We start from the raw sequence: 139,772 nt of genomic DNA, 5'->3' as shown, positions 1-139,772 counted from the left end.
TTTTTAAAAAACTATATTTTATAGGTAAGGGTTTTAGTGATACCATCAAGAGATAACTAATTTCATGTCAACTGCAATCATCACAATAAACAACAGCAGAAGAATCAAGACTATGAAGGAACAGCATTTCCCATGCAGTCGAGCATCGATTACAGTAACTATCATGATAATCTGAGATCAAAAGCATCAATCAGCAGAAGGTACTAAAAATCCCCATCTGAATCGGGACTGAGTATTATGATTGATTGATTTTTGTGAGAGTAGAGAAAATGTTCATATGGATTTCTGTGTCACCTCACCAGCTTGCCATATTTTTAAATAGTTAAAGGGAAAGTCAAAATTAATTATAACCCAACATACATTCTCACTTTCAGTTAAAAACAGCAACAACAACAACAAAAAAGGGGGTGGTGGAATTTAGGTATGTGTGGTAGTGAGAAAAGTTCAGTTCTCCCCCCCCCCCCCCCCCCAAAACCACAGCTAACTCAGTCAGAGAAGCAAAATGGAAAAGAGCTGCATTTCACAATTTCACAAGCAGAATGAACTGCAATGAATATATACACAACATGCAGTATTTACAGTGTATACAAAAATATACAGGAAAGAAAGTAACAGAGAAAAACTGCCCCCCCTCCAACAGAGGACGGTCCCCCCAAAAAACCCTTTTCCCCCTTCCTCCCTTTTTTCCCAAAAAGGCTTAGAGAGAAATGTAATTATTAAGGGAAATTCTGTTAGTTCAAAGCCTATGCTAAGGGAAGAAAAGAATTCGTTTCTTATCTCATTAATCCAAGGTCAGCACCAAGCACAGAAGAAAGGAAAACAGATGTCCAGACTGAGACTGAAACAGACTCAGACTGACTGCACAGAGCAGAACCTTAAAGTTACATTCCTACTGATCTACCAATGAAATTCGGTTAGAATTATCTTTGTTTTCCTTTTTACACCAAAACATTCATCCAGAGTGCTCAGTAGCTGTCTCTTCTGAAAGGCATAAAACTGTCACAGGGAGGCAGGTGGCAAAGGCTTTGTGGCGTCCCTGCTGAGAGGGGATCCTCAGCACTGCCCTGAAGATCTGCACATAGGACACCACCATGAACACAAAACAGACAAAACTGAGCAGACACCAACTTGCTTATGGCCCAGGGCAAAGCTCCTGGGAGCAAGCACCTTGTAGCTGTTGTCTCTGCCATGCCATCTGGCACTGCAGAAGAGCTTGGCTCCACAACCTCTCTAGGCAGGTGCTGTCTGCCTTGAGACTGCCCTGTGCCTTCCCTTCACCAGGCCAGAGTGGCCCAGCTGCCTCCAGCTTGCCACACATCTCCTGTACTGTGGGGCTCTAAGCCCTTCATGAGAGAATTTCTCTGCACTTCTCCACTTTCTCCACCCTCTTTTAGAAATGGGAACCTCACCATCTGATGTGGCTTCCATCATGACTCCCATGCCCCTCTCCCAGGGGCACTGCCCAGCTGGTCACATCACAGCCTGTCCAGAGGCATGAGGTTGTTCTGCCCCAGTGCAGACCTTGCCTGCCTTGGCCTTGTCAAACTTCAGGAGGCCTTTGATGGCCAAATCCACTCACGTGTCAAGGTCCCTGTGGACTGGAATCCCAGCATGACAGCATTTAAGGTTGAGGGCCAGTGCCTCAAACAAGTCAACAGTGTGTGGGATTGCAGGACACTACAGGCATGGAATGAAAACTGTTCCATGGAGTTGCCACCCAAGGGGGTAAATACCACAGGAACCTCAGCAATACCATCAGAAGGTACAACCCCACAAGTGCAAGGCCAGGAGGGTCAGAGGTTCTTTGTGGAGTGTATTACAAAGGATGTGGTCAGTGCTGGCTGGGATACCCTGTGAGAAAGCTCTGCACTTGCTGGGAATGAGTGCTGTGATCAGGGAGAGTCCAAGAGCTTTCCCTAATTGGAAGCTATGAAGTGCAAGGGAGGACAGCAGCAGTCAGGCTGGAAGGGACGTCAGGAGGTGTCTCAACCAACCTCCAGCTCTAACCAGCATCACAGCAGATTCCTCAGGGTTTTACCCAAACATGTAGTGGTCACTGCCTGGGGCAGAGCTCCTGCACACTCTCTGGAAAACAGCTTCCAGGGGCTGATTATCCTCCTGTTGGAAAACTTTCTCTCTCTGTGTAGCCTGAACCTCATCAGTTTCAGACCATTGTCTATTGTCCTGATCAGTGGACAAGAGCCTGACACTTTCTTCCCAGGATCAGAGCCATGCTGCTGCTCATTCCTACCAAGATCTTCCTTTCTCCAGGCTGGGTGAGCCCAGCAACCTCTCTTGGGACTCTGCCTCATTACCTCTGCACACAGGAACTGCACTGAAGCTTCAAAGAAAGCTTTCAGGAAGGAGCTCAGAGAAACAAACCTTGAAGAGTCCTTGATTGTGTTGAAAACACAGGGAAGAGTGTTCCTCATGTCTACAGTTTCTGGGTCACAGCAGACAGACCAGGGCTGAATCAGAAATGGCCTAGAGAAAAACATTGGACTCTGAGTAGGTGCAGTCTGTAATGGGAGAGGGTTGGGTTGTGAAGGCATGAGGAGACCTCCTGTTCTGATGGCAGTGCTGCTCTGGAGCACAGCTCTATCCCACAAGCAGCCCTGACCTGTTCCTGCCTGCAGTCCCAGCATTGCCACACAGCAGCACAGAGCCCAAGCTGCCAGGACACTCAGGCCTTGCCCCAGCACAGAGGATCAGCAGGAGAGGCTGGAAGGGAATAAAGAGCAGCTGAGGACAGCCCAAGCTCTGGGGCTCCCTGGCACTGCTGCTGTGCTGGGACTCTGCCCCTCCACCTCTGCACACAGGCATTGCCCTGAAGCTCCACAGAAACCTTGGAGGAAGGAGCTCAGAGAAACAACTCCCTGCAGGGTCCTTTCTTGTGTTGACCACACAGGGAGCACAGCTCCTGATGTCTGTAGCCTCTGGGTCACACCAGACAGGACAACACTGAACCAGAAATGGTCTGAGGAAAGACATTTGTGTGGGAACAGCATTCTCACAAGGGGAACAGCACCAGCAGCAGCCATAACTCGAGAAACCAGGCTGGGCCTGCACTGAGTGACCTCAGAACTGCTCTGCAGGAGAAGACAAAGAGTTTATTGCTTCTGAAAGCATCCAGTGATCAGTTGGCTCAGGGCAGCCTTCAGCTCCTTGTTCCTCAGGCTGTAGATGAGAGGGTTCACTGCTGGAGGCACCACTGAGTACAGAACAGACACCACCAGGTCCAGGGATGGGTAGGAGATGGAGGAGGGCTTCAGGTTTGCAAAGAAGCCAGTGCTGAGAAACAGGGAGACCACAGCCAGGTGAGGGAGGCAGGTGGCAAAGGCTTTGTGGCGTCCCTGCTGAGAGGGGATCCTCAGCACTGCCCTGAAGATCTGCACATAGGACACCACAATGAACACAAAACAGACAAATACTAGACAGGCACTGACCACAATAAGCCAAAGTTCCCTGAGGTAGGATGTGGAGCAGGAGAGCTTGAGGATCTGGGGGATTTCACAGAAGAACTGGTCCAGAGCATTGCCCTGGCAGAGAGGCAGGGAAAATGTATTGACTGTGTGCAGCAGAGAATACAGAATCCCACAGGCCCAGACAGCTGCTGCCAGGTGGAGACAAACTCTGCTGCCCAGGAGGGTCTCATAGTGCAGGGGTCTGCAGATGGCAACGTAGCGATCATAGGACATGGTGGTGAGGAGAGAAAATTCTGTTGAAACGAAAAAGGCAAACAGAAAGACCTGAAGAACACATCCTGCATAGGAGATGTCCCTGGACTCCCTCAGGGTATTGGCCATGAACTTGGGAACAGTGGTGGAGATGGTACCTAAGTCAAGAAGAGAGAGGTTGAGGAGGAAGAAGTACATGGGGGTGTGGAGGTGGTGGTCCCAGGCTATGGTGGTGATGATGAGGCCATTGCCCAGCAGGGCAGCCAGGTAGATGGCCAGGAAGAGGCAGAAGTGCAGGAGCTGCAGCTGCCTTGTGCCTGGGAATGGCAGGAGGAGGAAGTGGGTGATGGAGCTGCTGTTGGAGATCTGCTGCCTCGGGGCATGGAGACCTGTCCAAGGAGAGAAAAGCAATGACAAGTTAGGACACACTTCTCTTAGCCTCATTGTAACCCCTGTCCCTGAGCTGCATGAGGAATGGATCAGCTCAGTCCCATCACTACCAACCCATGGCAGAGCTCATCACAGCTTCACATGCAGCAGAGACCCAGAATTGCCATGAAGATTCCTCTGGTGTCGGAAAAGGAAGTGGTGAACAGCCCAAACCCAGGGAATGAGAGTCCCATGGAGAGGTGGAGAAACAGGGAGCAGGCCTGCAGTGCTGCAGAGACACTGAAGGGAAGAGAGAAAGGCAGAGGGGGCTGGGAGTGAAGCCTTCTCCTTACCCAGCTCTGCTCACTGCTGCTCACAGGATGGAACTGAAGGGCTTTGATCCTCCTTCTGTGAGCACATTCCAGAAGCCTTCAGCTGAGCATCAGGTGCCGAGATGGAGATGCCTCCAGGAGCTACAGCTGCAGTGTCCTGCACCCACAGCCTCACTGTGTCAGTGACTGCAGTGACTTCTCCTCCAGTGAGTTCTCAGTCACCCTCTCAGTCCTGGCAGACTTGAAGCTCTCTGCCTTCCTCATCTCCCTGAGATGCTCTGGCAGTGTCCTCAGCCCTGCTGTGCTGTGCAGAGGAGCTGCTCCTGGCCAGAGCTGTCTCTCTGCAGTGCTGTCTGCTTGCCAGCAGGAACCTCCAGCCCAGGAGCCTGGCCTCGCTCAGCACAAAAGGACCATCGCAGGTATTTTAAAGGAGCCCTCTGGTGGCTTTTTGCCAAGTCCATGAACCTCAGAGGCTGAGAAGCTGATGAAACCTCTGCAGAAGTCAAAATCATCTTCAAACTCTGAAGTTTCTTCTACTGTTAATGGGTCCCAGTGAAGCATACTGGGAAAGGGTCCCCAGGGTCTGGCTACAGCAGGACAGAGTGGATACAAGGCAAGCATCACTGAAGGCACTGAAGCATCTCCAGGCTCTGGTGAGAGCAGAGAACTGAGGCAGTGCTGACAGGTCAGGACAAGCAGCTCAAGGTGGCTCTGCTGCTGAGGAAACCTGGAGGGGTTTCATTGATCCAAAGGGCCAAGCCCTGACCCCCAGCCCCTGGCAAGGCAGATCCTGTCCCTCACCTGTGGCTCTGGTTCTGCTGGGGGCAGTGGGGAGTGAGGGAGAGCAGTGACCAGGGTAGGACCTTGTCAGGTTTTGCAGTGGTTTGCTTGCAAAGAGACAACTCCTGCTGAAAAGGAATGAAATGTACCTTTAAAAATCATTTTTATCAGATGCTTTGTGCAATAAAAACCTCTCCAATTAGCTGCAGAAACCTTGGCAATAATTAGAGGTTCAGCAGTATTTAATGAGCCCCATGGAGTATTTGGGGCTGATTACATCATTCTTAGGTACTGCCAGGAGACTCTGCCAAGGTACTGCCAAGAAGCCTCTCAAGAAGTCCAAGGCAGAAGAAAACTCCAAAGTACCTTGAAGCACTGATTGGCCTCACTGAGGCTTGTTACTGACAAAGGCTCCCCAGGGACTCATCAGAGCAGCTTGTTAGAGGCCAGGATTGCAGGGAGACAAAGGCAAAGTACAGGGCAGAAAAACTTGCCTTTGGTCTGTGAAGCAGAAAGGCCAAGCCCTGACCACTGCCCTTGGTCTAGAAGAACCTCAAAGCCTCAAAGCAAAGTTTCTCCTCCCAGGCCTTGGTGGCAGAGGCAACTGCCAGAGCCAAGGGCACAAAGACCTTGGTCCTGTTGGGCCTCTCAGCCTTGCCAGAGCCCTTGGCCACCCCTTCTGCAGCCTGTCCTACACTGTCCCATGCCTGCAGCTCTTTCCCTTCAATATCTGGGATGAATGCACAAACAGATTTTAGAAGATGAATTAAGTCTACACAGCCTCTGAAGTGCAAACCCAAACCAATGTCTTGTGACATTGAGGGTGCAGGATATTATGGGTATGAAATAGGCTGTTTCCTGTGTCCACCTTATGCAGGTGGACCCTCTGGACACAGGAGGTGTAGCTTATGTGGCAGGAATAGAAGGCACCCAGCCTCCACTGCCACAGAAGGTGAAGGGAAAAGTCTTAACACAGCTGGTGACCAAACCAATGTCTTGTGACAAAGCCAAGAGATTCCAAAACTGGCAGTGAAAGGTGAGGAGAACTTCTCCTGGCTAGCTGATGGAAGGGAAAACTCAAGGTTCTCCAAACCAACAACAATAAGAAGGGACTCAGAGAACTGGAAAAACTCAACAGCTAAGGCTGTGCAGTGTTGGTGGCCAAGAGAAAGGATGACACCAAGATGTGCTCAAGCACCAGCCCTCAGCAGAGGCTACTTGATTCATACACATCATGGCTTATATATTTTTCTTTCTGTGTCCATATGCCCTTTGTACTTAAGTTTAGGCTTGGTGTCCAGACACCTCTCTCCCCCTTTTGGTAGCCTGGGGAGTTATCTCTGTTTCTTCCTTTGTTGTTCACAGATCTTCTTTCCTGGAGTTGTTTACATTCCTGATTCAAGGGCAGAGCTCTGCTTAGTTCAAGGTTAAAGCTGCCCATGGCCCCCTGCTTTATCTACAATTCCTCCTGTTTGCCCAGGGCTCATTCTCTTCTGCAGGGCCCTTTGCAGACATGAGAATGAACAGGGCACTGCCAACACCAGGATTAATCCAATCAGCAATATTCACAACCCAGTTTGCAATACTCTTATGTCTATGTTTAGAATGATCACTTCAGTGTGTACCACACAGATCATCAAATTCTGCCCAGCCCTGACTGTGAGCTGATAACAAAGAACCAACAGCAGCTCGATTTTGCAGCCTGGCATGGCTGACACTGTCCTCATCAGTGGCTAATTCAAGCAAGACTTTTGATGTTTCCTTGTCTTGTTTTGCAACCCAAGATGCCAGTTCCCTTAGCTGAGCTGGTGCTTTGCTGTAGCAATTTGAAGCAAGATTATCCTGGCTGCTGTGTGTTCAGCTTTGTTCTTCATACCTCCATGATCATCTCATTCAGCTGTTAGCCTAAGTCTGCATGGCTTTAAGGCAAAGTGAGTGTGATTAAAGATCATAGTACTAGATCAGCTCCAGATCTATGCTGCAGGCACACACAGCTTTCTGCCTGTATGGTCCCTGAAATATCTAATTCTTGAAGCTCTAATGAGGCCAAGAACAAATTATCATCCCACATGTCCTGATGCTCAAAGCACCTTACTGTTGTGCTACAATTTAATCTTGACAGGCATTTAAATTCCAGGTTTGATTTAATGCATGCAGCAGTGCTGCCCAAATGTTTTGCTATCCCATGGAGTTAGTGGATGTGGGCTCAGGGCATTGTTTCCATTGACCATGCTCTGGAGTAGGCTGAACACAACAAGCAGGGATCTGCTGGACCCTGGCACCTGTGGAAACACATGGCCCCAGGCCACAAGATCCCAGGAGCCTTCCCAGTCAAGGGTCTGTAAATTGCAGACCCACACTGGGGCCTTTTTTGCCAAAGGATTGCTCACAGACTGCAATGACAAGAAATGAGTTACTGTGACAGGGTTCATACCACTCTGAAAGATGTTTATTCAGGGTATAGACAGCTTTCCACAGCCTGCTGTGTGGTGTCTCCCCCAGCATTCCCCCTTTCTGCTTTTCAAGCATAGTTTGAAGAATGTGATGGGCAGGTTCAGTTATAGCCTGTCCTGTGGGGCAGTGGGGTGTGCTGGGAACATGAGGAGCCCCCCACTGGCGTACAAACGCTTGTGGTCTAGAGGTGACATAGCCGGGGCCGACATCAGCTCTGGTTTGCTGTGGAATGCCTGGGGCAGAAAAAGCTTTTCTCCAGGGCATAATTCCATCTCAGGCCTTTTCACCACCCTGTAGGGTAGCCCATATCCCAGCAGAGAATGTGTCAACTGAGACAGGGACATATTTCAAAGGCCCAGACTCGGGCATGTGAGTAACATCAGATTACCATAGCTGTAGGCTCTGTAGTCCCCTGGGATTGACACCAGCTGGCTGGGTGGGGGAAGAAATGTTGACGATCTGCACAAGAGGCCACAATATCTCTTGCTGAAGACAACAATATGCTAAACTGCCTCTGCAGTGTGTGAGCCCCTTGGTGGAAAAAGGCATGGGATTGAGCTGCTTGCTGCCACATCAGACATAGGCACAGGCCAGACAGGCACCATCAGGGCATCAGCTGTGGTGTTTCCCTTGGACACAAATCCTGGCAGCCCTGTGTGGCTATGAGCATGCAGCACATAGAATGGTTCTGTTGACTTTGCAGCACAAGCCATAGGGCTTTTAGCAAATTAAACAAAGATTTGTTGTTAACCTCCTTCAGCAGTGCCTGGTCCAACCACTGCACAAGGTTACAAGCACACTGCGAGTCAGTGACAATGGTTATGGACTTGTTAGGCCACTTAGTAAAGGTCATTGCCACAGCTTTTAACTCCAGGAGCTGAGGTGAACCATCCTGATAGGCTAGGAGCTCCTGCCACTTCCCCTTTTGTTGCCAGACAGCAACTGCTTTCCCTGTTTTCCCTGAACCATCAGTGAAGATTGTCTTTCCTGGGACTGGTGTCACGGAGAACCAAGTTGGTTCCACTCCTTGCAGCCCTCCACGTAGCTGCAAAAATCGATGTGCCTAGCATGCAGCAAAACCTTCCTTGGGTAATCTATCAGGGCCATTTGCAACTCAGGGCTGTGTGCCATACAGCAGTCCAGATGTTCTGACATTAAAGACAATGTCAGAGTGGCAGGGTCTGGTCCTAAGAGTTGAACACACCGTTGCCTGGCTTTGCACACAACTGAGCAACCAGCTCCATTTGAGTGCTCACTGTTTGCTTTGGGTGAAATGGTAAAAATACCCATTCCAGAAAATGCAAAGGATGTGGCCAGTGTTCATTCCATTGTGCTGTGAGAGCTAGAGGATGACCTTGGGAGATAAGCACATAAATGCTGACAGGTGCTGCTTCTGCTACCCGATGGGCTTGTTCCCCTGGCGATGGTGAGCTCCACTTGCTTCAGTGCAGGTTGTGCTTTTGCAGTCAAGCATCGAGGAGATAAAAGGTCAGGGTCCCCCTTCAGTAAGTCAAATAAGAGAACTAGCAGAGTTGTGCTGAGACCTAGCAAGGGTCTTACCCAGTTTATGGTTCCCAGTAATTTCTGCAAATCATGAAGGGTGGTCACAGATTGCTGAATTTGTATCATTTGTGGATGAATTGCTTGATCTAAGAGCTTGCCTTTGGCTCAGAGAGGGCTAAGGGCCTCTCATGTGCTCTGTTGCCAGGCCGTAGCCTCTTCTGGGATTCAGTTCTCTTGGAGCTTTTCCCATTTCTGTCTTGGTCCAGGTGTGAGGCCTGGGTGTAGTTGCTGCCTGTTGGTGCAGGCTCTTCAGCTGCAACTCTGGCAGCATTTGGCTCTTGGTGCTGTCTGGGTGAGAACAAGGCAAGCTGTCTAACTCCTTGGCTGGTTTAAATACTGTCCCAAGACAATTCATTCCCTTTGGTAACACAGAACCCTGAAAACTGCACCTATAGGATGGAGCATAGCCAAGCATGGCCAGGGGCACACAGATTTCACAGCTGTCTGGGCTAGGGCATGTTCTGGGGTTTGACCTTCAAGACACCCTCCAAACACCTAGCATCCCTTGACACCCCCCTGAAAAAAACCCTCTGAGATACCCCTGAGACTGCCCCTAGCAAGACACTCTCAAGACTCTTCTGAGAACCTCACTTTGACCTCCCTGAACTGGGCACACAGCTCCAGCCCCATTCCTAGGGAATATCTAAAATAAAAGCAAACAGACAAGATTTGGTGAGTTTGGGATTTTTATTGACACAACTAGGCAATGGACAGAGAGGCTTTTACCCCAAGGAGGCACAAAGAAAGGGGGAAGAACCATTCAAACCCTGGCAAAGCTCAGCCCAGCTCCAGTGGCTGTGCCAACTCAGCACTGCAATTGTTCTCATCAGCACTAATTGGTGTTCAGAAGGGCAGGAGGTGTGTGTTCCTGCTGGAGCCTCTGAGAAATGCAGAGGGAAAAGAGGTGATTTTGGTGCTGGAAAAGCCTTCTCAGGGGATCACAATTACCCTAGTAGACCCTGGGTAGATCTATTTGTACCTCCCCTGCTCTTGGGGCTGGTCACTGGTGTGGCTGAGGCGATGCTTGGTTAGACACGAAGTGCTGCTGAAGCTCTGGCCGCAGTCATCACAGGTGAAAGCTTTCTCCCCCGTGTGCACACAATGGTGCCTGGAGAGGTTGTAGATGCAGGTGAAGCTCTTGCCGCAGTCGGCACAGCTGTAGGGTTTCTCATCTCAGGATGAGTTGATGCTGGCTGAGTGCAGTGCTCGTGGTAAAGCTCTTGCCACACTCAGCACAAGGAAACAACTTCTCTCCGGTGTGGAGGCGGCGGTGGATGGTGAGGCTGGAGGTGGTTTTGAAGCTCTTGCCACAGTCCTTGCAGGTGAAGGCCTTCTCAGTGCTGTGCACACTGCGGTGCCGGGTAAGGGAAGATTTCTGAGTGAAACTCTTGCCACAGTCAGCGCAGCTGTAAGGTCTCTCACCCGTGTGGGTGCGGTGGTGACTGGTTAGGGCGGAGCTGCGGCCGAATCTCTTGCCGCAGTCAGCACATCTGTACAGTTTATCGCCACTGTGGATGAGTTGGTGCTGGATCAAGAGAGTGCTGGTGGTGAAGCTCTTGCCGCACTCAGCACAGGGGAACAACTTCTCTCCAGTGTGAATGCGGCGGTGGATGGTGAGGGAGGAACTGCGCCTGAAGCTCTTGCCACAGTCCCTGCAGGTGAAGGCCTTCTCTTTGCTGTGCACACTGCGGTGCTGCCAGAGGGAAGACTTGCGAGTGAAGCTCTTGCCGCAGTCATCACAGTTGTACGGCCTCTCACCGCGGTGGGTGCGGCAGTGGTTGGTGAGGGCAGAGCTATGTCTGAAGCGTTGTCCGCAATCAGCACAGCTGTAAGGCTTCTCCCCGGTGTGGATGCGGCGGTGGATTGTGAGGTCAGAGAGTCGTCTAAAGCTGTGGCCGCAGTCAGCACAGGTGAACGGTTTCTTGCCAGTGTGGGTCAGGCAGTGTCGGATGAGGATGGAGCTCTGTCTGAACTTCTTGCCACAGTCACCACAGACAAAGGGCCGGGTGCCAGGGTGGGGGCAGTGGTGCTTCAGTGGCTCTGAGCCAGGTGGGAAGCTCTGCCCACACTCAGGGCACTGATTCAGTTGCTTGAGTGGCACAGAGGGACCGGCTCTGGCTTCATCCTCCTCTGCAGATTCCTTCTCCTCCTCATCCTGGTCACCTTCCTCCTCATCATTATCCTCATCCTCATAGTCATCATTCTCCTCCTCATCATCATTATCCTTGTCCTCATAGTCATCATTCTCCTCCTCATCATCATCCTCCATGATGCCCTCCTCCTCCTCATCATCCATGTTGCCCTTCTCCTCCTGTCCCTTGGAGCTGCAATTTTTCTGCTCAAACTTGTTCTTTGAGAACTTCTTCTCCCAACTCTTGTCTGGGTCCTTCTGGGAGGCCATGCTGGTGGGGGAAGAGGTCACAGCTGTGATATAAGGACCATGAAAGCACTTGAGCCTAGGAGTTCAAACCCTGAGATCCTGCCTGGGTCATGATAGCCTCTGACACCTCCCAATACTCAACACCTGGATGGGGCAAGCAATGGAGAAAGGCTCTCAAAAACTCCCAGTTATTGCCATGCTGGGGGAGTCAGATCTGTAATACCTGTGCTGAGACCCTGGCTTCCTGTGCTGGGGGTGCTGAGACACCCTGGGACTTATGGAGCTCTCTCACTCACCCTGTTCCCAAGCTCTGCAACACTGGCAGGGTGGTTCCCAGCCCAGGCCCTTTCCTTCAGTCTCTCATGGCTCAGACAGCAGAGGCAGCAGCACTGACCCACACAACGAACCCTCACCTGCCTGTGAGGCCCCAGACTCCCACCACAGCTGATGTCACTCAGAGCCCCCAGAGGGCTGAAATGTGCTGGGTAGGAGGCTCTGGAGGAGGTTGGGAGGCACCAAAGGAGTCACTGTGGGGCTGTGGTGCCAACTGTTGACCCAGTCTGTGTTCTTCACTTGCTGGGCTGTCCCAAGGAGCTGATCTGCAAGCTCTGCAGTTGCTCAGCCCCAAAGTGGAGATATGATGGAGGGAGAAGAACCACTTGAAGCATTCAACATCCTTCAAAAATGCTTCACAATGCTCACGACCACCTGAAAAATCATCCAAATCTCTTCACAAACTGTTCAAAGCTCTTCAGGAGTCATTCAGATCTGTTCAGAACTCTTCCAACTCATTTCAAGGAGATTTTGGGGAGTCTCTGGGCTCCTTTCATGCTTCAAAAACACTGGGAAATGTTTAAAACTGCCTGAAACCTCTCCAGAATCTCTTCATTACTCCAAAAAACTCTGCAGGAGTGAAGAAAATCTCTTCAGAGCTCAGAAAACTCCTTGGGTGGAGATTTTCATGAGTTCCTGCCCTGCTTTAGCCTTCAAGACTCTAGAAAAAGGCTTCTACAGGCTTCAAACTGCATTAAAAATCATCAACATCTCTCTGAGCTTCTTAAAGGCAGCTAAAAATCATTAAAAACTCTTCCTACCTCCTAGAAGTTCCCAAAGCCAGCCAGAGAAGCTTGGGACTCTCTCTTTCAAGATCAATGGAGAGATTTAAATGAGTTTTGTGGTCTCAAAACTCTTCAAATATGCCTGAAGAAATCATCCAAATGTCTTCAAAACTCCCCCAAATATCTTCAGAAGTCAATAAATGCCTTCAGGACTGTTCAACACCTCTGGAAATTTCATGAAATCTCTGACAGACTCTTAGCAACTCAGAAGAGTTTTGATATTGATCTGTTTGTGTTAATCTGTTTAGAATCATAGAACTGTTGGGGTTGGAAAGGACCTCAAGGATCATCTGGTTCCAAACCCCTGCCATGGGCAGGGACCTCAGAGTAATTGGAGATTTACCTACAGCAAAACAAGGGATTAAAGCAGAAAGCAGGAGCTGGAGCGAGGGCTGGAAACCTCAATAACAGGAACTCAATGAATGTATGGAAGCCAAGAGGTCTGAGGGACAGGACTTGGATCCTGAGGTGCTTCTCATCTGTGAACTGAAAGAAGGCAAGACAGGAACCTTGCACTGTGTGTTTAGAGGCTCCAGGGCTGCTTGCCCTGCAGGAAGGAAGCTGTCAAGCACAAAGGCACTGCTCAGGGGCAGGCAGTGCCCAGAGGCAGGCAATGCTTATCTAAGACCATGGACAGATAACAGGAAACAGGCCAGGGACAGCTCAGCTTCCTCCTGCAGGAGTGAGCAGAGGAACAGGACAGAAACAACCAAAAGAGCAGAGGTGGAGAGGAAAAATGCAACTAAGGAAGAGCCTCCCAAGCTCATTGCAAAAGCCACTGCCAGGGGTGGGCAGGAGGAGCCAAATGTAAATGGGTCTCAGCTTAAAGAGAAATAATTTGTCTCCCAAAGGAAGTAAAATGAAAAGGCTCTGCTGGAATTGGAAGAGAAATGCAGAGCTGGATCTAAACATCCAGCAGAGCCCAGCTGGGGAACACAGAGACACCTGCAGAGAGATGGACACAGCCCTGTGCCCGAGGGCAGGCAGAGGCACCCCTGGCACAAGGGCACAGCAGAGCCCCACAGGAAGGGGCTGGGGGGCACAGAGGCCTTGGATGCCACCACCCCCAGCACAGCCAAACCGCCCCACAGCTGACACCAGCCCCAGGCGCTCCCAAGCTCAGGCTCAGCACAGCACCCACGCCTGACACCCCCACGGCACCCAGCACACAGCCTGCCCACAGCTCCCCCCCGCGCCTGGCCCTCAGCCCAGCCGCTGCCCTTCAGCACAGCAGCCGCCCGGCACCTGCCAGCACAAAGCCTCCAAACCCCCAGGGCTCCCCCACACACCCCCACAGCAGCCTCTGCTGCAAGCCACACCCCACGCTCACCACCACCTCTCCTGCACACAGCAGCCCCCACAGCGCCGCTGCCACCTCAGCTCTGCTGCCAGCCCAGCCCCCAGCACAGGGACACAGGGACACAGGGCCAGGGACAGCCCCTGCAGCCCACCAATGGCTCCGCCTGCAACACAGCAGCAGCCAAAGGGGGCCTGCAGCTGCCCCCACCAGGGGGAGGCAGCACCACAGCACCACAACGAACCCCCAAACACACCCACCCCGACCCAGACCCACACACAGCTCCCCACAACCGCACCCACCCCCTCGCACCACCCCACCACTCCCCACTCCAAGCCTCACCACCCCGACCCACACCACACCCACACACAGCCTCCCCCACCACCACCAACTCCTACCCCCAAACCCACACAGCCCCACGGGCTCCTCACCAGCCCCTCACACGCCCCCTCTCCGACCCCAAGCCCCCACCCAACCTCACACACGCCCCCACAACTCCACAGCCCCCAACAACCACCCCCCACAGCCCCACCCACACCAGCCCCACACCTCACCGAGCCCTCCTCAAGCCCAGCTCCAGGACACAGCCCTCAGCCCCACCGCAGCCCAATGCCAACCCCACGAGCCGCTCCCCCAAGCCCCAAGGGATCCCCACCCCAGCAGCCCCCACTCTGCCCCGCGCCTGCCCACACCTACCCCACAGCCCAGGACAAAGGGGCGCACAGCAACAGGAAGAGGAAGGACCAAGAGCTCGGAGCAGAGGCAGCTGCCGACTGCCGTCCCCTGCAGCCTCCTGGCAGCCTGGGCGAGCAGAGAGCGATGCAATGGAGGCCCCGAACCGCCCACGTTGCAGCCCAGCCCAGGCGGGGGCTGGGGCCGCAGAGGAAGCCCCGCCCACGGCCGGGCAGCCTTAGCCAATGAGAGGCGGCGGGAGCGCGGCAGCTCCTCCCCCTGGGCGCTGCCGAGGCCCAGCCAGGAGCTGCCCCTGCCGGCCGCGGCCGCCATTGGTGCTGCCCCGTGGGGAGCGGCAGCGGGGCCGGAGCGCGGGAGAAGTGCCGGAGGTGCTGGCGGGCGAGCGGCAGCTGCCGGCTGGTGAGCTGCGGCGGGGCGGGAGGGGCTGAGGGGGCCGGGGAGCGCTGAGGGCGGCGCCAGCGCAGCGGGGAAGGCTCTGGCTGCGTGGGGCTGCCGGGGGCGTGTGCGGAGTTGGGGGTCGGGAGGGGCGCGGGGGGCAGGGGGCTCCGTGGGGCTGGGGCAGGCTTGGGGAGGGTGAGGAATTGTTCTGTTTGGCTTGGGCCAGGGGCAGGGGGGTGCCGGCGGGGCTGGGGGCCGCGGGGTTGGCTCCTGAAGCTCTTGGCTGTTTGCAGTCTGTGCTGTGCAGGATGTGCATTGGGACAGCAATGGGGGGGGGGCGGTGAGGTGTCAGAGAGCGGCCGGGAGGGACGGGGTCCAGAGTGCAACTCTCATCCCAGCCCTGCTGCCCGCACTCAGCACCAGGCGGGGCTGGCACTGGCACTGGGGGTGGAGCACAGCCCTGGGAGGAGAGGCTGAGGGAGCTCTGGGGTTGCTGAGCCTGGAGAAGAGGAGGCTCAGGGCAGACCTCATTGCTGTCTGCAGCTCCCTGAAGGGAGGCTGGAGCCAGGTGGGGGTTGGGCTCTTCTGCCAGGCAAGCAGCACCAGAACAAGAGGACACAGTCTCAAGCTGTGCCAGGGGAGGTTTAGGCTTGGTTTTAGGAAGAAGTTCTTTATACAGAGAGAGAGATTGGCCATGGGAATGTGCTGCCCAGGGAGGTGGTGGAGTCTCCATCCCTGGAGGTGCTTAGGAAGAGCCTGGATGAGGCACTTGGTGCCATGGTTGAGTTGATCAGATGGTGCTGGGTGAGAGGTTGGACTTGATGATCTCAAAGGGCTCTTCCAACCTGGTTAATCCTCTCCTCTCCCCCCTCCTCTCCCCCCTCCTCTCCCCCCTCCTCTCCCCCCTCCTCTCCCCCCTCCTCTCCCCCCTCCTCTCCCCCCTCCTCTCCCCCCTCCTCTCCCCCCTCCTCTCCCCCCTCCTCTCCCCCCTCCTCTCCCCCCTCCTCTCCCCCCTCCTCTCCCCCTCCAACCAGGAGAGCCAACAGCTGCCACCCAGCCAGGGGAGAGATGAGGGAGCAGAGGGGAGGAGCTGGCTGTGCATTCTGCTTCCAGGGCAGCTGCAGGGATTATGGGATGGCAGAACAATTCACCATGGCCTCTGCCCACCCTCTGGCCACTGCCCAGCCCCTTGCTGCTCTCTGCCACTGCTGGAGGAATCATCTCTATGGTCCTCAGCCCACAGCAAAATACTATTGACCAAAGGACCTCCTCAGCTCTGGCACAGTGCCAGGGTCAGGGCATGGCTGACCTGCACCTGAAAGGTCTTCTCCAGCCACAGGCACTCTGTGATTCTTACTCCTTTAGGCTGGGAAGGGCCAGGCCTGGAAAAACATCCAGCTGGCTGTCAAGAAGGTGGTGCCAGGCCCTCTGGAATGGTGTCCTGGGGCAGGACAAGGGGCAATGGATCCAGGCTGGGACACAGCAAGCTCCACCTCACCATGAGGAGAAACTTCTTGGCTGGAAGGGTGCTGGAGCCCTGCAGCAGGCTGCCCAGAGAGGCCCTGCAGTGCCCCTTGCCGGAGAGCTTCCAGAGCCAGCCGGATGCGTTCCTGTGGGACCTGCCCCAGGGGATCCTGCTCTGGCAGGGGGATTGAACCTCCTCTCCAGAGCTCCTTTCCAGCCCCTACCATCCCAGCAGTCTATGATGCAATGACCCCAAGCTGTCTGACACCAAGCTGTGTGGTGCAGCAGACAGGCTGGAGGGAAGGGATCCATCCAGAGGGACCTGGACAGGCTGGAGAGGTGGGCACAAGCCAACCTCAGGAGGTTCAACAAGACCAAGGGCAGGGTCCTGCATCTGGGTCGAGGCAATCCCAGGCACAAATCCAGGCTGGGCAGTGACTGGCTGGAAAGCAGCCCTGAGGAGAGAGCCTTGGGGGTGCTGGGGGAGGAGAAGCTCACCAGGAGCTCTCAGTGTGCACTTGCAGCCTGCAAAGCCAATCAGCTCCTGGGCTGCAGCAGGAGAAGTGTGGCCAGCAGGGCAAGGGAGGTGATCCTCCCCCTCTGCTCAGCTCTGGGGAGACCCCACCTGGAGTCCTGCCTCCAGTTCTGGAGCCCCTATGACAAGAGGGACCTGGAGGTGCTGGAAGGTGTCCAGAGAAGGGCCAGGAGGATGAGCAGAGGGCTGGAGCACCTCTCCTGTGAGGACAGACTGAAGGAGTTGGGGCTGTTCAGTCTGGAGAAGAGAAGGCTCCGAGGTGACCTCATTGTGGCCTTCCAGGATCTGAAGGGGGCTCCAGGAAGGCTGGGGAGGGACTGCTCAGGATCTCAGGGAGTGATAGGACTAGGGGGAATGGAATGAAGCTGGAGGTGGGGAGGAAGCTCTTCCCCATGAGAGTGGTGAAGCCCTGGAATGTGTTGTCCAGGGAGGTGGTTGGGGCCCTGTCCCTGGAGGTGTTTAAGCCCAGGCTGGCTGAGGCTCTGTCCAGCCTGATCAAGTGTGGGGTGTCCCTGCCCATGGCAGGGGGGTTGGAACTAGATGATCCTTGTGGTCCCTTCCAACCCTGACTGATTCTATGATGCTATGACCACAGCCATGGGCTGGACCTAGTCAGTGCTGAGCAGCAGATATTTGTCTCCCTCACCTCCCTGCCAAGGCAAAGCACAGAGCTCCCAGAACCGATTCTGTGATTGCTCATGGAAACATTTGAAACCCAGGGTGGCTATAACTCAGCTGGAGTTTTAATGCTCACCTTAGTGTTTGAAGACTTGAGGATTTTAAGGAGTTGGTTTTTTGGCACTCAAAATGCTTTGTAAAAAATGGCTTAAAAATGATCCAAATCTCTCTGAAGATCATTCAAAGGGCCTGAAACGAATCAAAATCTTGTAGAAAAACATCAAGTATCCACAAAAGTAATCAAAATGTCTTAAAAAACTCACTAAAAGGGCCTGACATGAGTAAGAATACTTCAAAAATCATTGAAAGGGCCTGGGAATAATGAAAATACCTCAAAATCATTAGAAAAACCAAAAAATGGTCTAAATATCTCAAAAAAAAAATCATTGAAAAGGCCTGAAAATGATCAAAATGTCTTCAGTAATCATGAAAAAGGAGATGAAAATACTCAAACTATCCTCAGAAGTCATTCAAAATGCCTGAGGCTAAGCAAAGTCTCCCCAAAACCCATTAAAATCAGCCCAAAATGAGGAAAATAGCTTCAAAAGGAAGGAAAAGGGGCTGGAAATAATCCACAGAGCTTCGGGAAATGATTAAAAGTGCCCAAACGAATCCAAACCAATTCCAGAACCTCATCCCCATGGCTGCCAAGCTCCTGCAAACTGATTCTGCAGAGCTCTCAGCCAGGCTCTGGCTTCTTGCAGTCTTCAACATCCTTCAGGAATGCTGCAAAAGGCTGAAAACTGCCGGAAAAGTCCTCAGCACCTGCTGGAAACTCTGGAAGGCGACAGAAAAACTCTTCCCGAGCCGTTCAGATCCCCCGGAGCTGCCCCAAGCCCCCTCGGGAGGCATCGAAATCTCTTTGCAAGAGTTTGGGAGAGGCTGGGAAGAGGTTTTGGGTTCCCAACCCTGCAGAGATTCCTCAGCGAACAAAATCCTCCTCAGCTATGCAGAGCTCCTGGAAACCTCTGCGCAACCTTTCCGAGCTGAGCCAAAGCTCCTGGGAGCTGTGCGCAGCTGCTGGGTCAGAGCTGTTGCGGAGCTGCTGTGCCCCAGCCCTGCCCCCGCAGCGCAGCTCAGCCCAGACGGCGCCGCCCTGGCTGAGAGCTGCACCTCCCGGCATGCCCCGCGCGGAGCCAGGGCCGCAGCTCCCCGCTGGGACTTGGAGGCGGGGTTGGGGTAATCCGGCGTCTGTGATTGGCTGCGGCTGCCCGGGCGTGGGCGGGGCTTCCTCTGCGGCCCCAGCCCCCGCCTGGGCTGGGCTGCAACGTGGGCGGTTCGGGGCCTCCATTGCATCGCTCTCTGCTCGCCCAGGCTGCCAGGAGGCTGCAGGGGACGGCAGTCGGCAGCTGCCTCTGCTCCGAGCTCTTCCTCCTTCCTCTTCCTGCTGCTGTGCGGCCCTTTGGCCTGGGCTGTGGGGTAGGTGTGAGCAGGCGCGGGGCAGAGTGGGGGCTGCTGGGGTGGGGATCCCTTGGGGCTTGGGGGAGCGGCTGGTGGGGTTGGCATTGGGCTGCGGTGGGGCTGAGGGCTGTGTCCTGGAGCTGGGCTTGAGGAGGGCTCGGTGAGGTGTGGGGCTGGTGTGGGTGGGGCTGTGGGGGGTGGTTGTTGGGGGCTGTGGAGTTGTGGGGGCGTGCGTGAGGTTGGGTGGGGGCTTGGGGTCGGAGAGGGGCGTGTGAGGGGCTGGTGAGGAGCCCGTGGGGCTGTGTGGGTTTGGGGGTAGGAGTTGGTGGTGGTGGGGGAGGCTGTGTGTGGGTGTGGTGTGGGTCGGGGTGGTGAGGCTTGGAGTGGGGAGTGGTGGGGTGGTGCGAGGGGGTGGGTGCGGTTGTGGGGAGCTGTGTGTGGGTCTGGGTCGGGGTGGGTGTGTTTGGGGGTTCCTTGTGGTGCTGTGCTGCTGCCTCCCCCTGGTGGGAGTGTGCCCAGTGTGCCCAGCTTGCCCCTTTGGCTACTTGCAGCTGGCAGTGGTGCCCTGCCCCCAGCCAAGCCCGGTGGGTGCCCAGCAGCACCTTGGCAGCCTGGATGGGAGCCTGGGGTGGTGCTGAGCTCTCTGCTGGTCATTCTCTGCCCTCTCTTTGCCTTCTCCCCTCTCTCCTCAGCTGCTCTCATCCCTGCACAAGCTGCAGGACACCTCCTTGAGCGCTGCCCTTGCTGGGGGGGTCCAAGGAAGGGTCCAGGGGGGTCCAGCAGTGGCTTGGTGCTGGACTCAGCTTGGCTTGGCCAGAGGGCACCTCAGAGCCTGGCCTGGCCTGGTCTGTGAGCCCAGGGCTTGGGGCTGGGGTGGCCTCCTGGGCAGGAGCCCCCATTTGGAGAGAGGCTACTGGTGAGAGGAGGCCAGGAGGTGGGGGGAGTACCCCCAGGGCAATGGGGTCCCCAACTTGGGTGGCACTGGAGGAGTGCCCAGCTGGAGTGGGTTGGGAAGAACAGGAGGGTCCCCAAATGTTGCTGCCCCCCAAGTCTTCTTGCCCCCAGGTCAGGCAGGGTCCCAAATGGCACTGCCATGGGCCCTGCCCCCCAGAATCCCTCTACAGCCCCCCCCCAGTGCTGGGTCCCTTGGGGGTGGGGGAGTCCTTTCCTGCTGCCTGGGTGTTGGGGACCATTGTTGGTTCCTTTGGGATAGCTTTGGGGTGCAGGGAGGTAACTGAGGGTCCCAGGGAGGCATTTTAGCTCTCAGGCTTTTGTTGTGGTTTCCCTGGGGGCATTTTTGGCTCCTCCTGCTTGTGGCAGGGTGCAGCATGGGCTGCCTGGGGTGGCACAGGGAGCTGGGGGAGGCTGCTTGGGGCGTTCAGGGCTTTAACCCCACCCCGAGTGCCAGTGCCTGCAGCTGGCTGTGCTGGGCCAGCAGCCAGGGGTGCTCCTGCCTCAGCCCTTGGGCTGGCAGCACAATGCCTGCCCCTGGTGCTGGGCCTTCTGCAGAGCTGGGCGGAGAATCACCCCAAACCCACAGCCCCCCTGCCCAGAACACCTCTCCCACCCCCAGATTGTGTTTGCTGGCTGCCAGCTTCTGCTTCAGCTTCTCCCCCTTGGCCTTGAGCCTTTTGTTGTCCTGGCTGGAGGGGGAGGATCCACCCCCAGCCCCTCCTGCAGCTGCTGTTGGGTGGGGGCACAGCTGGGGACTCATCAGGGCCTGTGGTGCCTGGGTGGCTCCTGCCCTACCCAGTGTGCCAGGGTCATCCAGGCCCCATCAAACCCCCAAACATTCCAGAGCCCCAGAATCCCCCAGCCCCCCCCCAGCCCCAGTGGATTCTAATCCCAGCCACAGCTTTCCCCCCATGAGCTCCGAAGGATCCTGATTGCAACCCTCAACCCCCAGGGATCCAATCCCACAGCCCCCATCAGAACCCCACAGATTTCCCCTCCCAACCCAGATTGACCACCCCCAACCCCACAAACCTCCCCAGAAACCTACAGCCCCCCCATGACTGCCCAGCCCCCATCCCATAACCTTACAGAGTGCTGCTGTACCCCACAGACACCCCCAGCAGAACCCCAGCAGCTCCCAAGCCAAGCCCCAGGGGCTCCCCCCGATCTCCCCCCAGAGCTTCCTCCAGACCCACTGACCCCCAACCCCACAAACCCTCCCCCAACCCCAGGAATCCTCCTGGCCTCCCAACCCCACAGGCAGCCTCACAGAGCCCTCCCCAACCCCCAGCCCAGGGCAAAACCCAGCCCCAGAGGTTCCTGGTCCCAAGATCTGCATCAGCCTCAGGGCTCTGTGCACTCCAGCTGAGTTTCTGAGCAGTTCTGAAGGGATTTGGTGACTTCTGAAGATGTTTGGATGATTTTTCAGGCAGATTTGAAGAGTTTTGAAAAGACAAAACCTCCTCCAAAGCTCCCCAAGGATCTTAGCAGTGAGATTTCAAAGGCTTTTTGGGTGCTATTAGGAACTTCTGGGAGTTTGGAGTGGTCATTAGAGAGGTGTGCAGGGCAGAGCTGAGCACAGAGTGGGTGTGGTGGGGGCAGGGCCAGGGAGGAGAGCTGGGTCCAGGGCAAGATGTGCTGTCAAATGCAGCTGCAGGCAGCAGAGGCCTGGGCAGGCAGTGGGAGGAAGCTTTAGGCAAGGCCTGGGAGAGGCTGTGTGGAGGCAGCTGTGTTGTGGTGCTGGCCTGCAGCTGTGTGCTGGGCAAGGAGCTGAGTCTGCACTTGCTGAGGCCTCCCATCTTGATCAGCCCTGGCTGTGTGCTGTGGCTGTGCTGCTGGGCTTGGGAGCTGCCCCCAGCAAGGCTGAGCTGTGCTGCCTGGTCCTGGGCAGTGCTGAGCCATCCCTTGCAGGTCTGTGCTATCCTCTGAGCCCTTTGCTTCTCTGTGGCAGGGGCTGAGTCCTCTCTCCATCATCCCTGCCCCTGTGTGCTGGGGAAGAGCAGAGTTTGCAGATTTGTGCTTGGAAAAACCCAACAGGTAAGAAACCCAGAGTGGGTTAACAGCAGGATCCTAGGCCCCCAGGGCAGCTCCCAGCCTCCACCACCTCCTCCTGTCCAGCATATTTCACTCTCCAGGAGCTCTGAGGCACATCAGGTGTTGTGGGAATTGAGGAATGCTCCAGGCTGCGGGGGGTGAGTTGTGATCAGGGGATGATGTTTGGGGGTTGGGATCTGGAGGGTGGTGGGAGAAGGTTGGAGGTGGTTTGGTGTTCCTTGTTCAGTGGTGCTGCCTCCATTGTCTGAGTTCAAAGGACAGGGCTGGACCAGGAACCACCCTGCCAATGCCACCAGGCTCGAGGAGAGTGGGACAAGACCACTTGTAAGCCTCAGGGTACCTCAGGGCACTGATCACAGGAACCTGGGGTCTCAGCACAGGTATTGGAGGTCTGAGCCCACACTGTGGCAGAAACTGAAGGTTTGAGGTCCCCTCTGTACTCTCTCCTCCAGCTGGGTGTTGGGAGTCAGGGACTGTCATGACCTAGGCAGGATCTGAGGGTTTGAGATCCTGGGCTCAGGTGCTTCCATCTTCTTTATTGCAGAGCTGTAACCCCTCCCACAGTATGGCCTCACAGAAGGACCCAGGCAAGAAGCAGCACCCAGAGATCAAGTTGGAGAAGCCAATATGCAGTACAAAGGTAGAGGAGGTTGAGGAGGAAAAAGAGGACAAGATGGAGGATGATGCTGAGAATGACATTTATGAAGAGGAGGATAATGATGATGATGAAGGTGACCAGGATGAGCAGGAGGAATGTATGGAGGAGGATGAAGCCAGAGCAGGTCCCTCAGTGTCACCCAAAGAGCTGAATCAGTGTCTTGAGTGTGGGCAGAGCTTCCCAGATAGCTCAGAGTCAGTGAAGCACCACTGCCCACAGCCTGGCTCCCGGCCCTTCGTTTGTGGTGACTGTGGCAAGAGGTTCCGCTGGAACTCTGAGCTCATCCAGCACCGCCGCACCCACACTGGGGAGAAACCGTTCACTTGTGCTGACTGCGGCCAGAGGTTCACCCAGCGGTATAGTCTCATCCAGCACTGCCGCACCCACACTGGGGAGAAACCGGTCACCTGTGCTGCGTGCGGACGCAGCTTCACCCAGCGTGGCAAGCTCACTCGGCACTGCCGCACCCACACGGGGAGAACCCGTTCACCTGTGCTGACTGCGGGCAGAGCTTCACCCAGCGCTATAGTCTCACCCAGCACTGCCTCACCCACACTGGAGAGAAACCCGTCTCGTGACAACTGTGGCAAGCGGTTCAGGAGGATCTCTCATCTTAGGCAGCACCACCTCACCCACACTAGTGAGAAGTCCTTCAGCTGTAGGGACTGCGGCAAGAGCTTCAAACAAAGCTCCAGTCTTACCATCCACCGCCGTATCCACACTGGAGAGCATCTGTTCCCCTGTGCTGCGTGTGGAAAGAGCTTTACCAAGAGCACGTCATACCTCCGGCATCAACTGATCCACAGTGGTGAGAAACCATACAGCTGTGCCGACTGTGGTAAGAGCTTCACCCAGAGGTCCTCCCTTTGCCAGCACCGCAGGGTGCACAGTACTGAGAAGTCCTCCAGCTGCAGGGAGTGAGGCAAGAACGTCAAACGAAGCTCCAGTCTCATCATCCACCGACGCATCCACACCGGAGAGAAGCCTTTCCCCTGTGCTGAGTGCGGCAAGAGCTTCACCAAAAAGGGGCACCTCAGCCAGCATCGCTGCACCCATACCGGTGACCAGGCTAGACTGCGGGGAAGGAACAAATAGATCCACCCAGGCTCCATTGGGATCATCCTGACCTGCCTAAGTAGCCTTTTGCAGCAAATTGAACCCAAATGGTCTCTTTTTCTTCTGCATTTCTCAGAGGCTGGGGGCTCCAGCAGGAACAAACACCTCCTGCCCTTCTGAACACCAATTAGTGCTGATGAGAACAATTACAGTGCTGAGTTGGCACGGCCAGAGCTGCCATTGGAACGGGACAGAGCTTTACCAGGGTTTGTCTGCTTCTTCCCCAATCTGTGTCTCCCTGGGGTAAAAAATCATCTGTCCATTGCCCAGTTTCATTGATACAAGGCCAAAGTTCCCCAAATCCTGCCTGATTGTTTGTATCTTAGACATTCCTGCCCACAATGCCCAAATACTGAGGACATTTGCTCCCTAGGAATGGGGCTGGAGCTGTGTGCCCAGTTCAGGGAGGTCAAAGTGAAGTTCTCAGGGACATCTCAGTGTTTTTTTTCATTGTGTCAAGGGATGTTAGGTGTTTGGGGGGGGGTGCTGGAGGGTTCTAGGATTGGTTTTCATAATCTTTGGAGGGTGCAGAGGGGATGTAAGGGAGGTGTTTGGAAGCCTTTGGAGGGCTTCTGACAGCTTTCCACTACAGAACTCTGCTGCTTTCCAGCAGGCCTGGGGCTTCCAAAACTCTTCTCCCTAGCTCAGCACTGTTCCTGATGGATTCCTGCTCACCTGGGGCTTCCCTCAGCCTTTCCATCCACACAGAAGTGGGAAGAGATTTCTTTGACTATTGAGTTTTCAGGATATTTAAGAGTGTAAAGAGTGAAATCACTGCAAGAAAGGATGCTGTGCCTCAGCACAGTGCCCAGAAATGCTCCCCCAGGATGTTTGTCTTACATTTGGATCTCAGCTTAATTCTGCAGCTCTCAGCAGTGTGCCTGGCAGAACCGTGAGCTGTTGCTAGGCAAGCTGGAGCTGGCTGAGCTGCTGCACAAATCCACAAGCCCTGTGCTCAAGATGCTGCATTGGGAGCTGAAAGTGCCTGTGCAAATGTCATGGTCTGCAGCTGGAGAGACCTCTCCCCACAAATAACTGCCACAGGCACAGTCTGGAGCTATCCAACATGCAGAGAACACCAGAAGGGCACTTGGGCAAGGAACTGGGAAGCAGCTAAGGAAGTGCAACTGCAGGTGGGCCTGGGAAATTCTCAACCTGTGAGAGCAACTTGGGGGTGTGGAGCTGCCCCACTGCGGGAAGCCTTTAGGGCTGGTGAGCCAGCGCTGGATGCCAGGTGGTGCTGATCCCTTGCTTTAGAATTCCCTGCTTCTCCTCCTTTCCTATCCTGCAGCTGCTGTTCTGCAAACAAGGGCAGCTGCTGGGCCATGTGTAGAGCCTCTGATTCTCTGCTGACCAACTCCAAGCTGCAAAGTTGTTTTCCTGTGTGAACCAAGAACAGGATCCTGCATGAGCCAGAGGTGCTGGCACCTTTGATTGGAGCATGCTTTAGTTTGTACACAGGGCTGGATTCTACTGCTGCCATGAATCAATGGGAGAAGGAAGAAAGTCTACCAAAATGAGGTACTTTGGGCAAGAGAGATTGGCTTAGGGACTTCCACTCCTGTTAGCTACTTCTTCTGTTAAGGACTTCTGGGCCTTGTGATGTTAAGGACACTCTAAGACTCTGTCATGCTGGGGACTCTGCAAAGCTGTAATAAAGGACTTGTGAGAGGACTCCTGAGGTTCTCTACCCTCTGCCCTTCTGGCATCTCGTGATACCAGCAGGGGGTTGGTCCGTTTGTCAGATCAGAGGGCACCCTGTTCTCAGGGTGAATCATTAAGGACTCCAAACAAAAAATAAGGTGGGGTATATGTGTGTGCAGGGAACATGGTTTGGGGGAAAGGGTTTGTGTTTAGCTTGGCTTTGAAAGAAGTTGTAACAATCAAGGGTACTTACAGACCCATTCAAAGCAATTAAGCCAACTCTTTCAGGGACAGCACCTGAGGGGGTGGCTCAGAGAACCTCTGTGCCTGTGTGAGAAACCTGGCAATAGCAGTTTTGTATGTTTTGAGGTTGTGTTTCTCATTTAAACTCGAATGCTGAAGATTCCTTGATGTATTGACAGATGGATTTGTCTTGCTACAATATAAAAGACCTCTCAAGTTTTGCAGGCTGCAACCCTTGGAAAAAAGTTTCTTCACAGCATCATCACAGAAGACATCTTTCAAGGACTCTACCTTCCTGGTGTCCCTGCAGATCCATTTGAATCAGGAAGGAAGCTCTCACTTCAGTTCCAACTGAAGGACTGTCGGGGCAGGGTGTAGGTTATGGATTTGTTCTCCTGGCTTCCAGGAGGAACAGGGATGAAACAAATTTTGTCCTATTTGCTATGGGGTTCAGCATTGTTACTCTTTTACCTTGTGTAATTTTATATAACTGATTCAAAATGTAGTGTCCAATATGCTACTGGTGTCTAATGATGGTGTAAAACAGATTGGTGCCATTAGCCAATCAAAACTCATGTCTATTGTAAAAATTGTTTAAAACTTCTTTCCTTCCTTTCTTTCTTCCTTGCTTCCATCTTTGATTGACAGGGTGGTGTAAGAGGCTAACTCTTGTATCTCTTGGTGTGAATCCACAAAGATAAAATCACCTTGTGTATCATGGGAAGGCCCTGTGTCACAGCTCTCATGGAATGGTGCTGAAAGTGTGATAAGGAAACAGTTGTGGAGGTTAGCTTTACCATTGGTAAAGAGAACTATTTAGAGTAGAGTAGAATAGAATAGAATAGAATAGAATAGACCAGGTTGGAAGAGACCTTCAAGATCATCGAGTCCAACCTATCATCCAACACCATCTAATCAACTAAACCATGGCACCAAGCACTCCATCAAGTCTCCCTCTAAACACCTCCAGTGATGGTGACTCCACCACCTCGTAGGTGTAAAGGCATCTTAGTAGAACCTGTACTTTCTAGTTCCTTTGCTGCTGTGTGTACTACCCACCCATAGGTGTTAGGCATAGCTGTTGATTGTATAATCTATAACGAATCAAGCATTTATCACTTTAGTTGTAGCAATATTACCTTTAAGACTTGTGTTAGTGATAAGTGTGGGGGTTTAGGCTGGGTGCTGGCCCGGATGCCACTGCACAGACCACACCTGGGAGGTCCCAAGCGGTGGGCCCAGCCCAGGGGGGTGGTCACAGGAAACCAGGTATTGCATTCCCATAATGCCCTGCTCCCCTATAAAACATCCACATGGGATCTTCACTTCCTCTTTTGTCCCCTGCTGCTGCCTAGGTAAAATGGCATGAGCTGCCTCCCTTGGGCCTGCCCAGGCCCAAGGCTGGGTTTGGGGGGGAGGAAAGAGCCCTGGGGGGTTTGGGTGTACCCCCAGGTGGGGATGGGATGTTCTTGGGTATGTTCTGGGATCTCTCTCTTTTGTCACAGTGCTTGTGGTTCTCTGTACAACTTTCATTGTTGTTTTTATTGTTTTCCCATTTAAACTTTCCATCACTTTTGCAATCTGTTTGTCTGAGTCGTTATTTCTGCCCGTGGTGGGGAGGGGTCTGCCCCAACCCATTACAATAAGGACATTGATCAGCAGAGCATGATCATTCCCTGTTGAAGAAGGGCAGAGGTATGGAACCCAGTGAATATGACAAGAGGGTGGGAGAGTGAGAATGGATTGGATCATGTTCTCAGGCCATTAGACCAGGGACTAAAAGATTCTAGAGAAAGGACAAAAAGATTTGTGGGATGGTTAATGTTTGCCATAATATCAGCTGTGATAATATTAGCATCCCCAGCTGCTTCAGTTACAGCTCTGACAAAGGGCATACAAACTGTGGACACAGTGAGAACTTTATTGACCAATGTGACAAATGATCTGCATCTGCAGGAAGCTATAGATGAGGAAATAATGGCAAGGTTATGCATGCTTGAGGCCAGTGTTGTTTGGTTAGGAGACCAACAAGCTGCCTTGCAGACCCATATGATACTGCAGTGTGATTGGGAATATCATAAGCAGGACATGTGTGTAACATCCTTGTCTTGGAATGACTCTCAGCATGATTGGAACTCACTCAGGTCACATTTACAAGGGGCCTTTGAAAGCTCCTGGAAATATAATGTTCAAACATTGAAGCATCAGCTGGAACTGCAGCTAGCAAATACACAACAGGTGAGGATTGATTCAACATGGCAAGCACTGAACAAAGAGCTGAGCTGGCTGAATCCAAACAATTGGTTCTCAGGTCTGAATCTATGAGTGTGGGTTAAGGTGGAATCCTTGTGGTGATTGGCATTGTAATTATAGTGTTAATGGTGTTTGTAATCATATCTTTTAGGAACAGGAGGATGGTCAGGGCACAAGTGATGGCTGCTGGTTTAAACCATATAAAAATGGGGAGTTGTAGGAAAGCAGAAAGTATCTGTGGAGGGTTTCAGGACAAGAAAGAACAACAGGCTGCTGATACTGGAAGGCTGGCCTGGTGATAAAGAAGAGCTGAGTGTGGTGAACAACCTGGAGTGCGAGACAGGAGGACACTTGCCCCCATGCTGGAGAAACTCAACCTGATATGGGATGAAGATAACAATGGCCAGCTGCAGCTCAAAGGAGGAAATTCAGTGAGCAGCAGTGGTGGAAGAATGTCAGGGAGTTGCTTAGCCTGCTGGATTTTTCCTGTATAAACTGCTTGATCTGTGCCAATAAACAATTCCTGCTCCACCAACAGGGAGTCTGTGCAGGCTTTCAGACAGAGAGGCTGAGGGACCTGGGCTGCTTCAGACTGGTGAATGGGGTTCAGAGCACTGCCATAGCAGTGTGCACATGGCTGAAGGGTGGTTTCAGAGAGGATGGAGCTCTCCTTGGGTGTGTTACGAGACCAAAACCTCCACAAAGTGCAGTTTGAAAGGTTCAGAGTGGAGGTGAGGCCAAAGAAATGTCCCTGAAAGGGCAGAGCTGCTATGCATGAGGCCATCTAGAGGTGTCGGGAAATGGCAGGGAGAGTTGAGACAGCTCAGGGAAGGGATGGAAATGGCAGGGGGAGAGCTTAGTGGGGAAGCAAGATTGGTGTCAGCAGACTGAAGGGAAAGACCTAAAGGCATGGGACAGTGTAGGAGAGGCTGCAGTAGGGATGGCCAAGGGCTCTGGCAAGGCTGAGAGGCCCAACAGGACCATGGTCTTTGTGCCCTTGGCTCTGGCAGTTGCCTCTGCCACCAAGGCCTTTGAGGAGAAACTTTGCTTTCAGGCTTTGAGGTTCTTCTATTGCAAGGGCAGTGGTCAGGGCTTGGCCTTTCTGCTTCCTAGACCAAAGGCAAGTTTTTCTCCCCTGTACTTTGCCTTTGTCTCCCTGCAATCCTGGCCTCTAACAAGCTGCTCTAACGAGTCCCTGGGGAGCCTTTGTCAGTAACAAGCCTCAGTGAGGCCAATCAGTGCTTCAAGGTACTTTGGAGTTTTCTTCTGACTTGGACTTCTTGAGAGGCTTCTTGGCAGTACCTTGGCAGAGTCTCCTGGCAGTACCTAAGGATGATGCAATCAGCCCCAAATACTCCATGGGGCTCATTAAATACTGCTGAACCTCTCATTATTGCCAAGATTTCTGCAGCTAATTGGAGAGGTTTTTATTGCACAAAGTATCTGATAAAAATTATATTTAAAGGTACATTTCATTCCTTATCAGCAAGAGTTGTCTCTTTGGAAGCAAATCACAGCAAAACCTGACAAGATCCTACCCTGGTCACTGCTCACCCTCACTCCCCACTGCCCCCAGCAGAGCCCTGAGCCCTGAGCTGTGAAGTGAGGGACAGGATCTGCCTTGCCAGTGGCTGAGGGTCAGGGCTTGGCCCTTTGGATCAGTGGAACCCCTCCAGGCTTCCTCAGCAGCAGAGCCACCTTGAGCTGCTTGTCCTGACCTGTCAGCACTGTCTCAGTACTCTGCTCTCACCACAGCCTGGAGATGCTTCAGTGCCTCCAGTGATGCTTCCCTTGCATCCACTGTCTCCTTCTGCTCTAACCAGACCCTGGGGACCCTTTCCCAGTATGCTTCACTGGGACCCATTAAGAGTAGAAGAAAGTTCAGAGTTTGAATCTGACTTTGACTTCTGGAGAGGTTTCATCAGCTTGTCAGTCTCTGAGGTTCATGGACTTGGCAACAAAGCCACCAGAGAAGTCCTTTAAGTGCCTTGGGCTGGTCTTGTGCTTCTGAGCTGCACCAGGCTCCTGGGCTGGACGTTGCTGCTGGCAAGGAGGCAGCGCTGCAGGAGACAGCTCTGGCCAGGAACAGCTCCTCTGCACAGCACAGGAGGGCTGAGGACACTGCCAGAGGATCTCAGGGACATGAGGATGGCAGCTTTGAGGTGGCCAGGACTGGGAGGGTGACTGAGAGCTCACTAGAGGAGAAGTCACTGCAGTCACTGACACAGTGAGGCTGTGGGTGCAGGACACTGCAGCTGTAGCTCCTGGAGGCATCTCCATCTCAGCAGCTGACACTCAGCTGAAGGCTCCTGGAGTGTGCACACAGAAGGAGGACCAAAGCCCTTCAGTTCCACCCTGTGAGCAGCAGTGAGCAGAGCTGGGTAAGGAGAAGGCTTCACCCCCAGCCCCTCTTCCTTTCTCTCTTCCCTTCACTCTCTCTGCAGCACTGCAGGCCTGCTCCCTGTTTCTCCAGCTCTCCATGGGTGTGGTGGTTTTAGGCTATGCCTTTAAAATTTAGTTACAGATTTTGAGCAGAAAAGTAGAAACAAAATAAATAGATCACTCTTGGGTGTGAAAAGGAAAAGAAAAGATTATTCTAAACAAATTGATTGGATAAATATCTGGAGTCAGAGGAGCTGTACCATAACAATTCTCTCTCTTCTCTTCTGATCTCAGCTGTTTTGATTCACTTGAGAGAGATCACCTGCTTTGGCTGGCCTTGGCTAAGTCTAACCCACTGCTTTTTTTCTCTCTCCACTCCTCCTTTCTCTCTTGGAACAGGGGGTTAGAGGGTAGGGGCACTGGAACAACTTCCCTGGTCTCTGACCAGGGGGGTTTCATGTCATTTGGTACCAGTCTAATATTGTCACTCCTGTATGTTCTGTACCTGTTCATTGCATTCCATTGTAGAGTGTAGCTCTTGCTTGTCAATACAGCTTCATTTGCTTCTAACTGAGCTGCTCTGGCAAAGCTAATGCTAGGGGAAATTTGAACCTACCACAATGGGACTCTTGTTCCCTGGCATTGGGCTGTTGGTCACTTTCTGTTCTGACTCCAGAGGAATCTTCATGGCAATTCTGGATCCCTGCTGCATTTGAAGCTCTGGTGAACTCTGCCATGGGTTGGTAGTGATGGGGAATGAGCTCATTCCTCCTGCAGCTCAGGGACAGGGCTCACAATGAGGCTGAGAGAAGTGTGCCCTAACTTTTCACTGCCTTTCCCTCCTTGGACAGGTCTCCAGGGCCAGAGGCAGCAGATGTCCAACAGCAGCTGCAGCTCCATCACCCACTTCCTCCTCCTGCCATTCCCAGGCACAAGGCAGCTGCAGCTCCTGCACTTCTGCCTCTTCCTGGCCATCTACCTGGCTGCCCTGCTGGGCAATGGCCTCATCATCACCACCATAGCCTGGGACCACCACCTCCACACCCCCATGTACTTCTTCCTCCTCAACCTTGCCTTCCTTGACCTGGGTGCCATCTCCACCACTGTGCCCAAATCCATGACTAATTCCCTGAGGGACACCAGGGATATCTCCTATGGAGGATGTGCTGCACAAGTCTTTTTTATCCTGTTTATGCTTTCAGCAGAGTATTTTCTCCTCACCACCATGTCCTACGATCGCTACGTTGCCATCTGCAGACCCCTGCACTATGAGACCCTCCTGGGCAGCAGAGTTTGTCTCCACCTGGCAGCAGCTGCCTGGGCCTCTGGCTTTCTCTATGCTCTGCTGCACACAGCCAATACATTTTCCCTGCCCCTCTGCCAGGGCAATGCTCTGCACCAGTTCTTCTGTGAAATCCCCCAGATCCTCAAGCTCTCCTGCTCCACATCCTACCTCAGGGAGGTTTGGCTTCTTGTGGCCAGTGTCTGTTTATCATTTTTCTGTTTTGTGTTCATTGTGGTGTCCTATGTGCAGATCTTCAGGGCAGTGCTGAGGATCCCCTCTCAGCAGGGACGCCACAAAGCCTTTGCCACCTGCCTCCCTCACCTGGCTGTCGTCTCCCTGTTTCTCACCACTGCCTTCTTTGCGTATCTGAAGCCCTCCTCCATCTCCTCCCCATCCCTGGACCTGGTGTTGTCAGTTCTGTACTCAGTGGTGCCTCCAGCAGTGAACCCTCTCATCTACAGCCTGAGGAACCAGGAGCTCAAGGCTGCCCTGAGCCAACTGATCCCTGGATGCTTTCAGAAGCAATAAACTCTTTGTCTTCTCCTGCAGAGCAGTTCTGATGTCACTCAGTGCAGGCCCAGCCTGGTCTCTCTACTTAGTGGTGGTGGTGTTTTACTCTTTATCAAACTGTCATCCCTTTTCTAACACATTCTCTGCTTTGCTGACCAAGAGTTTGTGCAGCAGGACCTCTGCTCTTTCTTTGGTTGAAAAAATAAAGAACCTTGCATTAACATTTTCATTCCTGAGATTCTTTCTCCAGGGCTTCTCCAGAGCTTCAGGGCCAGGTCCTGTGCAGATTTTGGTGAGAAAAGAGTCCCAGCACAGCAGCACTGCCTGGGAGCACCAGCACCTGGACTTCCAGGGCTGTTCTCTTTCCACTTCCAGTCTCTCCTGGGTCAGTGAAAGGCCTGAGTGCTGTGGCAGCTTGGTCATTGTTCTGCTGCATGCCAGTCCTATGAGTACAGGCAGGGGCAGGCCATGGGAACTACTCTGATTGAGCTGGCCCCCAAGAGCAGTTCCACAAAGACAGATGATCTGCAGTCTGAAGGCTTAGGTCTTCATCCAAAGTTTCTCTCCACAGCAGGCCCAAGAAAGTGTCCCAGGGATGCAAAGAGTAGGGAACAGTTCAAGTGTGAGTGTGCAGGGCTGGGGCACACAGCAGTGTCCTGGCACAGACAGGCCTGCCAGAGGCTTGAAGGAGCAGCAGAGCAGGCTCTGATCTGTGTCTCTGTTCACTGGACAGCCTGCGGAAGCTGTCCCAGGGTAATCATCCTGCTCTAGCCATTCACCACCACCATTTCCAGCATTGGTCTCTCTCCCCAGCTTGCAAAGTTTCTTTGTCCCCCAGTTGCAGGTCACAGGATCAGGAGGTCAGCAGTGGCTGCTGGCATTGCACAGGTGACATGCAAGCATGGACATGGTGTGTGGGGTGAGAGGAAGCTGAGTGAGCACAAACACCATCAGCTGTGGCTGGGGTACCAAGGCACTGAAGGTGTGAAGAGACTCCTAGCCTCTGGCAGGGTCAGCAGGAGGCCAGGGACACTCTGCCTGCTGAAGTGCAGAACCTGCAGGAGTGATGGAGAAAGACTCTGTCTGAACATCCTGAGGTGCAGAAGCAGTTCATGAGGCCAGCTCAGGTGTGCACACCTAACAGAGCTCTGACATTTCTGTGTGTGACTGCAGCACAAACCTCACTGCCCCAGGGAGATTCCTCTCAGGTGTCTGCACAAGCTCATTGCAAATGTTGCTGTTTGCTCACATCACCCTTCCTGGGCTGTGTCCTGAAATGTGCACAGAGCCATCAGAGAGGTTCTGGCTCCTTGGAAAAGGCATCTTCAGAAAGGTCAAAAAGGAGGTTGGGGCAAACTCCAGGCCTATCACCCTCAGCACATTTGTGGTCCTGGGTCAAAAGTGATAGCTCAGACTCTCCTGCAGCCATCTGCAGGCCCTTGCAGGACAAGAGAGAGATCATCAAACCTCTCTGGGTAGGGGCAAGAAGGAAATATTTCATGCCTGGACCTTAGCCAGGCCTTTGCTATGGTCTCTCATGGTCTCTGTAGAGTCAGACTGGGGACAGCAGGACTGAAGGAATGGATGAGGTGTTGGCTGGGAAAGTGGGTGATGGATCAAGCCCAAAAGTCACCAGGGCAGAGTCCTCCTGGCAGACGCTTTCCAGTGGCATCCCTCAGGGCAAGCCCTTGGGCCAGCACTGTGCAATCTCTTCATCAGCTCCCCGCACCTTCTGACCCAGGGCCTCTGCAGCTCCTTTGTGGATGAGGCCAAACTGGACACAGGCCTTGAGCGTTCAACCTTTCCCACAGCTGGTGGGGACTGAATGAAGCAGCTGGAGCATTACCAATGGCAATGCCAAGTGCACAGCTCCCCTCAGCCCAGCCAATGGACAGTGGTCACCCTGCACAGGAGGCCAGTTGTTGGGAGCTGAGAGGGAAAGAAATCCCTATAGGGACAGAGAGAAGCAGGAGAAGGAAAGGAAGGAGCATCCTCAGCAAAACTTGACCTTTGATGCTGAGTGAGATGGTTGTAGTCCTGGATACATCTCTGAGCCAACCCAGATCAGCTGTCCTAGCTGACTCCAAAGTGCCCATGGCCTGCAGCCCATGGCTGGCCTGTGGTCCTGTCCCAGCACAACCAGCACAGGAGTGAACACCAGCACTCCTCAGCTGACAGGAGCAGCACAGATAGTCCTGGCTTTGCTGCAACACATCCAGAGAATCAATGTTCTGTTCCCAGAAGCTGCATTTGGGAGAAGAGTGCAGCTCCCAGTTTGGTGAGAACAGAGCTGATCAGACACTATGGCTTTGTTCATGGCCAGCCATGGTGTGCAGGCCCCAGAGTGATCTTTAGCTCTTCAGCTAGCCAGAGGCTAAAGCAAGGAGAAATGAAAGCCAGCACAGCTGACCCAAGCTGGCCAGCAGAAGGATTACAAACTACAATCATCATGGTCCCTATGAAGTGGAGAGTTTGCTGGGGACCATCTCTTCTCCTGATGGCTGCCACCCCTGGAGGCTCTCAGCCATCCATCCTTCTGCTTGCAGGGGCAACTCCCCTGTTTGCTATGACCATCACATTTTCAGCAGCCACAGGCACTGGGTCTTGCAGTGCTTGAGATCCAGGATTCATTGGTGACAGGACAAGTGGCTAAACCATGCCAGGTGGGTACAAGTTACTCCTGGAATGTTCTGATTGGAGACAAGAGGGAAGTTTTTCACACTGAAAATGGAATAATCCTCCCAGCAAAGTGGTGGAGTCCCCAGCATTGCACCCTTGTGAAATCCAGATGGACAGGGTCTCAGCCATCGTGGCTAGGTCCTGCTTTTGCCAAGGAAGGTTGAACCAGATGAACCCTGAGGTCCCTTCTACCCTGGTGTGACATGAGTATGAGTCTATGAGTCTCTAATTCTGTCAGACCAGTCTGGCCTACAGTGGGATCTGGTAAGTGATATTCCTGCCTTTATCTCCTTAGTGAGGTGAACTGAAACGAGGAAGAATGGCCAGAGCCAGAGGGTCATGACCAGTATGATGGGTTACACCCATCCTGAAAGTGAGGGGGGAAGGGCTTGTGAGAGCCTTGCTCTCCCTGGAGGGGGTTTTCCCCCTGGGAAACTGAGTTAGTCTGTTCCACTCCCCCATCCCTGTCCAACAAGCCTATAAAAAGGAAGACACTGCAGCCATTTGCTCTCTTTTACTTCTGCTTCATGGGGACTAAGAGAGTTGCTGCTGGCTTCCTGGTTCCACGTGGTCAGGCCTGGTCCTCCTCCTCCCTGCTACATCCACACCTCTTCAAAGGACTGGTTTTGTAAACATATTTTCCCCATCCATCCTTGTTCCTTATCCTTGTGAACCCTTCCTGTTATTGTTATAGATTGTTTAAAGAAAATTTTTACCTCTCTACTTCCAATCCGACTCCAAACTATTTCTCAGTAGATTTGCTGCTTCCCTTTCTTTTTTTTTTCCCCTCATGATCAGGGAAGAGGAGAGGAAGACCAGGGGAGGGATTCTCAACCTTGCCCTCATCTGAGCTCTTAAACCCCACTTAAGGCTCAAACCACCACAGTATTTTTGGCACTCCAACGTGGGGGTTTGAAATTAATATTCTGTTTGGAAAGTAATACCTTGTTTGAAAGAAAAGGATTGGAAGTAGAGATGTCAATTTTGAAGAATCTGATGGTCCAAGCAGGGCCTGAATTAGATGGACAGCTATGGAACAGGGCATTCAGTATTGAGACAGACGGCTGTGCTGGAAATAATTTATGGGGATGGCCAGCTCCCCTGGGACCCCAATGCACATGAGACGGCCCTTTGTAAAGAAACTCCCCCAGATAGTTCCTCAGAAACATGCTCACACACTAGGAGGGATACTCCTGACTGGACAGGATGGAAGTCCTAAAACTGTCTGTGAGTTTGCAAATGATTTAAGGGAATATGAGGACAGTGTAAATCAGAAACTCCTGATCTCAGCCATAGAAACTATGACTAAAGACATTGTCAAAGAGATCAAGACCTCCATGTCTGAACTGAAAAAGGGGAGTGATGCCTCCTTTCCCCTTGTCTTTCAGAATGGGTCCAGGTTTCAGCAATCAGGAACAGGCAACCTTCTCCTAGGAGATCAACCCAAGCCTATCAGGGGATGTCAAAGGGGTCTCTGTGGAGGATCCTCTGTGACCATGGAGAGGACATGGACACCTGGCATGGCCAACCCACCTCTGCCCTCTGGAACAGAGTGTGGAAACTGCAAGGTGGCCACACTGGGGATAACACATCCAGAAGAAGGGCTGCCCCAGTTTCCCAGAGGGGTCCCTTTCACTCAAGAGACCCTTCCCCTAGTAACACAGGACCCTGTGACAGGTGTGGGCATTGCTGCCAGCATTAGAGGTGCCCTACCTCCAGCCAGGTGGAGGCCAGGGACAACAGAGTGTCCTGGGATGTCTATATGAAATGGCCTAGCACTGCAGAAGCCCTGAAGTACCCAGCTCTGGTGGACACAGGGGCCCAATGCACCCTGATACCATCGGGGTACAAAGGGGCTGAGTCCATAAGCATTGAGGGAGTCACAGGAGGCTCACAAGACTTGACTGTACTGCAAGCTGAGATAAGCCTGACCGGGAATGAATGGGGAAAGCACGACATAGTGACTGGTCCAGATGCACCTTACATTCTTGGCATTGACTTTCTGCAGGAGGGATGCTTCAAGGACCCTAGGGGGCACAAGTGGGCGTTTGGGGTGGCAGCTGTGGAGACTGCAGGCAAAGAACAGCTGTCCACCATGCCCGAGCTGTCAGATGAGCCCTCCGTAGTGGGCAGCCATAAGAGGCAGGATTTGAAGTTACCTATTGCCTCTCGCATAGTACATCGCAGGCAATACAGGACCAACAGAGACTCTCTGCACCCCATACACCAACTGATTCGACGACTGGAGAGCCAGAGCGTGATCAGCAAGGTTCACTCCCCCTTCAACAGCCCGATATGGCCAGTGTGGAAGGTAAATGGGGAATGGAGACTGACTGTGGACTACCGTGGCCTGAATGAAGTGACTCCTCCGATCAGCGCTGCCGTGCCGGACATGCTGGAGCTCCAGTACGAGCTGGAATCGAAGGCGGCCAAGTGGCATGCCACAAGTGGCATTGCTAATGCCTTTTGCTCCATTCCCATTGCAGAAGAATGCCGGCCACAGTTTGCTTTCACCTGGAGGGGAGTACAGTATCAATGGCATGGGTTGCCTCAGGGCTGGGTCCATAGCTCAACCATCTGCCATGAGGTGATCCAGACTGCCTTGGAGAAAGGTGGAGCCCCTGAGCATCTGCAGTTAATTGATGACATCATTGTATGGGGTGAGACAGCAGAGGAAGTTTACCAGAAGGGTAAGAGGATAATCGACATCCTGCTGGAGGCTGGCTTTGCCATCAAGAGAAGCAAGGTGAAAGGGCCTGCCAGGGAGATCCAGTTCCTGGGTGTTCAATGGCAGGATGGCCGTCGCCACATCCCTCAGGAGGTGGTGAACAGGGTAGCCACTATGGTGCAGCCCACGAACAAGAAAGAGACACAGTCATTTTTGGGGCTTGTGGGCTTCTGGAAAATGCACATTCCCGGGTACAGTCAAATTGTGAAGCCTCTCTTCCATGTAACAAGGAAGAAAAATGATTTTGTATGGGGACCTGAGCAGCAGGTGGCGTTTGACCAGATCAAACAAGAGGTGGTCCATGCTATGGCTCTGGGACCTGTTCGAACTGGACCAGAGATCAAGAATGTGCTGTACACTGAGGCTGGTGAGAGTGGTCCTACGTGGATCTTGTGGCAGAAGGTTCCTGCTGAAACAAGGGGCAGGCCCCTAGGTTTCTGGAGTAAGGGGTACAAAGGCTCTGAGGCCAACTACACCGCGACAGAGAAGGAAATCCTAGCTGCCTATGAGGGCGTCCGGGCTGCCTCTGAGGTAATTGGGACTGAGTCACCTCTATTTCTAGCTCCAAGGCTTCCAGTCCTGACCTGGATGTTCAAAGGGAGAGGCTCAACCCCACATCATGCCACAGATGCTACCTGGAGTAAGTGGATGGCCCTGATAACTCAGCGAGCTCAGATGGGGAACTTCGAACACCCTGGCATAGTGGAAGTGATCACCAACTGGCCAGAGGGTGCTGACTTTGGAATGCCAGCAGAGCAGACAGTGAGCCGTGCTGAGGAGGCTCCCCCATATGACGATCTCCCTGACAACGAGAAGGGCTATGCTCTATTTACAGATGGGTCCTGCCGGCTTGTAGGAAGCAAGTGGAGATGGAAGGCAGCTGTCTGGAGCCCAACAAGGCAAGTGGCAGAAGCAAGGGATGGAGAAGGCTAATCCAGTCAGTACACAGAGGGAAAAGCTGTCCAGCTGGTCCTGGATGTGGCAGAATGAGAGAACTGGCCAGTGCTGTACCTCTCTGCTGACTCCTGGATGGTAGCCAATGTCTTGTGGGGGTGGCTGAAGGAATGGAGGAGGAACGGGTGGCAGAGAAAAGGGAAGCCTGTTTGGGCTGCTGACCTGTGGCAAGGCATCGCTGCCCTCCTGGACAGGCTGCCAACCAAGGTACGGCACATGGCTGCACACATCCCCAAGAGCAGAGCCACAGAGGAGCACAAGCACAATCACCAAGCAGGCCTGGCTGCTAAAATCTCCCAAATAGGCTTGGACTGGGAACACAAGGGCAAGCTGTTCTTAGCTCGCTGGGCCCATGACACTTCTGGCCACCAAGGGAGAGATGCCACATACCAGTGGGCTGGGGACAGATCAGTGGACATCTCCATGGAGGCCATCTCACAGGTCATCCATGAGTGTGACATCTGTGCTGCCATCAAGCAGGCCAAGTGCATGAAGCCTCTGTGGTATGGGTCGAAATATAAATATGGAGAGGCCTGGCAGATCGACTACATCACCCTTCCTTGGTCTCACAGCAGCAAACATCACCTACTGATCATGGTGGAGGCAAGTACAGGGTGGCTGGAAACCTACCCAGCACCTCATGCCACTGCTCACAACAGCATCCTGGGCCTGGAGAGACATGTCTGGTGGAGACACGGCACCCCCGGAAGGATTGAATCAGACAATGGAAGCCACTTCAAGAACCATCTCCTGAGGGACTGGGCAAAGGAACATGGGATTGAGTGGATTTATCACATCCCATACCATGCATCAGCTGTGGAGAAGGTCGAGCGCTACACTGGCTTGCTAAGGACCACCCTAAAAGCCATGGGACCTTTAGGAACAGGGAAAGACACCTAGCTCAAGCCACTTGGTTAGTGAACAGCAGAGGATCTGTGAACCGAGCTGGTCCTGCCCAGTCTGACCTGCTGCACACAGTGGATGGAGATGGAGTTCCTGTGATTGCTGAGAAGAACCTGCTGGGGAAGTCATTGTGGGTTTTCCCTGCTGCTGGTGAGGGCAAACCAACCTGAGGAGTGGTCTCTTGCTGAGGGGTCTGGTTAAGGCTCTCAGTTAAGGCTCAAACCACCACACTTGCTTTGGAAAAAGTCAACCAGAAAAGGCCATGGTGCAGATCTCTGCTCTTCCAGTCCTCTGGAATAGGACTGCAGGTGCAGGATCAGCTTCCCAGGGAGGAGTGAAACAGGTTGCAGAAATAGCTGCTCAGGAGGTAATGACTCCAGGCATGGTCTTTGCCTCAGAAGGAGGAGTGGGCACAGCACTGAACACAAGCTGTTGTGTTTCCATGGATCAGAGAGGAAGGACATCCATAGACATGGGTGAGAGATGGGAACAAAGCAGATTGTACAGGAAGGAGGAGCCAGCACAAGTTCTGCACCATGAGGGTAATGGAACACTGGAACAGGTTGCCCAAGGAGGGGGTTGGGGTCCCATCCTGGATATATTCAAGGTAAGGCTTGACAGAGCTCTGGGTAGGGAGGTTGTAGACAGGCAGATGATGGTCTCTTCTCCCAGGCGCCCAGTACCAGAACAAGAGGACACAGTCTCAGGCTGCACCAGGGGAGGTTCAGGTTGGATGTTAGGAAGAAGTTCTATACACAAAGAGTGATTGCGTTATGGAATGGGTTGCCCGGGGAGGTGGTGGAGTCGCCGTCATTGAAGGTGTTCAGAAGGAGACTTGATGGGGTGCTTGGTGCCATGGGTTAGCTGTTTGGGTGGGTTGGATTGGTTGATGGGTTGGACACGATGATCTTGAAGGTCTCTTCCAACCTGGTTTGGTTTATTCTAATAAAGGTTTTATTCTAAAGTTAACCTGATCTAGTTGAGGATGTCCCTGGGAAGGTTGGATGAGATAACCTTTGGAGGTCCCTTCCAGCCCAGCCCATTCTATGATCAGTGAGATATGGGAACCAAGCAGATTCTGCATGAAGTGCAAAAGGAAGAGACCACCTGGGGCTTCTCAGAGCTCTGGGCCTGGCTATGGTTGTGGATTCCTGCCTTGGGCTTCACTCTCAGAGAGTTGGTTGGAGCAATAACCCTGAGCTTGTTCCCCTTTGTTTGCATGGCTGTTAGAGTGCAGGGCATGTGTGAGTGCTGGTCTGCTTGAGGGAGCAGAACAGGGGACAGCAAGGACCTCTCTGGGAAGAGCTGGGGCAAATGTCACCTTCAAGAGCAGACCCTGAGCCTCTGTATTCTCCTAAGCTCCAATTTCAATGACCAGGCCTAAAGCTTGTCTGCATTTCATAGAGCAATACTGAGCAAGGCTTTCCTGAGGTTCTTTTCCCTATTCCAAATGCCCTGGGATGGAACAAACCCTGCACACTGGGAAGGCCAACTGCAGATGGGTTGTGGCAGGAGAAAAGTGACCACCCAGGCACAGGAATTGTCCTCCCCCAGACTCAACACTGCTGTGGCCACATCTGGATTCCTGGTATCTAGGTGCAGAGTTCAGAAGTCCGAAGGGGAAGCCAGGAACTGGGGAGGCTGCAGAGGAGATTTTCCAGGATGGGGATTGACATCTCTGTGGAGAGGCTGAGGGACCTGGGCTGCTTCAGCCAGCTGAAAGGAGGCTCAGGGCACTGCCCTAGCAGTGTGCATATGGCTGAAGGGTGATTTCAGAGAGGAAGGAGCTCTTCTGGGAAGTGGGAAGAAACCAAAAGCTCCACAAAGTGCAGCTTGGAAGGTTCAGAGTGGAGATGAGGCCAAAGAAATGTCCCTCAAAGGCCAGAGCTGCTATGCATGAGGCCATCCAGAGGGGTCAGAAAATGGCAGGGAGAGCTGAGATAGCTCAGGGATGCGATGGAAATGTCAGAGAGAGAGCTGGGAGGGAAAGTAAGATTGGTGTCAGCAGCCTGAAGGGAAAGAGAAGCAGGCATGGGACAGTGTAGGAGAAGCTGCAATAGGGATGGCCAAGGGCTCTGACAAGGCTGAGAGGACCAACAGGACCAAGGCCTTTGTGCCTTTGGCTCTGGCAGTTGCCTCTACCACCAAGGCCTGTGAGGAGAAACTTTGCTTTGAGGCTTTGAGGTTCTTCTAGTCCAAGGGCAGTGGTCAGGGCTTGGCCTTTCTGCTGCCTAGACCAAAGGCAAGTTTTTCTCCCTTGTACTTTGCCTTTGTCTCCCTGCAATCATGGTCTCTAACAACCTGCTCTGAGTCCCTGGGGATCCTTTGTCAGTAACAAGCCTCAGTGAGGCCAATCAGTGCTTCAAGGTACTTTGGAGTTTTCTTCTGACTTGGACTTCTTGAGAGGCTTCCTGGCAGTACCTTGGCAGAGTCTCCTGGCAGTACCTAAGGATGATGTAATCAGCCCCAAATACTCCATGGGGCTCATTAAATACTGCTGAACCTCTAATTATTGCCAAGGTTTCTGCAGATAATTGGAGAGGTTTTTATTGCACAAAGCATCTGATAAAAATGATTTCACAGGGTGAATCAGAGCCCTGAGCCACAGGTGAGGGATAGGATCTGCCATGCCAGGGGCTGGGGGTCAGGGCTTTGCCCTTTGGATCAATGGAACCCCTCCAGGTTTATTCAGCAGCAGAGCCACCTTGAGCTGCTTGTCCTGACCTGTCAGCACTGCCTCAGTTCTCTGCTCTCACCACAGCCTGGAGATGCTTCAGTGCCTCCTGTGATGCTTCCCTTGCATCCACTGTCTCTTTCTGCTCTAACCAGACCCTGGAGACCCTTTCCCAGTATGCTTCACTGGGACCCATTAAGAGTAGAAGAAACTTCAGAGTTTGAATCTGACTTTGACTTCTGGAGAGGTTTCATCAGCTTCTCAGTCTCTGAGATTCATGGACTTGGCACCAAAGCCACCAGAGGGCTCCCTTAAAATAACTGTGTTGGTCCTTTTGTGTTGAGCCAGGCCAGGCTCCTGGGCTGAAAGGTGTAGCAGGCAAGCAGGCAGCGCTGCAGAGAGACAGCTCTGTCCAGGAGCAGCTCCTCTGCACAGCACAGCATTACTGAGGGCATTGCCAGAAGACCTCAGGGACATGAGGAAGGCAGAGAGAGCTTCAAGGTGTCCAGGACTGGGAGGGTGACTGAGAACTCGCTGGAGGAGAAGTCACTGCAGTCACTGACACAGTGAGGCTGTGGGTGCAGGACACTGCAGCTGTAGCTCCTGGAGGCATCTCCATCTCGGCTGCTGATGCTTAGCTGAAGGCTCCTGGAGTGTGCACACAGAAGGAGGACCAAAGTCCTTCAGTTCCATCCTGTGAGCAGCAGTGAGCAGAGCTGGGTAAGGAGAAGGCTTCACTCCCAGCCCCTCTGCCTTTCTCTCTTCCCTTCAGTGTCTCTGCAGCACTGCAGGCCTGCTCCCTGTTTCTCCACCTCTCCATGGGACTCTCATTCCCTGGGTTTGGGCTGTTCACCACTTCCTTTTCCGACACCAGAGGAATCTTCATGGCAATTCTGGGTCTCTGCTGCATTTGAAGTTGTCATGAACTCTGCCATGGGTTGGTAGTGATGGGACTGAGCTGATCCATTCCTCATGCCACACAGGGAGGGAGGTTATGATGAGGCTAAGAGAAGTGTGCCCTAACTTGTCATTGCCTTTCTCTCCTTGGACAGGTCTCCATGCCCCGAGGCAGCAGGTCTCCAACAGCAGCTCCATCACCCACTTCCTCCTCCTGCCATTCCCAGGCACAAGGCAGCTGCAGCTCCTGCACTTCTGCCTCTTCCTGGCCATCTACCTGGCTGCCCTGCTGGGCAATGGCCTCATCATCACCACCATAGCCTGGGACCACCACCTCCACACCCCCATGTACTTCTTCCTCCTCAACCTTGCTGTGCTTGACCTGGGTGCCATCTCCACCACTGTGCCCAAATCCATGGCCAATTCCCTGAGAGACACGATTGACATCTCCTATGCAGGATGTGTTCTCCAGGTCTTCTTTTATGTATTCCTAACTGATGCAGAGTATTTTCTCCTCACCACCATGTCCTACGATCGCTACGTTGCCATCTGCAGACCCCTGCACTATGAGACCCTCCTGGGCAGCAGAGTTTGTCTCCACCTGGCAGCAGCTGTCTGGGGCTGTGGCTTTCTCACTGCTGTGCTGCACACAGCCAATACATTTTCCTTGCCCCTCTGCCAGGGCAATGCTCTGCACCAGTTCTTCTGTGAAATCCCCCAGATCCTCAAGCTCTCCTGCTCCACATCCTACCTCAGGGAACTTTGGCTTATTTTGGTCAGTGCCTGTTTATACTTTGTCTGTTTTGTGTTCATTGTGGTGTCCTATGTGCAGATCTTCAGGGCAGTGCTGAGGATCCCCTCTCAGCAGGGACGCCATAAAGCCTTTGCCACCTGCCTCCCTCACCTGGCTGTGGTCTCCCTGTTTGTCAGCACTGTAATTCTTGCCCACCTGAAGCCCTCCTCCATTTCTTCCCCATCCCTGGACCTGGTGATTGCAGTTCTGTACTCAGTGGTGCCTCCAGCAGTGAACCCTCTCATCTACAGCCTGAGGAACCAGGAGCTCAAGGATGCCCTGAGGAAAATGACCACCAGATGCTTTCAGAAGCAATGAACTCTTTGTCCTCTACTGCAGAGCAGTTCTGATGTCACTCACAGTCTGGTTTCTCTCTGGTTGGCTGCTGCTGGTGCTGTCACCCTTGTGAGAATGTTGTTTCCCCACCACAGTCATTCTTCAGACCATTTCTTATTCAGTGTTGGCCTGTCTGCTGTGACCCAGAGACTGCAGACAGGAGCAGCTGTACTCCCTCGGTGTGCAACATGCAAGGAAAACTTCTTCCCATCTAGAAGTTCATAACAGAGACAGAGGAGTCTTGTAAAACTTCCTTTGAATAAAGGGAGAGTCCACAGGACAACTCCCTGTGGGGTCTCTCTCATTGCTGAAGGCACAGCTCCCCTTTCATCCTACATTTCTGGACACGAACCTCCCTCTCCCTTTCCCCACTGGCTCAGGTACTCAGGATTTAGTCTTTCCCAAAACCCCTGCTACATGTCCCCCTTCACACAACCCCTCCCTGCTTCATACATCCTATGCTCATTTGAATTAGGTTCTCCACTTCTCTGGGTGGAGAAGTTAATATTCACCAGTCTGTTAAGCCTGTGCTCTGGCCTAAAAGTTCATCAGTTCAGGCTGTGTTCAATGTCTGCTATCTTCAGACAGACCCCCACTGATTTACAGCAAGGTTTAAGGGAAGGGACTTAGCAGAGGCCCCTTTGTGATTTACATGCACATAGAGAAGGTGAACTGTCTGGTTCCTCCCTTTCTCTTCCAGCTCCCTCTTAGCCAATTCTTCCTTTATAAGGACACTCCCTCCTTTTAATCCCATCAATCCCTCCTCTCCCTGCTTTAATAATTGCCTTTACAAAATTCATTCACTATTAACTAAATCCTTTCCTCTTGGCTCATTTCTGATGTTGGTCTTATTTGCAGATACGTCATACTGCTCTTTTTTATAGCCTTTTCTGGCTCACTTGATATGGCTACAACCTGCACCTGCCTGACTGCAGAGTGGATAAGCCATACAAACCAGGGTATCAGACATGGTAGAAAGATTAGAGCTGCTGTTGCACAGAGAGAGAAGAATGACACTCGTTTGACCCATGGCCCACCAGGAAACCAAGATAATGTGTCCCATTCCAGTCCTTTCCAGGTTTGGACTGGTCCATGAGCTATTTCCCTGCTGTTGGAGGCTATACTTATTGCTGCCTCCCCATTGTCCTCAGTCTTTAGGCACCAATCAGATGTATTAAACTTTCCACATCCACCTCCTTCCTCACCTAATAGACAGTCTGGAGAGTCCATTCTGGTGCATTGCCTCTCACGCCTGAGTTTGGTGTTTGGCTAATAGCACAAAGTACTACTACAAAGGAAAAGTACAAAATAACAATAATAATAATAATAATAATAATAATAATAATAATAATAATAATAATAATAATAAAGCAAATTATAAAAAAGAAAGAAAAAATATTTAATATAAAAAACAATTTAACATAATAGTAATTTAAAAAACCCCAAACAAATAAACCCCATAAGGATTAGTAACAAAAAAATAACTATTAACAAAAAGCATAAGGATTATTAGCAAAATAAAAACTTACAAAAGTTTAAAATGAAAAATAAGGACAAAATATTAAATACAAAAAAGGTTAAAAAGAAAATAAAAAAGGAAAAAATAAAATAAAAAACAATTAAAAAATTAAATGAAAAAATAATTAAAAAATTAGATTATAAAATAACATAAAAAATTCATTAATACAAGAGTAAATTATGATAAATAAAATTCAAGAAAAATTAAAAGCTATAAAAAAATCAATAAATAAAAGTAGATTTAAAAGAAAAATAAAATTACCTAAAAAATTATTAAAAATTATAGGCCAAAAACTACAGATAACAACAAAAGAAAAAATATTTTAAGGGCATATTAAAAACATTAATTGCATTAAAAAATTAGATTTTAAAAATTAAAATTAAAATAATTAAAATTAAAAAAATGAAAATTAATTAAAATAACATTCAAGAAAACATAAAAATAAAAATAATGTAAAAAAATTTTTAAAAAATGTTAAAAAATTATAAAACCAAAACAAAATAAAATTAAAAAAAATAAAAATTAGATTACATAAAAAATTAAGATTTTTTTAATTGATTAATATTTTAAAATTGAAATAAAATATTAGACATTTTTAAAATAGATTAAATAAAATAAACATACAAAAATAATTAAAATATTTTTTAAAATAAGATCAAAATTAATAAATTTTAAAAATTGGATTAAAAATTAAAATTAAGAAAAAATACTTTAAAAATAAAATACTTAAAATGAAAATTAAAAATAGAAATTAAATTAAAAAATAAAAATAATAAAATTCAAAAAGTAAAAAAATAGTTTAAAAATCTATCAAGAAAAAATCAACAAACCAAAAGAGAGGATGTATATTTTATAGCTAAGGGGGTTTAGTGACACCAGCAAGAAATGTCTACCCCATGCCAACTGCAATCATCGCAATGAACAACGGCAGAGGAATCAAGGCCATGAGCACACAGCATTTCCCATGCAGTCGAACATCGATCACAACAACTGCTATGGTAATCTGGGATCAAAAGCATCACTCAGAAGAATGCACCACAGCACCGTGTGAATTAGGACTGGCTGTTATGATTGTTTAATTGTTGTGTGACTAGAGAAAATGTTCCTATGGATTTCTGTGTCACCTCACCAGTTTGCCTTAGTTTTAAATAGTTAATGGGAAAGTCAAAATTCCTTATAACACAACATGCATTCTCATTTTAGGTTAAAAACAAACAAACAAAGAAAAGGCCTAGGCCATGAAGTAGCCCAGGGTAAGCCAGGGATGGATCAGGACAGAGAGAAATAGAGAACTGAGAAGTGTCCTTGGTGTGCTGCACCCTTGCTCTCCCAGCCTTGCACTGCTCTCCCTGTGGCTTGGGGGTTGGTCACCTCCTGCCAGCTCAGTGCATCTGTGCTTGGATCACAGCCAACAGGGAGCTGATAGAAAACTCTGAAGGTCAAAAACTTCAGGGTCTGTGCAAGTGGCAAAAGAACCCAAGATGATTCAGCATCCAAGGTTCTCCAGATCAGAGAAACAGTCAAGGATCTCCACCTCTAAAAACAGTGACCCTAAAGCCAGAGCCTTGGAGCTCTCCTGGATCACAGCAGCTGTGTCCAGCATCTCCCCCACTCAGACATCTCTCAGGCACAACCTGCACCAAGGGCCAGCACCAAGTCAGACTTCTTCAGGCTCAGTTCTTTTGCCCTAAGAATGCCAAAGCTTTGTGAGGATTTGCCCTGAGCTCCAGGAGAAGGAACCTGAACTCCCAGGCACCCTCTGCCAGCCACCTCTCCACCTCTCTGTGTCTTTGGACAGACGCCTTTGTTGTCACCAGGGGCAAGGTTTCTATCTTGCACTGAACCCAGCCAGCTCTGTCCCTGTATCTTTGTGCTTGGTTTTTCTCTCCAGGCACAGCCATAGAAATAGATTTCAATTCAGGATCCCTTGCAGTCAGTCAGGGTCAGCCTTGTCCTTATCCACTCTGTCATTCAGAGGCTCTGTGATTAGAACACATTCTGCTGAATCACCTTGTAAGCCCCAGGTGGGCAGTGACAGCAATGGGGAGGTTGGGGAGGGTGAGGAGCAAAGTTGTCCATTCAATGTCAGACTGAAGGACAGATGTTCCTGCAAGTGCAGATGTCCTGCTGAGACAGCCTGGGTCAGTGTCACTTGGGGAATTATCATCTCTGCTCTGAACTGAAATGGAGTAAAATATTTTGTCTTTGGCATACAAAATTGAGCTTTGTGAGGTGCACTTTGAAATCCTGAATAAGATTGCAGAGACACAAACATCTCCTTAGGGCACTTGGGACTCATTGCAGGAACCTCAGGTACTGAGAGAAGGCTGAAGAAACTTCTTCAGAAGTCAGAAGGAAAACACAAAGTGCCTTGAAGCACTGATTGGCCCCACTGAGGGGCATTACCAACAAAGCCTCCCAAGGGCTCCTTAGAGCAGCTCAGTGGAGGCCATGGTTGCAGGCAGACAAAGGCAAAGTGCAGCAGAGCAAACTCTGGGTTTGGTTTATGGAGCAGAAAGGCCAAACCCTGACCACAGTGCCTGGGTAGGCAGATCCTGTCCCTCATGTATGGGTCAGGGCTCCTCAGGTGCTGTGGGGTGTGGGGTTTGTGATGCTGAGAGAAGGACAAGGGGATGACAGTCCCCAGCCTTCCTGGGGGTGTTTAAGGAAGCACTGAGGACCCCCTGGTGCCTTAGGAAGTCTCTTCACATCCCTTGGTGGTGGTGGATGATTGCCGTAGCCAAGAAGGCAAAGCCTTGGGTTCTCCTGATGACTTCCAGCCTTGCCAGTGCCCATTGCCATCCCCACTTCATGTTGTTACACTCTGTCCCCCACACTGAGTTTGGTTTCTGCAGGAGAAAGGCCAAGCCCTGACCACAGAGCCTGGGCAGTCAGATGCAGAGAGGCTCAAGCTAAAGTTTCACCTCCCTGGCCTTGGTGGGAGAGGCAACTGCCACAGACAGGAGGAGAAAGACCTCAGTCCTGTTGAGCTTTCAGCCTTGCAGGTGGTGCTACACTTTCCCATGCCTGCAGCTCTTTCCCCTCATGCCCTTGACACCCATCTTGTGTTCCTAGCAGCTCTCACCATGACATTTCTGTACCCTCCCTGCTCTGTCTCTACTCTCCATGGCCACTTCTTGAAACACAGAGCCAGGACCTCTTGGATCACAAGGATCCCCTTTGAGTGACTTTTCTTTATCCTCACCTCCTGTGTGCTCTCAGGAGCAAGAGAGGATCTGCCTGGCCTCAAACCAGGACACCTCCACTCTGAACCCTGAAATTTGCACACTATGGAAGTTTTCTTCCCTTCACACAACCACCAGAAGCTGCATCATCCCCAGATTTCAAGCAGGTGCACACTGCATCTGTAGTGCCCTGAGCTTTTACTTCAAACAGCTCCTTCAGTTGCTCTTCATCAGATTTATTCTCCAGGCCCTTCCCCAGCTCCTTGCCCTCCTCCGCCCTGGCTCCAGCACCTCCACATCTCTCTTGGATGGAGATGCCCAAAACTGGACACAACACTCAAGGTGTGGCCTCCCCAGAGCTGAGTCCCAGGGGACAGTCACCTCCCTGCTCCTGCTGGCCACAGCATTTCTGATCCCAGCCAGGATGCCTTTGGCTTTCTTGGCCACCTGGGTACACTGCTGGCTCCTATTCAGACGCTTGTCCATTAGCACCCCCAGGTCCCTTTCTGCCAGACAGCTCTCCAGCCACACTGCCCCTGGAGCATTGCTTGGGGTTGTTGTGACCCAAGTGCAGGACCTGGCACTTGGCCTTGTTGAAGCTCCTCCTGGGAACGTTGGCCATGGATCCAATCTATCCAAGTCCCTCTGCAGAGCCTCCCTACCCTCATGCAGATCAACTCTGCCACCTGCCTTGGTGTCATCTGCTGACTCACTGCTGACACACTCTGTGTCTTCATCAAGGTCATCAGTAAAGATGTTAAGCAGAAGTGATCCCAACACTGAGCCCTGAGGAACACCACTTGTGACTGTCTGCCACCAGCTGGATTGAACTCCACTGAGCACCACTCTTTGGGCCCTTTCACCCAGCCAGGGCTGTATCCAGCAGAGCATTGCTCATCCAAGGCAGGAGCAGTCACTTTGCCCAGGAGAATTCTGTGGAGAGCAGTGCCAAAGGCTTTTGGAATATCTAGGGAGACAATAGCCACAGCCTTTCCCTCATCCAACAGTCACTCATCCTGTCAGAGACAGAGATCAGGTGGGTCAGGCAGGACCTGCCCTTCCTAAAACCATGCTGACTGGGCCTGTTCCCCTGCTTGTCCTCTCCAGGTCATGTAATGGTGCTGGAGATGCTCTGCTCCATGCCCTGCCCTGCTACCCAGCTCACACTGCCAGCTCTATAGTTTCCTGGATCCTCCTTTCTTCCTTTCTTGGAGCTGGGTGTCACATTTGCTGCTCTCCAATACCCTGGGACCTCCCCAGTGAGCCATGACTCCAGGTCAATAATGGATAGTGGCTTGGCAACAGAGATGTTCAAGTCCCTTCCTCAAGCTCCTAGCCTCTGTTGGACTCTCTCCAGCAGATCTCTGTCTCTCTTGTCCTGGAGATCCCCAAACTGCAGGAATCTGGTTGGGACAGGAAGGGCCCAGTCGGTACTTGGGATAGGATTTCAGAGTATACTGGGACAATGGCCACTGTTACTGGGAGAGGTCATGGGATCAGCTTTTACTTTGAGGTGTTCAAGACTTTACTAGGAGGCACCAGGGGCTCCTGTTAGTACTGGGAGGGAGCCCAGTCTGTACTGGGAGAGCTCAGAGAGGTTCAGTTTGTACCTGGAGGGGGCCCCAGTCTGAAATGGGAGGGCATCAGGGGATCAGTTTGCAGGGATGGCTCCTGGTCTGTGCCGGGATGGAATCAGGGTTTCAGGAGATACACTTTGTACTGGGATGAGACTCAGACTGTGCTGGGAGATGGCAGTGGGATCCTATTTGTACCAGGATCAGGCCACAGCTGCACTGGGATCAGGATATCCACTTTGTGCTGTGCTGGGTGCAGCTGGGGCTGGGAAGGGGTCCAAGGGATGCACTTTGTAGTGGCACAGGAAACTGTATGGGAGATGGCAAAGTGATGCAGTTTGTCCTGGGATAAGAGCACATCTGAGCTGGGAGGGGTTGAGGAGATGCAGTTTGTACTGAGATGTGACCAGGTCTGTACTGGGAAGGGTTAAATGGTTCCAAATCGTACCAGCACCCCTGGGTGCTCTGGGGGGGTGTGGGCACACAGCAGTGCCACTCACACCCACCCTGGTGCCACAGTACTGCACTGAGCAGGGTGACATCACCACACTGGTCATCCCCTCCATGGCACTGCCTGATGGTGGCTTCTACCTCTACCCCTGCCCTGTCCCCCACCCTGTGACACTGATGGCTGTCCCCAACCCCAGGTCTCAGGCTCCTGGCTGTATGTGTCCCATGTCATGGCAGCAGACTCTGGCATGTACATGTGCAGGGCCAGCCTGGGCACTGGTGCCTGTGAGGTCTCAGTCATTGTCACTGTGGTTCGCGGCACCAGCTCATCCTACAGTGAGAGCAGGCTCAGTGGCACTGCTGGGGATGTACTGGACCCAGCCAGGTGACCACAGCTCCATCCAGATTGTAATATGTGGAGACCAGACTGTAGTGGAATGGGCCCAGGGAATGCAGCTTGTACTGAAATGGGGCCAGGCTGTACTGGGAGGGGATAAAGGGACCCACTTTTTATTGAGACAAGGCCTAAGGTGCACCTGGAGGGATGAAAGGGATCCTGTTTGGACAGGGCCAGGGCCCAGGCTGCACTGGGAGGGCATGAGGGTGTGCAGATTGTACGGGGATGGATGCAGATGGTACTGGGAGGGGAGCCATGGGATACATTCTGTGCTGGGATGGGAACCAGGCTGCAGTACTACAGGACAGTAGGATGCAGTTTGTACTGGGATGAGGCCACATCTGTACTGGGAGGGGTTAAAGGAACCATGTTCAGACTGAGTCTACGCTGGAAGGGAGTCAGGGTATCCAGTCTGGACAGTGGAGTAGGTGCAGTCTGCAATAGGAGGATGTTGGGGTATGAAGGCATGAGGAGAGCTCCTGTTCTGATGGCAGTGCTGATCTGGAGCACAGCTCTGTCCCACAAGCAGCCCTGGACTCTCCCTGCCTGCAGTCCCAGCGCTGCCACACAGCAGCACAGTGCCCAAGCTGCCAGAGCACTCAAGCCTTGCCCCAGCACAGAGGCTCAGCAGGAGAGGGTGGAAGGGAAGAAAGAGCAGCTGAGGACAGCCCAAGCTCTGGGGCTGCCTGGCACTGCTGCAGTGCTGAGACTCTGCCCCTCCACCTCTGCACACAGGCACTGCCCTGCAGCCCCACAGAAGCCTTGCAGGAAGGAACTCAGACAAACAACTCCCTGCAGAATCCTTTATTGTGTTGACCACACAGGGAGCACAGCTCCTGATGTCTGCAGCCTCTGGGTCACACCAGACAGGATAACACTGAACCAGAAATGGTCTGAAGAAAGACATTTGTGTGGGAACAACATTCTCACAAGGGGAACACCACCAGCAGCGGCCAGAACTCCAGCAGCCAGGCTGGGCCTGCACTGAGTGACATCAAAACTGCTCTGCAGGAGAAGACAAAGAGTTTATTTCTTCTGAAAGCATCCAGGGATCAGTTGGCTGAGGGCAGCCTTGAGCTCCTGGTTCCTCAGGCTGTAGATGAGAGGGTTCACTGCTGGAGGCACCACTGAGTACAGAACTGACACAACCAGATCCAGGGATGGGGAGGAGATGGAGGTGGGCTTCAGGTAGGCAAAGAAGGCAGTGCTGAGAAACAGGGAGACCACAGCCAGGTGAGGGAGGCAGGTGGAAAAGGCTTTGTGGCGTCCCTGCTGAGAGGGGATCCTCAGCACTGCCCTGAAGATCTGCACATAGGACACCACAATCAACACAAAACAGACAGATGATAAACAGACACTGGCCAGAAGAAGCCAAAGTTCCCTGAGGTAGGATGTGGAACAGGAGAGCTTGAGGATCTGAGGGACTTCACAGAAGAACTGGTCCACAGCATTACCCTGGCAGAGGGGCAGGGAAAATGTATTGGCTGTGTGCAGCAGAGCATAGAGAAAGCCACAGACCCAGGCAGCTGCTGCCAGGTGGAGACAAACTCTGCTGCCCAGGAGGGTCTCATAGTGCAGAGGTCTGCAGATGGCAACATAGCGATCGTAGGACATGGTGGTGAGGAGAAAATACTCTGCTGCAAGCAAGAAAAATACAAAAAATACCTGAGAAGCACATCCTGCATAGGAGATGTCCCTGGTGTCCCACAAGGAATTGGCCATGGATTTGGGGACAGTGGTGGAGATGGCACCCAGGTCAGTGAGAGCGAGGTTGAGGAGGAAGAAGTACATGGGGGTGTGGAGGTGGTGGTCCCAGGCTATGGTGGTGATGATGAGGCCATTGCCCAGCAGGGCAGCCAGGTAGATGGCCAGGAAGAGGCAGAAGTGCAGGAGCTGCAGCTGCCTTGTGCCTGGGAATGGCAGGAGGAGGAAGTGGGTGATGGAGCTGCTGTTGGCCATCTGCTGCCTGTGGGAATGTCTAAGAAGGAAAAGAAAGCAAAACTTGATGACAGACTCCTCTGAGAAGAAGCACTCCAGAGGTCACAGCAATCCCTCAGCTGAAATGGACTTGCTCTCTGCTTTGTTCTGGCTGAGGCTGCTGTGAGGAGCAGGAGCTCAGGCCATGTGCTGCCAGGGACTCATCTTGGCTCTGCTACAGTGGAGCTACTGTGCCCATCAGGCTATTCCCTCTGCCCTGCACTTTCCCTTGTGCTGCCTTGCAGGTGTTATGCCCAAATTAGCCTTTAGAACCCCCCCAGCTCTCTGTGCTCTGAGGAGAGCAGGGCAGCACTGCTTCAAAGGACAGTTCTGTGAACTCTTCTCTGTCCCAGCCCAGAAGTGCAGCTGTGAGAGACAGAGCAGGACACAGCCTCTCCTGAAGAGAATCAAAGGACTCTGAGAGCTGAGTCCTGACCCCCAAGGGAAGGCTCAGCACTGCCCAGTACCCTGTGGCAGATCTGAGCCCTCCTGGGGGCAGCTCCAAGCCCAGCAGGAGGGGCAGAGCAGTCAGGGATCCTGGAGATGAGATGTTCTAAAGAGTCATTGCCCAGCAGACAGCACCCAGAGACGTCTGCAGAGAAGTACTGAGAGAGCAGCCTGAACACAGCCTGCCCCAGGTCTTCTTGGTAGATTCCCATCATTCCCAGCCCAGCTCTCCTGCCTGGATCTGTCCCTGCCAGGAAAGATTCAAGAGCACCTCAGACTCACCCTGTCAGTAGATGAGTGACTTCTCCTCCAGTGAGCTCTCAGCATCCTCCCAGTCCTGGCTGCCTTGAAGCTCTCTCTGCCTTCCTCATCTCACTGAGATGCCCTGAGATGCCCTCAGACCTGCTGTGTGGTGCAGAGGAGCTGCTCCTGGCCAGAGCTCCATGCAGCCCAGAAGCCAGGCCCAGCTATATGGTCAGCCCAGGGCATTTAAAGGAGCCCTCTGGTGGCTTTGGTGCCAGGTAAACCTCAGGGACTGAGAGGAGGCTGATGAAACATCTCCAGAAGTCAAAGTCGGATTCAAACTCTGAAGTTTCTTGTAGTGTTAATAGGTTCCACTGGGGGACACTACAAGGAAAGTGTCTTCACAGTCTGGTGAGAGCAGAGAACTGAGGCAGTGCTGACAGGTCAGGACAAGCAGCTCAAGGTGGCTCTGCTGCTGAGGAAACCTGGAGGGGTCTCATTGATCCAAAGGGCCAAGCCCTGACCCCCAGCCCCTGGCAAGGCAGATCCTGTCCCTCACCTGTGGTTCTGGGCTCTGCTGGGGACAGTGGGGAGTGAGGATGAGCAGTGACCAGGGTAGGAACTTGTCAGGTTTTACTGTGGTTTGCTTCCAAAGTGACAACTCCTGCTGAAAAGGAATGAAATGTACCCTTAAAAATAGTTTTCATCAGATACTTTGTGCAATAAAAACCTTTCCAATTAGCTGCAGAAACCTTGGCAATAATTAGAGGTTCAGCAGTATTTAATGAGCCCCATGGAGTATTTGGGGCTGATTACATCATCCTTAGGTACTGCCAGGAGACTCTGCCAAGCTACTGCCAAGAAGCCTCTCAACAAGTCCAAGGCAGAAGCAAACTCCAAAGTACCTTGAAGCACTGATTGGCCTCACTGAGGCTTGTTACTGACAAAGGCTCCCCAGGGACTCATTAGAGCAGCTTGTTAGAGGCCAGGATTGCAGGGAGACAAAGGCAAAGTACAGGGGAGAAAAACTTGCCTTTGGTCTAGGAAGCAGAAAGGCCAAACCCTGACCACTGCTCTTGCAATAGAAGAACCTCAAAGCCTCAAAGCCAAGTTTCTCCTCACAGGCCTTGGTGGCAGAGGCTAGTGCCAGAGCCAAGGGGACAAAGGCCATGGTCCTATTGGGCCTCTCAGCCTTGCCAGAACCCTTGGCCATCCCTATTGCAGCCTGTCCTACATTGTCCCATGCCTGCAGCTCTTTCCCTTCAGGCTGCTGACACCCATCTTTCTTCCCCTCCCAGCTCTCTCTCTGCCATTTCCATCCCTTCCCTGAGCTGTCTCAGCTCTCCCTGACATTTCCATCCCGTCCCTGAGCTGTCTCAGCTCTCCCTGCTGTTTCCTGACACCTCTGGATGGCCTCATGCATAGCAGCTCTGCCCTTTGAGGGACATTTCTTTGGCCTCATCTCCACTCTGAACCTTCCAAGCTGCACTGTGTGGAGGTTTTGTTCTCTTCCCATTCCCCAGAAGAGCTCCATCCTCTCTGAAACCACCCTTCAGCCATGTGCACACTGCTATGGCAGTGCCCTGAGCCTCCATTCAGCAGGCTGAAGCAGCCCAGCACTCAGCCTCTCCACAGAGATGTCAATCCCATCCTGGAAAATCTCCTCTGCAGCCTCCCCAGTTCCTGGCTTCCCCTTTGGACTTCTGAACTCTGCACCCAGATACCAGGAATCCAGATGTGGCCACAGCAGTGTTGAGTCTGGGAGAGGACAATTCCTGTGTCTGGCCACTTTTCTCCTGCCACAACCCATCTGCAGTTGGCCTTCTTCCCTGTGTGCAGGGTTTGTTCCATCCCAGGGCATTTGGAATAGGGAAAAGAACCTCAGGAAAGCGTTGCTCAGTATTGCTCTATGAAATGCAGACAGGCCTTAGGCCTGGTCCTTGCAATGGCAGCTTAGGAGAAGACAGAGGCTTAGGGCCTGCTCTTTAAGGTGACCTTTGCCCCAGCTCTTCCCAGAGCGGTCCTTGCTGTCCCCTGTTCTGCACCCTAAAGCAGACCAGAACTCACACATGCCCTGCACTCTAACAGCCATGCAAACAAAGGGGAACAAGCTCAGGGTTATTGCTCCAACCAACTTCTTGAGACTGAAGCCCAAGGCAGGAATCCACAACCATAGCCAGGCCCAGAGCTCTGAGAAGCCCCAGGTGGTGTCTTCCTTTTGCACTTCATGCAGAATCTGCTTGATTCCCATATCTCACTGATCACAGAATGGGCTGGGCTGGAAGGGACCTCCAGAGGTTATCTTGTCCAACCTTCCCAGGGACATCCTCAACTAGATCAGGTTGTCCAGAGCCCTGTCAAGCCTCACCTTCAGTATCTCCATGGATAGGACCCCAACCCCCTGCCTGAGCAACCTGTTCCAGTGTTCCACTACCCTCATGGTGCAGAACTTGTGCTGGCTTCTCCTTCCTGCACAATCCTGCTTTGTTCCCATCTCTCACCCATGTCTATGGATGTCCTTCCTCTCTGATCCATGGAAACACAACAACTTGTGTTCAGTGCTGTGCCCACTCCTCCTTCTGAGGCGCAGAGCATGCCTGGAGCCATTGCCTCCTGAGCAGCTATTTCTGCAACCAGTTTCACTCCTCCCTGGGAAGCTGATCCTGCACCTGCAGTCCTATTCCAGAGGACTGGGAGAGCAGAGATCTTCACCATGGCCTTTTCTGCTTCACTTTCTCCTGAGCAAGGCAGAAAGCATCAGGCCAAGCTGTGCCAAGCAGAGGCCCTTTCCTTTGCAGCATTGTTTCATTTGTGCCATTTCACATCTCCTTGGACCCAACTTTGAGCCTTTCACTGATCAGCCACAGTTGTATTTGGGAGCACTGCCCCAGGGGCACAGATTCCTGACCAGCTGAGGGGTAATCTTTGCCTGCCTTTACTGCCACGTCTCAAATACTTTCCCTTTCCTCCTGGTGCTGTCCACCCTGTGTTTGTTCCTCATTATGGAATGGTGAGAACCTGCATGGATGCACACCCTGAGTGTTTTTCCCACAGAGGTGCCTTGACTTCAGGCAGTCAATGTTTGCTAATCAGTTAGGTTGCATCTCTGGACACATTTGGAATCTCTCTTCTTTGGATCAGGAGCCTCTTCCATCCCCATCCTGTGCTTCTAATTCTGGATTATCCTTAAGGGAAGTGTTCATTTGCAAGCTGAACATGAGCCACCAGTGTGCAATTGCAGCCCTGAGAGCCAATTGTATCCTGGGCTGCATCAAGAGAAATGTGACCAGCAGGGCCAGGGAGGTGATTCTCAGCCCCTGCTCCATCCTGGTGAGACCACACCTGGAGCTCTGTGTCCAGTTCTGGAGCATCTATTGCAAGAAGGATCTGGAGGTGCTGGAAGGTGTCCAGAGAAGGGCCACCAGGGTGAGCAGAGGGCTGGAGCTGCTCTGCTATGAGGACAGACTGAGAGAGTTGGGGCTGTTCAGTCTAGAGAAGAGAAGGTTCCAAGGAGTCCTTCTTGTGGCCTTCCAGTATCTGAAGGAGGCTACAAGAAGGCTGGGGATGGAATTTTTAAGGTGTTGGATAGGGATAGGACTGGGGGGGAATGGAGCAAAACTAGAAGTGGAGAGATTCAGATTGGATGTTAGGAAGAAATTCTTCCCCATGAGGTTGGAGACTCTGGCACAGGTTGCCCAACGAGCGGGTAGAAGTCTCATCCCTGGAAGATTTTAAGGCCAAACTGGATGTGACTATGAACAACCTGCTCTGGTGTGAGGTGTCCCTGCCCATGGCAGGGGGTTTGGAACTGGATTGTCCTTGAGGTCCCTTCCAACCCTGACAATTCTGTGATTCTCAGTATGTCCAAGAGGTATTGTCAGGTATTGGAATTCCAGTGAATGCCCTCCCCCCTCCAGCCCTTCCTTAGGGTTCTCAGGGCAGTTGCTGCACCCCCAGCAGTTGCTCTCATCAGCTCTCTGTGTTGTGTTCTCTGTCCATCCAGAATGGACATTTGCTACCAAGGGCTTTCTTTCTAGATTCAGGTGATGAGATTTTCAGTTCCCTTTCTCCTTCTCTTCAGTCTGCTGTTCCTTCTCCTGCACTAGTGCCTGCTGGGACAGGATCCATGTGATTAAGAGGAACCCAGTGGCAATTTGTGGGGAGCCTCAGATTCACTAGAGGTGATCTGCACCATGTAATGTCCAGAGCAATGTGAACCCTACAGCACTCAAGGGAACAAAGAGTTAGAGAGCAGCCCCATGGAGGACCTGGGAGTTCAGGTGGGCAGCAAGTTCTGCATGGGACAGCAATGTGCCCTGGTGGCCAAGAAGGCCAATGGGATGCTGGGGTGCATTTGGAAGAGTGTGGCCAGCAGATCCAGGGAGGTTCTCCTCCCCCTCTACTCTGCCCTGGGGAGGCCCCACCTGGAATATTGCATCCAGCTCTGGGCTCCCCAGTTCAAGAAGGACAGGGTTCTGCTGCAGAGGCTGTGAGGATGCTGAAGGGACTGCAGCACTGCCTGATGAGAAGAGGCTGAGAGCCCTGGGTCCGTTTAGTCTGGAAAGGAGAAGAATGAGGGGGAATCTGATCAATGTCTGTCAATATCTGAGGGCTGGGGGTCAGGAAGCAAGAGGCAGGGACAGCCTCTGCTCACTTGTGCCCTGGGATAGGACAAGGGACAATGGATGGAAACTGCAGCACAGGAAGTCCCACTTCAACAGGAGGAAGAACTTCTTTAATGCAAGGGTGACAGAGCCCTGGAACAGGCTGCCCAGAGAGGTTGTGGAGTCTCCTTCTCTGGAGACTTGCCAGCCCTGTCTGGATGTGTTCCTGTGAGACCTGCACTGGATTCTATGGTCCTGTTCTGCAGGGGGACTCAGAGATCTCCAGAGGTCCCTCCCAAACCTGTGAGTTGTCACAGGGCTCTGAAACCAAAGGAGTTCCCAGTAGGAAATACCAAGGTTCCAGCTACAAATCATGAAGTCTGTCTGAGCTTCATCTTCAAGGATCCTTCTGAAGTCACCTTCCACTGCCTCCCTGGGCTCTTCTGGGCTCTCAGCTAATGCATCCATGTGGCAAGTCCAGCTACCTTCAAAGCAGTGTAAGTTGTTCACAGAAGCTGAGAGGCTCTTTCCATTTTGCTTGGAGGGGCTCCTGATTGTCATGGGTTAAGTTGACTCTGCTGCTGTTATCCAGACCATGCTGCAGCCATGCCAGCCTCAGAAATGAAAGTGCTGGCTGGAACAAAGGATGATGGGGCTTGAAGTTCAGATTGCAGCATGGGAGGCTGCCTGTTCCAGTTGCTGCTTCTGGGTTCTGGGGTTTTTTGGGTGTTGGCTGCTCTGCTGGGATGGCAGTGGGACAGGGAGGGATAGGGGAGCAGCTCCCTGGTTTGGGCTTTTGCCTTGCTTGCTGCTGCTTGCTGCTGCTTTCCACTGTGCCTTTTCTGCACACAGGCTGAGGTCACTGTACTTTTGTATTCTGATGATCTGATTTGCTCAGGAAACTCCTCTCTCATTTGTTTCTGTATCAACACAAAGAGGTTTTGTGTGGTGTCCTTTTCCCCTCAGTTATGTGCTGGGGGAGGCAGAGAGGTTAAGCTGCTGGTTCAGCTGAACCCATTATATTCCTTTTCTGGAGCCCAACGTGGGGCAGGAAAGCAGCTGCCTTAATGAGGACAGATTTTGGCAGGAGACAAAAGGATTGTGGTAACAAAAAGAGATACGAAGAGGATTCAATTAAGGCTTGAGGCTTGCCAACAGAGTTAGAAAGACATTTTCTTTCCTGTGGTGTGTTCACTTTGTTGATGGATTTGCTTTGGGGGATCTGATGAGCTGCAGTCCTGTTTGTACTGTTGATGGTGCTGAGTGTTAGCTTAAGGCAATGGCTCAGAGATGTGCTGTCCACTGCTGGGCAGCTTGCTCTGGTTTCATCCAGGACACTCACAAGGAAACCACTGTGAGATCTGCCCAGATGCTGGATGCTGAGGAGTGGCAGGGGGTGGGGGAGGGAAGAGGCAAATTCTTAGGCTGGTGGTCACCTCTGGTGCTTTGGAATTTCACCCCTGAGCAAGTGCAAAATCCTCTCCAGCTGGGGAAAGGTTTGGGAAAAGTCTGTTGTCAGCCTGGGAGTTCCTGAGAGACAGAAATCACTGCAGTGAGCTTGGGCCTGGCCCATGCCTCTCGAGCCCTTCTCATCTCTGTGCAGAGGGCTCAGGGGCAAGAGAAGGTCTCTGGTCCTACAGACAGTGCCACAGGCATGGCAGCTGCGTCAGAGAAGCAGCCTGTGCCAGGATCAGCTGCCCCTTGTAGTGAATGGTGCTTATGACCAGGATTGTGCCCCAAATATCACCAGAACATGCTTCTGTGTGTGTGACTCAACCCCCTGTTGTCCCCCCTCCCTTCTGGAGTCAGTGGCGGGGGGGGACATTGGTACCACGGAGTCCAGGTCAACAATCTGCCTGGGCATGTTTCCACCCCTGTGGCAAACAAGGCCCAGGCTACATGTTTGTTTGCCCTCTTTACAGCGTGTGCTTATGCTCATTTGGCAGAGTCTCAGTTGATTGGTTAATTATTGTGTTAGCAGTGGGTGCTGACTGGAGCAGTATTCTTTGGGGCAAATGGTAAATAGGAGTTGTTTGGTAAACAAGTGCCCCCCACGCTGGTGTCCGTGCCTATGCCTGCGTGCGTCTCTGTGCCGCTACGCTCCGCCTCGCCCGGGACTTGAAGCAGCTCCAGAAGGCCTCGCTGCACATTGCCACTGTTGCCCGGCTGGGGGCAGTGCCGCGGAGCGTGGGGTCAACTGCCGCATGAGCCATCGCCACGGGAGGAAACCATGGCAGCCCCTGTGCACCACCGGTCCTGAAGCACTACAGCCCCCAGAGCGGGGAACCTTTGCCAGGTGCTGCGCTTCGTGGAGCCAGCGGCAAAAGCCTCTGAAGCTTCCCCTGGGAGGCTCCAGGACCTTTGTGCTCTGGGAGAAGCAGCAACCCCGCGGCACAGCCACGAGGGCGGCGCCGTTCTCTAGTTCCTCATGAGGGCAGAGCCGTGCCGCGCTGTCAGGACTCTAAACACATCACCAAGGAAAGATTTCATGAGGTTCTCAGCTCGTGAGGAAGCCAAACCTTTGCTTTATAGAATTTGGGTTCAGGTAGTGCTGAAACTGTCCTGGGTTGAGGGTTTGCCGGTCACCGACCAACCCCTCCCCCACTGCTTTTCCAATCAGTTTCAACTCTAAATTCTAGAACTCATTTGGTTCCTCTGAAGTGCCCAGGCACAAACGTTCTGCAGAGGTGGTTCCACCAACCCAATACTGCTGCCTGTGAATGGAAACTAAATCCCCTGCTGCATAGTTTGTATATCAATAGACTACCAATATATCTATTCATTGATATCCCTGCTGCTCATTCCCCAGGGCACATCTACAACACTCCTGTAGGGAAAAAGAAGCCTATAAGGAAAGCAGCTGATCCTGCAAAGGACCAGGAGGGATCAGGGTCCCCATGGGAACAAGAGAAAGAGCCAGGGCTGCTGGCTTGGTTCTTATCTCTGGCTTTGGAAGATGGCCAAGGATAAACAGTGGATGAAACAAGCAGCAGGCCCCAGCAAGGCAAAAGAAATCTCTGCTCCTCTGTCCAGGCCTGTGTCTCAGCTGTGAAGGAACTGTCCCAGGAGTTCCATCAGCTCCAGAAGAAGCTTTTATTCCCCACCTGTACAGTCCTGTGTTTCAGCCATGAGGAGCAGCTGCTCCCCTGTCCAAGGGAGAGAATCTGGGAGGCACACACCACAGCACACACTGTGCTTTACCTGTGGGACCATGGGGAGGATGTGAGGAAGTGGAAGGGAAAACCCAATCCAGTCCTGGCTGCAGGAGTCTGTGACTTATAGGGGAATTGTCCCCCTAGAGATGCTGCCTCAGTTTCCAGTGGGAAATGGCTGAAGAAGAGCAGGGAAGCTGAAACTGCTTCTGGTCCTCCTGAAGGGACTCCCAAAGCATCTTCACAAGATATAAGGGACCCAAGGCAGAATTAGAGGGGCTCTGCCTCCAACCACATGGAAGGGAGAGACAAATTGGTTTGTTGGATCACACAGAACCAATGGCCTGGCAAGTTGAAGCCATGAGAGGATAAAGCTTTAGTAGATACAGGTGCCCAGAGTGCTCTGACACCATCAAACCACAAGGGGTGGAACCCATCTGTGTTTCTGGTGTGACAGGAGGATCCCCACACCTGGATGTGTTGGAAGCTGAGTACTGGGATGCAAGCCACAGTTTGCTTTCACTTGGAGGCATGGAAGGAGTCACTGGACTCAGATTGCTCCAGAGGTAGAAACACAGCCCCAGCATCTGCAGCATTTGGACTGGGCATGGACTGATCCAGACTGTGCTGGAACAGAGTGGAGCTGCAGAGCACCTGCAGTGAGCAGCCCTCTGGGTACTGCAAAGCGACCTCCTGTGGAGTGAGAATGGACAGTGCCTGAGGTGTGCTGCTGATTGCTGCTGGGCATGGTGCAGGTGGCACAGAATGAGGGCTTGGGAGTATCAAAGGTTAAGCTGAAAATTTGCTGCCATTACTCCATCCTGCCTCATGCCACCTTCACAGGGACAGTGCTGGCTGGAGCAAAGTACTACAGGGCTTGACATTCAGATTGCAACATGGGAGGCTTCCTGTTCTGGTTGCTGCTGTTGGGTTCTGGTTCTCAGGTGCTGGCTCTTTGCTGAGGGGGAGGGCTGAAGGGGTTTAACTCCTGGCTGCTGCTGCTCACTGCTGTGCTTCTTTCTGCAAACAGCCTCAGGTCAGTGTGCACTATGTGACCTCATCTGGATTCAGCTCTGTTGATGTTGTCTCAAGTCCTTATCTCAACCCAGAGGGTTTTTTGATTTGGGGGTGTGTGTTATTTTACCTTCACTTCTGTTTTGGGGGGAAGAAGCAGATTAACCTCTTCTCAGCTCTTCAACTTGTTCCAGCCCCACAGTGGAAAGCCAACAGAAGCTTTCTGAGTTCTTCCAAAGATCTCCATGAGCTTCCCCCTACACCCTCCAAAGATCCCAAGATGGTCCTAGGACCATCCACATCCCAAACATGTAAGATCACCTGAAAGCCCCAGAAGAATGCCTCTGAGATGCCCCTCAAGACTCCTCTGATAACCTCATTTTGCCTTCCCTCGACGGGGAACACAGCTCCACCCCATCCCTTGGGAGCAAATGCCCCCAAAATTAAGTCATTGAGGCAGAGATATCTGAAATAAAAGCAAACAGACAGGATTTGGGTAACTTTTGGGGTTTATTGAGACAATTGGTCAATGGACAGAGGATTTCCAACCCCAGGGAGACACAAAGCATTGGGGAAGAACCAGACAGACCCTGGCAAAGCCCTGCCCAGCTCCACTGGAAGCTCCAGCTGTGCTGACTCAGCACTGTAATTGTTCTCATTAACAATAATTGGTGTTCAGAAGGGCAGGAGGTGCCCCCTCCTGGTGCCCCCAGTCCCTGAGAACTGCAAAGGAAAAAGGGATGATTTTGGTGCTGGAAAGGCCCTCTCAGAGGGGTCACAATTACCCAACAGATTCTAGGTGGATTTATGCCTCTGCTCCAGTGCAGCCTGCTCTCTGGTGTGGGTGCAGCGGTGCTTGTTGAGGGATCGCTTCTGGGTGAAGTTCTTGCCGCAGGCAGCACAAGTGAAGGGTGTCTCACCAGTGTGGGTGCGGCGGTGGCAACTGAGATAGCTCCTCTGGCTGAAACTCTTCCCGCAGTCAGCACAGGTGAAAGCCTTCTCACCAGTGTGGCTGCGGCGGTGATGAATGAGATTGTCTCTGCGGCTGAAGCTGTTGCCACAATCAGCACAAGTGAAAGACTTCTCACCAGTGTGGGTGTGGCGGTGGCGACTGAAAGTGGCCCTCTGCCTGAAACTCTTCCCGCAGTCAGCACAGGTGAACGGCTTCTCACCAGTGTGGGTGCAGTGGTGCTGAATGAGAGTGCCCCAATGTCGGAATGCCTTGCCGCACTCAGCACAGCTGAAAGACTTTTCGCTAGCGTGCACACGACGGTGGTCTGTGAGGTGTCCCCGCTGGGTGAAGCTCTTGCCGCAGTCGGTACAGCTGTAAGGTTTCTCACCATTATGGATGAGTTGGTGCTGGATTAATGCAGTACTCGTGGTGAAGTTCTTGCCGCACTCAGCACAGGGGAACAGATGCTCTCCAGTGTGGATGCGGAGATGGATGGTGAGAGTGGCGCTCTGTTTGAAGCTTTTGCCGCAGTCCCTGCAGGTGAAGGCCTTCTCACTGCTGTGGGTGAGGTGGTGTCGCCTAAGAGTAAAGATCTGCCTGAAGCCCTTGCCACAGCGGTCACAAGAGAAGGGCCTCTCTCCAGTATGGGTGAGGCAGTGCCGGGTGAGATTGCAGCGCTGGGTGAAGCTCTGGCCGCAGGCAGCACAGGTGAAAGGTTTCTCTCCAGTGTGGGTGCGGAGGTGCTGCATGAGATCCGAGTTGCAGCGGAACCTCTTGCCACAGTCACAACAAGCGAAGGGCCGGGAGCCAGGCTGCGGGCAGTGGTGCTTCACTAGCTCTGAGCCACCTGGGAAGCTCTGCCCACACTCAAGGCACTGATTCAGCTCTTTGGGTGACACTGAGGGACCTGCTCTGGCTTCATCCTCCTCCATACATTCCTCCCCCTCATCCTGGTCACCTTCATCATCATTATCATCCTCTTCACAGTTGTCATTCTCAGCATCATCCTCCATCTTGTTCTCTTTTTCCTCCTCAACCTCCTCTACCTTTGTACTGCATATTGGCTTCTCCAACTTGATCTCTGGGTGCTGCTTCTCCTCCCAGCTCTTGTCTGGGTCCTTCTGTGAGGCCATACTGTGGCAGGAAGGGGTCACAGCTCTGCAATAGGGAAGATGGAAGCACCTGAGCCCAGGACCTCAAACTCTCAGATCCTGCCTGGGTCATGACACTCCCTGACTCCCAACATCCAGCTGGAGGAGGGAATGCAGAGGGGACCTCACACCTTCAGTTTCTGCCTCAGTTTGGGCACAGACCTCTAATACCTGTGCTGAGAACCCAGGTTCCTGTGATCAGTGCCCTGAGGTACCCTGGGACTTACACATGGTCTTGTCCTACTCTGCTCGAGCCTGGTGGCATTGGCAGGGTGGTTCCTGGCCCAGGCCCTGGCCTTTGATCTCCCCTGGCTCAGACAATGGAGGCAGCAGCACTGACCAATGAAAGACCAAACCACCTTCAACCTTCTCCCACCACCATCCACACCCCAAGCCCAAACATCACCTCCTGCTCACAACTCACCCACAGCAGCCTGGAGCATTCCTCAGCTCCCACAACACCTGATGTGACTCAGAGCTCCTGGAGAGTGAAATATGCTGGACAGGACGGGGTGGAGGAGGTTAGGAGCTGCCCTGGGGGCCGGGGTCCTGCTGTTGCCCCATTCTGGGTTTCTTACCTGTTGGGCTGCTCCAAGGGGCAGATCTGCAAACTCTGCTCTTCCACAGCACACAGGGGCAGGGATAATGGAGAGAGGACTCAGCCCCTGACAGAGAGAAGCAAAGGGCTCAAAGGAGAGCACTGACCTGCAAGGGATGGCTCAGCACTGCCCAGGACCAGGCAGCACAGCTCAGCCTTGCTGGGGGCAGCTCCCAAGCCCAGCAGCACAGCCACAGCACACAGCCAGGGCTGCTCAAGATGGGAGGCCTCAACAAGTGCAGACTCAGCTCCTTGACCAGCACACAGCTGCAGGCCAGCACCACAACACAGCTGCCTCCACACAGCCTCTCCCAGGCCTTGCCTAAAGCTTCCTCCCACTGCCTGCCCAGACCTCTGCTGCCTGCACCTGCCTTTGACAGCAGATCTTGCTCTGCACCCAGCTCTCCTCCCTGGCTCTGCCCCCACCACACTCACTCTATGCCCACCTCTGCCCTGCACACGCCTCTCTGCTGGTCACTCCCCAAGAAAAGATCACAGCAGCCCTCAGGACACACACAATAGGAGCTTCATGACCTCTGGAGATACAGCAAAGGGGGAAGGGACTTGGGCAGCTTCTTGCTAAACCTCTTCAGCCCTCACTGGGATGCTGGAAGAGTCTCTGGCTCCTGCCCAAACCTCACACCTCCAGCACCCTTCACACACCTGCAGCCCAAAGAGACTCACTGGAAAGGGTTTGGCTTCCTTCTCTCCCTGATCATTTCTCAGTTTTATCTTTGCAGTTCTCCTGGAGCTGCCACTCCACATCCCCAAGAGAAAATGAGGTTTGATGGGAGGGCACAGTGCCCATGGGCTGCTGTTCATCTCCCAGCTGACACAGGCAGAGCTGCAGCACAATTCACTCCTTTCACCTCCTCAAATGCTACCAGATTCTGCCATTCCCTGCACACACATTTGCCACCTGGGGCCTGCATCCTCTCCCCTTCTTGGGGGGACAAGGCCTAATTCCTGCCTGAACACACCCAGGCCCTTCCCTCATTCCCAACCCATCCATGGCCCTGCTGCCTTGGCTGTCCCATGGTCCTGTGTCCCCCACCTCCACTGCCACTGCAGCTGGAAGGGTGGAGTGGGAAATGCTGTGGCTGAGGAAGCTTCTAAGGAACTGGGCTGGAAGCAGCAGCACAAGAATGGAAGGGGCCTGAGACTAAAGGCTGGGATCAGCTGGAGGCCTGAAAGAACAGCACCAAGCCAAGGGGGGGTTACAGATGAGGGCTGGGGAGGGACCCTGCAGCCACCTCATGCAGCAGCTCATGAGAGCAAGGGGGACAGAGAGGGAGTGAGACCTCAGGTGACTCCTGCCATGGGGGATGGCGGGGCTGTGTGGCTAGGAGCCTTGAGTGCCTACTTGGGCTGTGCTGGATGTCAGGAGGGGTCAGGGGACTGTCCTGAGCCAGGCAGGGTTTGGGGCTTTGAGCTTCTGGGGTCAGCTGCTGCCAGCACCATTGGAGGTAGGAGCCAGGCAGAGTCACACAGCTGCTGAACTAAGCCCTCCCACCCCCTGCAGCCTTCACCCTCCATCTCTCCATCCATTGCTCCATCTCTGCTCACTTGCTGCCCTCTCAGAGTCCCCAGGGTCCTACAACATCACCAGGGCTGATCTACACAGCCAGCAGGGCCCAACAGAAACCCCTGGTTGAGAGCATGGAGGAGAATCCCTGTGGTGGGTGGAAGGCACTGGGATGTCTTACACCAGAGAGTAGAGACCTCCAGAAGGGACAGCAGAGTCCAGAGGGACACCACAAAGTGTCATCTAGCTTAGTTCATTCCCACAAGGCCTGCACCCACTCTCTACAAAGGAACAGCACAGGATCTCCAACCTCCTTTGCCCTTCCTCTCTGCTCCCAGGAACAGCTTCTGGGATCTCTCTCTGCAGAGCAGCTTTGAGGCCTTGGCAATGCTGCCAACAGCAGTCTGCAGCAGCCTGGCTCACCTGGGAGCTGCCTACCAGAATCTGTAACTGCAGCTCTTGGGTATGGGGGGAGGAGGGGCAGAGAGGCATGGGGGAGGGGGAAGGCATTTGGGGCCTGGGGTTCTGGCCTGCTTTGGTGGAGCTCTGGAGGAAGCTTTGGCCTAGGGAGGTTGCTTGGCTCCCGTGGCCCAGGCGCACTATGGATTGTTGTGGATTGGATGCTTTGCACTGTAGGATGCAGCTCTGAACAGCACAGCCATGGAAACTGCCCAATTCCATCCAACCCTCTGGCCACAGCTTGGCATCAACTCCTTTCACAAGGCTCAAAGAGAGCCTCTCTGCCTCCTGAAACCTAAGGCAATACCCTGCAGAACAAGGTGGAGGAGCTCAAGGGGACAAGCTGCAGAGGGGGCCCAGGGCAACCTCCTGAGCTTCAACAAGAGCAAGGGCAGGGTCCTGCCCCTGGCCTGGCACAATCCTCACAATCAGGACAGGCTGGGGGAGGAGGGGATAGGAAGCAGCCCTGCAGAAAAGCACTGGGGGGTGCTGCTGGACAAGAAGCTGGACAAGAACAGACAGGGGGAGCCTGCAGCCCACAAGGCCAAGGGCAGCCTGGGCTGCACCAAAAGCAGCATGGCCAGAGATGGACAGAGGCCATCCTGGCACTTGGCTCTGCTCTGCTGAGACTTCACCTGCAGCACTGCAGCCAGCTCTGGAGCCCTCAGCAAAGGAAGGACATGGACCTGATAGAGAAGACACAGAGGAGGGACACAAAAATGATCAGGGGCTTGGAGCAGCTCTGCTACCAGGACAGGCTGAGGGAGCTGGGGGTGATCAGCCTGGAGAGGAGAAGAGAAGGCTCTGGGGAGACCTAAGAGTGACCTTTTGGTACCTGAAGGGGACTACAAGAAGGCTGCAGAGGGACTCTTTGAAGCCATTGCCTCTGGTCCTGTCCCTGCAGGCTTATGCAAACTAGAGCAGAGCAGATTGAGATTGGAGGTGAGGAACAAGTTCTGCACCAGGAGGCTGCTGGAACACTGCAACAGGTTGCCCAGGGAGGGGCTTGAGGTCCTAGCCCTGAAGATGTTCAAGGTGAGGCTGGACAGGGCTCTGGGCAACCTGAGCTAGTGCAGGATGTCCCTGCTGACTGCAGAGGGGCTTGGACTGCAGCACCTTTGCAGCTCCCTGACAACCCAAACCACTCTAGCATTCTAGGAGTCTAAGTGCAGCCTCCAGGGAGAGCAGGAAAAAGATGAGGCAGAGGAGGACAAGGAAGAGGACAAGGAGGAGGAGAACCAAAATCCCTTCCTAACTCCTCCAAACCTCTGCCAAATTCCTGGAAAGCTCTTCCAGCTCTGCAGAGTTCATTCTGAAGAGAGCTGAGGGAGTTGCTAGGCTCAGGGATGTCTTGCACACTCGGCACAAATGCTCCAGAAGCTTTCCAAGTGCCCTCAAAACCAGCAGCACAGCTCTGCTGCCACACAATGCCAGGCTGCAAGGGACCCCAAGGCTCAGCTGCTCCAACCTTGCCAGCTGACACTGCACTGGAAAGGAGCTGGCCCAGCCCCCTGCCAAGCTGAGCCTTCCAACTCTGCCCTGCAGGGCAATCCACCACTGCCCTGGGGAGAGGATTCCAATGGCTGACTGGCAGGGAAAAGCTTTTGCCTCTGCAGGGCACTGTGCCACTTCAGCTCAACTCTTGCAGCAGCTCTTTGAGATCTGCCTTTGGAGCACCACAAACTCTGAAGCACTGCAGTGCAAAGCAGCTCAGCTTCAACTTCCAACTGCCTGAACTCTCTCATTTTCAATTCAAGACAGGGGCCAAGCTCACACCCAGCCCCCAAGCTCAGGAACCAGCAACTAAGGTCAGAGTCAGCTCCCAAGCACAAGAATCCAGATCAGAAATGCAGAGCCAGCCCCCAGGCTCAGAGCCAGCTCCTAAGTTCACATCCAGGCCCCAAGCTCAAGAACCAGCAGCTAAGATCAGAACCACTTCCCAAGCTCAGAGCCAGCCCCTGAGCTCAAGAACCAGCAATTAAGGTCAGAACACTTCCCAAGCTGAGACCCACCTCCAGAGCTCACACCCAGGCCCCAAGCTCACAAGCCAGCAAATAAGGTCAGAACCACATTCCAAGCTCAAGAGCCAGCCCCCAAGCTCAAGAGACAGCCACTAAGGTCCAGGACCTAGATCAAAAGTGCAGACTCAGCTCCCAAGCCAGCAACTAAGATCACAACCACTTCCCAAGCTCACACCCAGCCCCCAAGCTCAAGAAACAGCTCCCAAGCTTCCAAGCCAGCACCTAAGGTCAAAACCCTTTCCAAGCTTAGGAATCAGCCCCCAGGCTCCAGTACCAGCAACAAAGGTCAGAACCAAGCTCCAGAGCCAGCCCCCACAAGCTCAAGAGCCAGCCAGTAAGGTCAGAAACACTTTCCAAGCTCAGAGCCAGCCCCTAAGCTCATAACCAACCCCCAAGCTCAAGAACCAGCCCCTGACCTCAGAGACAGGCCCTGAGGTCAAGAAGCAGACCCCAAGCCCACAGCCAGCAACTAAGCTCAAAACCCCTTTCCAAGCTCACACCCAGAAAATAAAATCAGAACCACTTCCCAAGCTCAAGAGCCTGCCCCTGAGCTCAGAGCCAGCAACTAAGGTCAGAACACTTCCCAAGCTCACAGCCAGCCCCTAAGCTCCAGAACCAGCCCCCCAGCTCCAGAACCAGCCCCCAAGCAACTTAAACCAAAAGTGCAGACTCAGCTCCCAAGATCAGAGCCAGCCCCCAAGCTCAGAACCACTTTCCAAGCTCAAGAAGCAGCAACTAAGATCAGAACAATTCCCAAGCTCACAGCCAGCCCCCAAGTTCAAAAGCCAGCCCCTATGCTCCAGAACCAGCAACAAAGGCCACAACCAAGCTCCAGAGCCAGCAACCAAGGTCAGAGCCATTTACAAGCTCAGGAACCAGGCCCTGAGGTCAGGAACCACACCCCAAGCCCAGAGCCAGCAACTAAGGTCAGAACCCTTTCCAAGCTTGACAACCAGACCCCAAGCTCAGCACCAGCCCCTCAGCTTGAGAACCAGCAATTAAGGTCAGAAACCCTTCCCAAGTTCAAAGCCAGCTCCCAAGCTCAGCGCCAGCAACTAAGGTCACAACCACTTCCCAAGCTCCAGAACCAATCTCCAAGCTCAATGGCAGCCCCACAGATTAAAAACCATCCCCTGAGCCCAGAGCCAGCCCCCAAGCCCAAGAAGCAGCCCTGAGCTCAGGGAACAAGCTCCTGAGCTCAGACCCAGACCCCAAGCTCTCGAACCAGCAAGCAAAGTTAGAACTACTTCCCAAGCTCAAGAACCAACCCCCAAGCCCAGAACCACTTCCTGAGCTCAGATGCAGTCCCCAAGCCCAGAGCCTGACCCCCAAGCTCAAGAGCCAGTAACTAAGGTCAGAACCAACCCCCAAGTTCAGAACCAATTTCCTTAGCTCAAGAACCACTTCCCAAGCCCAGAGCCAGCCCTCAAGCCCAGAACCAGCCTGTGAGCTCAAGAGCCAGCAACTAAGGTCAGAAGCACTTCCCAGCTTGAGAACCAGCCCCTGAGCTCAGTGCCAGGCCCTGAGCTCAGGAGCCAGCCCCTGAGTGAGCCCTGAGCTCAAGAAACAGCCCTCAAGCTCAGAGCCAGCTCCTAAGCTCTAGAACCAGCAACTAAGGTCAGAACAACTTCTCAAGATCAAGAACCAGCCCACCAGCCCCCAAGCTCACACTCAAATCTAACATGCAGACTCAGCTCCTGGGCTCAGAGCCAGCAGCTAAGGTCAGAACCACTTCCCAAGCTCAGGAACCAGTACCCAAGATCAGACCCAGACCACAAGCCCAGAAGCACTTCCCAAGCCCAGCGCCAGTACCCCTAGCTCAAGAACCAACAACTAAGGTCAGAAACCCCAAACTCACACTCAAATCAAAAGTGCAGACTCAGCACCCAGGCTCACAGCCAGCAACTAAGGTCAGAACCACTTCCCAAGCTCAAGAACCAGCTCCCATGCTCAGAAGCTGCCCCCTAGCTCAAGAATAAGCCACCAAGCTCAGACCCAGCCCCCGAGCCCGAGAGCCTGCCACTAAGGCCAGAACCACTTCCCAAGGTCACAGCCAGTCCCTGTGTGCAAACACCAGCCCCCAGCTCAGTGCCAGCAACTAAGGTCAGAACCACATCCCAAGCCCAGAGCCATTCCCCAAGCCCAGAGCTCAAGAACAACATCCCGAGCCCAGCCCCAGGCCCTGAGCTTGAGAACCAGCAACTAAGGTCAGAAGTCATTCCCAAGGTCAGAGCCTGCCCCCAAGCTTAAAACGCAGCAGCCAAGCCCAGAACCACTTCCCTAGCCCAGAGCCAGCCCCCAAGCCCAAGAACCAGCAACTAGGACCAGAACCACTTCTCGAGCTTAACAACCAGACCCCGAGCTCACACTCAAAAAGTGCAGACTCAGCTCCCAAGCTCAGAATCAGCTCCCAAGCTCAAGAATCATCAGCCAACATCACACCCAGCCCCCAAACACAGACCCACACCCAAGTTCAAGACCCAGCTCCCAAGCTCAACCTCCTGCCCCTCTTGGGGGCACCACAGCTGCACACAGCACTCCAGCTGGCAGCACACAATGCTGCCAGCACAAAAACCATTGCAGCAAAAGCCTCCACCTGTACTCAGCTGCCAAAACCAAGGGGAGCTGAACTTAACCACAAGAGGAAGGACCAAACTCAGCCAAGACACTGATCCAACACCCAAGGCTGCACAAAACAACCAGCAACAGCTTCCAGCAACAGCAGACCTGCAGCTGGGCTGCAAAGCTCTGCAGAAGAAAACCACTCCAGAAGGGCTCCAGGGCCCCAGGGATTGCAAAGCCCAGGCTCTCACTCTCCTCCTGCACAAGGAAAGCTTCACTTGCCCACAAGAAGCCAAACACTTCCCCACACCAAGCCATCCACACCACTTGACTTTCAACCTCCTTCAAGCCCTTGCCTGGCAGCAGCACTTCCTCAGCCCACAGCTCCAGCAACACCACAAGGCCTTGAAGGCTCTCCTGCACTCCACACCTCTCAGCCACACCCACACCCCTTGGCCACCCACAACCCAACAAGCTTCCTGCTCACCACTTCTCTTCCCAAGCCTCACCTCCCTTGGGCCCTCTCAGCACACCACCAACTGACCCCAGAAGGCTCCAGCTGACAGCACTGCTTGCAAGAATCCCAGGCACTTCCAAGGGCAGACTAGGAGCCCAGAGGCAAAACCCAAACCTTTCCCCTCCCCACAGGACTCTCTCCCATTTCCCATTCTTCCCAGCACCTCCAGCACCTAAGATGCATTTGCTCTGGGGCAGCTTCCTCACACAGCCACACAATTGCCTGGCCTGCAAAAGACCTCTCTCAGCACTGAGGCCAACTGCCAGCCCCAACACCACCAGGGACACCAAACCATGGCCCCATGGCCACACCTGGCTGCAACACCTCCAGCCATGGCCACTCCACTGCCTCCCTGGGCAGCCTCTGCCAGGCCCTGACCACTCTGCCACCAAACTCATTCCTCCTCCTCTCCAACCTAAGCCTCCCCTGACACAATTTCAGGCCAATTGCTCTCCTCCTAGCACCTGAGACAAGGCACAAGAGCCCAACCCCCACCTCACTGCAGCCTCCTTGAGGGAGCTCCAGAGGCCAAGAGGGCTCCCCTCAGCCTCCTCTTCTCCACACTAAACACCCACAGCTCCCTCACCTGCTCCTCACCAGCCCTGCTCTCCAGACCCTTCCCCACCTTTCTTGCCCTTCTCTGCACCTGCTCCAGACCCTCAAAGTCCTTCTTGGAGTCAGGGGCCCAAAACTCACCCCAGCATTCCAGGGGTGGCCTCCCCAGGGCCCAGGACAGGAGGACAATCCCTGCCCTGGCCCTGCTGGACACAGCACTGCTGAGACTTGCAGAGCACTGCAATTGCTTTGCTCACTTGCAGCAATCATTTCCTTCCCTTCCCAGCTCATTGCACAGCAAAGAGCAGCAAGGGAATTGCTTTGGCTGCTGCTGAAGCTCCTCCAAGGAAGCTGCAGGACTTCTCACCACCAAAACCATCAACAACAGGCTGCCCCCAGCCCAAGCCAAACCTTTCAGTCCAAGTCAATGCAGTTCCTCAGCCACAAGCAGACACTCAACAGCTCAGCCTCATTTGGTTGCCTGCAGTCTGCTTCTGACCATGCTTCCTGCCAGCACAGCTGACAAAAGCTCTGCACAGCTCTCAGCCTGCAGCCACACAGCAAAAGCTCCTCCTGCCCTGAGCCTTTCTGTGCTCAGGAGGCCTGCAGAGAAACTGAGAATCACTCTGCAACCCCCCAGGGAAGGGAATCTTTGTGCCTCAAGAGCTTGCAGACCCCCCTGGACTTATCCTTGGACGCCCCCAGCAAGGGCAGCGCTCAAGGAGGTGTCCTGCAGCTTGTGCAGGGCTGAGAGCAGCTGAGGAGAGAGGGGAGAAGGCAAAGAGAGGGCAGAGAATGACCAGCAGAGAGCTCAGCACCACCCCAGGCTCCCAGCCAGGCTGCCAAGGTGCTGCTGGGCACCCACCGGGCTTGGCTGGGGGCAGGGCACCACTGCCAGCTGCAAGTAGCCAAAGGGGCAAGCTGGGCACACTGGGCACAGAGGCTTAGCCTCCTGAGGGCAGGGACAAAAGGCAGAGCCCAGCTGGGGGACACAGAGAGGCCTGCAGAGAGATGGACACAGCCCTGTGCCCGAGGGCAGGCAGAGGCACCCCTGGCACAAGGGCACAGCAGAGCCCCACAGGAAGGGGCTGGGGGGCACAGAGGCCTTGGATGCCACCACCCCCAGCACAGCCAAACCGCCCCACAGCTGACACCAGCCCCAGGCGCTCCCAAGCTCAGGCTCAGCACAGCACCCACGCCTGACACCCCCACGGCAGCTGCCCCCACCAGGGGGATTCAGCAGCACAAGGAACCCCACAGACCCCCACCCCAACCCCACCCGCGGCCCCGCACCCGCACAGACCCCTCCCAGAACAGCACAGACGATGCCCAGCGACCCTGCACACCTCTGCCCTAGCCCACAGCCCCCCCCCCCGACCACCCTAAACACCGCAGACCCCGACAGCCGCACAGAGGTCCCCACAAGCACAACGTGCCCCTCCCCCAACCGCACAGGCCCCAAACGCCAAGCTTGCAGAGCTCCCCCGGACCCCACACACCCACCCCCACCCCGTACCCCACGGATCTCCCCCGTATCCCACGGACCCCAAACCACATATCCGCTGAAGCCCCCAACCAAACCCCACCGATTCCCCCTAGATCCCCGCAGAGGCTTCCCCCCGCCCCAGCCCCACCAACCCGTACCCCACAAACCCCTCCCCAACCCAAGCGACCCTCCCGACCCCTCGCAGCCCCCCAGAGAGCATTACCTGATCCCCACCCCACCACCCCCAACTCAGCCCCACAGACTCCCTCACCCCACCTGGACGCCGGAACAAGGGGGAAGCAGAGCAGCAGAAAGAGGAGCAGGAGGAAGAGCTCAGCGCACAGGGAGCCGCCGGCCCCGGCAGGCTGCTGGCGAGCAGAGAGCGCTGCGAGGGAGACCCCGGCCCGGCCCCTCCGGCTGCTGCGGCCACGTGGGACGGGGAGCGGAAGCAGGGAGCAGTCTGGAACAGAAGCCCCGCCCACGGCCGGGCAGCCGCAGCCAATGAGAGGCGGCGGGGAGCGCGGCAGCTCCTCCCCCTGGGCGCTGCCGAGGCACAGCCAGGAGCTGCCCCTGCCGGCCGCGGCCGCCATTGGTGCTGCCCACGGCCGGGCAGCCGCAGCCAATCAGAGCCGCCGCAACAGCCCAGGCCATGTGAGTGGCGCTGGCCATGGGGGTGCAGTTTTTCATCCTTTGTGTATGCCTTTTGCAAACTGACAATGGTTGCCCTAGGCTGAACTGAAGCTCTAAGAGCCACAGGACAGACAGTGCTGCTCCTATTGCAGTGGAGGACACTGCCCTTGAAACCTTGCCAGACACTAAGACAGCTCCCATCAAAGACACCTTGGTAGTCACAGTCAAAGTTGTGGCATCAATGAAGCCATTCAGCAGTGGCCTGAGGGAGGCACAGGTAGGTTACAAAGCAAAGCAGCTAAGACCTCTGCTCTCTTGGACCCCTTGTAGCTGCAGGATTAAGGGAGAGAGGTTTGAGTTCAGGCTCAGAACCACACAGAAGATCCTTTCTGGCTGCGAACAGAGCAGTGGCACTTTCAAGGGAAGAGTCAACTTCTTGGGGGACAACTGCCTGTTAGGTTTGGGCTCAGGTCTCTGTAATGTGGACAGAAGGAACATGGGGTGATGGCACACACATCAGGAGGTCGTTTAGGTCACCCTCATGCAGCTGCTGGGGATACCCAATCAGTAAACCAGGACAGTCTGAAATGGTTTACAGACCAAAACAAAGAGCTAAGCCACTGAGAGAGACTGCTGGGATGATAAAAAGCAGCTTTAGAGAAGAAGAACACAGGACAGGGAGCAAATCTTCCATAACCAAGAGGTGCAGCTGGATGGAGAGAGAAACCTTAGCTGCTGGCTCCCAAAGACTACAAAAGGCACATTTGATGCTGCACAAGAAGAAACCCAGAGAAGCTGGGGAGGACTTGACAGCTGGTGCTCCACAGTCATGAAAATGTAACTGAAATGCACTGGGGTTTCAAACAACATCACCTCCCTGCCCCACAACATCTGGCCCCCAACTGAAGTGCTGTGGATCACTGCTGTCAAGAGTGAAGGAACAGAAGCAAGCTTGCCCAGCCCTGAGCTGCTATTTGAATCAGGTTCATGGACCAATGGCTGGAGTTACCTATTAGCAGGGACTGAGACACTGAAACAGGGGAGCAGTGGAAAACCAAATTGCTGCCAACACAACACATGCTGCATGAAAATCCAGCACACAGGGGCAGAGCTGTTAGCCTGAAACCAAACTTCATACAGGAACAAAACCAAATCCATTGGCACAGGTAACAAGGACTAACAGCCCCAAGGGAAAGACAGTAAGAGGAGATGGGAAGTCAATGTTGCTGCAAGAGGCCAGCTCCAGCAAGACATCAAAATGATTGTTAGGCAGCAACAGACTCAATCAGCACTGGTAACAAGCCCAACCCCGGGGACACTGCAAACGCAGCCAGGAAATAGCTCTGCAGAGGTGGGGTCACAGCGATTGCTAGATCCAGACCCTGGACAAAAGGCACAGGAAATGACCTTGCTGCTGCTGCCAAACACCCAACAACCCAACCCAGACTCCTCACCCTCTGGCACATCAGAACTGAAACCAGAGACTCCCTTCGGATGCGAGGTGCTGGAGGGCGAGCGGCAGCTGCCGGCTGCTGAGCTGCGGCGGGGCGGGAGGGGCTGCGGGGCCGGGGAGCGCTGGGGGCGGCTATGGCTCAGGGACCTATTTGTGTCTCTGCCCTGCACCAGCGCTCTGGGCTCCTCCAAACCCCTCCTCAAACTTCCTCCTGCGGCCCCAAGTCCTCTCTCTCCAGCCTGCAGTCAGAACTTTCTTCCTGAGCTGCCTTCAGCTGACAGCCTAAGGGAAAAAGCTCAAAGCCAACCTGAGACCAAACCAATCTGAGTGCAACCCGAGAGAGGCTGCTGCGAGGGCTGGAGGCAGCCCCGAGATGTTCCGCAGCAGGCAGTGGGAACCTGGGGACTCCAAGACGAAGGCAGGAAGGAAAACCTCAAGGCTGAGCTCCGCACGCCCCGCGCAGCGCCCGGGCCCAGCAGCTCAACGCTCCCCGGCTCTCAGCATGCCCCGGGGCCCGCCCAGACCCTTCCCCGCTGCGCTGCCGCCGCCCTCAGCGCTCCCCGGCCCCCTCAGCCCCTCCCGCCCCGCCGCAGCTCACCAGCCGGCAGCTGCCGCTCGCCCGCCAGCACCTCCGGCACTTCTCCCGTGCTCCGGCCCCGCTGCCGCTCCCCACGGGGCAGCACCAATGGCGGCCGCGGCCGGCAGGGGCAGCTCCTGGCTGGGCCTCGGCAGCGCCCAGGGGGAGGAGCTGCCGCGCTCCCCGCCGCCTCTGATTGGCTAAGGCTGCCCGGCCGTGGGCGGGGCTTCCGTTCCAGCCTGCTCCCTGCTTCCGCTCCCCGTCCCACGTGGCCGCAGCAGCCGGAGGGGCCGGGCCGGGGTCTCCCTCGCAGCGCTCTCTGCTCGCCAGCAGCCTGCCGGGGCCGGCGGCTCCCTGTGCGCTGAGCTCTTCCTCCTTCTCCTTCTCCTTCTCCTTCTCCTTCTCCTTCTCCTCCTTCTCCTCCTTCTCCTCCTTCTCCTCCTCCTTCTCCTTCTCCTTCTCCTTCTCCTTCTCCTTCTCCTTCTCCTTCTCCTTCTCCTTCTCCTTCTCCTTCTCCTTCTCCTTCTCCTTCTCCTTCTCCTTCTCCTTCTCCTTCTCCGCTTCGCTCTTGTCCCGGCGTCCAGGTGGGGTGAGTGAGTCTCTGGGGCTGAGTTGGGGTTCGTGGGGTGGGATCAGGGAATGCTCTCTGTGGGGCTGCGAGGGGTCGGGAGGGTCGCTTGGGTTGGAGCAGGGTTTGTGGGGCAGGGGTCGGTGGGGCTGGGGTGGGGGGGAAGCCTCTGCGGGGATCTATGGGGAATCGGTGGGGTTCGATTGGGGGCTTCTGGGGATATGTGTGGGGGGGGTCCGTGGGATCCGGGGAAGATCGGTGGGGTACGGGATGGGGGTGGGTCTGTGAGGTCCGGGGGAGCTCTGCAAGCTTGGCGCTTGGGGTCCCTGCGATTGTGGGGACCTCTGTGCGGGTGTGGGGGTTTGGGGTGGTCGGGGGGGGGCTGTGGGGTAGGTCAGAGGTGTGCAGGGTCGGTGAGCGTCGTCTGTGCTGTTCTGGGAGGGGTCTGTGCGGTTGTGGGGCCGCGGGTGGGGTTGGGGTTGTGGGGTCTGTGGGGTTCCTTGTGCTGCTGCCTCCCCCTGGTGGGGGCAGCTGCAGGCCCCCTTTGGCTGCTGCTGTGTTGCAGGCGGAGCCATTGGTGGGCTGCAGGGGCTGTCCCTGGCCCTGTGTCCCTGTGTCCCTGTGCTGGGGGCTGGGCTGGCAGCAGAGCTGAGGTGGCAGCGGCGCTGTGGGGGCTGCTGTGTGCAGGAGAGGTGGTGGTGAGCGTGGGGTGTGGCTTGCAGCAGAGGCTGCTGTGGGGGTGTGTGGGGGAGCCCTGGGGGTTTGGAGGCTTTGTGCTGGCAGGTGCCGGGCGGCTGCTGTGCTGAAGGGCAGCGGCTGGGCTGAGGGCCAGGCGCGGGGGGGGAGCTGTGGGCAGGCTGTGTGCTGGGTGCCGTGGGGGTGTCAGGCGTGGGTGCTGTGCTGAGCCTGAGCTTGGGAGCGCCTGGGGCTGGTGTCAGCTGTGGGGCGGTTTGGCTGTGCTGGGGGTGGTGGCATCCAAGGCCTCTGTGCCCCCCAGCCCCTTCCTGTGGGGCTCTGCTGTGCCCTTGTGCCAGGGGTGCCTCTGCCTGCCCTCGGGCACAGGGCTGTGTCCATCTCTCTGCAGGCCTCTCTGTGTCCCCCAGCTGGGCTCTGCCTTTTGTCCCTGCCCTCAGGAGGCTAAGCCTCTGTGCCCAGTGTGCCCAGCTTGCCCCTTTGGCTACTTGCAGCTGGCAGTGGTGCCCTGCCCCCAGCCAAGCCCGGTGGGTGCCCAGCAGCACCTTGGCAGCCTGGCTGGGAGCCTGGGGTGGTGCTGAGCTCTCTGCTGGTCATTCTCTGCCCTCTCTTTGCCTTCTCCCCTCTCTCCTCAGCTGCTCTCCTCCCTGTACAAGCTGCAGGACACCTCCTTGAGTGCTGCCCTTGCTGGGGGGGTCCAAGGAAGAGTCCAGGGGGGGTCCAGCAGGGGCTTGGTGCTGGACTCAGCTTGGCTTGGCCATAGAGCACCTCAGAGCCTGGCCTGGCCTGGTCTGTGAGCCCAGGGCTTGGGGCTGGGGTGGCCTCCTGGGCAGGAGCCCCCATTTGGAGAGGAAGGCTACTGGTGAGAGGAGGCCAGGAGGTGGGGGGGTACCCCCAGGGCAATGGGGTCCCCAACTTGGGTGGCACTGGAGGAGTGCCCAGCTGGAGTGGGGAGGGAAGAACAGGAGGGTCCCCAAATGTTGCTGCCCCCCAAGTCTTCTTTGCCCCCAGGTCAGGCAGGGTCCCAAATGGCACTGCCATGGGCCCAGCCCCCCAGAATCCCTCTACAGTCCCCCCCAGTGCTGGGTCCCTTGGGGGTGGGGGAGTCCTTTCCTGCTGCCTGGGTTTTGGGGACCATTTTTGGTTCCTTTGGGATAGCTTTGGGGTGCAGGGAGGTAACTGATCCACCCCCAGCCCCTCCTGCAGCTGCTGTTGGGTGGGGGCACAGCTGGGGACACATCAGGGCCTGTGGTGCCCAGGTGGCTCCTGCCCTACCCAGTGTGCCAGGGTCAGCCAGGCCCCATCAAACCCCCAAACATTCCAGAGCCCCAGAGCCCCCCAGACCCCCCCCAGCCCCAGTGGATTCCAATCCCAGCCACAGCTTTCCCCCCATGAGCTCCAAAGGGTCCTGATTGCAACCCTCAACCCCCAGGGATCCAATCCCACAGCCCCCATCAGAACCCCACAGATTGCCCCTCCCAACCCAGATTGACCACCCCCAACCCCACAAACCTCCCCAGAAACCTACAGCCCCCCATAACTGCCCAGCCCCCATCCCATAACCTTACAGAGTGCTGCTGTACCCCACAGACACCCCCAGCAGAACCCCAGCAGCTCCCAAGTCAAGCCCCAGGGGCTCCTCCCAATCTCCCCCCAGAGCTTCCTCCAGACCCACTGACCCCCAACCCCACAAACCCTTCCCCAACCCCGGGAATACTCCTTGCCCCTCAACCCCACAGGCAGCCTCACAGACCCCTCCCCAACCCCCAGCCCAGGGCAAAACCCATCCCTAGAGGTTCCTGGTCCCAGCATCTGCCTCAGCCTCATGGCTCTGTGCATTCCAGCTGAGTTTCTGAGCAGTTCTGAAGGGATTTGGTGACTTCTGAAGATGTTTTGGAGGAGTTCTGAAGATGTTTGGGTGATTTTTCAGGCATATTTGAAGAGTTTTGAGAACACAAAACCTCCTTCAAACCTCCCCAAGGATCTTAGCAGAGAGATCTCAAAGGCTCTTTGGGTGCTGTTAGGAACTTCTGGGAGGTTGGTAGAGATTTCAATGATTTGTTTTAGTGCCAGGCCCCATCAAGCCCCCAAGTACTCCAGACCCCCACCCAGCCCCAGTAGATTCTGGTTCCAGCCACAGGTTTCCCCCCATGAGCCCCAAAGGATCCTGGTTGCAACCCTTAGCCCCCAGAGATCCAATCCCACAGCCCCCAGCAGAGCCCCAGGCTGGGGAGCAGAGCAGGGCAGTGTCTGGGCAGGCCCCGGGGCATGCTGAGAGCCTTTCCCTGCTGGGCCCCAGGGCTGCTCAGGGCACTGCTGGGAGGTGGAGTTCTCGGCCAGGGCGGTGCCGGCTTGGCTCCGGCTGCAGGGCAGGGCTGGGGCAAAGAGCTCCTCCAGATCTCTTCCCAGGGAGGGTTTGAGAGTTTCTAAGAGATGTGGAGGAGCTTTGCAAAGTTGTCAAAAAGGCTTTGAGGAAATGTGAAGAGGTTTGGATGATTTTTCAGGGATATTGGAGGAGTTTTGAGAAGCCCAAAAGTGATGAAAGTCTCTGCAGCAGCCTTAGGGAAGAGATTGGAATGCAGCTTGAGGTGGTTGGAGGAAGCTCTAAGAGCTGTGAAAGCTTTTAATGAGTTTGTAGGGGGCTGGGAGAGTTTCAAGGAGCTGTTGATGATTTTGAAGGCAGTTTGAAACCTCCTGAAGTGGTTTTGGAGACTGCCAAGCAGAGCACTCAGCCTCCAGCCTCCCTGAGATCTCTGCAGAATTAGTTGCTGTGAGTTGTGAAGAGTTTGTCAGAGGTTTTTGTCCTCCTGTCCTGGCCCCAGGGAGGCCACCCCTGGAATGCTGGGGTGAGTTTTGGGCCCCAGACTCCAAGAAGGACTTTGAGGGTCTGGAGCAGGTGCAGAGAAGGGCAAGAAAGGTGTGGAAGGGTCTGGAGAGCAGGGCTGAGAGGAGCAGGTGAGGGAGCTGTGGGTGTTTAGTGTGGAGAAGAGGAGGCTGAGGGGAGACCTCTTGGCCTCTGGAGCTGCCTGCAAGGAGGCTGCAGTGAGGTGGGGGTTGGGCTCTTGTGCCTAGTCTCAGGTGGTAGAAGGAGAGGAAGTGTCCTGAAATTGTGTCAGGGGAGGCTTAGGTTGGAGAGGAGGAGGAATGAGTTTGGTGGCAGAGTGGTCAGGGCCTGGCAGAGGCTGCCCAGGGAGGCAGTGGAGTGGCCATGGCTGGAGGTGTTGCAGCAAGGTGTGGCCATGGGGCCATGGTTTGGTGTCCCTGGTGGTGTTGGGGCTGGCAGTTGGCCTGAGTGCTGAGAGAGGTCTTTTGCAGGCCAGGCAATTGTGTGGCTGTGTGAGGAAGCTGCCCCAGAGCAAATGCATCTTAGGTGCTGGAGGTGCTGGGAAGAATGGGAAATGGGAGAGAGTCCTGTGGAGAGGGGAAAGGTTTGGGGTTTGCCTCTGGGCTCCTAGTCTGCCCTTGGAAGTGCCTGGGATTCTTGCAAGCAGTGCTGTCAGCTGGAGCCTTCTGGGGTCAGTTGGTGGTGTGCTGAGAGGGCCAAAGGGAGGTGAGGCTTGGGAAGAGAAGTGGTGAGCAGGAAGCTTGTTGGGTTGTGGGTGGCCAAGGGGTGTGGGTGTGGCTGAGAGGTGTGGAGTGCAGGAGAGCCTTCAAGGCCTTGTGGTGTTGCTGGAGCTGTGGGCTGAGGAAGTGCTGCTGCCAGGCAAGGGCTTGAAGGAGGTTGAAAGTCAAGTGGTGTGGATGGCTTGGTGTGGGGCAGTGTTTGGCTTCTTGTGGGCAAGTGAAGCTTTCCTTGTGCAGGAGGAGAGTGAGAGCCTGGGCTTTGCAATCCCTGGGGCCCTGGAGCCCTTCTGGAGTGGTTTTCTTCTGCAGAGCTTTGCAGCCCAGCTGCAGGTCTGCTGTTGCTGGAAGCTGTTGCTGGTTGTTTTGTGCAGCCTTGGGTGTTGGCTCAGTGTCTTGGCTGAGTTTGGTCCTTTCTCTTGTGGCCAAGTTGAGGTCCCTTTGGTTTTGGCAGCTGAGCACAGCTTGAGGCTTTTGCTGCAGTGGTTTTTGTGCTGGCAGCATTGTGTGCTGCCAGCTGGAGTGCTGTGTGCAGCTGTGGTGCCCCCAAGAGGGGCAGGAAGTTGAGCTTGGGAGCTGGGTCTTGAACTTGGGTGTGGGTCTGGGTTTGGGGGCTGGGTGTGTTGTTGGCTGATGATTGCTGAGCTTGGGAGCTGATTCTGAGCTTGGGAGCTGAGTCTGCACTTTTTATTTGAGTGTGAGCTCGGGGTCTGGTTGTTAAGCTCGAGAAGTGGTTCTGGTCTTAGTTGCTGGTTCTTGGGCTTGGGGGCTGGCTCTGGGCTAGGGAAGTGGTTCTGGGCTTGGCTGCTGCGTTTTAAGCTTGGGGGCAGGCTCTGACCTTGGGAATGACTTCTGACCTTAGTTGCTGGTTCTCAAGCTCAGGGGCTGGGGCTGGGCTCGGGATGTTGTTCTTGAGCTCTGGGCTCGCGGGCTGGCTCTGGGCTTGGGATGTGGTTCTGACCTTAGTTGCTGGCACTGAGCTGGGGGCTGGTGTTTGCACTCAGGGTCTGGCTTTGAGCTTGGGAAGTGGTTCTGACCTTAGTTGCTGGCACTGAGCTGGGGGCTGGTGTTTGCACTCAGGGGCTGGCTTTGAGCTTGGGAAGTGGTTCTGGCCTTAGTGGCAGGCTCTCGGGCTCGGGGGCTGGGTCTGAGCTTGGTGGCTTATTCTTGAGCTAGGGGGCAGCTTCTGAGCATGGGAGCTGGTTCTTGAGCTTGGGAAGTGGTTCTGACCTTAGTTGCTGGCTGTGAGCCTGGGTGCTGAGTCTGCACTTTTGATTGGAGTGTGAGTTTGGGGTTTCTGACCTTAGTTGCTGGTTCTTGAGCTAGGGGTACTGGTGCTGGGCTTGGGAAGTTCTTCTGGGCTTGTGGTCTGGGTCTGATCTTGGGTACTGGTTCCTGAGCTTGGGAAGTGGTTCTGACCTTAGCTGCTGGCTCTGAGCCCAGGAGCTGAGTCTGCATGTTAGATTTGAGTGTGAGCTTGGGGGCTGGTGGGCTGGTTCTTGATCTGGAGAAGTTGTTCTGACCTTAGTTGCTGGTTCTAGAGCTTAGGAGCTGGCTCTGAGCTTGGGGGCTGTTTCTTGAGCTCAGGGATCAGGCTCTTGGCTCAGGGGCTGGCTCCTGAGCTCAGGGCCTGGCTCGGAGCTCAGGGGCTTGTTCTCAAGCTGGGAAGTGGTTCTGACCTTAGTTGCTGGCTCTTGAGCTCACAGGCTGGTTCTGGGCTTGAGGGCTGGCTCTGGGCTTGGGAAGTGGTTCTTGAGCTAAGGAAATTGGTTCTGAACTTGGGGGTTGGTTCTGACCTTAGTTGCTGGCTCTTGAGCTTGGGGGTCAGGCTCTGGGCTTGGGGACTGCATCTGAGCTCAGGAAGTGGTTCTGGGCTTGGGGGTTGGTTCTTGAGCTTGGGAAGTAGTTCTGACCTTGGTTGCTGGTTTTAGAGCTCAGGGGCTGGCTCTGAGATCAGGAAGTAGTTCTGGGCTTGGGGTCTGGGTCTGAGCTCAGGAGATTGTTCCCTAAGCTCAGGGCTGCTTCTTGGCCTTGGGGACTGGCTCTGGGCTCGGGGGCTGGTTCTCAAGCTTGGGAAGTGCTTCTGCCCTTAGTGGCTGGCTCTAGAGCTCAGGGGCTAGTTCTGAGCTTGGGAAGTAGTTCTGACCTTAGGTGCTGGTTCTCAAGCTTGGGGGCTGGCACTGAGCTCAGGGGCTGGCTGTCGAGCTTGGGAAGTGGATCTGAGCTTAGTTGCTGGCTCTGAGCCCAGGAGCTGAGTCTGCATGTTAGATTTGAGTGTGAGCTTGGGGGCTGGTGGGCTGGTTCTTGATCTGGAGAAGTTGTTCTGACCTTAGTTGCTGGCTCTTGAGCTTGGGGGCTGGCTCTTGAGCTGGGAAGTGGTTCTGACCTTAGTTGCTGGCTCTTGAGGTTGCAGGCTGGTGCTGGGCTTGAAGGCTGGTTCTGAGCTTGGGAAGTGGTTCTTGAGCTAAGGAAATTGGTTCTGACCTTACTTGCTGGCTTTGGGTTCAGGGGTCAGGCTCTGGGCTTGGGGGTTGGTTCTTGAGCTTGGGAAGTAGTTCTAACTTTGCTTGCTGGTTCGAGAGCTTGGGGTCTGGGTCTGAGCTCAGGAGCTTGTTCCCTGAGCTCAGGGCTGCTTCTTGGGCTTGGGGGCTGGCTCTGGGCTCAGGGGATGGTTTTTAATCTCTGGGGCTGCCATTGAGCTTGGAGATTGGTTCTGGAGCTTGGGAAGTGGTTGTGACCTTAGTTGCTGGCGCTGAGCTTGGGAGCTGGCTTTGAACTTGGGAAGGGTTTCTGACCTTAATTGCTGGTTCTCAAGCTCAGGGGCTGGTGCTGAGCTTGGGGGCTGGTTGTTGAGCTTGAGAAGTGGTTCTGAGCTTAGTTGCTGGCTCTGATCAGGCCCAGGAGCTGCATCTGCATGTTGGATTTGAGTGTGAGCTTGGGGGCTGGTGCTGAGCTTTGGGCTTGGTACTTGAGCTTGGGAAGTGGTTCTGATGTTCACTGCTGGTTCTCAAGCTCAGGGGCTGGTGCTGGGCTCAGGGTCTGGCTCTGGCCTTAGTTGCTGCTTCTTGAGCTTGGGGGCTGGCTCTGAGCTGCAAGAGTTGAGCTGAAGTGGCACAGTGCCCTGCAGAGGCAAAAGCTTTTCCCTGCCAGTCAGCCTTTGGAATCCTCTCCCCAGGGCAGTGGTGGATTGCCCTGCAGGGCAGAGTTGGAAGGCTGAGCTTGGCAGGGGGCTGGGCCAGCTCCTTTCCAGTGCAGTGTCAGCTGGCAAGGTTGGAGCAGCTGAGCCTTGGGGTCCCTTGCAGCCTGGCATTGTGTGGCAGCAGAGCTGTGCTGCTGGTTTTGAGGGCACTTGGAAAGCTTCTGGAGCATTTGTGCAGAGTGTGCAAGACATCCCTGAGCCTAGCAACTCCCTCAGCTCTCTTCAGAATGAACTCTGCAGAGCTGGAAGAGCTTTCCAGGAATTTGGCAGAGGTTTGGAGGAGTTAGGAAGGGATTTTGGTTCTCCTCCTCCTTGTCCTCTTCCTTGTCCTCCTCTGCCTCATCTTTTTCCTGCTCTCCCTGGAGGCTGCACTTAGACTCCTAGAATCCTGGAGTGGTTTGGTTTGTCAGGGAGCTGCAAAGGTGATGCAGTCCAAGCCCCTCTGCAGTCAGCAGGGACATGCTGCACTAGATCAGGTTGCCCAGAGCCCTGTCCAGCCTCACCTTGAACATCTGCAGGGATGGGACCTCAATCTGGGCAACCTGTTGCAGTGTTCCATCAGGCTCCTGGTGCAGAACTTGTTCCTCACCTCCAATCTCAATCTGCTCTGCTCTAGTTTGCATAAGCCTGCAGGGACAGGACCAGAGGCAATGGCTTCAAAGAGTCCCTCTGCAGCCTTCTTGTAGCCCCCTTGAGGTACCAGAAGGTCACTCTTAGGTCTCCCCAGAGCCTTCTCTTCTCCTCTCCAGGCTGATCACCCCCAGCTCCCTCAGCCTGTCCTGGTAGCAGAGCTGCTCCAAGCCCCTGATCATTTTTGTGTCCCTCCTCTGGACCCTCTCCATCAGGTCCATGTCCTTCCTGTGTTGAGGGCTCCAGAGCTGGCTGCAGTGCTGCAGGTGAAGTCTCAGCAGAGCAGAGCCAAGTGCCAGGATGGCCTCTGTCCATCTCTGGCCCTGCTGCTTTTGGTGCAGCCCAGGCTGCCCTTGGCCTTGTGGGCTGCAGGCTCCCCCTGTCTGTTCCTGTCCAGCTTCTTGTCCAGCAGCACCCTCCAGTGCTTTTCTGCAGGGCTGCTTCCTATCCCCTCCTCCCCCAGGCTGTCCTGATTGTGAGGATTGTGCCAGGCCAGGGGCAGGACCCTGCCCTTGCTCTTGTTGAAGCTCAGGAGGTTGCCCTGGGCCCCCTCTGCAGCTTGTCCCCTTGAGCTCCTCCAACTTGTTCTGCAGGGCATTGTCTTAGGTTTCAGGAGGCAGAGAGGCTCTCTTTGAGCCTTGTGAAAGGAGTTGATGCCAAGCTGTGGCCAGAGGGTTGGATAGAATTGGGCAGTTTCCATGGCTGTGCTGTTCAGAGCTGCATCCTACAGTGCAAAGCATCCAATCCACAACAATCCATAGTGTGCCTGGGCCACGGGAGCCAAGCAACCTCCCTAGGCCAAAGCTTCCTCCAGAGCTGCACCAAAGCAGGCCAGAACCCCAGGCCCCAAATGCCTTCCCCCTCCCCCATGCCTCTCTGCCCCTTCTCCCCCCATACCCAAGAGCTGCAGTTACAGATTCTGGTAGGCAGCTCCCAGGTGAGCCAGGCTGCTGCAGGCTGCAGTTGGCAGCATTGCCAAGGCCTCAAAACTCCTCTGCAGAGAGAGATCCCAGAAGATGTTCCTGGGAGCAGAGAGGAAGGGCAAAGGAGGTTGGAGATCCTGTGCTGTTCCTTTGTAGAGAGTGGGTGCAGGCCTTGTGGGAATGAACTGAGCTAGATGACACTTTGTGGTGTAGCTCTGGACTCTGCTGTCCCTTCTGGAGGTCTCTACTCTCTGGTGTAAGACATCCCAGTGCCTTCCACCCACCACAGGGATTCTCCTCCATGCTCTCATCCAGGGGCTTCTGTTGAGCCCTGCTGGCTGTGAAGATCAGCCCTGGTGATGTTGTAGGACCCTGGGGACTCTGAGAGGGCAGCAAGTGAGTGGAGATGGAGCAATGGATGGAGAGATGGAGGGTGAAGGCTGCAGGGGGTGGGAGGGCTTAGTTCAGCAGCTGTGTGGCTCTGCCTGGCTCCTACCTCCAATGGTGCTGGCAGCAGCTGACCCCAGAAGCTCAAAGCCCCAAATCCTGCCTGGCTCAGGACCCTCCTGCCCTGTCCCCTCCTGACATCCAGCACAGCCCAAGCAGGCACTCAGGGCTCCTAGCCACACAGCCCAGCCATCCCCCATGGCAGGAGTCACCTGAGGTCTCACTCCCTCTCTGTCCCCCTTGCTCTCATCAGTTGCTGCCTGAGGTAGCTGCAGGGTCCCTCCCCAGCCCTCATCTGTAACCCCCCCTTGGTTTGGTGCTGTTCTTTCAGCCCTCCAGCTGATCCCAGCCTTTAGTCTCAGGCCCCTTCCATTCTTGTGCTCCTGCTTCCAGCCCAGTTCCTTAGATGCTTCCTCAGCCACAGCATTTCCCACTCTACCCTTCTAGCTGCAGTGGCAGTGGAGGTGGGGGATACAGGACCATGGGACAGCCAAGGCAGCAGGGCCATGGATGTGCTGGGAATGAGGGAAGGGCCTGAGAATGCTCAGGCAGGAATTAGGCCTTGTCCCCCCAAGAAGGGGAAAGGATCCAGGGCGCAGGTGGCAAATGTGTGTGCAGGGAATGGCAGAATCTGGCAGCATTTGAGGAGGTGAAAGGAATGAATTGTGCTGCAGCTCTGCCTGTGTCAGCTGGGAGATGAACAGCAGCCCATGGGCACTGTGCCCTCCCATCCAACCTCATTTTTCTCTTGGAGCTGTGGAGTGGCAGCTCCAGGGAACTGCAAAGAGACAGCTGAGAGAAATGGTCAGGGAGAGAAGGAAGCCAAACCCTTTCCACTGAGTCTCTTTGGGCTGCAGGTGTGTGAAGGGTGCTGGAGGTGTGAGGTTTGGGCAGGAGCCAGAGACTCTTCCAGCATCACAGTGAGGGCTGAAGAGATTTATCAAGAAGCTGCCAAAGTCCCTTCCCCCTTTGCTGCATCTGCAGAGATCATGAAGCTCCCTTTGTGTATGTTGTGAGGGCTGCTTTGATCTTCTCTTGGAGAGTGGGCAGCAGAGGTGTGTGTAGGGCAGAGGTGAGCACAGAGTGTGTGGGGTGGGGGCAGGACCTGGGAGGAGAGCTGTGGCCAGAGCAAGATCTGCTGGCAAAGGCAGGTGCAGGCAGCAGAGGCCTGGGCAGGCAGTGGGAGGAAGCTTTAGGCAAGGCCTGGGAGAGGCTGTGTGGAGGCAGCTGTGTTGTGGTGCTGGCCTGCCGCTGTGTGCTGGGGGCTGTGTGCTGGGCCAGGAGCTGAGTCTGTACTTGTTGAGGCCTCCCATCTTGATCAGCCCTGGCTGTGTGCTGTGGCTGGGCTGCTGGGCTTGGGAGCTGCCCCAGCAAGGCTGAGCTGTGCTGCCTGGTCCTGGGCAGTGCTGAACCATCCCTTGTAGGTCAGTGCTCTCCTCTGAGCCCTTTGCTTCTCTCTTGCAGGAGCTGTGTCCTCTCTCCATCATCCCTGCCCCTCTGTCGGGGGGAAGAGCAGTTTGCAGATTTGTCCCTTGGAGCAGCCTAACAGGTAAGGAACCCAGAGCAGGGCAACAGCAGGATCCTAGGCCCCCAGGGCAGCTCCCAATCTCCTCCACCTCCTCCTGTCCAGCATATTTCACCTCTCTATAGGAGCTCTGAGGCACATCAGGTGTTGTGGGAGTTGAGGAATGCTCCAGGCTGCTGTGGGTGAGTTGTGAGCAGGAGGTGATGTTTGGGGGTTGGGGTCTGGAGGGTGGTGGTAGAAGGTTGGAGGTGGTTTTGTCGTCCTTGGTCAGTGCTGCTGCCTCCATTGTCTGAGCCAGGGGAGATCAAAGGACAGGGCCTGGGCTGGGAACCACCCTGCCAATGCCACCAGGCTCGAGCAGTGTAGGACAAGACCATGTGTAAGTCCCAGGGTACCTCAGGGCACTGATCACAGGAACCTGGGGTCTCAGCACAGGTATTGGAGGTCTGTGCCCACACTGTGGCAGAAACTGAAGGTTTGAGGTCCCGTCTGCATTCTCTCCTCCAGCTGGGTGTTGGGAGTCAGGGACTGTCATGACCCAGGCAGGATCTGAGGGTTTGTGGTCCTGGGCTCAGGTGCTTCCATCTTCCCTATTGCAGAGCTGTGACCCCTTCCTGCCACAGTATGGCCTCACAGAAGGACCCAGGCAAGAGCTGGGAGGAGAAGCAGCACCCAGAGATCAAGTTGGAGAAGCCAATATGCAGTCCCAAGGTAGAGGAGGTTGAGGAGGAAAAAGAGGACAAGATGGAGGATGATGCTGAGAATGACATTTATGAAGAGGAGGATAATGATAGTGATGAAGGCGACCAGGATGAGGGGGAGGAATGTATGGAGGAGGATGAAGCCAGAGCAGGTCCCTCAGTGTCACCCAAAGAGCTGAATGAGTGTGGGCAGAGCTTCCCAGGTGGCTCAGAGCTAGTGAAGCACCACTGCCCACAGCCTGGCACCCGGCCCTTCATTTGTAGTGGCTGTGGCAAGAGGTTCCGCTGGAACTCTCTTCTCATCCAGCACCGCCGCACCCACACTGGAGAGAAACCTTTCACCTGTGCTGACTGCGCTCAGAGCTTCACCCAGCGCGGCAATCTCACCCAGCACTGCCTCACCCACACTGGAGAGAAGCCCTTCTCTTGTGACAGCTGTGGCAAGCGCTTCAGACAGTTCTCTCACCTTAGGGAACACCACCTCACCCACACCAGTGAGAAAGCCTTTACCTGCAGGGACTGCGGCAAGAGCTTCAAACGCAACTCCACTCTCACCATCCATCGTCGCATCCACACTGGAGAGCATCTGTTCCCCTGTGCTGAGTGCGGCAAGAGTTTCACCACGAGTACTCGATACATCCAGCACCAACTCATCCATAATGGTGAGAAGCCCTACAGCTGTACTGACTGCGGCAAGAGCTTCACCAACAAGCGAGCTCTCACGGAGCACCGTGGTGTGCACACTGGCGAGAAGTTGTTCAGCTGTGCTGCGTACGGTCAGGCCTGCAGCCGTAGGGACACTCTCATTCGCCACCACCGCACCCACACCGGTGAGAAACCTTTCACCTGTGCTAACTGTGGGAAGAGCTTCAGACAGAGGAGCACTCTGATTCGCCACCACCGCACCCACACCGGTGACAAGCCTTTCACTTGTGCTGATTGCGGTAAGAGCTTCAGCGAGAAGCGATCCCTCAACCATCACCGCTGCCCCCACACCAAAGAGCAGCCTGCACTGGAGGGGCAGCATAAATCCACCTAGAATCTGTTGGGTAATCGCGGCTCCTCTGAGAGGGCCTGTCCAGCACCAAAATCATTTTTTTTTTTCCTTTGCATTTCTCAAGGACTGCGGGTACCAGAAGCAACAAACACCTCCTGCCCTTCTGAACACCAATTATTGCTAATGAGACCAATTACAGTGCTGAGTCGGCACAGCTGGAGCTCCCAGTGGAGCTGGGCAGGGCTTTGCCAGGGTCTGTCTGGTTCTTCCCCAATGCTTTGTGTCTCCCTGGGGTTGGAAATCCTCTGTCCATTGACCAATTGTCTCAATAAACCCCAAAAGTTACCCAAATCCTGTCTGTTTGCTTTTATTTCAGATATCTCTGCCTCAATGACTTAATTTTGGGGGCATTTGCTCCCAAGGGATGGGGTGGAGCTGTGTGCCCAGTTCAGCGAGGGGACGATGAGGCGCTCAGAGGAGTCTTGAGGGGCATCTCAGAGGCATTCTGCAGGGGCTTTCAGGTGATCTTAGGTGTTTGGGATTTGTATGGTCCTAGGACTGACTTTTGGGGTCTTTGGAGGGTGTAGGGGGAAGCTGATGGAGATCTTTGGAAGAACTCAGAAAGCTTCTGTTGGCTTTCCACTCTGAAGCTGGAACAGGTTGAAGAGCTGAGAAGAGATTAAGCTGCCTGTTCCCCCCAAAACAGAAGTGAGGGAAAAATAACACACAGACGAACCAAAAAACCCTCTGGGTTGAGATAAGGACTTGAGATAAGAACAAAAGAGTTGAACCCAAAAGAGATCCCATAATGCACACTGACCTGAGGCTGTTTGCAGAAAGAAGCACAGCAGTGAGCAGCAGCAGCCAGGAGTTAAACCCCTTCAGCCCTCCCCCTCAGCAAAAAGCCAGCACCTGAGAGCCAGAACCCAACAGCAGCAACCAGAACAGGAAGCCTCTCATGTTGCCATCTGAACTTCAAGCCCTGTAGTACTTTGCTCCAGCCAGCACTGTCCCTGTGAAGGTGGCATGAGGCAGGATGGTGTGGAGTAATGGCAGCAAATTATCAACTTAACCTTTGACATTCCCAAGCCCTCATTCTGTGCCATCTGCACCATGCCCAGCAGCAATCAGCAGCACACCTCAGGCACTGTCCATTCTCACTCCACAGGAGGTCGCTTTGCAGCACCCAGAGGGCTGCTCACTGCAGGTGCTCTGCAGCTCCACTCTGTTCCAGCACAGTCTGGATCAGTCCATGCCCATGCAAATGCTGGGGCTGTGTTTCTACCTCTGGGGCCATTGAGTCCAGTGACTCCTTCCATGCCTCCAAGTGAAAGGAAACTGTGGCTTGCATCCCAGTACTCAGCTTCCAACACATCCAGGTGTGGGGATCCTCCTGTCACACCAGAAACACAGATGGGTTCCACCACTTGTGGTTTGATGGTGTCAGAGCACTCTGGGCACCTGTATCTACTAAAGCTTTATTCTCTCATGGGTTCAACTTGCCAGGCCATTGGTTCTGTACAGTCCAACAAACCAATTTGTCTCTCCCTTCCATCTGGTTGGAGGCAGAGCCCCTCTAATTCTGTCTTGGGTCCCTTGCATCTTGTGAAGATGCTTTGGCAGTCCCTTCAGGAGGACCAGAAGCAGTTTCAGCTTCCCTGCTCTTCTTAGGCCATTTCCCACTGGAAACTGAGGCAGCATCTCTAGGGGGACAATTCCCCTGTAAGTCACAGACTCCTGCAGCCAGGACTGGATTGGGTTTTCCTTTCCACTTCCTCATATTCTCCCCATGGTCACACAAGTAAAGCAGAGGGTGTGCTGTGCTGTGTGCCTCCCAGATTCTCTCCCTTGGACAGGGGAGCAGCTGCTCCTCATGGCTGAAACACCGGACTGTACAGGTGGGGAATAAAAGCTTCTTCTGGAGCCGATGGAAATCCTGGGACAGTTCCTTCACAGCTGAAACACAGGCCTGGACAGAGGAGCAGAGATTTCCTTTGCCTTGCTGGGGCCTGCTGCTTGTTTCATCCACTGTTTGTCCTTGGCCATCTTCCAAAGCCAGAGATAAGAACCAAGCCAGCAGCCCTGGCTCTTTCTCTTGTTCCCATGGGGCCCCCGATCCCTCCTGGTCCTTTTCAGGATCAGCTGCTTTCTTTGCAGGCTTCTTTTTCCCTACAGGAGTGTTGCAGATGTGCCCTCGGGAATGAGCAGCAAGGATATCAATGAATAGATATATTGGTAGTCTATTGATATACAAACTATGCAGCAGGGGATTTAGTTTCCATTCACAGGCAGCAGTATTGGGTTGGTGGAACCACCTCTGCAGAACGTTTGTGCCTGGGCACTTCAGACAAACCAAATGAGTTCTAGAATTTAGAGTTGAAACTGATTGGAGAAGCAGTGGGGGAGGGGTTTGTCTGTGACCGGCAAACCCTCAACCCAGGACAGTTTCAGCACTACCTGAACCCAAATTCTATAAAGCAAAGGTTTGGCTTCCTCACGAGCTGAGAACCTCATGAAATCTTTCCTTGGTGATGTGTTTAGAGTCCTGACAGCGCGGCACGGCTGTGCCCTCATGAGGAACTAGAGAATGGCGCCGACCGCGTGGCTGTGCCGCGGGGTTGCTGCTTCTCCCAGAGCACAAAGGTCCTGGAGCCTCCCAGGGGAAGCTTCAGAGGCTTTTGCCGCTGGCTCCACGAAGCGCAGCACCTGGCAAAGGTTCCCCGCTCTGGGGGCTGTAGCGCTTCAGGACCGGTGGTGCACAGGGGCTGCCATGGTTTCCTCCCGTGGCGATGGCTCATGCGGCAGTTGACCCCACGCTCCACGGCACTGCCCCCAGCCGGGCAACAGTGGCAATGTGCAGCGAGGCCTTCTGGAGCTGCTTCAAGTCCCGGGCGAGGCGGACCGCAGCGGCACAGAGACGCACGCAGGCATAGGCACGGACACCAGCGTGGGGGGCACTTGTTTACCAAACAACTCCTATTTACCATTTGCCCCAAAGAATACTGCTCCAGTCAGCACCCACTGCTAACACAATAATTAACCAATCAACTGAGACTTTGCCAAATGAGCATAAGCACACACCACAAACAGGGCAAACAAACATGTAGCCTGGGCCTTGTTTGCCACAGGGGTGGAAACATGCCCAGACAGATTGTTGACCTGTACTCAGTGGGCGCAAGGTCCACCCCCACTGGCTCCAGAAGGGAGGGGGGACAAAGGGGGTTTGAGTCACACACACAGAAGCATGTTCTGGTAATATTTGGTGCACAATCCTGGCCATAAGCAACATTCACTACGAGGGGCAGCTGATCCTGGCACAGGTGCTTCTCTGACACAGCTGGCATGCCTGTGGCACTGTCTGTAGGTCCAGAGACCTTCTCTTGCCCTTGAGCCCTCTGCACAGAGATGAGAAGGGCTCGAGAGGCATGGGCCAGGCCCAAGCACATTGCAGTCTCTCAGGAACTCCCAGGCTGACAACAGACTTTTCCCAAAGCTTTCCCCAGCTGGGGAGGATTTTGCACTTGCTCAGGGCTGAAATTCCAAAGCACCAGAGGTGGCCACCAGTCTAAGAATTTGCCACTTCCCTCTCCCACCCACTGCCACTCCTCAGTATCCAGTATCTGGGCAGATCTCACAGTGTTTTCCTAGGGAGTGTCCTGTATTGCTCTGGATGGAACCAGAGCAAGCTGCCCAGCAGTGGGCAGCACAGCTCTGAGCCATTGCCCTAAGCTAACACCCAGCACCATCAGCAGCACAAACAGGACTGAAACTCATCAGCCCCCCGAAAGCAAATCCATCAACACAGCAAGTGCAGCGTCCTGCATCTGGGTCGAGGCAATCCCAGGCACAAATCCAGGCTGGGCAGTGACTGGCTGGAAAGCAGCCCTGAGGAGAGAGACTTGGGGGTGCTGGGGGAGGAGAAGCTCAACAGGAGCTCTCAGTGTGCACTTGCAGCCCGCAAAGCCAATCAGATCCTGGGCTGCATCAGGAGAAGTGTGGCTAGCAGGTCGAGGGAGGTGATCCTCCCCCTCTACTCAGCCCTGGTGAGACCCCACCTGGAGTACTGTGTCCAGTTCTGGAGCCCCTATTACAAGAGGGATGTGGAGGTGCTGGAACATGTCCAGAGAAGGGCCACAAGGATGGTCAGAGGGCTGGAGCACCTCTGCTATGAGGGCAGACTGAAGGAGTTGGGGCTGTTCAGTCTGCAGAAGAGAAGGCTCCGAGGTGACCTCATTGTGGCCTTCCAGTATCTGCAGGGGGCTACAGGAAGGCTGGGGAAGGACTTCTCAGGATCTCAGGTAGTGATAGTACTAGGGGGAATGGAATGAAGCTGGAGGTGGGGAGATTCAGGCTAGATGTGAGGAGGAGGTTCTTCACCATGAGAGTGGTGAAACCCTGGAATGGGTTGTCCAGGGAGGTGGTCGAGGCCCTGTCCCTGGAGGTGTTTAAGACCAGGCTGGATGAGGCTCAGGCCAGCCTGATCCAGTGTGGGGTGTCCCTGCCCATGGCAGGCGGGTTGGAACTAGATGGTCCTTGTGGTCTCTTCTAACCCTGACTGATACTATGATAGTGAACACACCACACCTGTTGAAGTGGAACTTCCTGTGCTGCAGATTCCATCCATTGCCCCTTATCCTCTCCCAGGGCTCAAGTGAGCAGAGGCTGTCCCTGCCTCTTGCTTTCTCACCCCCAGCTCTCACGTATTGATAGGCATTGATCAGATGCCATCACAGACTTCTCTTCTACAGACTAAACAGCCCCTGGACTCTCATCCTCTCCTCATCAGGCAGTACTCCAGTCCCTTGACCATCCTCACAGCCTCTACAGCACATCCCTGTCCCTTTTGAGCCCAGAACTGGATGTAATATTTCAGGTGGGGCCTCACCAGGGCAGAGTAGAGGGGGAGGAGAACCTCCCTGGATCTGTTGGCCACACTCTTCCAAATGCACCGCAGGACCTCACTGGCCTTCCTGGCTGCAAGGGCACATTGCTGTCCCATGCAGAACTTGCTGCCCACCAGAACTCCCAGGTCCTCCATGAGGCTGCTCTCTAACTATTTGTTCCCTTGAGTGCTGTAGGGTTCACATTGCTCTGGACACTGCATGGTGCAGATCACCTCCAGAGAATTTGAGGCTCCCCAGAAATTACCAGTGGGTTCCTCTTAATCACATGGATCCTGTCCCAGCAGGCACTAGTGCAGGAGAAGGAACAGCAGACTGAAGAGAAGGAGAAAGGGAACTGAAAATCTTATCACCTGAATCTAGAAAGAAAGCCCTTGGTAGCAAATGTCCATTCTGGATGGACACAGAACACAACACAGAGAGCTGATGAGAGCAACTGCTGGGGGTGCAGCAACTGCCCTGAGAACCCTAAGGAAGGGCTGGAGGGGGGAGGGCATTCACTGGAATTCCAATACCTGGCAATACCTCTTGGACATACTGAGAATCACAGAATTGTCAGGGTTGGAAGGGACCTCAAGGATCATCCAGCTCCAAGCTCCCTGCCATGGGCAGGGACACCTCACACCAGAGCAGGTTGCTCAGAGTCACATCCAGCCTGGCCTTAAAAACCTCCAGAGATGAGACTTCCACCAGCTCCCTGGGCAACCTGTGCCAGTGTCTCTCTACCCTCTTGGGGAAGAATTTCTTCCTAACATCCAGTCTTAATCTCCCCACTTCAAGTTTTGCTCCATTCCCCCCAGTCCTATCCCTAACCAACACCCTAAGAAGTCCCTCCCCAGTTTTCTTGTAGCCTCCTTCAGATATTGGAAGACCACAAGAAGGACTCCTTGAAGCCTTCCCTTCTCCAGACTGAACAACCCCAACTCCCTCAGTCTGTCCTCATAGCAGAGCAGCTCCAGCCCCCTGCTCATCCTCATGGTCCTTCTCTGGACACCTTCCAGCACCTCCAGATCCTTCTTGTAATAGATGCTCCAGAATTGCCACAGTGCTCCAGGTGTGATCTCACCAGGGTGAAGCAGAGTGGGAGAATCATCTCCCTGGCCCTGCTGGCCACATTTCTCTTGATGCAGCCCAGGATTCAATTGGCTCTCTGGGCTGCAAGTGCACACTGGTGGCTCCTGTTGAGCTTGTGGATGAACACTTCCCTTAAGGATAATCCAGAATTAGAAGCACAGGATGGGGATGGAAGAGGCTCCTGATCCAAAGAAGAGCTATTCCAAATGTGTCCAGAGATGCAACCTAACTGATTAGCAAACATTGACTGCCTGAAGTCAAGTCACTTCTGTGGGAAAAACACTCAGGGTGTGCATCCATCCAGGGACATCCATAGACATGGGTGAGAGATGGGAACAAAGCAGGATTGTGCAGGAAGGAGGAGCCAGCACAAATTCTGCACCATGAGGGTAGTGGAACACTGGAACAGGTTGCCCAGGGAGGTAGTTGTGGTCCCATCCCTGGAGATCTTCAAGGTGAAGCTTGACAGGGCTCTGGGCAACCTGATCTAGTTGACGATGTCCCTGGGAAGGTTGGACAAGATAACCTTTGGAGGTCCCTTCCAGCCCAGCCCATTCTATGATCAGTGAGATATGGGAAGCAAGCAGATTCTGCATGAAGTGCAAAAGGAAGACACCACCTGGGGCTTCTCAGAGCTCTGGGCCTGGCTATGGTTGTGGATTCCTGCCTTGGGCTTCAGTCTCAAGCAGTTGGTTGGAGCAATAACCCTGAGCTTGTTCCCCTTTGTTTGCATGGCTGTTAGAGTGCAGGGCATGTGTGAGTGCTGGTCTGCTTGAGGGAGCAGAGCAGGGGACAGCAAGGACCTCTCTGGGAAGAGCTGGGGCAAAGGTCACCTTAAAGAGCAGGCCCTAAGCCTCTGTCTTCCCCTAAGCTGCCATTGCAAGGACCAGGCCTAAGGCCTGTCTGCATTTCATAGAGCAATATTGAGCAAACTTTCCTGAGGTTCTTTTCCCTTCTTTCTGTTGCCTTTTTGAGACTCTTGAGTTTCTCATTCCATCAGCTGGGCAGGAGATGTTCTCCTCACCTTTCACTACATGTTTTGGAATCTCTTGGGTTTGTCACCAGACAGTGGTTTGGTCACCAGCTGTGTTCAAGCTTTTCCCTTCACCTTCTAATCACAGAAACACAGAATCAACCAGGTTGGAAAACATCTCAGAGATCATCAAGTCCAACCTACCACCCAACACCCCCTGACAGCTAAACCATGGCTCCAGGTGCCACATCCAATCTTTTTTTGAACACCTCCAGGGATGGTGACTCCACCACCTCCCTGGGCAGCACATTCCATTGGTCAGTTCCTCTTTTTGGGAAGAACTTTCTCCTCATCCTGAGCCTAAACCTCCCCTGGTGTGGCCAATTATTAAATATTAATAACAACCATAACAGGACTCCTTCCCAGGACAGATTGTGTCCACACCCAGCAGAGGCTACACCACCTGAAGCCTTCTAACCACTTCTCTGGTACTCCTCCCAGTACCACCCATATACCCTTTCCCACTTCATGACAGATTGGGCCCCATCCCACTACAAACTGTCTGCCTGTTGTTTGGAGCTGGGGTTTCTAGTGTGTCCCATCCCCAGGTTCTGACAGGAACCATTCCAAATGCCCTGGGATGGAACAAACCCTGCACACAGGGAAGAAGGCCAGCTGCAGCTGGGCTGGGCAGGAGGAGTGGGGCCACCCAGACACAGACGTTGTCCTGCACCCAAACTCAGCTCTGCTGTGGCTACATCTGGATGCCTGGTGTCTAGGTGCGAAGTTCTGCAGTCTGATGGAGCAGGGAGGAACTGCAGAGACTGCAGAGGAGATCTGCCATGATGGAGGTTGACATCTCTGTGGAGAGGTTGAGGGATCTGGGATGCTTCAGCCTGCTGAATGGAGGCTCAGGGCACTGCCATAGCAGTGTGCACATGGCTGAAGGGTGGTTTCAGAGAGGATGGAGCTCTTCTGGGGAGTGGGGAGAGATCAAAACCTTCACAAAGTACAGCTTGGAAGGTTCAGACTGGAGAAGTGGACAAAGAAATGTCCCTGAGAAGGCAGAGCTGTTATGCATGAGTCCATTCAGAGGTGTCAGCAAATGGCAGGGAGAGCTGAGACAGCTCAGGGAAGGGATGGAAATGGCAGGAGGAGAGCTGGCTGGGGAAGCAAGGTTGGTGTCAGCAGCGAGAAGGGAAAGAGTTGCAGGCATGGGACAGTGTAGGAGAGGCTGCAGTAGGGATGGCCAAGAGTTCTGGCAAGGCTGATAGGCCCAACAGGACGAAGGCCTTTGTGCCCTTGGCTCTGGCAGTTGCCTCTGCCACCAAGGCCTGTGAGGAGAAACTTGGCTTTGAGGCTGTGAGGTTCTTATAGTCCAAGGGCAGTGGTCAGGACTTGGCCTTTCTGCTTCACAGACCAAAGGCAAGTTTTTCTGCCCTGTACTTTGCTTTTGTCTCCCTGCAATCCTGGCCTCTAACAAGCTGCTCTAAGGAGTCCCTGGGAAGCCTTTGTCAGTAACAAGCCTCAGTGAGGCCAATCAGTGCTTCAAGGCACTTTGGAGTTTGCTTCTGACTTGGACTTCTTGAGAAGCTTCTTGGCAGTAGCTTGGCAGAGTCTCCTGGCAGTACCTAAGGATGATGTCATCAGCCCCAAATACTCCATGGGGCTCATTAAATACTGCTGAACCTCTAATTATTGCCAAGGTTTCTGCAGCTAATTGGAGAGGTTTTTATTGCACAAAGCATCTGATAAAAATGATTTTTAAAGGTACATTTCATTCCTTTTCAGCAGGAGTTGTCTCTTTGGAAGCAAACCACAGCAAAACCTGACAAGGTCCTACCCTGGTCACTGCTCACCCTCACTCCCCACTGCACCCAGCAGAGCCCAGAGCCATAGGTGAGGGACAGGATCTGCCTTGCCAGGGGCTGGGGGTCAGGGCTTGGCCCTTTGGATCAATGAAACCCCTCCAGGTTTACTCAACAGCAGAGCTACCTTTAGCTGCTTGTCCTGACCTGTCAGCACTGCCTCAGTTCTCGGCTCTCACCAGAGCCTGGAAATGCTTCAGTGCCTCCAGTGAAGCTTCCTTTGCATGCACTGTCTCCTTCTGCTCTAACCAGACCCTGGGGACACTTTCACAGTATGCTTCAGTGGGACCCATTAAGAGTAGAAGAAACTACAGAGTTTGAATCTGACTTTGACTTGTGGAGAGGTTTCATCAGCTTTTCAGTCTCTGAGGTTGAAGGACTTGGCACCAAAGGCACCAGAGGGCTCCTTTAAAAGCCTTGGGCTGGTCCTGTGCTGCTGAGCTGGGCCAGGCTCCTGGGCTGGAAGGTGCTGCTGGCAAGCAGGCAGAGCTGCAGGAGACAGCTCTGGCCAGGAGCAGCTTCTCTGCACAGCACAGCAGGGCTGAGGACACTGCCAGAGGATATCAGGGAGATGAGGAAGGCAGAGAGAGCTTCAAGGTGTCCAGGTCTGGGAGGATGCTGAGAGCTCACTGGAGGAGAAGTCACTGCAGTCACAGACACAGTGAGGCTGTGGGTGCTGGACACTGCAGCTGTAGCTCCTGGAGGCATTTCCATCTCGGCAGCTGACGCTCATCTGAAGGCTCCTGGAGTGTGCACACAGAAGGATGAGCAAAGCCCTTCACTTCCATCCTGTGAGCAACAGTGAGCAGAGCTGGGTAAGGAGAAGGCTTCACCCCCAGCCCCTCTGCCTTTCTCTCTTCCCTTCACTGTCTCTGCAGCACTGCAGGCCTGCTCCCTCTTTCTCCACCTCTCCATGGGTGTGGTGGTTTTAGGCAATGCCTTTAAAATTTAGTTACAGATTTTGAGCAGAAAAGTAGAAACAAAATAAATAGATCACTCTTGGGTGTGAAAAGGAAAAGAAAAGATTATTCTAAACAAATTCATTGGATAAATATCTGGAATCAGAGGAGCTGTACCATAACAATTCTCTCTCTTCTCTTCTGATCTCAGCTCTTTTGCTTCACTCAGGAGAGATCACCTGCTTTGGCTGCCCTTGGCTAAGTCTAACCCACTGCTTTTTTTCTCTCTTCACTCTCTTTTCTCTCTTGGAACAGGGGGATAGGGGATAGGGGCAGTGCAACAGATTCCCTAGTCTGTGAGCAGGGGGGTTTTGTGTTGTTTGCTAATTGTAAATACCTGTCTAATATTGTCACTCCTGTATGTTCTGTACCTGTTCATTGCCTTCCATTGTAGAGTGTAGCTCTTGCTTGTCAATACAGCTTCATTTGCTCCTAGCTGCTCTGCTCTGGCAAAGCTAATGATGGGGGGAAATTTCAACCCAACAAAATGGGACTCTTTTTCCCTGGAATTGGGCTGTTGGTCACTTTCTGATCTGACACCAGAGGAATCTTCATGGCAATTCTGGGCCCCTGATGTGTTTGAAGCTGTGATTGGTAGTAATGGAACTGAGCTAACCCATTCCTCCTGCAGCTCTGCAGGACAGGGCTTACAATGAGGCTGAGAGAAGTGTGCCCTAACTTATCACTGTGTTTTCCTCCTTGGACAGGTCTCCACGGTCAGAGGCAGCAGATGGCCAACAGCAGCTCCATCACCCACTTCCTCCTCCTGCCATTCCCAGGCACAAGGCAGCTGCAGCTCCTGCACTTCTGCCTCTTCCTGGCCATCTACCTGGCTGCCCTGCTGGGCAATGGCCTCATCATCACCACCATAGCCTGGGACCACCACCTCCACACCCCCATGTACTTCTTCCTCCTCAACCTCGCCCTCACTGACCTGGGTGCCATCTCCACCACTGTGCCAAAATCCATGGACAATTCCCTAAGGGACACAACAGACATCTCCTATGCAGGATGTGTTGCTCAGGTCTTCTTTGTATTATTCTGGATTTCAGCAGAGTTTTATCTCCTCACCACCATGTCCTACGATCGCTACGTTGCCATCTGCAGACCCCTGCACTATGAGACCCTCCTGGGCAGCAGAGTTTGTGGCCACCTGGCAGCAGCTGCCTGGGGCTGTGGCTTTCTCTATGCTCTGCTGCACACAGCCAATACATTTTCCCTGCCCCTCTGCCAGGGAAATGCTCTGGAACAGTTCTTTTGTGAGGTGCCCCAGATCCTCAAGCTCTCCTGCTCCACATCCTACCTCAGAGAACTTTGGCTTATTGTGTTCAGTATCTCTTTAGCTTTTCTCTGTTTTGTGTTGATTGTGGTGTCCTATGTGCAGATCTTCAGGGCAGTGCTGAGGATCCCCTCTCAGCAGGGACGCCACAAAGCCTTTGCCACCTGCCTCCCTCCTTGTCTCCTTGTTTATCAGCACTGCCATCTTTGCCTACCTGAAGCCTCCCTCCATCGCCTCCTGATCCCTGGATCTGATGGTGTCAGTTCTGTACTCAGTGGTGCCTCCAGCAGTGAACCCTCTCATCTACAGCCTGAGGAACCAAGAGCTCAAGGCTGCCCTGAGCCAACTGATCCCTGCATGCTTTCAGAAGCAATAAACTCTGCTGCAGAACAGTTCTGATGTCACTCAGTGCAGGACCAGCCTGGCTTCTGTACTTTTTGGTGGTAGTGTTTTACTCTTTATAAAACTGTCATCCCTTTTGTAACACAGTCACTGCTTTGCTGACCAAGAGTTTGTGCAGCAGGACCTCTGCTCTTTGTTTGGTTGAAAAATAAAGAACCTTTCATTAACCTTTTCCTTCCTGAGATCCTTCCTCCAGGACTTCTCCAGAGCTTCAGGGCCAGGTCCTGTGCAGACTAGGGGTAGGAGGATGTCCAGTCACTGCCATGGAACACCAGCACCTAGACTTCCAGAGCTGTTTCCTTTCCACTTCCACCCTCTCCTGGGTCAGTGCAAGGCCTGAGTGCTGTGGCAGCTTGGTCATTGTTCTGCTGCATGCCAGTCCTGTGACCACAGGCAGGGACAGGCCATGGGAACTACACTGATTGAGCTGGCCCCCAAGAGCAGTTCCACAAAGACAGATGATCTGCTCAGGGCAGAGTCTGAAGGCTTAGGCCTTCATCCAAAGTTTCTCTCCAGAGCAGGCCCAAGAAAGTTTCCCAGGCATGCCAAGAGCAGGGAACAGCTCAAGTGTGAGTGTGCAGGTGTGGGGCACACAGCAGTGTCCTGACACAGACAGGCCTCCTTCAAGAGGCCTGAAGGAGCAGCAGAGCAGGCTCTGATCTGTGTCTCTGTTCACTGCACACTCTGGGGAAGCTGTCCCAGGGCACCCATCCTGAATTATCCTCTCACCACCACCATTTCCAACACTGGTCTCTCACCACAACTTTTGAAGTTTTTTGTCCCCCAGTTGCAGGTCACAGGCTCAGGAGGTCAGCAGTGGCTGCTGGCATTGCACAGATGAGATGCAAGCATGGACATGGTGTGTGAGCTGAGAGGAACCTGAGTGAGCACAAACACCATCAGCTGTGGCTGGGGTACCAGGGCAATGGAGGTGTGAGGAGCCTCCCAGCCTCTGGCAGGGGCAGCAGGAGGCCAGGGACACTCTGAGTGCTGCAGTGCAGAGCTTGTGTAAGTGGTAGGGAAAGACTGTATGAACATCCTGAGGTGCAAAAGGAGTTCACAATGCCTGGCAGAGCCCTGACAGTAGATGTAGTCTACCTTGACCTTAGTTATGCTTTTGATTCTGTCTCCCATAATATCCTTGTGAGTAAGCTCAGGAAGTGTGGGATGGAAGAGCAGACAGTGAGATGGATCAGGAACTGGTTACAAAATAGAGTCCAAAGAGTGGTGGTCAAAGGTGCCAGGTCCAGCTGGAGAGCTGTAACCAGTGGAGTCCCCCAGGGATCAGTGCTGGGTCCTGTCCTGTTCAATATCTTCATCAATGATGAGTGGACAGACAGAGTCTGCTCACTAAGTTTGCTGACAATACCAAACTTGGAGGCTTGGCTGAGACCCCTGAAGGCTGTGCAACCATTCACAGACTTGGACAGACTGAGAGCTGGGTAGAGAGGAACCACATGACGTTCAACAAGGATGAGAGCAGAGTCCTGCACCTGGGAAGGAAGAATAAACTGCAGCAGTACAGGCTGGGAGGTGATCTGATGGAAAGCAGCCCTGTGGAGAAGGACCTGGGAGTGTAGGTGGACAGCAAGTTCTGCATGGGGCAGCAATGTGCCCTGGTGGCCAAGAAGGCCAATGGGGTCCTGGGGTGCATTAGGAGGAGTGTGTCTAGCACATCCAGGGAGGGTCTTCTCTCCCTCTACTCTGCCCTGGTGAAGCCACTCTTGAATATTGCATCCAGTTCTGGGCTCCCCAGTTCAAGAGGGACAGGGATCTGCTGGAGAGAGTCCAAAGGAGGGCTACAAGGATGCTGAAGGGACTGCAGCACTGCCTGGGGAGGAGAGGCTGAGAGCCCTGGGGCTGTTTGGTCTGGAGAGGAGGAGACTGAGAGGGGATTTAATAAATATTTATAAATATCTGAGGCCTGAGGGTCAGGAAGGAAGGGACAGGGACAGGCTCTGCTCAGTTGCACCCTGGGATGGGACAAGGGGCAATGGATATAAACTACAGCACAGGAGGTTCCACCTCAACATGAGGAGTAATTTCTTCACTGTGAGGGTCACAGAGCACTGGAACAGGCTGCCCAGAGAGGTTGTGGAGTCTCTTTCTCTGGAGACTTTCCTGACCCATCTGGATGCCTTCCTGTGCATCTTGCACGAGATTCTATGGTCCTGGTCTGGCAGGGGGTTGGACTTCTTTGGAGGTTCCTTCCAGCCCCTCACATCCTGTGATCCTGTGACATTTCTGTGTGTGACTGCAGCACAAAGCTCCCTGCCCCAGGGAGATTCCTCTCAGGTGTCCTGCACAGGCTCATTGCAAATGTTGCTGTCTGCTCACATCACCCTTCCTGGGTCATGGCCTGAAATGTGCACAGAGCCATCAGAGAGGTTCTTGGTCTTTGGAAAAGGCATCTTCAGGAAGGCCAAGAAGGAGGCTGGGGCAAACTCCAGGCTGGTCACCCTCAGCACAGCTGTGGTGCTGGGTCAAAAGTGATAGGTCAGACACTCCTGCAGCCATCTGCAGGCCCTTGCAGGACAAGAGAGAGATCAAATATGTCTCGGTAAGGGCAAGAAGGAGATGTTTGGTTCCTGGACCTTAGCCAGGCCTTTGCCATGGACCCCATGTGCTCTATAGAGCCAGACTGGTGACAGCAGGACTGAGGAAATGGATGAGGTGTTGGGTGGGAGGGTGGGTGGTGGATCAAGCCCCAAAGTCACCAGGGCAGAGTCCTCCTGGCAGCCACTTCCCAGTGGCATCCCTCAGGGCAAGCCCTTCAGCCAGCACTGTGCAATCTCTTCATCTGCTCCCTGCACCTTCTGACCCAGGGCCTCTGCAGCTCCTTTGGGGATGAGGCCAAACTGGGCACAGGCCTTGAGGGACCTCCTCTGCTTAACCCTGCCCTGAGCAGGGTCACTGGACAAGATGATGTGCAGGAGCCTATTCCACAGATCACCAGGACAGGGCCAGCAGCTCCTCTGAGGAAGGTTTCTCCACTCAGAGCCTTGGTAGGAAATCTCCCAGATGGATTGGATGAAACTTTGATCTGCTCAGCCTCTGGCCACAAGGAGGGGGATGGTTGGGTGTGGGATCAGGTGGTCAGTTGTGTCTCAGGAGCTCATCATTCAGGAGTAAGCCAATGAGTGTGAAGGGGCTGTGAGGTCACTTCTGCCTGGGGAGGGGATTGGCCAACAGCAGGAACACAGCTGGAAAGGGACTGTGAGGTATTTTCTGTCTGTGAGGAAGAGGTTATTAGTTTATGAATATGAAATATGAATTATAGTAATAGTAGTTTTATTAATTACAAGAATTATTAATAAGCAATGAATCACCATTTTATATAGATAATCTAGTGAACAATTGTGAAATACATCCCATAAGTGGTTTAGTATTTATAATTTGGACTCAATCAGGATATTTAGAGAGTTAATTTCTATTACTATAATGCAGGCTGCAATTCCACTGCTTGTCCACCAGATGGCGACGCGACTCTGGCAACCGCTAAGTATATACAGAGATATTACACTGTGTATCAGAGGACTGGACTACAAAGATTATCCTGCTAGACTCGGGTGCTTTGATCTGTTAGTGAGTACAAAGCAGGTGGAAGGTACTCTGTGTCCTTTGTTTGTAGCAAGGTTAGGCTCTGGCAGACTGCTGACTTCTGGCTGGTCCAGACAGTGACAGTGGGTGGCAACCTTTTCCCTTCCATGGCAGCAGAGAGGGAATGGACCTTAGGGTAGCTGTTAAGCAGTTTCCCTTCGCAGGACTCGGGCAGCTCCCTCTGGATGGCAGGGAGCAGTACTGCAGGGTCAACCCAGCAGGGTTCAGCCCTCACAGAATCAGCCTGCATGGCAGGGCAGGGCCACATTTCCCAGTAGGCAGGCTTGGAGGTTTCCAATCTGGTGCGATGGCAGGTGGGGCTGGACCCAGCAGGGGTCAGCCTGGTGGCAAGGGGCTTCAGGGCTGGCATGGATGGCCCTGGGGAAGAGGCACAGGTGCATGAAGCAGCAGCTTCCCCTTTGCTTGGCTCGAAGGAGTGGCCAAACCCTTATCGGAGCAGTCCTGGCTTTGGGGCACAGGGCACGAATGGTGCTCTGGATTCCCCTGAGGTTCACAGGGCACAGAGCAGCAGAAGTAGTGACTCCTATCCTGTGATGTCAGGGTTACACAGGCATGAGGCTGACACTGCTTCTGCTCTCTGAGCTGACACACACAGGGTGGTGCCTCTTGTCAGTCTGCGGCTTCAGGCTGAGGCAGACATTTGCACTGCTGGACTCAGCTAAGTCCCTTCCCTGGCAGCTGGGCAGATCTTACCCTCGGGGGTCCAGTCCTCTGGAAGGCACAGCAGGCTCTTCCAACTGGTGAGACTGGCAATGCAATGCAGTAGTTTCTCAGACTCAGTGAAAGTCCCTCCTCAGGAGATACTCTCAGGGCTGAGGCTTAACAGGGCTGCCCGGCTGCTGGCTTCCCCTTGTTGTGCAGAGGCCACTAGTTTGCTTGCATGTAGGAAAGAGAAGACTTAATAGCAATGAGCTCAATGGCAGAGGCTATGGCATGAGCTTTGTCCTCTCGAACAGTGAAAGAGGACAACGTATTTACAAGCTGGGGTAATACTGATAGGTTTCTGGAGGCTGGATGTGGCCAATGGGAGCTCTCATAAACATCCAGCTGCAGCCTATGGGAGGCATGAAACTGGAATTATGCCATGCTTAGCATCATCACCAACATCCCATGCCATGGGTGTGTCAGGGGTCTGTGCCACCTTGGACTCTGTTCCCCTCATGAAATGAGGGGGAACTTGTCCACGTGCTGGGACAGGTTTCAATATCTGGGCATAATGCTGGGCATAATGTGCCTTCACCACATAAGGGTATGGAGTGAGGGGGAGATCATCCTGGTTTTAGCCTTGATGAAGTTAATATTCACAGCATCTCCTCAGGTGCTGTGGTTTGGATTTGTGACCAAGCCAGTGCTGAGAGCAGACTCTGTCCTCACTGCATGGATCAGGTGGGGACACACTAGTGGCAACTCCATGTACAATGTACACCACTTGCCCACTCCTCTCTTCCTCCATGTTGCTGTAAGGACACTCACCATGGCCCAAGCACAAGCTCCTTGGGACCAGCTGCGGCTGAGACCCACTGGAAGTGCTGAAACACCACAGAACAAGGCAGTTTCAATTCAGCCCCTGAAGAGACCCCCAGATGCTGCGGGAAGGCTGGGTGGAGAGGGAGGAAGACATTTCCCTGCCAAGGAACCCTGCACCCATGCCTGGTGAAGGAAGACAATGATCCCCTGAGGAGAAGCAAGCTGCAGGGCTGGCCAAGAATGGATCTTGATCAGATTCCTGATGTCTTCTTTTTGCCTTGTCTTTCTTGGCTTGAATGCTGCTCACTGGACAGTCACTGGAAAATGAGAAAGGCTCCAGCAGAAGTTTCCAACCTACCACAGCCTGGGACTGCAGACACAGTGCTGTTAGGTCTGCCCTATGAACTGTCTCCAACTAGGCAGCAGCTGAGCTGACCACAGACTCAAATGCAGGAGGAGTGTGGTTCACAGCTGCATTCACCCACTGCACGGGATGCAAATGGCAACAGAAAGCTGCAGTGCTGGAGGTTGGCACTGGGAAGACTGTGACACAGGAAGGAGAATTGCCCTGCACTCATGCTGGCAGCAGAGAATGGTGCCACTGCTATTCACACTGATTCCTGTGCAGCCTACAAGGGTGCCACTGAGTGGATGTGTCAGGGGGAATCTAATCAATCTGGAGAGCTGGAGACTGGCAATGATTCTGAGGAATAGGTCAGTCAAGACCCTCAAAGGTAGGATGGGTCAAAGGCCATGCCCAGAAGGGAAGAGCTGCTGCAAAATGGAACCAGCAGGCAGATCACCCAGCAAAAATTCCTGTGGTGAACAATGAAGGGGAAGATTGAGCAGGATTGGCTGAGTGGCTGCACATCAGAAGAGGCCACCCAGGGAAGGCCAACCTCTATTCTGAGTGTCAGCCTTGAGAGAGGTCAGTTTGAAACATTTGAAACAATTCTCACAGCTTGTCCACAATGTTGGGTAAGGCTTAAGGCCAACCACCCAAACCAAGCCTCTGCCCAACACACCAGACACAAGAAGACTCTGTGGAGCCCCTGGCAAATTGATTATGTTGGCCCTTTGAAGACCTCTCCTCGGAAAAGTTATATCCTGGTAGGAGCAGAAGTGGTTTCAGGATGAACCATGGCCACAGCTCTCAGTACTGCCACAGGAGCTCAAAGGATTGAAGCTCTGGAGAAATGGTTCAGCATTCTACCTGTGCCTGAGTGTGTCCAAAGTGACAATGGATCACACTTCACAGTGAGCACAGTGCAAGACTGGGTGCAAGGAGAATGAATTAAAGGAGTGTTCCCTACCCCATATAATCCTCAGGCTAATGGTGTAGCTGAACAGACCAATGGTCTTATTACAAGACATGCTGATAGCTCAAGGCACAGCTGGGACACATGGTTGGCAGAAGCAGTTTTTACTGTCAGCAGCTGATGAGGAATATATGGAAGCCCCAAAATTCAAACATCTAGTCCCATGGAACTAGTGATGGCTACTGACCATGGACCTGATGGACAGAGGAGTGAATCCCTACCACAGATATAGATAGCCCAACCTGTACTAGTGAAGCTACTGTCCATTGGCATTGTGCCCATGATATTGGCAAAACTCAGAGGCTTCTATGCCTGGGAAGCCTTGGATGGGATTGGGATTGGGCAGGGACAGCAATGGGGAGGTTGGGGAGGGTGAGGAGCAAAGTTGTCCATTCAATGTCAGACCTGAAGGACAGATTTCCCTGCAAGTGCAGATGTCCTGGTGAGACAGCCTGGGTCAGTGTCACTTGGGCAATTATCATCTCTGCTCTGAACTGAAAGCTAACAGAATATTCTACCTCTGATATGAAATAAATAATAAAGGAGCTTTGTGAGGAGCACTTTGAAATCCTGAAGAAAACCACAAAGACACAAATAGCTCTTAGGGCACTTGGGGATCATTGCCTGAGCCTCACACACTGAGAGGAGACTGAAGGAATCTGCTCAAGAAGTCAGAAGAAAAACAAAGAGTGCCTTGAAGTATTAATTGGCCTCACTGAGGGCCATTAGCAACAAAGCCTCCAAGGGGTGGTTAGAGAAGCTCAATGAAGGTCATGATTGAAGGCAGACAAAGGCAAAGTGCAGCTGAACAAACCCTGGCCTTGGTTTCTGAAAGAGAAAGGCCAAGCTCTGACCCTCAGGCCTTGGAAACGCAGATCCTGAGAGCCTCCAACTAAAACTTCCTCTCAGCAGCCATGGTGGCAGAAGCTGCTGCCAGAAGGAAGAGGATCAAGACCTTGTCCCTGTTGAGCCTTTCAGCCCTGCCAGAGCCCTTGGCCATCCCTCCTGCAGGCTGTGCTACACTGTCCCATACCTGCAGCTCTTTCCCTTCAGGCTGTTGACATCCATCTGGCTTCCCCAGCCATCTCTCCCCCTGACATTTCCACACCTTCAGTCAGGCCTCTTCACTCTTGCTCCTGTTCCTTGACACACAAAGGCAGACATGGGCTGTCAAGACTCCTTCTGGATCACCTCTTGCACCACAGCACTATAGACGACGGAGATTGGAATCAATACGGCTGACCAATATGATCGAGTATTGCTCCTTTATCGTTCCAGTGGTGCAGGCCGATGGTGCAGGCCTGAGGTGTGAGTATAACACAGTAAAGTGTAGAAGAAGAAGAGACAGGAAAGGCAGAAGTGCATAGCAAGGCAACTGCTACAACTTATATAAACTCGGCGTGCCCTGTTGGCACAGCTCCATTGGTTCCCTCTGAGTGACCACACATTGCACTATTATAGATTATTGGTGCAACTACTAATGACACACAAGGTTTGTTGATGCAGGTACATGTCCTGTTGTTCCAAGATAACTTTCCATGTTTTTAGCTACCAGTGTCTTGTTTTAGTTACATGCTGCAGGCACAGCACTGTTTTGCTCCACTGCTAGCTGGCTCTGCATTTATGCTGAGCATGGCCTACCACCATGTCAGGCTCTAGGCCTGCACTGCCAGATTGCTCACACTGCTCGTCTCTGGCATTGCCACACAGGGGTCTGTGCCACTTTGTTCCCTTTGTTCCCCTCATGAAAGGAGGGGGAACTTGTCCACGTGCTGGGAGAGGTTTCAATATCTGAGCATAATTCTGGGCATAATGTGCCTTCACCACGTAAGGGTATGGAGTGACGGGGAGATCATCCTGGTTTCAGCCTTGATGGAGTTAATTTTCTTCACAGCAGCTCTTCTGGTGCTGTGGTTTGGATTTGTGACCAAGCCAGTGCTGAGAGCAGACTCTGTCCTCACTGCATGGATCAGTTGGGCAGACACCAGTGGCAACTCTGTGTACGATGTACACCACTTGCCCATTCCTCTCTTCCTCCTCCTTGCAGTAAGGACACTCACCATGGCCCAAGCACAAGTTTCTGGGGACCAGGTGCTGCTGAGATCTGCTGCAAGTGCTGAAACACCACAGAACAAGGCAGGCTAAGCTCTCTCTTGTTTTCCATGGAAATGAAAGGTACAGCAAACCTGCCTGGGGCAGGGGCAGCTCTCTGCAGGTGGCTCAACTGCAATCCATGGTAGAGGAGAAAATGCAGACTGGATGCAGGGAGTCAATGGATCTACTCACCAGGAACCAAATGAAAGGAGGATCTTTTACATCCATTCTACCAACCCATAGCACAAAGAGCTCTGTAGCAGAGCAGCCCAACCAAATTCAGGTTGTTGGTGTAACTTCACCATGAGAAAACCCATAACTGGGTTTTGTATTTGGGGTTCCATAGACAGCCTTCAAAATAATCCCCATGCATCACACAGGACACTGTGCAGAGAGACCATGTACATGGATCCTGATATAGGCTGGGCAGGGACTGGCTTGAGAGCAGCCATGAAGAAAAGGCCTTAGGGGAGCTGGTGGATGAGAAGCTCAGCAGGAGCCAGCAGTGAGCACTTGCAGCCCAGAGAGACAACCAGAGCCTGGGCTGCAGCCTGTAGATCCATGTTGATCAATGAGTTAGTTTGCAATAGAACCAATCAGTGAGAAGCCAAAAAGGGAGTGGTAATGAAATGTTGAGATGGCCTTCATGTCTGTGTGAGGCCCTGGAGGTGATGAGATCTGCAACCAAACCATGTGAGAAAGGATGGGAGTGAAAAAGAGCCAAGTGCTGCATCCTTGAAGCAGATGGGAAAGGCAAGCCGGGAGAAGAGCCCCTGTTCAAATCAAGATGCAACAGGGAGCTGAGTGGGGATAGGCTGTGGGAAAGGAAAGTTGTAACATTCACCTATGCCTGAAGAAGGAGCCACAGGCTCTGCAGGTCTGGGCCCCTTGGCTCCCCTTGCAGCGCTGGTCCTGTTCTCAACTGCTCTGTTAGTTTGTATCTCAGCTCATGGTGCTGGAACCAGCTGGGCCTGCACCATAATATTTGTCACAGTTCTGGAACACCACCACAGCAATCAGTTCAGTTTCTGTCTGTGTGATGTCTCTGTAATCATTGGCTGTGATTGGAAATTCTCTGGACCAATAAGCCCTCACCAGGATGTGTCTTTGCTCACATGTTGTATGGTTAGCTACAACCTACACCCATTGGAAAGAATTTCACTGCAATCCAACAGGGTGAATGGTCCCACATCCAGCTGGTGGCCAGTCACTAGTGGTGTGCCCCAAGGATCAGTGCTGGGCCCTGTGCTCTTTAACAACTTTATTGATGATCTGGATGAGGGGATTGAGTCCATCATCAGTAAATTTGCTGACGACACCAAGCTGATCTGCTGGTGGGTAGAGAGGCTCTGCAGAGGGACCTCGACAGGCTGGACAGATGGGCAGAATCCAACGGCATGAGATTTAACACATCCAAGTGCCAGATTCTGCACATTGGCCACAACAACCCCATGCAGTGCTACAGGCTGGGGTCAGAGTGGCTGGAGAGCAGCCAGGTAGAGAGGGACCTGGGGGTGCTGGTCGATGGTAGGCTGAACATGAGCCTGCAGTGTGCCCAGGCAGCCAAGAGGGCCAATGGCATCCTGGCCTGCATCAGGCACAGTGTGGCCAGCAGGAGCAGGGAGGTCATTCTGCCCATTGATGGGTTGGATGCGATGATCTTGAAGGTCTCTTCCAACCTGGTCTATTCTATTCTATTCTATTCTATTCTATTCTATTCTATTCTATTCTATTCTATTCTAATACACTGAGACAGGATCAGGGCACCAGTCTGTACTTGGACAGGGCCCAGTCTGTACTGGGAGAAGGTCAGGAGATGCAGTTGGTACTGAGAGGGGGCCCCAGTCAGTACTAGGTTGGGACCATAGTACACAGTTAACATGTGGAGGGATGCAGTAGGTACTGGGAAGGGACCAGGGAATAAACTTTGTACTGGAATGGGACCCAGAGTGTCCTGGGACAGAACAAGATGATGCAGTTTGTGCTGGGATGAGGCCATGTCTGCTCTGGGAGGGGACCAGGGGATTCAGCTTGTTTTGGACCAAGGCCCAGTCTGTACTGGGAGGGCTCAGAGAGGTTCATATTGTACCTGGAGGGGGCCTCAGTCTGAACTGGGATGGCATCAGGGGATCAGTTTGCAGGGATGGGTCCTGGACTGTGCTGGGATGGAATCAGGGTTTCAGGAGATGCACTTTGTACTGGGATGAGACTCAGACTGTGCTGGGAGATGGCAATGGGATCCCATTGGTACCAGGATCAGACCACAGCTGCACTGGGATCAGGATATCCACTTTGTGCTGTGCTGGGTGCAGCTGGGACTGGGAGGGGTCCAAGGGATGCACTTTGTAGTGGCACAGGAAACTGTATGGGAGATGGCAAAGGGATGTAGTTTGTCCTGGGATAAGACCATATGTGAGCTGAGAGGGGTTGAGGAGATGCAGTTTGTACTCAGATGTGACCAGGTCTGAACAAGGATGTGTTAAATGGTTCCCAATTGTACTGTGTGGGGACCAGTCTGTATTGGCATGTGCCCAGGGAATGCAGTTTGTACTGAGAAGAGTCCAGGATGTACTGGGAGGGCATAATGGGATCCAGTATTTATGAGACAAGGCCTAATGTGTAACTGGAGGGATTAAAGGAACCCTGTTTGGGCTGACCCAGGGCCCAGACTGCACTGGGAGGGCATGAGGGTGTGCAGTTTGTACTGGGATGAATGCATTCAGTACTGGGAATGGAGCCAAGAGATAGATTCTGTGCTGAGATGGGACCCAGGATGCAGTGCTAGAGGACAGTGGGATCCAGTTTGTACCAAGATGAGGCCACATCTGTACTGGGAGGGGTAAAGGAACCAATATAAAGGACTCAGTATAGACTGAGTCTATACTGGAATGGGGTCAGGGTATCCACTTCAGATTCTGAGGAGGTGCAGGCTGTAATGGGAGGGGATTGGGGTATGAAGGCATGAGGAGACCTCCTGTTCTGATGGCAGTGTTGCTCTGGAGCACAGCTCTGTCCCACAGGCAGGCCTGGCCTGCCCCTGCCTGCAGTCCCAGCACTGCCACACAGAAGCACAGTGCCTAAGCTACCAGAGCACTCAGGCCTTGCCCCAGCACAGAGGCTCAGCAGGAGAGGGTGGAAGGGAAGAAAGAGCAGCTCAGGATAGCCCAAGCTCTGGGGCTCCCTGGCACTGCTGCTGTGTTGGGACTCTGCCCCTCCACCTCTGCACACAGGCACTGCCCTGCAGATCTACAGAAACCTTGGAGGAAGAAACTCAGAGAAACAACTCCCTGCAGTGTCCTTTATTATGTTCAGCACACAGAGGAAGCACAGCTTCTCAACTACACAGTCTCTGGGTCACATCAAACAGACCAACAAGGAACCAGAAATGGTCTGAAGAAAGACATTTGCATGGGAACAACATTCTCAAAAGCAGAACAGCACCAGCAGCAGCCAGAACTGGAGCAGCCAGGCTTGGCCTGCACTGAGTGACATCAGAACTGCTCTGCAGGAGAGGACAAAGAATTTATTGCTTCTGAAAACATCCAGTGATCAGTTGGCTCAGAGCAGCGTTCAGCTCCTGGTTCCTCAGGCTGTAGATGAGAGGGTTCACTGCTGGAGGCACCACTGAGTACAGAACTGACACCACCAGATTCAGCGATGGGGAGGAGATGGAGGAAGGTTTCAGGTGGGCAAATATGGCAGTGCTGACAAACGAGGAGACCACAACCAGGTGAGGGAGGCAGGTGGCAAAGGCTTTGTGGCGTCCCTGCTGAGAGGGGATCCTCAGCACTGCCCTGAAGATCTGCACATAGGACACCACAATCAACACAAAACAGACAAAGAATAAACAGGCACTGGCTACAATAAGCCAAAGCTCCCTGAGGTAGGATGTAGAGCAGGAGAGCTTGAGGATCTGGGGGATTTCACAGAAGAACTGGTCCACAGTATTGCCCTGGCAGAGGGGCAGGGAAAATGTATTGGCTGTGTGCAGCAGAGCGTAGAGAAAGCTACAGGCCCAGGCAGCTGCTGCCAGGGGGAGACAAACTCTGCTGCCCAGGAGGGTCTCATAGTGCAGGGGTCTGCAGATGGCAACGTAGCGATCGTAGGACATGGTGGTGAGGAGAAAATACTCTGCTGACATGAAAAAAGCAAAGAAAAATAGCTGAGCAGCACATCCCAAGTAGGAGATGCCTCTGGTGTCCCTCAGGGAATTGGCCATGGATTTGGGAACAGTGCAGGAGATGGCACCCAGGTCAAGGAGGGCAAGGTTGAGGAGGAAGAAGTACATGGGGGTGTGGAGGTGGTAGTCCCCGGCTATGGTGGTGATGATGAGGCCATTGCCCAGCAGGGCAGCCAGGTAGATGGCCAGGAAGAGGCAGAAGTGCAGGAGCTGCAGCTGCCTTGTGCCTGGGAATGGCAGGAGGAGGAATTGGGTGATGGAGCTGCTGTTGGCCATCTGCTGCCTCTGGCCATGGAGACCTGTGCAAGGAGGGAAAGGCAGTGACAAGTTAGGGCACACTTCTCTCAGCCTCATGTAAGCCCTGTCCCTGAGCTGCATGAGGAATGGATCAGCTCATTCCCCATCACTACCAACCCATGGCAGAGTTCAGCACAGCTTCAAATGCAGCAGGAACCCAGAATTGCCATGAAGATTCCTCTGGTGTCAGAACAGAAAGTGACCAACAGCCCAATTCCAGGGAACAAGAGTCCCATGGTGGAGGATTGAAATTTTCCCCAGCATTAGCTTTGCCAGAGCAGCTCAGTCAGAAGCAAATGAAGCTGTATTGACAAGCAAGAGCTACACTCTACAATGGATTGCAATGAACAGGTACAAAATATCCAGGAGTGACAATATTAGACAGGTATTTACAATTAGCAAATGACATGAAACCCCTCTGGTCAGAGACCAGGGAAGCTGTTCCACTGTTTCCTATCCCCCTGTTTCAAGAGAGAAAAGAGGAGTGAAGAGAGAAAAAAAGCAGTGGGTTAGACTTAGCCAAGGCCAGCCAAAGCAGGTGATCTCTCCGCAGCGAAGCAAAATAGCTGAGATCAGAAGAGAAGAGAGAGAATTGTTATGGTACAGCTCCTCTGATTCCAGATATTTATCCAATCAATTTGTTTGGAATAATCTTTTCTTTTCCTTTTTTTCACCCAAGAGTGATCTAATTATTTTTTTCCTACTTTTCTGCTCAAAATCTGTAACTAAATTTTAAAGGCATTGCCTAAAACCAACACAGCCATGGAGAGGTGGAGAAAGAGGGAGCAGGCCTGCAGTGCTGCAGAGAGAGTGAAGGGAAGAGAGAAAGGCAGAGGGGCTGGGGGTGAAGCCTTCTCCTTACCCAGCTCTGCTCACTGCTGCTCACAGGATGGAACTGAAGGGCTTTGGTCATCCTTCTGTGTGTACTCTCTAGGAGCCTTCATCTGAGCATCAGCTGCTGAGATGGAGATGCCTCCAGGAGCTGCAGCTGCAGTGTCCTGAACCTACAGCCTTAATCTGTCAGTGAATGTAGCAACTTCTACTCCATGGAGCTCTCACCGTCCTCTCAGTCCTGGCCACCTTGAAGCTCTCTCTGCCTTCCTCATCTCCCTGAGATCCTCTGGCAGTGTCCTCAGCCCTGCTGTGCTGTGCAGAGGACTCGCTCCTGGCCAGAGCTGTCTCCTGCAGCACTGCCTCCTTGCCAGCAGCTCCCTCCAGCCCAGGAGTCTGGCCCAATAGGGCAGCAGACAACCAGCCCAAGGTGTTTTAATAACTCCTCTGTTGGCTTTGGTGCCCAGTAAACCCCAGGGACTGAGAGGAAGCTGATGAAACTTCTCCAGAAGTCAAAGTCAGATTCAAACCCTGAAGTTTCTTCTACTGTTAATGGGTCCCAATGAAGCATACTGGTAAAGGGTCCCCAGGGTCTAGTCAGAGCAGAAGGAGACAGTGGATGCAAGGGAAGCACCCAGGAGGCACTGAAGCATCTCCAGGCTGTGGTGAGAGCAGAGAACTGAGGCAGTCCTGACAGGTCAGGACAAGCAGCTCAAGGTGGCTCTGATGTTGAGTAAACCTGGAGGAGTTTTCTTGATCCCAAGGGCCAAGCTCTGACCTCCAGCCCCTGGCAAGGCAGATCCTGTCCCTCACCTGTGGCTCAGGGCTCTGATTCACATTGTGAAGTCATTTTTATCAGATGCTTTGTGTAATAAAAACCTCTCCAATTAGCTGCAGAAACCTTGGCAATAATTAGAGCTTCAGCAATATTTAATGAGCCCCATGGAGTATTTGGGGCTGATTACATCATCCTTAGGTACTGCCAGGAGACTCTGCCAAGGTACTGCCAAGAAGCCTCTCAAGAAGTCCAAGTCAGAAGAAAACTCCAAAGTACCTTGAAGCCCTGATTGGCCTCACTGAGGCTTGTTACTGCCAAAGGCTCCCCAGGGACTCATTAGAGCAGCTTGTTAGAGTCCAGGATTGCAGGGAGACAAAGGCAAAGTACAGGGCAGAAAAACTTGCCTTTGGTCTAGGAAGCAGAAAGGCCAAGCCCTGACCACTGCCCTTGGAATAGAAGACCCTCAAAGCCTCTCCTTCACTGTCCCATGCCTGCAGCTCTTCTTCAGGCTGCTGACACCAGTCTTGGTTCCCCATCCTGCTCTCCCCCTGCCATTTCCATCCCTTCCCTGACCTGTCTCAGATCTCCCTGCCATTGCCTAACAGCTCTGGATGGCCTCATGCATAGCAGCTCTGCCCTTTGAGGGACATTGCTTTGTCCTCATCTTCACTCTGAAACTTCCAAGCTGCACTTTGTGGAGGTTTTGGTGTCTCTCCACTCTCCAGAAGAGCTCCACCCTCTCTGAAACCACCCTTGAGACATGTGCACACTGCTCTGGCAGTGCCCTGAGCCTCCATTCAGCAGGCTGAAGCAGCCCAGGTCCCTCAGCCTCTCCACAGAGATGCCAACCCCCATCCTGTCAGATCTCCTCTGTAGTCTCTCCAGTTCCTCCCTTCTCCATCAGACTGCAGAGGCCAACACCCAGACACCAAGCATCCAGATGTAGCCACAGCAATGCTGAGACTGAGGGAGGACAACTCCTGTGCCTGGGTGGCCTCACTCCTCCTGCCACAGCCCAGCTGCAGTTAGCCTTCTTCACTCTGTGCAGGGTTTGCTTCATCCCAGGGCATTGGGAATGGTTCCTCCCAGACCCTGTGATACCTTTCTGACTGGGCAAGTGTGGCGGTTTGGACCTGTCTGGGGGCTTAATGCCCACCAAAGCCACTCTATCACTCCTCTTCTTAGATGGACAGGGGAGAAGGGAAAGATAACAAAAGGCAGTGTATGATAGAAGAAATTTAACACTAACAATAGGCACAAGCAATAGACCACACAGGGTGAAGCAGAGGGAAAAGTGAATCTCTACAGACCAGCAGCACAGGGGTGTTGGTCTCAGGCAGCAGGGCTCTGTGCAGAGTGGTTCTTCTGGAGGACAAACTCCAAGGACCAATCTCCTTCCCACTTTGCAATTATAGCTGAGCTGACCACCCTTGGCATGGAGCACACCTTTGGCCACTTCGGGTCAGCTGGCCTAGCTGTGTACCCTCCCAAGATCTTGCCTCCCCCCCCCAGCCCAGGATACCCTTGGGGCAGGGAAATGTTGGAAAAACACAGCCTGAGTGCTCAGCTGAGCAGCAGCCAAAACTCTGCTGTGTTACCAACATCCAGCCTCAGTCCTGCAAAACACAGCACTAGCAGGATGCTCAGAAGAGAATTAACTCCAGCTCAGCCCAAACCCAGTACAATCTCCACCCCTTATTCCTACTCCAAAACCCCAGTGGCTGACCTCAGGTTTCACCTGATGTCTTCTGCCAGAGACTCCAAGTGCTCCATGCTCCCTGGCTGCAGTGTAGAGGATATTTTGCATGAATGGTGCCATTCAGATAGGCCCAAGTGCCACTGCACAGCTACATCCTGTTTTATCTGCTCAAAGCCTTGTTGCTCACTGCCCCACTCACAATGATTCTGCTTTCAGGTCACTCGATAGAGAGGGCTCGCAAGCTGACTACAGCCTGGGACATGCACTCTGCAGAGCCCCACAAGGCCTAGGACAGACTGTGTTCTTGTTGGAGGGTGGAGACATGATTGCTATCCTGTTGACCCTGTCCATAGGTACATGACAGCATCCAGCCTGTCATTTTCTTGCCAAGAACTGAATTTCCTGTGCAGGTTCTTTGACCTTGTTTTTCTTTATGGCAAATTCAGCCTTCAGAACTATCTGAATATTTTTTTCTCCCTTCTCCAACACTTCTTCTGCCCTGTGGCCCCACACAATGATGTCATGGATGTGCTGGAGAAGTTCAGGGACATCAGCCTTCTCAGTGCAGTCTGGATTGGTCCATGACAAATGGTGGAGCTCTACTTCCACCTCTGGGGCAGTCGATTCCAGGTGTATTGCACACCCCTCCAGGTGACAACAAATTGTGGCCTGCATTCTGCTGCCAATGGAATTGAGAAGGCAGCATTGGCAATGTTGATTGTAGAGAACCTCTCGGCTGCCTTTGACTCCAGCTCATCCTGGAGCTCCAGCATGTCTGGCACAGCAGCATTCAGTGGTGGTGTCACCTCATTTGGGCCTCAATAGTCCACCATTAATCTCCACTCTCTGTCAGGTTTCTGCACTGCCCAGCTGGGACAGTTGAAAGGCAAATGTGACTTGCTGGTCACTCCCTGGATCTCCAGCTGGTGAATCAGTTCATGAATAGGAGCCAGAGAGTCTTGGTTTGTGTGATATTGCTCCCAGTGCACAGTCCTGGTAGCACCTGGCAGCTGTTCTTCTTCCACCTGCAGTAGTCCCACAAGGAAGGGATTCTCTGCAAGGCTGGCAGGGCAGACAGCTCTCTGATCTTCTTTGTATTCACCATGGCCACACCAAAAGCCCATCAAGAGCCCTTTGGGTCCTTGAAGTAGCCTCTCTTGAGGTGTTCTGCACTAAGAATGCAAGGGGCCTCTGGGCCAGGCACAATGGGATGTTTTTCTCACTTATTCCCTCTTAGGCTCATGTCAGCTCCTAGTACAGACAGCTGCTGGCAGCCTCCTGTCACTCCAGAAATCCAGATGGATCCAGTGCCTTTGTGCCCTGATGGCATCAATGTGCACTGTACCCCTGTGTCTGCCAACACCTTCTGTTCCTGTGGCTTTGATGAGCCAGGCCATCGAACCCACCCAGTGCAGCACACTTTGCCATCCCTTTCCTCCTTCTGGCCAAGGGCAGGGACCCTCTATTCCTGGTCTGCATCAGAGTATTCACTGTCTGATCCTGGTCTAACCAAAGGACTCCAAACTCATCTGGATTATGCAGGAAAAGAGGGTGAGCCAATACTGAGCTGGGCCCTGGGGTTGCTTAGTCTGGAGAAGAGGAGACTCAGGGGTGACCTTATTGCTCTCTACAACTACCTTAAGGGAGGTTGTAGACAGGCACAGGTTGGTCTCTTCTCCCAGGCAAACACACCAGAACAAGAGGACACAGTCTCAGGCTGCACCAGGGGAGGTTTAGGCTGGAGATTAGGAGAAAGTTTTACACAGAGAGTGATTGCCCATTGGAATGGGCTGCCTGAGGAGGTGGTGGAGTCATCAATCACTGGAGGTGTTCAGAAGGAGACTTGATAGGGTGCTTGGTTGCATGGTTTAGTTGATCAGGTGGCGTTGGATGATAGGTTGGACACGATGATCTTGAAGGTCTCTTCCAACCTGGTCTATTCTAGTCTAGTCTAGTCTATTGCTGAGATGCTGGGATGAGGGGGTGGACACAATGGACCTGGATAAGAGGGAGGTGAAGCTTTTAGGCTCCCTGACTCATGATGCCAGTCTGGACAAAAAGTTAGCCAAACTCAATGGAACACACACTATCTGGGCCCAGATCCTCAATGCCATCAGGAGTTGGAACTGCTCAAAAGATGACCTGCCCTGGGCCCCAGTTAGAGCTGAATGGCTCAGCAAAGCCAGCACAGCCACAGGAGGAGGGGAGAAGGAGGAGGGGAAGGAAAGGGGTGGTGGCGGTGAGAGAACTCCGCTGAATTCACAGCAGCTGCCTTTTTATTTTACAGCTTCCAGCAGAAGTGTAGTTTTCCTGGAAGGCAGGAATATTTCAGTGGGTGGTGATATCAGAGATTTGAGCTTAATTGTTGCTGGTTTTGAGCCTGAAATTTGAGATGCTTAGAGTGGAGGCCATTGCTTCTTCTCCGGTCCATACCGCTGGGTGTTGGTGTGTAAGGCTCTTAGCACACCACTTAGAGCAGCATTTCTTAAAGCACACAAAAGTATCTGGCAATCAGTATTTCTCATTTTCTTCTCTAAGTTAGGCATTGCCTTGATTTTTCTGATCTTTCTTTCTTAGCCATTGTCCCCAAGCTGAGTTCTGATCATTTAACTTAGGATGTCCCTTCTGTCCAGAATCAAAACACGTTGGAGAACTTTTGAGAGTTGCAGCAGGGGAGCCTAGCGACGGGCTGCTGTTTTTGTTGGAGAGACGCCGTCGACTGCAGCTCCAGGGGGGCAGGCAGGCTTAGTGGCCACGGTGGTGGAGGGGGAAGGGGCGTGTAGATGTCAAAGAAGAGTTCTGTTCTGGTGAAGTGCTGTTAATCACTGCTGAAGTTGCCTTAGGATCTTCTGCTAGTTGGTCTAAAGAATATTTAACTAATCTCCACATTGTAAAGGAAGACTTAGCAATTTTGCTTACTTTTGTTGCCCTGAACATAGCCATCTCTCCCTCCTCCCCTGTCCTTTCATCAGATGTTGTTGCTCTTTTTGTCAAGATATGCATAATGACTCCCAGTATTGATTTCTCCTCTTTTGTTATTTGATTACCTATTATGTGTTTGTCAAAAGGAGGCACCAACCCCTGGGGAGGTTCCAACCACCCAATTTCCTTGACTGCTCAACTCTGTCACTGCAGAGCTGCTTCTCTTCTAGGGCACCAACCCTTTTTTCTTCTTTTTGCTTCAGAGCCCCTTGCACCTTTATCTCTGGCGTGCCTCACCTTATCTTAGACATATAGCACATCTATAATCTCCAATATAATTAACTACTCGTTATCACTTGTACCTCGCCTTATCTTAGACATATAGCACATCTATAATCTCCAATATAATTAACTACTCGTTATCAGGTGTACCTCACCTTATCTTAGACATATAGCACATCTATAATCTCCAATATAATTAACTACTCGTTATCAGGTGTACCTCGCCTTATCTTAGACATATAGCACATCTATAATCTCCAATATAATTAACTACTCGTTATCAGGTGTACCTCACCTTATCTTAGACATATAGCACATCCATAATGTCCGGCGAATCAGGGAACGTCGCCGGCATAAAGGCAGACAGATTAATCTCACAGAGACTAATCCAATAGCCACCATTAGTGGCACTGACAAACAGGAGCATCTCCACAGTCCTTAAAAGCGAAATGTCTTCTTGCTGGCGCAAGTGAGAGTCATAATGAATAGTTGGTCGAGGCAAACGTTCAGGGTCACCATTTGTAATAGTTTAGATGCTTTAATTACCTCAAGCAATGCTTCCAGGACAGGATGTAAGCAGGCAAAGACGTTTATTACGTTGCACAGCAAGGTTCTCTGGCCTATCAGCAGGCACAGGTGTCACATCTCAATTGGTCATTCTCTACTGGCATGCCTGTCATTAAGGCATTGTGGTGGTTTGAGCCTTAACTGGGGCTTAAAAGCTCAGATGGGGGCAAGGCTGAGAATCCCCTTCCCCAACAGAGAGAGCAAATCCACATAGAAATAATTTGGGTTCAGCTGGGAAATAGAGAGGCAAAGGATTTTTCTTTAAACAGTATATATATATATATATATATTTATGTAACAGTGACAGGCAGGGTTCAGAAGGGTAAGGAACAAGGATGGATGGGAGAAGGAGAGGAAAAGGAAAAACAATTATGAGCTACAGAACCAGTCCTTTGCAGAGTGTGGAAGCAGCAGGAAAGAGAGCAATGTCTGCACCAACCATTTTTCCCTCTGCTCTTCTTTTCTCTCAGGCACCAACCCTTTTATTCTCTGTGCTCTCTTTTTCTCGTTCACCAACCCTTTTATTCCCTGTGCTTCTATTCTCTTGGGCACCAACCCCTTTTTCTCTGTGCTTCTTTTTTCTCACACACCAAACATTTTTTCCTCTACTATCTTTTTTCTCAGACATCAACCCTTTTTCCTCTGTGCCTCCTTTCTCTCTGGCACCAACCCCTTTATTCCCTGCACTTCTTGCTTCTCGGGCACCCATTGTGTTTATTCTTTCTGTTTCTTTTTGCTCAGCCACCAACCCTTTTTCCCTCTGCACTTCTTTTTTCTGGGCACCTCCCCTTTTATTCCCTGCACTTCTTTTTTCTCAGGCACCAACACTTTTTTCTCTATGCTTCTTTTTCTTGGGCACCAACCCTTCTTTCCTCTGGCCTTCTTTTTCCTCGGGCACCAACCCTTTGTTTCTCTGATCTTGGTATTTTTTTGGGAACCACCCTGGTTTTACTCTGTGCTTCTTTTCTTCTGGGTACCAACCTTTATCTTCTGTGCCGCTTTGTTCTCAGGCACCAACCCTTTGTTCCTCTCATCTTCTTTTTGCTCCGGCACCAACCTTTTTTCCCTCTGCACTTCTTTTCCCTTGGGCACCAGCCTTTTCTCCTCTGTGCTTCTTTTTTCTTGGCCACCAATCATTTTTATCTCTACGCTTCTTTTCTCTAGGGCACCAACCCTTTTTTCCCCCTTCCCTTTTTTTTTTCCTCCAGCACCAACACTTATTTCCTCAGCACTTCTTTTTTCTCGGATGCCAACCCTTTTCTTCTCTGCACTTCGTTTTTCTTGGGCACAGATCCTTTTCTACTCTGCTCCTCTTTTCTCTCAGGCACCAACACTTTTTTTCTCTGAGCTTCTTTTTCCTTTGTGCACCAACCATTTTTTTTCTTTGGGCTTCTTTTCTCTCAGGCACCAACCCTTTTATTGCCTGCACTTCTTTCTTCTCAGGCAGCAACACTTTTTTCTCTGTCCTTTTTTTTCTTGGGCACCAAACCTTTTGTCCTCTGCCCTTCTTTTCCCTCGGGCACCAACCGTTTCTTCCTCTGTACTTCTGTTTCCTCAGGCACCAACCCTGTTTTCCTCTGCACTTCTTCTCCCTCGGGCACCAACCCTTTGTTTCTCTTTGCTTTTTATCTCTTGGGCACAAACACATTTTTTCTCCGCACTTCTTTTTCCTTGGGCACCAACACTTTTATTCCCTACACTTCTTATTTCTTGGGCACCAACAATATTGTTCTCTGCCCTGTTTTTTTCCAGGTACCATCACATTTTTCTCTGCACTTCTTTTCTCTCAGGCACCAACCCTGTTTTTCCCTGTGCTTCTTTTTTCTTGGCCACCAACTCTTTTTGTCTGTGCTTCTTATTTGTCAGGCACAAACTATTTTATTCTCTGCTCCTTTTTCCTCAGGCACCAATCATTTTTTTCCTCTGTACTTCTTTTTTCTCATGCAGCAATGCTTTTTTTCTCTGCACTTCTTTTTTCTTGGACACCAAGCCTTTTTTTCCCTGCACTTCTCTTTTCTTGGGCACTGACCCTATAATTCTCTGCACTTCTTTTTTCTTGGACACCAACCCTTTTTTCCTTTATGCTTCTTTTTCCTGGGCACCAACCCTTTTTCCCTGTGCTGCTTTTTCTCAGGCACCAACCCTTTTTATCTCTGAGAGTCTTATTTTTGTGCACAGACCTTTTTTTGCTCTGTGCTTCTTATTTCTTGGGCACCAACAATTTTATTCTCTGCTCTTGTTTTCTTTCAGCACCAACACATTTTTCTCTGTACTACTTTTTTCTTGTGCACCATCCCTTTTTTCTCTGCACTTCTTACTTCTTGGGCACCAACTATTTTATTCTCTGTCCTTTTTCCTCAGGCACTCACAGTTTTATTCCCTGCACTTCTCTTTTCTCAGTCACCAACCCTTTTATTCTCTGTGCTTCTTTCTTCTCGGGCACTGAACATTTATTTTCTTCATTTCTTTTTTCTCAGGCATCAACCTTTTTTTCTCTTCACTTTCTATCTCGTGGGCGCCAAGACATTTTTCTTCTGCTCTTTTTTTTTTCTCAGGCACCAACCCATTTATTCCCTGTGCTTACTTTTTCTTGGGCACCAACCCTGTTATTCTGTGCACTTCTTTCTTCCCTGCTCCCCTTTTCTCTCAGGCACCAGCCCTTTTATTCTCTGGGCTTTATTCTTGGGCACCAAATCTTTCTTTTCTAGTGCTTCCTGCACTTCTTTATTCTCAGGCACCAACCCTTTTTTCCTCTGCCCTTCGTTTTGCTCAGGTACCAACACTTTTGTTCTGTCCACTGAATAGAATAGAATAGAATAGAATAGAATAGAATAGAATAGAATAGAATAGAATAGAATAGAATAGACCAGGTTGGAAGAGACCTTCAAGATCATCACATCCAACCCATCATCCAACACCATCTAATCAATTAAACCATGGCATCAAGCACCCCATCAAGTCTCCTCCTCCCCAATGATGGCAACTCCACCACCTCCCCAGGCAGCCCATTCCAATGGGCAATCACTCTCTCTATGAAGAACTTCTTCCTAACATCCAGTCTAAAGCTCCCCTGGTGCAGCTTGAGACTGTGTCCTCTTGTTCTGGTGCTGGTTACCTGGGAGAAGAGACCAACCCCCTCCTGGCTACAGCTTCCCTTCAGGGAGTTGTAGACAGCAATAAGGTCTCCCTGAGCCTCCTCTTCTCCAGGCTAAGCAACCTTAGTTCCCTCAGCCTCTCCTCATAGGGCTTGTACTCCAAACCCCTCCCCAGCTTTGTTGCCCTTCTCTGGACACCTTCCAGCAAGTCAACATTCTTCCTAAACTGAGGGGCCCAGAACTGGACACAGTGCTCAAGGTGTGGCCTAACCAGTGCAGTGTACAGGGGCAGAATGACCTCCCTACCCCTGCTGGCCACACTGTTCCTGATACAGACCAGGATGCCATTGGCCTTCTTGGCCACCTAGGTGCATGGCTGGCTCATGTTCAGCCTACTATCAACCAGTACCACCAAGGTCGCTTTCTGCCTGGCTGCTCTCTAGACACTCTGACCACAGCCTGTAGCACTGCATGGGGTTGTTGTGGCCAATGAGCAGCACCCAGCACTTAGAGGGCCTCAGCCTCCAACCAGATGGAGGGGAGACACAAATTGGTTTGTTGGACCACACAGAACCAATGGCCTGGCAAGTTGAACCTATGAGAGGATAAAGCTTTGGTAGATACAGGTGCCCAGAGTGCTCTGACACCATCAAACCATGAGGGCTGGAACCTATCTGTGTTTCTGGTGTGACAGGAGGATCCCCACACCTGCATGTGTTGGAAGCTGAGTACTGGGATGCAAGCCAAAGTTTGCTTTCACTTGGAGGCATGGAAGGAGTCACTGGACTCAGACTGCCCCAGAGCTAGAAACACATCCCCAGCATTTGCAGCATTTGGACTGGGCATGGACTGATCCAGACTGTGCTGGAACAGAGTGGAGCTGCAGAGCACCTGCAGTGAGCAGCCCTCTGGGTACTGCAAAGCGACCTCCTGTGGAGTGAGAATGGACAGTGCCTGAGGTGTGCTGCTGATTGCTGCTGGGCATGGTGCAGATGGCACAGAATGAGGGCTTGGGAATATCAAAGGTTAAGTTGAAAATTTGCTGCCATTACTCCACACCATCCTGCCTCATGCCACCTTCACAGGGACAGTGCTGGCTGGAGCAAAGTACTACAGGGCTTGAAGTTCAGATGGCAACATGAGAGGCTTCCTGTTCCATTTGCTGCTGTTGGGTTCTGGCTCTCAGGTGCTGGCTCTTTGCTGAGGGGGAGGGCTGCAGGGGTTTAACTCCTGGCTGCTGCTGCTGACTGCTGTGCTTCTTTCTGCAAACAGCCTCAGGTCAGTGTGCATTATGGGATCTCCTTTGGATTCAACTCTTTTGTTCTTGTCTCAAGTCCTTATCTCAACCCAGAGAGTTTTTTTGTTCCTGTGTGTGTTATTTTTCCCTCACTTCTGTTTTGGGGAGACAGGCAGCTTAACCTCTTCTCAGCTCTTCAACCTGTTCCAGCCCCAGAGTGGAAAGCCAACAGAAACTTTCTGACTTCTTCCAAAGATCTCCATGAGCTTCCCCCTACACCCTCCAAAGATCCCAAAAGTCAGTCCTAGGACCATCCTAATTCCAAACACCTAAGATCACCTGAAAGCCCCTGAAGAATGTCTCTGAGATGCCCCTCAAGACTCCACTGAGAGCCTCATTTTCCCCTCCTTGAACTGGGCACACAGTTCCACCCCATCCCTTGGGAGCAAATGCCCCCAAAATTTGGGCAGTGAGGCAGGGATATCTGAAATAAAAGCAAACAGACAGGATTTGGGTAACTTTTGGGTTTTATTGAGACAATTGGTCAATGGACAGAGGATTTCTTACCCCAGGGAGACACAAAGCATAAGGGAAGAACCAGACAGACCCTGGCAAAGCCCTGCTGATCTCAACTGGGAGCTCCAGCTGTGCCGACTCAGCACTGTAATTGTTCTCATTAGCAATAATTGGTGTTCAGAAGGGCAGGAGGTGATTGTTGCTGCTGGTGTCCCCAGTCCCTGAGAATTGCAAAGGAAAAAGGGATTATTTTGGTGCTGGAAAGGCCCTCTCAGAAGGGTCATGATTACCCCACAGATTCTAGGTGGATTTATGCCTCCCCTCCAGTGCAGGCTGCTCTCTGGTGTGGATGTAGCGGTGCTTGTTGAGATAGGCCTTCTGGGTGAAGCGCTTACCGCAATCAGCACACGTGAAATCCTTCTCACTGGTGTGGGTGCGGCGGTGACGACTGAGATTTGGCCTCTGGCTGAAGCTCTTCCCACATTCAGCACAGGTGAACGGCTTCTCTCCAGTGTGGGTGCGGCGGTGATCAATGAGATAGCGCCTGTAGGTGAAGCTCCTCCCGCAGTCAGCACAGGTGAAAAGTTTCTCACCGGTGTGGGTGCGGTGATGGTCAATGACAGAGCCTTTTCGGCTGAAGGCCTGGCCGCACTCAGCACAGCTGAAAGACTTCTCGCCAGTGTGCACACGACGATGCTGTGTTAGGTTTCCCTTCCAGGTGAAGCTCTTGCCGCAGTCAGTACAGCTGTACGGCTTCTCACCACTATGGATGACTTGGTGCTGGATGATTCAGTACTCGTGGTGAAGGTCTTGCTGCACTCAGCACAGGGGAACAGATGCTCTCCAGTATGGATGCGGCAATGGATGGTGAGAGTGGAGCTGTGTTTGAAGCTCTTGCCACAGTCCCTGCAGCTGAAGGCCTTCTCACTGGTGTGGACGAGGTGGTGTTGCCTAAGAGTAGAGATCTGCCTGAACCGTTTGCCACAGCTGTCACAAGGGAAGGGCCTCTCTCCAGTGTGGGTGCGGCGGTGCTGGATGAGCTCAGAGTTGCAGCGGAACCTCTTGCCACAGTCACCACAAATGAAGGGACAAGTGCCAGGTTGTAGGCAGAGGTGCTTCACTAGCTCTGAGCCACCTGGGAAGCTCTGCCCACACTCAAGGCACTGATTCAGCTCTTTGGGTGACACTGAGGGACCTGCTCTGGCTTCATCCTCCTCCACACATTCCTCCCCCTCATTCTGGTCACCTTCATCATCATCATTATCGTCCTCTTCATAGTTGTCATTCTCAGCATCATCCTCCATCTTCTCCTCTTTTTCCTCCTCATCCTCGTCTCCCTTGGCACTGCACATTGGCTTCTCCAACTTGATCTCTGGGTGCTGCTTCTCCTCCCAACTCTTGTCTGGATCCTTCTGTGAGGCCATACTGTGGGAGGGAGGAGTCACAGCTCTGCAATAGGGAAGATGGAAGCACCTGAGCCCAGGACCTCAAACCCTCAGATCTTACCTGGATCATGACAGTCCCTGACTCCCAACACCTCCCAACACCCAGCTGGAGGAGAGAACGCAGAGGGGACCTCAAACCTTCAGTTTCTGCCACAGTGTGGGCACAGACCTCTAATACCTGTGCTGAGAACCCAGGTTCCTGTGATCAGTGCCCTGAAGTACCCTGGGGCTTACAAGTGGTCTTGCCCTGCTCTCCTCAAGCCTGGTGGCATTGGCAGCATGGTTCCTGGCCCAGGCCCTGTCCTTTGATCTCTCCTGGCTCAGGCAATGGAGACAGCAACACTGACCCACAAAGACCAAACCACCTCCAACCTTCTCCCACCACCCTCCAAATCCCAACCCCAAACATCATCTCCTGCACACAACTGACCCCCACAAGCCTGGGGAGTTTCCAAATTCCAACACCTGATGTGCCTCAGCCCCTGGAGTGGTGAAATGTAGTGGGCAGGAGGAGGCGGAAGAGGCTGGGAGGTGCCCTGGGACTCTGGGATTCTGGGGGCTGGGGTCGTGCTGTTGTCCCACTCTGGGTTTCTTATCTGCAGGGCTGCTCCAAGGGACAGATCTGCAAACTCTGCTTTTCCACAGCACACAGGGGCAGGGATGATGGAGAGAGAGGGACACAACTCCTGCCACAGAGAAGCAAAGGTCTCAGAGAGCACTGACCTGCAAGGGATGGCTCAGCACTGCCCAGGACCAGGCAGCACAGCTCAGCCTTGCTGGGGGCAGCTCCCAAGCCCAGCAGCACAGCCACAGCACACAGCCAGGGCTGATCAAGATGGGAGGCCTCAACAAGTGCAGACTCAGCTCCTTGCCCAGCACACAGCCCCCAGCACACAGCTGCAGGCCAGCACCACAACACAGCTGCCTCCACACAGCTTCTCCCAGGCCTTGCCTAAAGCTTCCTCCCACTGCCTGCCCAGGCCTCTGCTGCCTGCAACTGCCTTTGACAGCAGATCTTGCTCTGGCCACAGCTCTCCTCCCTGGCTCTGCCCCCACCCCACACACTCTGTGCTCAGCTCTGCCCTGCACACACCTCTCTGCTGGCCACTCCCCAAGAGAAGATCACAGCAGCCCTCAGGACACACACACTGGTATGGTGGCTCAGTTGGTAGCACATAAGACTCTTAATGGGAAGGTCGTGAGTTCAAGCCTGCAGTGGGCAGTAGTGTCCTCCCTACTCTAGTCGTGAGGTCTGTGGTAACAGGCTGGACTTGATGATCTTTGAGGTCCCTTCCAACCTTAGGAATACTGAAAAGGGAGCTTCATGATCTCTGCAGATGCAGCAAAAGGGGAAGGGACTTGGGCAGCTTCTCACTAAACCTCTTCAGTCCTCACTGGGATGCTGCAGGAATCTCTGGCTCCTGCCCAAACCTCACACCTCCAGCACCCTTCACACACCTGCAGCCCAAAGAGACTCACTGGAAAGGGTTTTGCTTCCTTCTCTCCCTGACCATTTCTCTCACCTTGCTCTTTGCAGTTCTCCTGGAGCTGCCACTCCACATCTCCAAGAGAAAATGAGGTTTGATGGGAAGGCACAGTGCCCATGGGCTGCTGTTCATCTCCCAGCTGACACAGGCAGAGCTGCAGCACAATTCACTCCTTTCACCTCCTCAAATGCTGCCAGATTCTGCCATTCCCTGCACACACATTTGCCACCTGGGCCCTGCATCCTGTCCTCTTTCTGGGGGGACAAGGCCTAATTCCTGGCTGACCACTCCCAGGCCCTTCCCTCAGTCCCAGCCCATCCATGGCCCTGCTGCCTTGGCTGTCCCATAGCCCTGTGTCCCTCACCTCCACTGCCACTGGAGTGGGAAATGCTGTGGCTGAGGAAGCTTCTAAGGAACTGGGCTGGAAGCAGCAGCACAAGAATGGAAAGGGCCTGAGACTAAAGGCTGGGATCAGCTGCAGGGCTGAAAGGACAGCACCAAGCCAAGGGGGGGTTATGGATGAGGGCTGGGGAGGGACCTTGCAGCCACCTCAGGCAGCAACTGATGAGAGGAAGGGGGACAGAGAGGGAGTGAGACCTCAGGTGATTCCTGCCATGGGGGATGGCTGGGCTGTGTGGCTAGGAGCCCTGAGTGCCTGCTTGGGCTGTGCTGGATGTCAGGAGGGGTCAGGGGACTGTCCTCAGCCAGGCAGGGTTTGGAGCTTGGAGCTTCTGGGGTCAGCTGCTGCCAGCACCATTGGAGGTAGGAGCCAGGCAGAGTCACACAGCTGCTGAACTAAGCCCTCCCAACCCCTGCAGCCTTCACCCTCCATCTCTCCATCCATTGCTCCATCTCCACTCACTTGCTGCCCTCTCAGAGTCCCCAAGGCCCCAGGGCTGATCTTCACAGACAGCAGGGCCCAACAGAAGCCCCTGGATGACAGCATGGAGGAGAATCCCTGTGGTGGGTGGAAGGCACTGGGATGTCTTACACCAGAGAGTAGAGACCTCCAGAAGGGACAGCAGAGTCCAGAGGGACACCACAAAGTGTCATCTAGCTTAGTTCATTCCCACAAGGCCTGCACCCACTCTCTACAAAGGAACAGCACAGGATCTCCAACCTCCTTTGCCCTTCCTCTCTGCTCCCAGGAACAGCTTCTGGGATCTCTCTCTGCAGAGGAGCTTTGAGGCCTTGGCAATGCTGCCAACTGTGGCCTGCAGCGGCCTGGCTCACCTGGGAGCTGCCTACCAGAATCTGTAACTGCAGCTCTTGGGTATGGGGGGAGGAGGGGCAGAGAGGCATGGGGGAGGGGGAAGGCATTTGGGGCCTGGGGTTCTGGCCTGCTTTGGTGGAGCTCTGGAGGAAGCTTTGGCCTAGGGAGGTTGCTTGGCTCCCGTGGCCCAGGTGCACTATGGATTGTTGTGGATTGGATGCTTTGCACTGTAGGATGCAGCTCTGAACAGCACAGCCATGGAAACTGCCCAATTCCATCCAACCCTCTGGCCACAGCTTGGCATCAACTCCTTTCACAAGGCTCAAAGAGAGCCTCTCTGCCTCCTGAAACCTAAGGCAATACCCTGCAGAACAAGTTGGAGGAGCTCAAGGGGACAAGCTGCAGAGAGGGCCCAGGGCAACCTCCTGAGCTTCAACAAGAGCAAGGGCAGGGTCCTGCCCCTGGCCTGGCACAATCCTCACAATCAGCACAGGCTGGGGGAGGAGGGGATAGGAAGCAGCCCTGCAGAAAACCACTGGGGGGTGCTGCTGGACAAGAAGCTGGACAGGAACAGACAGGGGGAGCCTGCAGCCCACAAGGCCAAGGGCAGCCTGGGCTGCACCAAAAGCAGCAGGGCCAGAGATGGACAGAGGCCATCCTGGCACTTGGCTCTGCTCTGCTGAGACTTCACCTGCAGCACTGCAGCCAGCTCTGGAACCATCAACACAGGAAGGACATAGACCTCATGGAGAAGGCCCAGAGGAGGGACACAAAAATGATCAAGGGCTTGGAGCAGCTCTTCTACCAGGACAGGCTGAGGGAGCTGGGGGTGATCAGCCTGCAAAGGAGAAGAGAAGGCTCTGGGGAGACCTAAGAGTGACCTTCTGGTACCTGAAGGGGACTACAAGAAGGCTGCAGAGGGACTCTTTGCAAAGCCTGCAGGGACAGCACCAGAGGCAATGGCTTCAAACTAGAGCAGAGCAGATTGAGATTGGAGGTGAGGAACAAGTTCTGCACCAGGAGGCTGCTGGAACACTGCAACAGGTTGCACAGGGAGGGGCTTGAGGTCCCAGCCCTGCAGAGGTTCAAGGTGAGGCTGGACAGGGCTCTGGGCAACCTGAGCTAGTGCAGGATGTCCCTGCTGACTGCAGAGGGGCTTAGACTGCAGCACCTGTGCAGCTCCCTGACAACCCAAACCACTCCAGGATTCTAGGAGTCTAAGTGCAGCCTCCAGGGAGAGCAGGAAAAAGATGAGGCAGAGGAGGACAAGGAAGAGGACAAGGAGGAGGAGAACCAAAATCCCTTCCAAACTCCTCCCAAACTCTGCCAAATTCCTGGAAAGCTCTTCCAGCTCTGCAGAGTTCATTCTGAAGAGAGCTGAGGGAGTTGCTAGGCTCAGGGATGTCTTGCACACTCTGCACAAATGCTCCAGAAGCTTTCCAAGTGCCCTCAAAACCAGCAGCACAGCTCTGCTGCCACACAATGCCAGGCTGCAAGGGACCCCAAGGCTCAGCTGCTCCAACCTTGCCAGCTGACACTGCACTGGAAAGGAGCTGGCCCAGCCCCCTGCCAAGCTGAGCCTTCCAACTCTGCCCTGCAGGGCAATCCACCACTGCCCTGGGGAGATGATTCCAATGGCTGACTGGCAGGGAAAAGCTTTTGCCTCTGCAGGGCACTGTGCCACTTCAGCTCAACTCTTGCAGCTCAGAGCCAGCCCCCAAGCTCAAGAAGCAGCAACTAAGGCCAGAGCCAGCCCCTGAGCCCAGCACCAGCCCCTGAGCTTGAGAACCAGCAGTGAACATCACAACCACTTCCCAAGCTCAAGTACCAAGACCAAAGCTCAGCACCAGTGCTCAAGCTCACACTCAAATCCAACATGCAGATACAGCTCCTGGGCCTGATCAGAGCCAGCAACCAAGCTCAGAACCACTTCTCAAGCTCGACAACCAGTCCCCAAGCTCAGCACCAGCCCCTGAGCTTGAGAACCAGCAATTAAGGTCAGAAACCCTTCCTAAGCTCAACAACCATTCTCTGAGCTCAGTGGCAGCCCCAGAGATTAAGAACCAGCCCCTGAGCCCAGAGCCAGCCCCCAAGCCCAAGAAGCAGCCCTGAGCTCAGGGAACAAGCTCCTGAGCTCAGACCCAGACCCTGAGCCCAGAACTACTTCCCGAGTTCAGATCCGGCCCCTGAGCTCTAGAACCAACCCCCAAGGCCAGAACCACTTCCCAAGCTCAAGAACCAACCCCCAAGCCCAGAGCCTGACCCCTGAACCCAAAACCAGCAAGTAAGGTCAGAACCAATTTCCTTAGCTCAAGAGCCACTTCCCAAGCCCAGAACCAGCCCCCAAGCCCAGCACCAGCAACTAAGGTCAGAACCACTTCCCAGCTCGAGAACCAGCCCCCAAGCTCAAGAGCCAGCAACTAAGGTCAGAACAACTTCTCAAGATCAAGAACAAGCCCACCAGCCCCCAAGCTCACACTCAAATCTAACATGCAAACTCAGCTCCAGGACTTAGAGCCACCAACTAAGCTCAGATCCACTTCCCAAGCTCAACAGCCAGCCCCTGAGCTGAGTGCCAGCCCCCAAGCTTGAGAACCAGCACCTAAGGTCAGAACTACTTCCCAAGCTCAGAACTAGCCCCTGAGTTCTAGAGCCAGCAACTAAGGTCAGAACCACTTCCCCAGCTCAAAAAATCAGCCCCTGAGCCCAGAGCCAGCCCCTGAACTCAAGAACAAGCTCCTGAGCTCAGACCCAGACACTGAGCCCAGAACCACTTTCCGACCTCAGAGCCAACCTTGAGCTCTAGAACCAGCAACTAAGGTCAGAACCATGTCCCAAGCTCAAGAACCAAGCCCCAAGCCCAGAACCACTTCCCAAGCTCAACAGCCAGCCCCCAATCTCAGACCTAGTCCCCAAGCCCAGAACCAGCAGCTAGGTCAGAACCTCTTCCCAAGTTCAGAGCCAGCCCCGAGCTCAAAAGCCAGGCCCTGAGGCCCAGAGCCAGACCCTAAGCTCTAAAACCATCAACTAAGATCAGAACCACTTCCCAAGCTCAAGAACCAGCTCCCAAGCTCAGAGGCCACCCCCCAAGCCCATAGCCTGACCCCTGAGCCCAGAGCCAGCAATGAAGGTGAGAACTACTTCACAAACTCAACAACCAGCCCCCAAGCCCAGACCCAGCCCCTGAGCTCAAGAACCAGCAGCTGAGGTCAGAACTACTTCCCAAGCCCAGAGCCAGTCCCTGAGCTCAAGAGCCAGCAGCTGAGGTCAGAACCACTTCCCAAGCCCAGAGCCAGTCCCTGAGCTCAAGAGCCAGTAGCTAAGGTCAGAATCACTTCCCAAGCTCAAGAACTAGCACCCAAGATCAGACCCAGACCCCAAGCCCAGAACCACTTCCTGAGCCCAGCACCAGTACCCCTAGCTCAAGAACCCAAGCTCACACTCAAAAGTGCAGACTCAGCTCCCAGGCTCAGAGCCAGCAACTAAGGTCAGAACTCATTCCCAAGGTCAGAGCCTGCCCCCAAGCTTAAAAAGCAGCAGCTGAGCCCAGAACCACTTCCCTAGCCCAGAGCCAGCCCCCAAGCCCAAGAACCAGCAGCTAAGGTCAGAACCACTTCTCGAGCTTAACAACCAGACCCCGAGCTCACACTCAAATAAAAAGTGCAGACTCAGCTCCCAAGCTCAGAATCAGCTCCCAAGCTCAGGAATCAGCCAACATCACACCCAGCCCCCAAGCTCAGATCCACACCCAAGCTCAAGACCCAGCTCCCAAGCTCTTGGGGGCACCAGAGCTGCACACAGCACTCCAGCAGCTCCAAAGTTCAGAACAGGTCCTCAAGGTCAGGCCCAGATCCAAAGTGCAGACCCAGATCCCAAGCTCAGATGCAGCTCCCAAGCTAAGAATCAGCAAACAAGCTCACCCCCAGCCCCCAGGCTCAGAGCCAGTTTCACAACTTTGCTTATTTCAAGTTCCCTTCATTGCACTTCTGCTAAGTGTCCAAATTCAAGCATTCAGAGAATGCTTTGGCCTGGAAGGGACCCCAAAGAGCAGACAGCTCCAACCCCCTGCCACAGCCACAGACACCTTCCACCACACCAGGCTGTTCAAGCCCTCATCCAACCTCACCCTCAGCACCTCCAGGGAGGGGGCAGCCAGCACCTCCCTGCCCAACCTGCTCCAGGCTCTCACCACCCCCACTCCAAACTATTGCCTCCCAAGCTCCACTCCAAATCTGCCCTCCTCAACCTTCAATCCACTCCCCCTCAGCCCATCACTCCCAGCCCCTCACCAAAGTCCCTCCCCAGCTCTCCTGCAGCCCCCAGCAGTTACCACAAGGCTGCTCCAACCTCTCCCCACAGCCTTCTCCTCTCCAGCCTCAACAGACACAACACTCACAGCCAACCCCCACAGGGGAGCTGCCACAGCCCTCCCACCACCCCCATGGCCTCCTACACACCCCCTCCAACATCTCCTGCCCCTCTTGGGGGCACCACAGCTGCACACAGCACTCCAGCTGGCAGCACACAATGCTGCCAGCACAAAAACCATTGCAGCAAAAGCCTCAAGCTGTGCTCAGCTGCCAAAACCAAAGGGACCTCAACTTGGCCACAAGAGAAAGGACCAAACTGAGCCAAGACACTGATCCAACACCCAAGGCTGCACAAAACAACCATCAGCAGAAGCTCCTCCTGCCCTGAGCCTTTCTGTGCTCAGGAGGCCTGCAGAGAAACTGAGAATCACTCTGCAACCCCCCAGGGAATCTTTGTGCCTCAAGAGATTGCAGAGCACAGAGGCCTTGGATGCCACCACCCCCCAGCACAGCCAAACCGCCCCACAGCTGACACCAGCCCCAGGCGCTCCCAAGCTCAGGCTCAGCACAGCACCCACGCCTGACACCCCCACGGCACCCAGCACACAGCCTGCCCACAGCTCCCCCCCGCGCCTGGCCCTCAGCCCAGCCGCTGCCCTTCAGCACAGCAGCCGCCCGGCACCTGCCAGCACAAAGCCTCCAAACCCCCAGGGCTCCCCCACACACCCCCACAGCAGCCTCTGCTGCAAGCCACACCCCACGCTCACCACCACCTCTCCTGCACACAGCAGCCCCCACAGCGCCGCTGCCACCTCAGCTCTGCTGCCAGCCCAGCCCCCAGCACAGGGACACAGGGACACAGGGCCAGGGACAGCCCCTGCAGCCCACCAATGGCTCCGCCTGCAACACAGCAGCAGCCAAAGGGGGCCTGCAGCTGCCCCCACCGGGGGGAGGCAGCACCACAGCACCACAACGAACCCCCAAACACACCCACCCCGACCCAGACCCACACACAGCTCCCCACAACCGCACCCACCCCCCTCGCACCACCCCACCACTCCCCACTCCAAGCCTCACCACCCCGACCCACACCACACCCACACACAGCCTCCCCCCCCCCCCCCAACTCCTACCCCCAAACCCACACAGCCCCACGGGCTCCTCACCAGCCCCTCACACGCCCCTCTCCGACCCCAAGCCCCCACCCAACCTCACACACGCCCCCACAAATCCACAGCCCCCCAACAACCACCCCCCCACAGCCCCACCCACACCAGCCCCACACCTCACCGAGCCCTCCTCAAGCCCAGCTCCAGGACACAGCCCTCAGCCCCACCGCAGCCCAATGCCAACCCCACCAGCCGCTCCCCCCGAGCCCCAAGGGATCCCCACCCCAGCAGCCCCCACTCTGCCCCGCGCCTGCCCACACCTACCCCACAGCCCAGGCCAAAGGGGCGCACAGCAGCAAGAAGAGGAAGGACGAAGAGCTCGGAGCAGAGGCAGCTGCCGACTGCCGTCCCCTGCAGCCTCCTGGCAGCCTGGGCGAGCAGAGAGCGATGCAATGGAGGCCCCAAACCGCCCACGTTGCAGCCCAGCCCAGGCGGGGGGTGGGGCCGCAGACGAAGCCCCGCCCACGCCCGGGCAGCCGCAGCCAATCACAGACGCCGGATTACCCCAACCACGCCTCCAAGTCGCAGCGGGGAGCTGCGGCCCTGGCTCCGCGCGGGGCATGCCGGGAGGTGCAGCTCTCAGCCAGGGCGGCGCCGTCTGGGCTGAGCTGCGCTGCGGGGGCAGGGCTGGGGCACAGCAGCTCCGCAACAGCTCTGACCCAGCGGCTGCGCACAGCTCCCAGGAGCTTTGGCTCAGCTCGGAAAGCTTGCGCAGAGGTTTCCAGGAGCTCCCGAGGAGTTTTTTTCGCTGAGGATTCTCTGCAGGGTTGGGAACCCAAAACCTCCTCCCAGCCTCTCCCAAACTCTTGCAAAGAGATTTCGATGCCTCCCGAGGGGGCTTGGGGCAGCTCCAGGGGATCTGAACGGCTCGGGAAGAGTTTTTCTGTCGCCTGCCAGAGTTTCCAGCAGGTGCTGAGGACTTTTCCGGCAGTTTTCAGCCTTTTGCAGCATTCCTGAAGGATGTTGAAGACTGCAAGAAGCCAGAGCCTGGCTGAGAGCTCTGCAGAATCAGTTTGCAGGAGCTTGGCAGCCATGGGGATGAGGTTCTGGAATTGGTTTGGATTCGTTTTGGCACTTTGAATCATTTCCCGAAGCTCTGTGGATTATTTCCAGCCCCTTTTCGTTCCTTTTGAAGCTATTTTCCTCATTTTGGGCTGATTTTTAATGGGTTTTGGGGAGACTTTGCTTAGCCTCAGGCATTTTGAATGACTTTTGAGGATAGTTTGAGTATTTTCATCTCCTTTTTTCATGATTACTGAAGACATTTTGATCATTTTCAGGCCTTTTTAAATGATTTTTTGGAGATATTTAGACCATTTTTAGGATTTTTCTAATGGTTTTTGAGGTATTTTTATTATTCCCAGTCCCTTTCAATGATTTTTGAAGTATCTTTACTCATTCCACCCTTTTAGTGAGCTTTGAAGACATTTTGATTACTTTTGTGGATATTTGATGTTTTTCTACAAGATTTTGATTCTTTTCAGGCCCTTTGAATGATCTTCAGAGAGATTTGCATCATTTTTAAGCCATTTTTTACAAAGCATTTTGAGTGCCCAAGAAAACTCCTTAAAATCCTCAAGTCTTCAAACAGAGCTTTTAAAGCATCTTTAGGGAGGTTTAGGAGGTTCTAATGGTTTGGAAAGTGTTAAAATCTTCTCCAAGTGCTGAAACAGGAATCCAGAGGCACAAAGCTGTCAGCTCCCTTGAGCTGCAGCTATAGAATTTGGGGGGTTTGAGAGGTGAAGCATCAGGACTGTGGAACCTGCTGCTCCTGGCAGAGTTGATCCAATCAGAGAAGAGTTTGGGTTGGGAAACCCCCAAATTCAGCTGGCAGCTGTGGGCAGGAGGAACATTGCCCTGCTTGAAGCAGAGCCTTTGAACTGCAGCTGAGGGTTCAGAGCTGCCTTAGGAGGAGACTTGAGCCCTGGGGATGTATCCCAATGGGAGTTGTGTTCTCAGCCCCTGAGTGCTGCTGGTTTGCCACAGGGTTTCACAGACAGACTCCCTAAGGTTGGAAAAGACCTCCAAGATCATCAAGTCCAACCTTCTACCCACATCTCCATGACCACCAGACCATGTCCCAGAGTGCCACCTCTACTCATTTCTGGAATACACCCAGGGACAGTGACTCTCCCCACCCCCCTGGGCAGCCTGCTCCAATGCCTGAGCACTCTTGAAGCAAAGAGATTTTTCCTCCTCTCCAACCTAAATCTCCCCTGGTACAATTTCAGGGCATTTCCTCTTGTCCTGTCATTGGTTACTTGGGAGCAGAGGCCAATATTGGCCTCACTCTGATCTCCTTTCAGGTCCATGTAGAGATCAATGAGGTCTCCTCTCATCCTTCTCTTCTCCACAATAAGCAATCCCAGCTCCCTCAGCCTCTCCTCACCAGACCTGCTCTCCAATCTCCTCCCCAGCTTTGCTGCCCTTCTCTCTCCCTGCTCCAGCACCTCAGTGACTTTCTCATACTGTGATGCCCAAAGCCAAACACAGCACTTGAGATGCAGTCTCCCCAGTGCTGGGGCCAGAGAGACAATCACTTCCTGCTGCTCACAGCCCTTCTGATCCAGGCCAGGATGGTGGAGGTCTTCCTAACCACCTGAGTACACACTGGCTCATGCTCAGCTGGCTGTCTACCAACACCCCCAGGCCCTTTTCTGCTGGGCAGTTTCCAGCCACGCTGCCCCAAGCCTGCAGCCTTCACGGGGTTGTTGTGATGCTGGCACAAGAGCCAGTGCTTGGCCTTATGAAACCTTCTGGAACTGACCTGAGCCCAGCAGCCCAACCTCTCCAGACCTCTCTGCAGAGCTTCCTACCCTGCAGCAGATCAACACTCCCCACTTCATGTTGTCTGCACCTTGCTCACTCTTTCATTGCTTGCTGTTTATGTGGCAGAAGATGCAGTCAGAAATCACCTGAAGTGCCACCACCATCAGGGTTTGTCTGGTGAACATTGAAAGGCTTAGAAAATACAGACCAGGGGAAAAAAAAACCCAAACCAACAAGAGCACACCTAACAAACACTAAGGTGAGCATTAAAACTCCAGCTGAGTTATAGCCACCCTGGGTTTCAAATGTTTCCATGAGCAATCATAGAATCGGTTCTGGGAGCTCTGTGCTTTGCCTTGGCAGGGAGGGGAGGGAGACAAATATCTGCTGCTCAGCACTGACTAGGTCCAGCCCATGGCTGTGGTCATTGCATCATAGTATCATAGAATCAGTCAGGGTTGGAAGGGACCACAAGGATCATCTAGTTCCAGCCCCCCTGCCATGGGCAGGGACACCCCACACTAGATCAGCCTGGCCAGAGCC

General features: G+C 53.5%; 7 protein-coding genes and 1 pseudogene across 7 annotated transcripts in view; 3 read left to right on the top strand and 5 right to left on the bottom strand.

Moving 5' to 3' along the window:
• Positions 1–23,881, top strand: part of LOC137457128 (zinc finger protein 850-like) — a 386,697-nt gene extending 362,816 nt beyond the window's left edge. The window contains 3 exon segments of the mRNA XM_068168928.1: positions 23,007–23,255; positions 23,258–23,360; positions 23,443–23,881. Of these exon segments, the coding sequence (XP_068025029.1) occupies positions 23,007–23,255; positions 23,258–23,360; positions 23,443–23,881 (791 nt within the window).
• Positions 3,135–4,121, bottom strand: LOC137457149 (olfactory receptor 14A16-like; the record flags this gene model as incomplete). Its single annotated transcript, XM_068168949.1, has 1 exon — positions 3,135–4,121. A coding segment is annotated over exon 1 (987 nt), but the record flags the coding sequence as incomplete, so codon positions are not given.
• On the bottom strand, positions 9,854–11,588 carry LOC137457130 (zinc finger protein ZFP2-like; annotated as a pseudogene).
• Positions 23,882–31,298: 7,417 nt separating the features above from the next.
• Positions 31,299–32,237, top strand: LOC137457133 (olfactory receptor 14A16-like). The gene has a single exon (XM_068168932.1). It carries the CDS (start codon positions 31,299–31,301, stop codon positions 32,235–32,237), a length of 939 nt encoding a protein of 312 aa, XP_068025033.1.
• An 11,163-nt stretch (positions 32,238–43,400) lies between these two features.
• On the top strand, positions 43,401–44,165 carry LOC137457127 (olfactory receptor 14J1-like; the record flags this gene model as incomplete). Its single annotated transcript, XM_068168927.1, has 1 exon — positions 43,401–44,165. A coding segment is annotated over one exon (765 nt), but the record flags the coding sequence as incomplete, so codon positions are not given.
• A 2,426-nt stretch (positions 44,166–46,591) lies between these two features.
• Positions 46,592–53,267, bottom strand: LOC137457126 (olfactory receptor 14A16-like). The gene is made up of 2 exons (XM_068168926.1): positions 52,377–53,267; positions 46,592–46,705 (listed from the first exon to the last, which is right to left on the bottom strand). The coding sequence occupies exons 1-2, from the start codon at positions 53,265–53,267 to the stop codon at positions 46,592–46,594; spliced, it is 1,005 nt and encodes a 334-aa protein (XP_068025027.1).
• Positions 53,268–63,375: 10,108 nt separating this feature from the next.
• LOC137457131 (gastrula zinc finger protein XlCGF26.1-like) lies at positions 63,376–136,765 on the bottom strand. Its single transcript, XM_068168930.1, has 4 exons — positions 136,725–136,765; positions 65,427–65,513; positions 65,273–65,346; positions 63,376–64,855 (listed from the first exon to the last, which is right to left on the bottom strand). The coding sequence occupies exon 4, from the start codon at positions 64,828–64,830 to the stop codon at positions 63,541–63,543; it is 1,290 nt and encodes a 429-aa protein (XP_068025031.1). The 5' UTR covers positions 64,831–64,855; positions 65,273–65,346; positions 65,427–65,513; positions 136,725–136,765; the 3' UTR covers positions 63,376–63,540.
• On the bottom strand, positions 113,858–114,888 carry LOC137457135 (olfactory receptor 14A16-like). Its single transcript, XM_068168934.1, has one exon. It carries the CDS (start codon positions 114,886–114,888, stop codon positions 113,956–113,958), a length of 933 nt encoding a protein of 310 aa, XP_068025035.1. The 3' UTR covers positions 113,858–113,955.
• Positions 136,766–139,772: the final 3,007 nt, after the last annotated feature.

The sequence above is a fragment of the Melanerpes formicivorus genome, unplaced genomic scaffold, assembly GCF_026170545.1.
Source record: "Melanerpes formicivorus ecotype bairdi unplaced genomic scaffold, bMelFor1.0.p_v2 SCAF_160, whole genome shotgun sequence".
NCBI lineage: Eukaryota > Metazoa > Chordata > Aves > Piciformes > Picidae > Melanerpes > Melanerpes formicivorus.
This window is presented reverse-complemented; position numbering and strand designations above follow the sequence as displayed.

Coding starts and splice junctions, on each gene's coding strand:
- LOC137457133 (XM_068168932.1), top strand. CDS start 31,299: ATGTCCAACAGCAGCTGCAGCTCCATCACCCACTTCCTCCTCCTGCCA.
- LOC137457126 (XM_068168926.1), bottom strand. CDS start 53,267: ATGGCCAACAGCAGCTCCATCACCCACTTCCTCCTCCTGCCATTCCCA. Junction 46,706..52,376: donor GGAACCAGGAGCTCAAGGCT/GCCCTCAGCCAA, acceptor TTTTGATCCCAG/ATTACCATAGCAGTTGTTGT.
- LOC137457135 (XM_068168934.1), bottom strand. CDS start 114,888: ATGGCCAACAGCAGCTCCATCACCCAATTCCTCCTCCTGCCATTCCCA.
- LOC137457131 (XM_068168930.1), bottom strand. CDS start 64,830: ATGGCCTCACAGAAGGACCCAGACAAGAGCTGGGAGGAGAAGCAGCAC.